Raw genomic sequence first — 136,068 nt, forward strand, 5'->3', positions numbered from 1 at the left:
GAAGAATCAAAAAATTATAAGTTTATGACTTTGACCCAAATATTTTTAGAAATATCCAAAGATTAGCACTTTAAGCTCAATTTGTTTGGCTAAAAGTAAAAATTTGGATATTTCTAAACATATTTGCATAAAAAATTTATATATTTTTTTATTTTTGGATTTCTCCCATCGAGGCAAACTAATAATCTACAAAAATTTGATACAAAACTAAGAAATGAGAGGGGAAAAAAAAACTTTAAATAAGTACAAAACAAAAAAACTCCATGCTTATTTTGGGAGACTACTAAAGGCAGGACAGAATTGTTCGTGAGCAAATCAAGCTCAGCTCATTATGAACTCGGCTCGACTTGTTAGTAAATGATTGAGTTTGAGCTCGTTTTGTAAACGAAATGAGCCAAGCTCATACACCACAACACTAATATCTGGACTCAAGCTAGACTAGTTTACTTGCAAGACCCACGAAATAAACCATTTGAATTCCGTTGGGCCCAAAACCATTCATGAGGTTTACAAACTGGGCTCAAGCTCAGTCCAGTGGTTTAGGAGTTGGGACACGAGAGTACGAGACGATGAGATCTGTATAATACAGGAGATAACTTTTCCCATCTGTCGCTCGTTACCAAGGCTTGACTATCTAGTAAGCGTCACATCCCACCACACGAAAACCTTTTTCAGACGATTTGCATTTGTAAAGCCACAAGGACCCTTTGGGATGTCCAAAGCTATGGATAAAGAATCAGATTCCTCTCAAGACCCATCTGCCAAGAACCGAAACGGGATTTCCCTACGGTTTCACTGAGGCGAAAGAGAGTTTCTTGGGCGTGTGAAGAGTCAAATTTGTGCAAGAACCTGCTTTTCTGCTGATTTTGCATTTTCCGATACAAAGGCAAGTTTTCTTTATGTGGGTGAGAATGGAATATCTTGTTAGTTAATACTGACTGTATATCTCGTATTGCATGCTTAATTTGCGTCAGTCGTTGGAAACTGGAGCTGTTCTCGTCTAGTTTCAAGTAATTTTGATTCCATTTTATGTGGGTTTCGGAAGAAATACCATTATTTAAGTCGCTGGTGTTTGTTCTGAATGTTGGTTTTGGGGGTTTGGGAAGCAGTTCATAAGTTTAAAGATTGGAAAAGTTAGATTTGACTGAAACTAATTGCAGCAACATGTGCAATAATCTTTCTGAAGTATCTAGATTTTCAAAAGTAAGGATGTGAACTTGGTTTTCCAGCCATTAAAACTGATCTTTGAGCAGATTCGGACATTGTAACTGCAGGACATTGTAACTCTGCAGCTTGATTGATGTTTCTTGCCTTAATGCATCAAAGATTTGGTAGTCAGGTTGTAATTGGCAATGCTAGGAGTAAGATTCCGGGGGCCAAGTTATAACAGAAAACATTTTAACCTCAAATATCCTTGTATTCGTTACTCAACAAATAAGTTTAAAAAAATAAATACATAACTACTATATCCTTGCATTCTTTATCGAAGAAAAGGCAAAAACACATTTCCAAAATTGAGCATCCGTCAAAATAGAACAAAAGTAGTTTAGCAATCTATCAAAGAGGAACCCGACATTCTTTCAAATCTCGAAAATCATCTAAGATTGGCAAAATGCCAAAATCGGAGTTTGAAAAGTGCTGAATCAGTCGATATCCTAAGGCGTTCAGTTCCGATTGCCGGCCACTGGAGTTTGGGCAGAGAGGAGTACAGTTCAAATTGGCTGGCGGCCGCAATCGAGTGTCCAAGGCATGTGTTTCTTCTCTTTTGTTTGGTTTGGGACCTTTGGGTTTCAAGGGAAGTTTTTGGGGTAATGAATGGAGAGAGATAGATAGAGAAATGAGAGTAATAACTTGTTGGGGACCGTTCGCAGGGAGAGGGTTCGGTTTTGAGACTCAAAGCGAACACACTAATTTACTGTGATAATGGTTTTTGTTTTGAAGAAAAGTAAAGAACGTTTTGTTCAAGTTGAACTTTTTTCTTCTAGCTAGCTGCAATTTTTTTTTCCTTTATACCTCCGCCACTATAATGTAAGACATAACTGTTAGGTAAACTACGAAACTAATAGTATCATTTACAGTAATAGTATATGCTGGTAGTTAGGTTGTAAGAGAGATGACTGTTGCTTAAACTACAAAACTTATAGCCTCATTTAAGGTATATATGTCTGTGTAAGGGCAATTTCCTGTTGCTAACCACTGTCGCTACTTGCGTCTTCTACAAACTCTTTTCCTCTTTTAGTGTATTGTGGATGTTATAGTCTAAGTGACTGGGAAACTTAATACTATCCCAGTATCAATATACTTCCATTACCATAACAAAAGTTGCTTTAATTAGTTTATATTTGATATAACAGGTGCTATAATAAAGGATTGCGGAGGAGCTCAGGATACAATCTACCTAATTCCGAGACTTTGAATACATGGATCAGAGTACCCATCTTTCTTTGATATACTGTTCATTGCACAAGTTGTTGTAGCCTGCTGCTTACCACCGTACTTGTTTACCGAAAAATCTTTGGGCCTCGTCTTGAAAGCTGCATCCTATTAATGTGTTTCTAAGAACAGTGGGATAAGTTCGGTGGTAAAATTGTATGAAGTTTCCAGTTTCATTTATGTTTATCTCTCAGTTCCTACCTTCAACAAGCTCTGTCTATTTACATACACCTGATTTCGAAGCTGGGGTTTGCTCATTCGAATGTCACGTACTTCAGAATGCAACCAATGCAATCGAGTTCCCCCCTTTTCCAATTGAGTTTTTGTATTGAACCATTTTAGCATGCTTCATACTCACATTCCTTTGCATCGTGTATGAATGGGGATAATGGACTGCGGGCATGTTTTGAACTGTGTGGTATCATCGGAAAATATTTTGTTGTTGTATTGCTGTTCTGGGTAGATGTATTGGTTCTCTTACATGGCACACCTGCCATTACCAGACAACCTACATGTTTGTCACATCATAGTTGTGATAGGGTGCGTTTGGTTGGATGGAATGGAATGTGAATAGAAATGGAATTAGAATGGAATAGAATTGGGGGAATTGAGAATGGAATAATCATTCTCATTCTCATGTTTGGTTATGCCTAGGAATAGTCATTCTCATCTCCAGTGGAATAGTGTGGCAATAGCAATTTTTGGAGTGACAATAGTAATTTTTGGAGTGGCAATAGTAATTTTTGGTATGGCAATAGTGAATGTTGGAGTGGCACTAGTAATTTTGGTGTGACAAAGAAATGGAATAACAATTCATTAGCTTTTTGGATGGAATGACAATTCCTTTACTAAGATGAATAGTGATTCCATTTGGAATCATCATTCCATTATTCAATGGTGAACCAAACATTGAAATAAGTAAGTCATTGGAATGACTATTCCATTCCAACCTTGATTCCATCCAACCAAACATATCCTTAGTGTTATATTTTAGTGCAGTATTTCCTTTTGATATTTGTGTGGCATTACTATTTCTTGTTGCTAGCATTTTCCGATCATGGTTTGTCATGGTTTCCAACTATCAGAGTTTATATATGCAACAGCGGTAAGTAGTATCTGCTTGTAGAGATTGCTGACATACCGTTGATGTGAGATGGCTTGCTTAAGATAGAAGTGACGACACCTAGTGAACTTAAGTTTCTATGTTCCAAGCATATCTTACTGAGCTACTAACTATTCTCCTGCCCTGCGGCTCCTGCCAGTAATCATATATACATATATTTATTTGTTACTATTTCTCATCAAAACTGTTAAGACATTGAAGGTAATCTTAGTTCATTCCTATCAAAAGAATGCCTTGAATCTCATACGAAGTAATAGACTAAAGAGCACTTAATAAATTGAATGCCTTGTTTACCCTACCATTTCTAGTACGTTTGGCAATTATCAGTAGAAATAGCTTATGAACACAGAGTTTTCAACAGATGTAAAGGAGCAGCAGAATGACGATTATGCCCTTATAAAAGATGTCGAGGATATCGAATTGGGAAAGTTTGACAAACGCCTTCCTTGCTGTGGCTGTGGAATAGGGTGGTTCTGGTGAGGTTCCTTCACCTCTCTCTCTCTCTCTCTCTCACTCTCTCTCTCTCTCTCTCTCTCTGACGTATATATATCTTACTTTTCAGTCTTTTGCTCGGGTTTTTGTTTCCATTGACGTGGTATTACAATCCTCTACTTTGGGAATTACTACCACAAGGATCCCAGGGAACGAGCAGGACTTGAGGCTAATGCAATAGCTGTAAGTTGCTTGTTAGTGTTATTGCACATGTATGAGTAAGCTATATTTTATATTACACACATGCTCATTGGCCATTGTTGTCTTGGCCTGATGGTAAATTCTGCTCACTGTGAATTACATTTCATCGGTAAGAAGACTGATTATGGAAATACCTCAAAGTGTCCAAACAGTAACGTGACATGGCATGGTCCTATGGGCTATTGCAGGAATTGTGATAGTGTAACACAAGTAATGCGTTTCCCTTTTTTGTCGACCCTTCCTCATGTCAACACGAAATGCGATGGCTATTGCAGGCTTTGATTTGTACCATTGCAGTGGTGGTTACAGTTGCTGTTATTCTGTTGATATAGTCCTTGTTGCTGCAATCTACCTTTGCTCTTACTCTTCCTCCCACCTTCCTCGGTTGAGGATTGTGAGCCAATCTCTCTGTGGGGTTACTTGTAATCATCTTGGCCAACAAAGGGAAGGAAATTGGGGTCACAAAAGGATCATAAATCCAAGAAATACAGATCCTTGGGGCTCTCGAAAATTGTACATAATACAAACTCTATGTAGCATTGAACTTCTGACTCCCATCCTCTAGACTGTTTATATCGGTTTCATATCAAATTTGGTGTATAGATCTTGCCTCACTTGTATCTGGATTGGTGTGAAGAATGACTTTTTAAGTTGTATTCTGTAACTTGTTCGCACATATTCTAATGGCTGGTTAATCTTTCTGGGTTGAAAACTAGAAAAATTTACTAGTAGGGTTATGCGTGCAACGGATCAACCCCACAATCAATCAACCGCCAAAGTCCTGGCCCCAATTTCAGAAATTCAAAATCATCGCCTCAATAAGTTATGTGTATGTATATGTAAAAAACAATAATTTATAGTATTAGAAAGAACTCTACAATTAATAACATTGTAGGCTCCAAATATGGAAAACGAATTGAAAAAGAAAATGCAGGGCATAGAATATACATCCCTTCCTTCCCAATCGCTTATTCTAAATTATTGTCTTGGAAAAGAAAATCACATTTTATTTCCTCCCCCTCTAATAAAAGAAATATGTTTTGGTATCAAAACTTGACTCCGAAGATGGAGTAATTACTAATTTTGCATAAGTTACTAGAAACATAAATATTAACTTGCATGAAAAGGCCTATTTTGGATTGCCGCTTTAGCCCAATGTCATGAGCCGGCCCTGGGAATTGTCATTTTAGGCCCCTAAATGTCTTGAGTTGGCCTTGGAAATTGCCATTTTACGCCCCCAAATATCTTGAGCGGCCCCGTTGTAGGTCCCCAAAGCTCTTGAGCCGGCCCACAAAAGGGAGGACAGAGGAACAATTGCTGCTTCCACAGCTGGTAAAGCAGCGAACCTAGGATTCAGTGGTTCGCAGAAATTAAATCAAGCCACCCCTTAGAAATGCACATGCAGTGGTGGACTTCTTTTGGAGAGAGCTTGAGCATAATTTCGACGCACAGTTCCTCACATAGTAAATCAAATACGGAGGAGGAGGAGGAACTAGGGCTTTTAAGCGGAGGAGGATGAATTGGAGACGAACCATCAACCGCCATCTCCTGCTTTCACCTCTCCCTGGATTGCAAATTGGTGGAGTAATGCATGTGATCTGTGTGGTTTTAGAGATTAACACTACTTACAAAGAACTTCCGTTCAAACGTTTGGGTCAAAGACAAAGAAATTCCCCGTTCAAACTGAAAGATAACTTCAAACCATGCGCCAAGAATTTATAGTTTTCTGACTTTTGTCCCTCCTCAAGAATAGGGTAAACATTACCCTAATTCTTGGGTAATTTTTATTGATTGAAATGATCCACAAAGTGATGTTATACCTATCAACAAGTGAGGGATGGAATCTACACTATTTCAACCGATAAGAAGTAGGATAACGTTCATCTTTTTTCAAGGAGGGTGAACAAAATTGCACTCGGGCATACACATCGAATGGACACATTTGGATTTATGCAATTTCGTATGTGTCTATTGCATTTAGAATTTAAGTTATATCCACCTTACCATAGTTTTCCACCACCACCAATTGTTGGCCCCACCGTGTGTATATTGTTGTAATTTGAACCGTTCATTTTATAGAGCTACATAGTGATATTTCTTTGCAAAAAAAAAAAACAGCTTTATTGGACATAGATAGATATATAAAAAATTGAATTTAGGTTTATAAAATTGACGATAGATAAGTTTAAAGTTAAACTATCCATGACCGTCTATTTTATAAACTAGTAAAATTTAATTTTTGATAGGTATTCCTAAGGAGCTAAGGTATTCCAGCTTGAATAAGACCGAAAAGAAAGGAAGAACAATAACCGAGACGGGGACACATGTTGTTAAGTTCAGATGCACCTATCGATATCCGATAAACATGATTTTTTGCGTCAATGTACTAATCTGCGGCCCCTACAAGATGAACGGTTCAAACTACTGAAAAAAAACACATGGTGAGGCCTACAATGGATGGTGGAAACCCCATGATTTCCACCTATGGTGGAAAGAATTTAAACTACTAGAAACATAAATATTAACTTGGATGGAAATACCTATTTAAATTACTAGAAACATAAACATAAATTTCTTGAGTCGGCCCTGGGTCTTGAGCCAGTCTTGGGAATTGCCGTTTAACGCCCCCAATTATCTTGAGCCGGCTCTAGAAATTCTTGAGCCGACCCTGGGAGGGAGGACAGAGGAATAACTGTCTCTGCCACCGCCAGTAAAGCAACGAACCTTTGATCTGGTGCTGGTTAGTTGAAATCAAATCAAGCCACCGCTTAGAAACGCACTTGCAGTGGTGAACTTCTTTTGGATAGAGCTTGATCATAATTTCGACGAACAGTTCCTCGCATAGTAAATCAAAAAACAGAGGAAGAGTAGGAACTAGGGCTTTTAAGCGGAGGAGGATGAGTTGGAGACGAACCATCTACCACCATCTCCTGCTTTCACCTTTCCTCGGATTTCAAATTGGTGGAGTAAATAGTAATGCATGTTATCTATGTGGTTTTTAATCTCTTAATTTATACTTCCTCCGTCTCAAAATGAATGTCATTTTTTACGCTTTTTTCCGTCCCAAAATGGATGTCCACTTACAAAGAACTTCCGTTCAAACTTTTGGGTCAAAGTAAAAGAACTTCCTCTTTCAAACTTCAAATCAACTTGTTGATTAACAGAAAGAGAATAAATCTCTAAACCGCCTCTGTAAAACTCCTCATTTCCTCTTAACTAATAAAATAATGCCACATCAGCAAACAAGTTCAAACTTCAAATTAACTTGTTAGATTATCATAAAGAGAATAAATTCCTTACACCGGCTGTGTAAAAACCCCTATTTTCTTTAAACTAAATTCCACACCGACTCGTCAATTTTTTTATGCTCTTTGTGCTTCAATAGGTTTTTTTAAAACTGAGTATTCAATTGCAAAAATTACTAACAATTTAATATAAAATAAAATGGTGGTTGCGTACGTACACATACATAATATCGTCTTTTCTTCGGACCTCGCGAGTAGCATTATATACTTATAATTTTTTTGTATTATCAATATGAAAATACAAGTGATTTGCACCCCTGCTAGACATTCCTGTTAGACATAAATCCTGAGTTGGATTCTACTCCCAAATATAACAAAAATACAATTTCAAAGTTCTGAAATGGAGGAGTTATTGAGTCACATCTCATAATCCACATAACAATTTCAATTAAAAACAAGCTTTGTTGTCATCCTCAAAATTCATCCCGGAGAAATCGAAACAAGGATGTGTATGTTGCCTCTATCATCAAATCCTGAATAAAGAACGATCAATGCAGTAAAAATAAAGTTAAATCTCGTATACCCAATCCATTTTTAAACATAGGCATGAAACTATGTGTATACATGTATGTTATTGTATAAAAAATAATAAGAAAAAAGTCTAAAAGAATAAAATACTTACTTGATGGAGCAATGGAAGTCAGACGACGACTGGTTGTGTTGTGACGCACAGAGCAAAGAAAAGGACTGATAATGGGAACAGGGGCCTTTATGTAATGATGGAGTTTTTATGTACGTAATTGTTCAAGCTTTGCCCCCAAAAAGTTAACCCTGTTAACCAAAAGCAACGAAAAGGTCCAGTTCTTGCCAGTTTAATACTAGTTTGTCGAAATGGGCTGTTTTATTGGTTTGCAGGAACTTGGGGGTTTTACATAACCGGTGTAAGGAATTTATTCTTTTAAAGTAAAAGAGCTTCAAATCAAATTTGATTAAAAAGAAAAAGGTAAAAAGACTTGTGTTTGGAAATGCTATGGACATAGATAAAAATGCGTAGATGTTGACCGTGGATGCATGTAGGTGCGTTTGGAACCGTTTAATAATGTGTGGGCTCACGGTCTCACACTATAAATGTGGCCAGGGCATACGCATCAAACAAACAAATTTGAATTTGTGCAATTTCGTTTGTGTCTTTTGCATTTTTACTAAATTTAAAATAGTAACGAAGTTTTTGAAAACTCGCCAACACCGGGAAATTCACTCAGGCCTGGTCAAGAAAAAAAGAAAAAAAAAACCTCTAAACAAATAACTCTGGGAAAAAAATTAAGTTTTTGGTCATATTTCTTTTTTGTCAAGGGAAAACACAATTGTGCGAAAAGTTACGAATGTGGAGAGAAATAAATAGAGAAATAAAAATAATAATTGAGAAAAAATTTTTTGAAAACCGCGCATAAAGAGAGAATCTCAAAACGAACATGGAACCAAAATTGATTACATATATGCATGGTTAATTGTTTTCCAATAATGCTACATACGCAATCATCCAAACACAACACCATCCATAACCCCTCACATATACCTAGACTTTTTGATTGTTTTTTTAGTCCGAATTTGTTCACCCCGACAAAAAGAGGGTGAACGATACCTCCAAACTCTATTGGCTCAGGCTCAAGTCCCCACAGCCTCTCATTGGAGCTAAACATATTTCTAACACTACACATGCATGATAGGACCTTAGCTTCTGCCCTGACGCAAGTATGATTGAATTTCCTACACATAGTGATGTGGCGTGACGAGAAATGTAAAATCTTAGTTCATTCGCTTGAACCCCCTCAAGTTATGGTAGAGCGACCCCTCTTTCCAAAGTATTCAAGCTTTGAACAAAAGCAAGCAATAGTTCCATTCCACACTACTCCTTCCTCATCATACAATGAAGTGGTTGGAAAGGGCTTGAAACCAAAAAAGGACGCGTTTTGCTCAGCTTTTTTCTCTAGTACTAGGACCTCACTTCTGCTTTTTCTTGTGTATCACTCTACAGTCCACACATAGCTGTTAAATACAGTATAATGCAAAGACGAAATTTTTGGAAAACAGAGGTTAACGTGATTTAAGTAGGTCTTACGTACACGAAATGTATAGGTGCAGCAGGTAGCCTTATTGGCGTGTTCTCTGGTTTTAGCCTTATATGTGCAAATTTTGACTTCTCAATAAACTCTAAACAATATATAGTCTGCGTGTTCACCTTTAGTTTAGTTGTTGCGACCCATTAAAAAAGTCAAATGTTACACAATTTCACGGGAGGATCCACTGTGGGACCAGAAAGATTAAACAACGTGCATCAAATGTTGAACCGGTACATGGGAGGATCTAATGTAGAACCAGGGGTTGCGTGTCCTCCTAGGTTTTGAATAACTAGGAGAATAAACCATTATATAGAAAATGACTTCCCATATTACCTCTAATGGTATTAGTAGAAGAGTTACCTACTTACCTCTAATGGATTAAATAATCCGCGGTTTTTATATGAAAATATGCTGAGATTAGTGCTTTTAATTTAGATATTATTGGTGTAGGTGCTTCATTAATTTGCTTAAACTCTTAGCTAGGTATCTAGTTGAATTTTTATACATTTGTTCATTAACCTTTGGCCTTCGCAGATGTAAATGCTCGAATATTTAAAACGTAGTAATCTCATTTTAGTGAATTATTATGAAAAGAAAAGCTTCAAAACCATGATTAATAGGCGCCCTTCCTGTAATCAAAATTCTGGATTCGGCATTCGGCTTTTTCCCTTGTGGCATGTTACTGGTTGACCCCTTACGAAAATGTGAGTTTCGTTTCAGATGTGCGACACATGGACTTTTAAATTTTTCGATAAAGTAGGGTACAAAATTTTCGGTGAGCTCAAGAAAGGTTGATTGGAGAAAGTGTTCTTTCGGATCCATTTAAAGAGATTGGAGAGACGCCGGACTCATTGTTCGGATGGTTTGTGTTTAAAAAATTCTTGTTCCAATCAATTAGCAGCTAATAATAACTCAATGTTTCTAAATTCCTACGTGTGTGATTACTGGTAGTACATTGAATAGAGACACAAATGTTGGAATTCTGATCCCTTTTGTTTTGTTTTACAACTTTGACACAGCGTGACACAAACAAACAACACAATTTGTCTTCTTGTTCTAACACGCGGTTCAGTGGAGTATAGCCGTAAGCCATTACGCCTAATGATTGAAGTCCAATTTTATCAACTGTGCAATTTTTTTCTCTTTAAAATGGAACAATAAAAAATCCAATTAACACATTCCTAAACCATGAGAGATTATCCATATTAAGGGCCCACTCCATACAAAGACGAGGACAAGGTCGGGTACTCAGTGGTTTGCTTCTTTATTATTAGATTTCGAGTTCGAAATTGTTAGGTGCTTTCAACTACTCTGAAGACAGTTCATATGCAATAAGTTTTGTCTTTAATGGGGACCCTCAAAACCAAACAATAAAATTGGTCCTCCAGAATTAATCGAGATGCACGTAAACTGATCCGAACACCTGAATTATAAAATATATATAAAAAAAAAGGACGAGAAGTGAATCCAATCCGTTAGTCGGTTAGTAGAGTCCTAAATAATTCTTCCTGCTGTTAAAAAAAATCCCAACACATTGTATGATGCTTAGGGCACAAGGTTTAGGTGCAAAATGTTGACACTATTAGCAGGGGAAAAAACAATCTTATCATTATTGCCCTCTTTCATTCTTAAATTAGGGTCAATTCTTATTTATTGGAATGAGGAATTGGGAAAGCTTTTTGTTTTCCATACTCTACACGGTTTGGATCACGTTGTAGCTGGAAAACATGTGATGGCAAGTAATTTTCTTCAATATTGTACTCCATGCACCAAACCAAAAGATATAACAAAAATGCTAAATCTTGCGACATAATTACAATCATTACACATCAAGAAATTTTTGAGTGCTGAGCGGAAATCACGTGGTGTTCGAGCAGCGCATCCGAACCATCTATTTCGGTGTGAGACAGCCTAAATGGGCAGCTCGAACATCACGTGGTAACCACCCGGCATCTAAAAAATTTCTCGTATACATCAGTACTGGAGCCTAGGAACTCAGGATGCGTAAGGATATTCCCGGCCCCAAAGTGTAAAAATAATGTAACTATGTTACGAGTATGATTTTAACCCATCATTTGTGTAGATATAAATATGCCCCACGTTAATAATCACCAAAACCAGAAGATATGCGCGCTCATTTCCAAAGCATATTTAAGCACGTTCATCTTCCACAGAACCCTTCACTCATAAGCAAAACAAAAAGAAAGCCCCTCCCCAATCAAAGCAAAAAGACCCAACCAAAACCCACCACCAAAAGTAAAAGCAAAAGCAAATCAAACTGACCTGAAATTATGGAAGAAGAAGGGGAGGACTCCACACCTGGCACCCCATTTTGGCTGCAAAGCTCCACCAATCACCGCCTCGGTCGCCGCCGCGTATCGTCTTTCTTCTTCAACTCCGGCCTCTTAATCGTCCTCTTATGTCTAACCGCAGTCGTGTCCATATTCTTCATCATTCCTTCAATTGTTTCTTTCACCGGCCAGATCCTCGGACCGACGGTCAGAAAAAGCTGGGACTCGGTTAACATTGTACTGGTTTTGTCTGCTTTGGTCTTCGGGTTTCTCAGTAGGAACAGAAACCGCGATTACGATGAAAACCACCGGAATGTTTCTTCTCCTCATGGGGTTACAAGTGAGATCCAGAAGTCGAATCCTTCAACGCCGCGTCAACAATGGTATGAGTATGCCGATCGGACGGTGTATAGTAGTTCATCTGCCGTCAATGGTGGGGGGTTGAGGAGGAACAGTTGCTCGTATCCAGATCTACGCGACGCGTCGCCGTGGCTCAACGCCGATGATCGGTGGAGATTTTCGGATGATATACAAGTGGAAGCTCACCGGTATTCCGACTCCGATCGGTTTCGCCGGCGCCGGAGTTGGAAACGAGTTTACGAAGAAGAAGGAGAAGAAGAACAAGGTAAAACTATCCTGTCCTAAAATCACTACATTGTCATCAAATTATTATTTTTCCTTTTTTACGTAACAGTTTTCTTTCATAATTTTTTCGTCACTGAATTAAATTTCTTCAGCCGCTCCTGTGACTCGTGTTGAGGAAGATTCATATACTCCGCCGCCGCCGCCTTCACCACCTACGCCGCCTCCACCTCCGCCGACCACTCTTCATCGGAAGCCGAAGAGATCATTTGAAAGTGTTGCATATAGAGAGCAAGTAAAAGGATCAGAAGCAGCAAAAACTCTAGCACCACCGGCGGCGACACCTCCGCCGCCGCAGGTAGATTCAGAGAAGAAGAGCAGCAAAAGTGATCGGAAAAGAAGCGGAGCAAATGAAACTAAGGACTTGTTCACCTCAATTTACAATCAGAAGAATAATAAGAAAAAGAAACAAAGGCAAAAGAGCGTCGACAACTTCGAAACCCTAATTCAACCTCAAGCTCCTACACCGCCACCACCTCCGCCGTCTCAGCCGCCTTCTGCTCTGCACAATTTATTCTCATCCCAAAAAGGCAAGAGTAAGAAGATCATCACCGTTCCGCCACCGTTCACGACGGCGCGTGCGGCGAAATCCACTGCCATAATTCCGCTGAAAACGAGCGATTCCATTAGAGTAGTAGAGAATTCCAACAGCGGAGGAGAATCGCCGTTGACCGGCTGCGAGTCGCCGTTGATCCCGATCCCGCCGCCGCCTCCGCCGCCGCCGTTCAAGATGCCGAGCTGGAGATTCGTGGTGAAAGGCGATTACGTAAAGGTGGGGAGCATGGACAGCTCGCGCAGCGCGTCCCCCGATGATTCACCGGCGAGCACCCCTACCGCCGCGAACGGCGGAGACGCGGCGGCGCAGCTGTTCTGCCCGAGTCCGGACGTGGATACGAAAGCGGACATGTTCATTGCGAAGTTTCGGGCTGGGCTTAAGCTTCAGAAGATGAATTCGATGGTAAGGCAAAAGCAAGGGCTGGGCTTGTCTAATCTAGGCCCAGATGCAAAGCCTGGACCGGGCCCAAGTCAAATTTGAGTTCAGTTACCAGAATATCATTTTGGCTTCCAAATTCGTTCATTTTTTTTTCTGAATAATATGAGGTTTGTTGATTTGAGTTGTTCTTAAGAAATATATACTATGTAGTAGTATAATTTTAGTATGTTTAGAAGTGGAATGTACAGAGGTTTTAGATGGGTTTGAGGAGAGTTACAAATAACCGTTGAATTGAAGATTTTTTCGGATTTTAGATGGGTTTGAGGAGAGTTATAAATAACCGTTGAATTGATCAGGGTTACAATTCTAATGTTTATCAAGAAATCTAAATTATTGCATTCCACAGCTTTGTCGACCAAATTCTAATCCCTCAGTTCGGAGTGTAATTTTAGTCCTTTTTGGAAAGTCGTGGCTCTTTTTGATTGAACATTCTGAAATTTTCCAATCTTAAATCAGTGCGGAAAAAAAAATCTGAAACTATGCACATTAGTACTTTATTTTGTATTTGAAAAATAACACTACCAGTATTCTATATAAACTCAATTCGGTAACGCGATCAATTTCCTTCAATTTGTTCTGTTTGGGCAGGTGATATTGTAGTTGTTGGCTCTGGTTCTGGATTATGATGTTGCTTCCGCATGGAGTAATAGTTAACTAGAACAATGCTTACTTCATAGGTATCTGGTTAGGAAGTGGCAATGAATGATTGTTTTCCAAGTTGGAATTAGCTTGACGTGCAAAGAAAAATAGCCTCCTTTTTTTACCCTTGAGGAAGTTGGCATTTAGTTCAAGAGGTTGATAGGAATTTCAAGTATTTCTCTCCAACCCAATAAATCGTCTTGTTTATTTGGCTTGAGATTGCAGTGAAATTTGGAGAAAGTCCAACACAAGTGACGAAGCAGATCAATTTTCAATATTTGCCATGTTGGGTAGTTTGGGAAAAAGATTTGTTCCAAATCATAAAAGGTTCCAACAAACAGTACAGAATGGCAATGGAGGACTAGATCAGCTGGAGTAGTAGTTGCAATGACCTAGAATTATGTTTGACACATCTTGCCTACTCCATAACCTTCCGTATATGATACAAGAGCAGCAGTACATAAAATATGATACAAGCCAATAGAGTACGTGCTAATTAGTGCTAATTAGTGGCTACGGGAGAGTTCGTCTCACGACAAAAACCCTCAGGTAGCCCTTAATTAACGTGCTAGATGTGAATGTGATTGCCTTAATTTATCGTTGAAGCTATCATCGGGTCAACCGATGCAAGCTAATCCCCTCACCAGCTCCTTGATAGATTCTTCTTGTTTTATGCTTTCAACCCACCTCGCTTTAATTCTGACTTGCTCAATGCTTTGCTTCAAGTTCATAGCAAATGAAGCAGTCTCGCGGCTAGCAAAAAATGCCTCAACTTCATCTGCCATCTCATGGCTGGAGAACTGAAGGAGACAAAACAAAACAAAACAAAACCAATCCAATCTCAAAAACCAACACGAACATGGTGATTTTGGTGCCTTTTTTTTTTTTTTCTTTTTCTGATCGGCAAATTTTTTTTATTAATCTCTGCAAAATTACAAAGATTAAAAGGACAAGGACACGAACATGGTGATTTTGGTGCCTATTGATCGCACCCTCACGTTGCAGTGGCAATGTCATTTTGCAATTCTGCCCTTTTATCAGTTAAGTCGCATGTTTTGTGTTATAGAGAAATGGAGAGGAAGATTGTATTGCTTGATGTAAAACTGGTTCAATGGTTACACATAAATTATAAATACATATAGAAGTAGACATGATAGTAAATTCAAGAATGGGAATTGTGATGGAAGATGGGCTAATACAGACACGTAAAGACCTATATTAACATTTTGGATCAGCCAGCCATAGTCCTACATTTTATTTAGATGCCTGAGTTTGAGTCTGCCCTCAGCAAACTGCAGCTTTTCCTTAACCTATCGTTAACAAAAAGCCCTACATGTTTCATCTGTAGTCATCAAAATACTAACTTACTAAGCATATGATATACATGTCCGCTACGTTAAAGCTCATTACACAACGTCCAAATTTGTACGAATGACATTTTTGAACTCCATTTGGGTATGCCGAGGGTGACTGTGAAATCAATGATGAGCTTGAGTATCCAACTGAATCCTCCACTTCTCAAGCTGATCTTCTCCATTTATTATCCATTTTTTTGTGGGGTTGGTAGTAGGGGTAGAAAGGTGGTTCTACAATGTCGTCACATTTCGTACTTGCTATACTAAATCTTCCTCTGGTGTGTCAATAGGTCAGGCATGTTCAATAAAACAAGAAATGTATGTCAACAATGTTTAGAACCTAGAAGCCCCTACTTTATTCTTAATATTAGTACATCACCACCAATCAACGTTAACTAGTCTTCAAACCAACTCAAGTCCCAGTTTCTAGAAATTAGACGGGATAAAAATGGTTTATCGACCTTCAACTGGCCTACCTCTGAGCTGCAAGAAACTGCTTGAATTGGAACCAAAAAATGGCAATCATGGCATACAGATGCGGAAAATTTGCATTTGTTACTACTCAGTTGAGATCAGTTACTTACAGGTGTAACAATATTTCTAATGAAATAGTGAAGAGTCATATCAGCACCACATTTTGCAAGGATTAGATCCCAGTTCTCCTGCATTCATTAACAAAGATGTACAAGTCCATGAACCATAAAATTTCAGCAGATAAATCACTCACTACCAGCAATGTGAGGTGGTTAAACTATATCATTTTCGTGTAGAATAGCAAGTGTTTGAACAATAACTCACTAAGGTACACTTTTTATTGAATGCTCTTTCGCCCCAGTTTAACAGGTAAAAGACCTAGTCATTATGAATCGTTGATGCACGTTTACATAGTGGTTTGTCTAGAGAGTGAAGATATGCTTCCGTTTGTTCCTATATCTGTGCGATTACTCCACTGAAACAAAACTCTGGGATTCTTTTCATAAATAATTGTAAGTTGGAAACTTTGGACTTAAACTGTGGCTTCCTGAGGTTTTTTCATGACTTTTCCCGAGAACGTTGTCGAATTTTCAGTAATTTTGAGAGTAAAACATTCGTATGGACTATTATTCAATTGTTATCTTGAACCTATAGCTCTGTTTCCATGTACATACCTTTAACCATCTCCATGCTGTCTCACGCCCTTCCAAGCTTATCCCTAATAACACATACATAGTGTCCTGACAACGGACCTGAAAGGACAAAGTGGTAAATTCAGTACCTAGGATACTGGAACATAGATATACAGTTTCCTGAAACTGTTGGTTAGAAACTGTAATACCTTGTCAGATATCATAAAATTCAGAACCTCCAAAACTATATCGGGTTCTGGACAAGATGCGAGACAACCTGTCCAACGTTAAAAAAAAAAATGCAAGACATAAAACCCTGTATCTATACCTGGTTCGAAGCAGATTACTCGACCTATCAAATGATGAAAAGAAAATTCCAAATACTGCATTATGGCTCATATCTAGTTAAAACTTACGCAGAACCCGGGCCTTCTCTTGCACTGCTTGAGCTTCCTTGTATATGGTTAGTAACGCTTCAAACCCATTCCTATTGCTGGTATTGGTATTCCTCATTACAGCACGGAACGCAGCCTTTGGAACAAATAACAGTGGTATCAGTGCTTGAAGTCTTCAAAAAATACAAAGAATGACTAATGATCGGTTTGGCGTTTACCCTTCTACAGTCAACCGGAAGAAGTGGAGTGTTTCGATCATCCAAGTATGCTTGAAAGCGCTTCATTGCTTCATCAATAGTTCTAGAATGGCCCAGGTTAACTAAAGCCATCAAAACTCTTTCCCTCATCATTGCACTCATATGGTTCTCTCCCTGGATGGGTTCCCAACCTAACTTTCTGCACATGATAAATAAGCAAATATAACGTCAACCTTGAGAAGCTCAAAATCTCTCTTGGTATGGCTATCCTTTAGGTTAAGCCCATAAAAGGTGTAGAGTTTTCATATAGCTTAACATTGTTCACGCATGTTTGAAAAAACTACCATAGACCATGGAGGTCTTGATTTTCCTTATATTAGACGGCAATCCAGTTTCCTCAAGACTTCTCATCAAATGCAGTAAAGTGAGGTACCCAAAGATTTAACTTTAGCAGGGGCCTAGACCCCAAATCCAGGCACTTGGGCTGTAAATCATGAATCGTATACTCTTAAAGTAAGGATAGCAAAAAGATAGAGGATTCAAACCTCCTGTGACAAGTTGGTAAGTTGAAATGAATAAGCATAGAAGCATGTTTAGTCAGATACGAGTCTTCTTACTCAGCAGAGAAAAGGAGGAGTCCGATGAAAAACTGTTTCATATCATTCGATAAACTTGGTAGAGCATCACTTGAGATCTTTTCAACACTAGAACATATCTGTCATGTAGATCAACTTAAATTTCTGCAAGTCCATTATAAATTCTATTCAAAGGAAAGTAAACATCTACCTCTATTAGTCTTGATAACACGGTATAATCGAGCTCCTTTCTGTACACATTCATCAAGGAAAGCAAAGATGACAGTGAAACTTGGCAAGCCTCGCAAAGAGCATACGTATCATCCAAAATGCCTGAAAAAGATTGACAAAGAAAGTTATGCTTGGTTTAGTGTTATACTATACAAAATGAGAGAGCCAAAAAGAAAGGAATCCGCATGCAGTCAAGAGTGTACATAGATAATAAACTTATAAACCTAACAGCTTCATCAGCACTGCATTATTAGGCAGAAAAAAATGTATATACACATAAAGTGACTCCAAAAGCAAATCAATGCACTTGGGAAATAAGAGAAAACTCAAATTTGCTTAATGTGCTTTGCTTTTTATTTGTGGGGTTAGGCAGCCAACAATGACTCAATCAGGGAGAGAGGGCTCAAAGGCAAATACAAATATTCCTGCCCACTAGTATATAAAAAGGCTATAATAAAATAAAGTACGCACCAAATCTGTCTGATGAGGAGAAGCAATTGTCCTCTATGGCTTTCCTCAGTTGAGTAGTGAGGTTGTGATCATACTTTACCCTATAAAACCCGGTCTGCCCAGTATTTAATTTGACCCAAAACTTTTCACTGAGTTTCTCCTGATTCTTCTCAAATGAACTTGAGTTTCCATCACAAGAATGATACAGTCCAGATACATCCAGTTTGCCATGTTTTGTCTCTAGAAGAAAATTCTTCCTCTTGTTGCATGAACCAAGTGACATAGTAATAGGAACAATCCAGCAATCATCAGAGTGAATATCAGAATACACAAATTGTGACTGCCATTTACAAGGGAAAACATCAGAATTCCTTGCTAGACAATGGATAAAGATCAATTCCCATTTGATTCTTGATCAGATAATAAAAAGTAATAACAGCAAAAAATCAAGAAAACCTGTTCGAATTCCAAGTTACAATCTTTGTATTTAACAGAGATAACAGGGTAGCCCTTCTTCTTTGTCCATGTGTCCATCAGTGTGTTCACTTGGACACCAGATTCTTCCGAAAGGATACTCCACAGGTCTTCTGTCTTCGTGTTTTTCCAAGCATAGTTCTTCATGTATGAACTTAAAGATTTCTGTTTTTGACAAATTAAGACATTTAGATAACACAACTCAGCGATCTCATCCCCACCACATATTAACTAGCAAATAGTTGGACTTCAAAGACTATTTAAGGCATCTCTTATTTAAAGTTTAATATGCAGACCACACCTTCGTGAAAACATGAAAATGGCATTTGAGTATGCATTTCATAGACCCAGACAGAATGCACATAATTGACATTGACTGATTACAGATAGTTTGTGGACAACTTTATAAAAGGAACCCACCTGGAATACATCATACCCAAGATAATCCATTAGCATTCGGATAACAGCAGAACCCTTTTCATAGCTTATGGAATCAAACACTTCAAGAACGGAACGGGCATGATGTATTTCCACCTGCAAAGATATGCTTACAAGCATCATGGACAGAGCTGGATCTCATAGTGCTTTTCAAGACTTCAAATTTGTTGAAATGCTATTTCTCCAAGTTAACTCCATTACCATAACCACATAAAGGGTGATTCAGTAATCATGAGCAGGTGATGAAACAGATGCAAGGGAACATATTTGTACCTCAATTGGGTGAGAGCTTTCTAATGCATCCATCTGTAACCCCCCAGCAGTTACATCAAGAAATTGAGTCCAAATTTCCCACTCAGGAAATAAGCTGTCGGTGGCTAAATAACTTACCTGGACACGTAATATTTGGAGAGGGAACCTCAGTTATGACACCATATCAAAGAAAATGCCTATAAAGAAGCCATGAAGTAAAGAGAATAAAAATTACCCATGTTGCAAAACCCTCATTAAGCCATAAATGAGTCCACCATTCCATTGTTACCAGGTTGCCAAACCATTGATGTGCAACTTCATGGGTGGTAACAATTGCAAGCTGGCAGCATAAAAAGATTCGATAAGGAAAGGGTTTTAGATAAAGTATGAGGGGAATGAACATAGATTATCAAGTGCAAAAATCAGGACAGGCATTGCCCCTCCATCATCAATGTAAAACATTGTTGGAGGATAACGGTAATTTTTTTCTTTCCTCTTGATATCCATAGAGTTATCAAAATAGAAGACTCTAATGCAGTTTTCAGTCACAATTATTACTTGCCCTCTGTTTGTTGACAGCCGCAGAATGCATATCATCGAGGAGCATCTCTGTTTCACGATAGACGATCAAACCATAATTCTCCATAGCCCCACCAGAAAAATCAGGGACGGCAACCATATCCAGCTTAGGAAGAGTGTAAGGCATGGAAAAGTACCTAAACAGTAATCAGGATTAACAACTCAAATTAGCAGTGGCCAGTGGGGTAAGGCATAGATAGCTTGGGGTTCCGTTTCAACGGTTGGGTTAGTTTACCAAAAAAAATATACAAATTTCAAACATGAAAAATGTACGGTGGAATCTGGAAATGGAACCGGACAAAGATTGTTTCTAATTTCAAGTCCTAGGTTGTTTGAGGTTACGTCCTATAATCAGTTGGTCAACTAGATTGTGATAGGTGCTTAAATGTACCCATTTAGGCCCCTAAGTTATATTATTTGTTTAGCCTTTTTATCTTATTACTTGGTGGGTATTGATGTGGTTCTTGTGTTTGCAGGTTTTTTGGACCTCTAGACGTGAAATGAGGCTTATAAAATGCATTTGGAGGGTCATCATGTATGTGGGAGTTTTGGGAAGTGATCCGGAAATGATCGAGTAAAGCCAACCATTACACAATGTGGAAATATAAAAGATTGGCAAGAGAGCGAATGGTTTCAATGGAGGGTCCACTTGCAACCATGATTTCACTCCAAAGACTACGATTCTCCATATTGGTTTCCATTAGCTTTTAGCACTTTGAAGTACCTTTTCCACAGTATGAAATAGGGGTTGATTCGAGTTATAACGAAGGAACCATGAGCATTCTACCGACAGTGCGCAAACCCAACATGCTGATGGTAGAAAGGTCATTCTTCTCAAAGTACAAAGCATATGGATGTAAAATCAGTTGGGTTTGAAAGTGGACTCATAGAGCTTTCAAATGGTTCAAGAATCGCATCATTCCAAGTTTGGATGAAGCCGGGACAAGTCCGTGAAGTTGGGTCCTGTAACCAGCATTTCCATCTGAGGCGTTTTTGGAGGCCCAAACTTAGTAAAACTCAACCCTAATATCATTTGAGGGTTATGAACTTGTGGAGGAGGTTAGAAGAGCAAGAATATAAGGGTTTTCGTGGCATTCTTTACCAAAACCTCCATGGATCCCACTCCCATGGCCGGCTAAACTCCTCCCTAAGGCGTACCTGAAGCTCATCCTCCGAGTAACTTTATTTATGCAGTGATTTTAGGTTTTCTATTCGGATTTTGGTTGCATGACTCAAAAGATTTTATCAAGTCGTTAATTCTTTCCATAAATCATTTCAATCGTTTGTGTTTGTTCTTCTATATTTCATACACGGCCATACTTTTATACGGTCTTGGGTAGAACTCAACCCCCAAAACTAACTATTAAAGTGAGGGTGCCCTCACACTTATATACTTCACATTAGTTTGGTAACCAAGCGCTGTGGAATTTCGCTTCACACCCTCACTCGGCAGCACCTGTTGCGTGAAGGGTAGAGACACACACTTTACCCATCCCTGTACCCAGGTTTGATACCATGTTACACGGTCTTACATAGAACTCAACCCAAAAAGATAGTTATTGAAGTGGGGGTGCCCTCAACCCCTCACACTTGTATACTTCAAATTAATTTGGTACCCAAGCCATGTGGGATTCCGCTTCACACATACAACAGGTTTAATTGTTTTGTGATAACCGGTTGAGATGGACGGATGGACTACACTATGTAAGATGCATAGTGCCGATGAGACTATCCATGCTGATTTGATATAGTTTGTACTAGTAAGAGGATTCGTAATAAGTGGACATAGTCCATGCTGATTGGTGATTCATAAATAATCAGTAGGAGATATCGCTAGGGCTTGCAATCCTATGATATCCGGGTTGATTCGAATAGTTGACCTATAATCAAAACATATTTAGGTTACGAGGGGAATAGTGGATTCGAAACCCTAGGCCTTTCTCCCATCAACTCTTTAACGTTCTTAAGTCTTAATTACAGTTCAATAAGTTTAAAAAAACCAACAATCAATCTTTTTTCCGAATTAATTTAGGTATTAATTGGAATTTTCCTGACTAAGCCTAATAATCCCTCATCCCTAGGAAGTGATACTCAGAATACTTGTCACTGTTCGTTTGAGTGATAGTAATTATTCTGTTTTAAATCATTAGAACGGTAAAACAACAATCAGATTGCGAACTGATTCCACACAACAATACAAGTTTCTGATGACGGTTCACGTGATCCCATGATCCAAACATTGAATTACTTGAACAGTAACTACTTACTTCTTAAATAGATCAAGTGACTTGACTGCAACATTTAAGGCAAATCTTCCTTTATCAGACTCGCCAACAGGACAGTATGCACGAACCTTGATTCCTAGATGAGAAGTTGGAGAAACTATGAGACAGAAACAAAAACTAGTTAAAACAAAAGAAATAAGCATTTAATTTGTATGCACACCATCAGCTGTTGAGTCTTCTATGTAATCAAATGAACCAATCACAACAGCCACCACATATGTTGACATGATGGGTGATTCTTCAAAAGAAACTGTTTTTATCTGCCCATTAAGCTCTTCATGAATAACTGGCATATTAGACAATGCAGTCAACTCAGATGGAACTTCCATTGTTATTTTGAAGGTGGCCTGTCGAACACACAGTCAAAAAGGTTTAAGAATCATGCTGATACATGCCAGTTTAACCGTATCAAAACATGCTGATACATGAAGTTCCACTCAGACTCACATTTCATTGATGAGGGTAATGGATAATCCCTTAAAGCACAAGCAGAGGCTATGCTGCTGCAACACGGTAGATTATTGGAAATCTACCCATTCATTAATTTTTTGTTAGGATTTTGGTCAATTTAATCAAGTACCAAAATTTGGTATTACAAGCAACACTTGAGCAACAGATAATTACGTCTTTTGTGCAACACTTAAGTATGCTGCACAAATCGGGCTAAATAGTTGACAATGCTTTGCCAATGGCCATAAACAAAACTTTTGTGAGTCTACATTATCGATTTATACAATAGGCAGCCATATGGCAGATCATATGTTCTCAAACACTATCACGTTGATTACATCATCAGTGTCAATTTCCTTTCCTATCGTTGGAAGATTGTAGAATTTCTCCGTAACAGATCCACAGAGCAACACCATTAACATCAATGAAACAGGTAGCAAGTATGATAAAAGAGAAACTATTTGTAAATTGATTTGATATTTATGAAGAGATTTGATTTTACGTACATAAAGCAAAGCTAGTTTGCAACATTAGAAAAAAGATAACAAACCTTGAGGGCAGGTTCATCCCAGCAAGGAAAGCATCGTCGTGCATCCACCGCTTCAAACTGAGTCACCGCCATATTCTTCTTAACTCCTCCATCCATGTAAGTACTGTAAGACTAACTTCATGGTCACAAAAGGTGCTCTGGAATATCTAAGAACTATAAAGAATTCATCTTCCATTACTAACTATTTTGCTCAATTTAGCTGTGTTACCATTCATACTTCCTTTTTCACCTTTGCACTTTTTTTTTTCTTATCTTCACTCATGTGAACTCACAATAATGCACTTCCATGACAAGTAATAGGGTAATGTGTAACTTCACACTATTAAAGACCAAAACTAAAAGAGAGACGATATAAACAAACAGAGTGCAAAAATCACTACCCTACAAGGAGAGTGTGAAGATCACTACCCTTTTCTTGATTAGAGCCACCACAAGATAGTAGTGACACACATTTTTCAGCTTTACTCGGGTTTTCTCAAGAATCAAACAAAGGGAAAAGAAATTATCAGACCGAAAAGAAAGAAAGAACGAAAAGTAAAGAGTACCCTTTGTAGAATCCCCTCATGTGTTCATTAAGGACACCGGAAAAGCTAATCCACAGTACTCCATCCTCTACCCTAAGAGCCTCATCAAAAACCAATATCAGCATCTCATCCTCGCCTTCCAACACCACATCCGACGGAACCAATTTCTGCACATCAACAAAAACCCATTTGATACAACCATGAGATCAGTGTTTGTGATCATGACAAATAGGGATGATAAACGAATCAAGCTACTCGAGTTTGAGCTCGTGTTCTGTCCTTTAAAACTCTTTCAAATCAGTTTGGTACCTAAACAAACTAAGCTTAAATATTTTCTTTGAAGCTCGTTAAACCAAGCTCGAACAAGTTATTACTCGGCTTGTTTGGTTTATGATGTACACCCTCCGTCCCGTACATAATTTTTCGAGTTTTTCCGCACCAAATTAAAAATTAGTTCTATAATTTGGTGCGAAAAGATTCAAAATAAATTGACATCTTTTCGTAAAGACTATAAAAATTGGGAATTCAAGCTACTCGATATTGGTTCACATCCAGCTCGGTTTAACCTCGTTCGAGATTATATTTTGAAGCCCGATAAACAAACTAAGTTCGAACATGTTTTGAAGCCCGATAAATTTTCAAACCTAGGTTGAACAACTCCCTGTTCGGCTTGTTATCACCCCTAACTACAAACAGTTGGTGGGTACTCTCACCTGGTTATGGGAGTTGGTGAAGGAGACTTGGTTGACGACGAGTTCCAATGCGTTCAAGACGAGGAATTTGGTGGATTGTAAGATGGAGAGTTCGATTCGTACGGTACCGGAAAAGGTACAAGACGAGAGGTCTGGGTTTAGAGCGAGGTCGTAGCGTTTAGGGACTGCGAATTTCGGTAGCCTGGTTTGGCCTTTGAATTGCTCAATTCTCTGCTCCTCCACCTCCATGCCCTCTCTCTCTCTCTCTCTCTCTCTCTGAGTGACTGAAGAAGAGGAGAGAGAAGAATTGTGGGAGTGGAATTTTGAAGTGATCGGAGTGAGTGCGGACCAGTCACCTTGATTGATGGGCTGAAATAATACAGTTTTGGAATTCCAGAAAATGACGGTTGTAGTAAGATCGTTTTAGAAAGGAAAAGAAAGTCTTCGCACGCATTTGAACAGTTGAGTTGGCTGTTTTTGGACTTGTCCTCTCGCTTGTCCCTTTCAGTCCGGCCCGTTTAGGGTCCATTTCAGGGATCGAAATCGGCCCATTTCTAGATTTTTTTTTTGTGTGTGTCTGTTTCAATGATCGAAACTGTTCGTTTTATATAGATGCCGTCAGGAATATTAATCAAGTCGAAAGTCATTTTGATGGGATATTGATTGATTAATGTGTTCTCAAAACACATTTTACCGAAAGAACAATGAGTTGTGATCGAGTATATGAGTATTTTTGAAATCCACTCTTCTTTTAAAAAAATGCCAATCAATAAATGAGTAACATAATTTTTGATGTTGCTTACGGTTTAGACCGTATCTTAAAGTGAATGATCTCTATCATTGAAATGAGTCCTAAAAGAATCCGCAAAATGAGATGAGATAAACTGGACCGCACAATCCCTTTGAGGGACTCGAGAGGATCCGAACCCGTTTGTCCCTACTACTCTTGAAGGTTCAAAGCAAAAGTTCTAATAGTACCTTCTTCAAGACTCCAACCATTCTCCCAAGTAACATAATGGGGAAAAGATGAATCATCTAAACGGCGAATCGGAAGCAACTTCAAGCGCCCCTCGAGGAAACATCAATCAACAATGTTAGATTGTTAGTTTACATAATCACTCCGCATGATGGGCATATTCAACGACCTTAACAGCGTCTTTGGCTACACTAGCAAGAAAAGAAAGGAAAGGAATGTAGTCTCTCTTATCAGTGAGAAAAGAAAAGAAAAGAGTGGTTTTTCACATTGTCAAACAAATAACCGTGAGAAATCAAACTCTCTCCCTCCCATTCCGGCGACCAAACTCTCTCTCTCATCTATGGCGACCAAATCAAAGGTTCAAAACGCAGTTTTGATCACAGAAGTAGCTTTGCCTTGACAAGACGAAGACAACGGTGCAAGTACGACGACGATCCGATGAGAGGGTGGACCGCACGCGCTGTTGGAAGTCAACGACGATCCGTTAGTCCTCCCTTTCTCACAGAATCGCGCCACTTATGGTGAGAAACAAAACTAGGCTTGTAAGGGGTTCTGCTCTCCCACCGTTTCTCACCCTCTCCCACCTCTTTGATCATCCAAACGTGCGAGAGAATTGGTTTCCCTGAAATCGCGCAATCCAAACGGGCTGTAACTTTATCATCATCAAGCACACCCATCCGACGAGATGATCAACATGTAAAAAAAAATCCTACTAGAACGTTACATGTGAAGTAGATGAGCAACTTGCAACCAAAAGCAATCCCCAACTTTTATTATCCATCGCTAGGGAAAATGAAATCCACTTCTAATGGCAAAACTGCCTTACAAGTTACAAATAATCCTCTAGCCCACAAAACAGTAAACTCTCAAAGCTAATCCTACAAAAGGAATGTCAACTTGACAAAAGCAAATGATATGACAACATTTAGAGCAAAACCAACAAGGGAAAAGAAGCAAGCCTTACAATGCTCTAAAAGAAGTTCAAATCTTCGAATCTTTGCTCAACAAGTATTTTTTAAGAACATCCATGACAGACCCGAAATCTGCGTTCACTTGCACTGGTGGATTAGCATACCGGCAAGCCATGTCTGATATCTCCTTCGAATGGTAATCAATCTTAGACTGTGTAAACTTCAATCCATGAGCCGTGCTCACCACCACAGTCCGATCTGTGGGGCCAATAACCCCACTATTCCTAAGCTTAAATAATGCCGTCAGTGCAACCCCAGTATGGGGGCATATAAACATGCCAGTTGAATCTGCTTGAGCCATGGCATCCATCAATTCTTCTTCTGTGGCTTCCTCAACAATTCCATTTGAATTCTTTAAAGCAAAAACAGCTCTGTCTATAGAAACTGGATCGCCAATCTGTATGGCAGATGCAAAAGTAGTATTAGCCTTGACGGCTTTGAAATCCTTCCAACCAGACTTGTAATGGAGATAGAGTGGATTGGCATTCGCAGCTTGGGCGCAAACAAGACGCGGAATCCTATCAACCAGACCTAATTCCCTGCACATGTGAAAACCTTTGTAGAAAGCATATATATTCCCAAGGTTTCCACCAGGAACAATCACCCAATCAGGAACTTCCCAATCAAACTGCTGCAAAATCTCAATCGCAGCCGTTTTCTGACCTTCAAGCCTCAAACTGTTTAAAGAATTTGCCAAGTAAATTGGCAATTCAGCTGTAACTTCCCTAATCAACTGCATGCACCCATCAAAGTCTGTATCAATGCTCAAAACAAAAGCCCCATTCGCAATCGGTTGCACCAACTGCGCAATTGAAATCCTATTCGCAGGAAGAAAAACAATCGACGGGATCCCAGCAGAAGCACAGTAGGCGGAAAGCGCCGCTGAGGTGTCTCCGGTGGATGCACAACCGACTCCAACAACAGGACGATTCATTTTCCTCAAACGATTCACCTGCAACAATAGAAATCCTCTTCAGTGTGTCATTTTGGGAAGCATGGGAATGGAAACACTTCAGAAAAATTCCAAAAGACAAAAAAGAAAATGAAAGCCACTATAAATGCTTAGAAACGTGAACTAGAACTTTGCTAAGTGCACAAATACCTACTAACTAATAATCAAACATGGATATGCAAATTACTCACCAATTTCAAAAATGAACAGCTACAAGATCAAAAGGAAGATGTACTTGTGTAATGAAAATGGTCTTTGCAGAGTATATCGTTCAAATCCTTGTTTGGTAAAACTTTTGGGAGGAAAAACAAAACCTTTGCTATTCCATCTAACGATAAAAGCCAAAGTTTTTGTTCGTTTGTCGATACCAATACAGTCATGCCCACATCTTCGAAGCTACCACCTACTGGTGCGGCTAATGACATAGTGCCCAAAAGTAATATATGACCAAACATATTCAAACATATAGATTGATTCACTAATCTAGGACCAAACGAACAAGTAGAAGATCAATAAGTAAACGTTAGTTTCGAACAAAAATTGTGTGCGTTGTACACAAAATTCAAAGATTGTCTTGACACGAATTTTGTGATTCATTTTACTATTTGTCCATTGAAAGGACTAAATTCTCGATATTAAGGAAACGGTCTTGTAGCCATAAAAGTTGGAAATTCTGTTTCCGTCCACCGGTATCACAAATATACCTACTAACCAATGATCTAACATGCATAGACATACAAATTATTCACTTATACCTAAAAATGAACTATAAGATCAAAATGTACATGTGCTTATGGAATCAAAATGGTTTTTTTTTTTAATAACTCAGGTGGTCCGGGGCCAACTTATGCGCACCCACCATCGACTAGCGGGGGCTTCACTAAAAAGCCAAGACAAAGCCCTCTATGGACAACCCCAAAGGAGTTGTTTTGAGACAACTTCTGGAATAAATTACCAAGATTTAGCTATTCCATAGAAGTGATAAAAGTAGCAAATTTTGTTTCTTTATTCACCTGAGATACCAACACAGTCATGCCCAGATCTTTAAAACTCCCCGTATGGCTAATCCCACAGTGCTTGACCCACAAATCATTCATCCCCAGAAACTGCTTCCCAAACCGCTCCGCCCAAAACAAGTTGGAATTCCCCTCAAACGCGCTGATGATATCATCGCCATCAATCTCCGGCAAAACCCACTCCTTCTTCGACCACACCCCGGACCCGTACGGCCACGTGGTCTTCCCCACGCGCGAGTCGAACAGGTTCTTCCAGTACTCCCCATCGTACCGTTTCAGGGCGTCCATGTCGTGCTGGACGTCCAGGAGGCCGCCGGATCGGCTGCGGTAGACGATCTCGTCGAGGGAGTAGGATTCGGTGGAGGGTGCAGGGGAGGTGTTGAAGGGGACGTACTTGGCGGAGAAACCTTGGAGGTTGTGGGTGGAGCTGTGGCGGCGGGCTTCGTCGCGGATATTGACGTCGGCGGGGCGGCGGTGCTTGAGGGGAGGTGAGGAGGGATCGGGTGAGGCGGATGCTTTAAGTGGTGTTGGGATGGGGTCGGGTGAGGTGGAGGATTTGATGGGGAGGAAAGGGAGGGTGGATCTGGGGGAGTGGAGGGTGGGGGTGGGGTTAGGGTGGAGAGGGAAAGGGGAGGAGTGGAGGAGTGAAGGAGGAGACATTGGAGAGAGAGAGAGAGAGATAGGATGGGGGAATTCTGGAACGGCGACGCTAGGTGGATGTACCAGTGGGCCGTTGGGTTCGTTGTAGGGTTTTGATTTTTGAGAAGGTCTGCCTCACGGAGGGGTGGGTTTGAACCAATTTTTGTCTTTGTTTACTTTTTTTTGGGTATTTTGGAGGTGTTTGAGAGCCAACTTTTTGGCTTTTCATTTTTCACTTTTTGTCTTTTTGACTTTTGGAATTATGATCAGAATGTATTTTGTATTTAGTAGAGTGTTTAGATGATATGTGCAGAATGCATTTTGCAGTAGGAATAGTGTTTGAAAGATATGAAATGAGAATAAATTATGAATTGATTTTTTACTATGTTGCCCCCGGTTATTAATAATGGTGTATATTGTATATAAATAATGTTTGGGCTCAATTTATTTAAAATTTAATTTCGAAATTCTGCCCCCGATCATGATTCATGAACCGGTGTCCCTCGTTTTTATTTTTAATTATATTTTTATTATTTCAATTATTGTTTGTTGTTACTTTTCCAAAACCATGGCAAAAATGGGAATTATCCAAAAAGAGAGAGGGTAGCCTTGTCTTTTAGGCATGGCTGAATTCAAAAATGTGAAAATGGAAATCCAAAAAGCCCCTATTTCCAGATTTTCTATTTTGTTGTAGAAACAAGAATTTGCAAAATCCATTTTACCTAAAATCCATTTTCCCTCTTCCTCCCAAAATCCAAAAATGGGAATTGAAAAATGTAAAACCATACCTCCCAAACACCCCCTTACTATAAGTTTTGCGCTAGTTTTGGACCAATAATTTTTTTATCTTATTAATTTGTTCCGATAAGAGATTTTAAAATAATAAAAAATTATAATCAATATTTATAATTTTTTTTGGATAAAAATAAAAAAAGTTGAAAAGTCACAAAAATAAGTCAAAAAAATTTAAATTTGATCATAATTTTTTAACTTTTTAGTTTTTCGATTACTCCGCCAAGAAAAATAAATAATTTAAAAAAAATTGAAGCAAAATTAACAAATACGAATTTTTTTTTAATAAAGACATACTAATAAGTCATTTTAACTTATTAGTCTGAAACCATCCTAAGTTTTATTTTGATCCCCTGAATTATCACTACTCTTCGTATTTGATTCTTTAAGTGTACTAATTAAAAGTTATTGAATCCTCAAACTTTTCCAATCGACATCCTCTTAGCCTAATTTTGGATTCTCAATCTAGCTACTTGTTCAACTACGACGACTGTTATATTATTGGAGACATCAATGAGGCTCATTATCGTCATTCGATCTGATGGTTACAATGAATTTTTTTCTCAACAATTATGAATTGCTTTTATACCATGTAAATGTGAACAAGATGTTGGGAAAAACTATAGGAGTACTCTTTTATTTTTTATGATACGGTTAAGAACATTTTTACGTAAGCTTATTTCTCTTTGTACTTTGTGAAGGAAAAATAAGTCTGTTTAGCCCCTTTAGCTCCGTAGAAAAACTCGGTTTAGATTAATGATAAAAGGTTTTCCCAACGAATAATATGGGTTTTCTGATCAATAGTTGCTTACTTATTCAAAATAACAAGTGTATACCAATTTAAACATAACAAGGATTCAATAAATCTAATTGGCAGATTTGAGACCAAGAAGTAAAAAGATAGAATAGTCGATGGGATAAAAGTAAAATTTTACCGCTCAGGTATAGGTTGTTTGTACGTGAGATCCCGTTCCATTAATAATTTATTTCATTTTTTATATTTTTTTGATTTTGTCCTTGTTCGATTTTTTTCGCGTTTGTTATTTTTACGCCTCACTTTTTTACGTTTTCGATTCATCAAAATATTTTAAAAAGGAAAAAATAAAAAAAATTTCCTAAAAGTCTTATTGAAAGTGTGTTGTTGTTGTGGAATTATTTGTTAGATACGCGGTGGCGGCCAGATACCCCTTTTAGGCGGCGACATGGTTGGAACTGGAAGACACACATTACGTGGTTAATAGTACTAACTTTAGAAGTTCTATGGAGTGAATATTCAATATGACAAAACTATAGGGAAATATTTGTTAATCGAAGAATATAAAGTATAAACCAATGTCAGCCCTAAAACCTCCCCAAAACCCTCGCTTCTTTAAACCCTTCCTCTATTTTTTCTCTACAATCTTTATAAACCGAACAAAGGTACCAGCTCCGGCAACGGCTACCGTCGCATCTGTTCGTCTCTCTCTCTCTCTCTCTCTCTCTCTCTCTCTCTCTCTCTCTTTCTGGTCTTCTGTTTGTCTGTCTGTCTTTCTATTTGTTGTTTTTTATTGGCACTTTCGATGCTTATTAAACATGCAGTAATGCTTTTAGAAGTACCAAACCCTTGTTTCTAGTATTTTTTTTGGGAGCCTGAAGCGGTGGCTAATGGTTTTCTATGCTTCTACCCAGGACCTGAAGTATTTAACGCTCTGAAAATTGGGAGAAACTTATTAAGTTATCGTGGTGAGGTTATAATGGCGGTTTACCGAAGTTCTCGTCTTGAATTCGAGTTTGAGAGGTTTCTCTCTCGGTGTCCCAAACTTGCATCTGTTCCAAGGCTCACTTCGCTCTTAAAAGAGGTATTGGGGTCTCATCACTTCCTCTTTGTAAGAGATTGATTTTACGGAAATCTATTCACGCCCTAAGGTAATGCATAAAAGGTGTATGGATATCCGAGAAAAGTGTATCAATATTGGTGAGGTGTATTATCCACGGCCTATTTGTTTAGCAAGGCATTGTTTTTACAGTAAGCAAATGTTGTACACGCAGGGACACTCGCTGACAGAGGAAGAAGTGATAAATTCGGTAGCTGAGATTTTTCTGAACCCGAACTACACAATTCCATTATTGGGTTGTTTTCGTTTTATCGCTCAGAAGATTGTGGATAGGGCTGTGGCGTTGCTTCGCCTGGTGCCTGATTTGACATCCAATTCTGATGTACCCATGGTGGAATCCGAAGAAAATGAAATCCTTAGAGAAACTGGAAATTTGGATGATGTGGTTGGAGTTATTGACGTGTATATTAGAAGTGGGAGGACCTTAGTTCTTCATGAGCTTGCTTGTCTGGCCTTTTGTCGGGCTCTGGATTTGGCACCTTTTCTGTTGGGGTAGGTTTCTTTTTATGAGGTGTTTCTGAATTTATTTTGCAGAGAAGAAGTTGATGTGATTTACTGCAGGAGTCTTGAATATCTTACATGCACAAGCACATTTCTGTAATTACTTTTGTTAACTGCGGCATTATTATTATTATTTTTTGCAGGTCTGTGCTGAGCTATTTTAAATTTGCTCCTCCTCCTTTTGAACGGACTATTGCGAGAAAATCTATTTCTGAGTTATCTGTAAAGGTATCATAGTTGTGTTTCTGCTCTGATTGTGATTAGAATGATTTTTCTCTTCCCTACCAGGACAAAAGAAATGCCTCTTTTCGTATCCATGCCTTATTTTTTTACTTTTTGTCATATATTTTAAAGTTGCTGGCATATCTTATTGTCTTCACTTCTACTGTTATAAAAGCCGAGCAACTGAAGTCTAAGTTTTTAATTGAACTTGTTCAAAGTCATTTGTTTCTGCAGTTAGATTCAAATTGCAACTGCTTCTATTTTCCTTTATTCACTCAATTCAGTTCCCCTTTTGACTGGTTTTGGATCTTTGCCCCTCATTGATTACGTTTTTGTTTTCAGACTGGAACCCAATATTTATTAAATGTTATCCGAGCATCATACCGCCTCCTCTTGGCACGACCTGAAGTTTTTGCCACACTTTGGGACTGGTCCTGTTTTTTAGACCTTGGGCTGCAATCTGCAGATCTTGACCCAGGTGGTGATGCTGAGTTGTATAAGAATGTTTCAGACATGAAGTGGTGTGGGATACAGATCCTGTCTGTAGTTCTCAAAATAGGTGATAGAGCAACCTGCAACATTGGTCTTGGGCCGGAAGAAGCTTTTGCATGTTTATTGCGGTTTGCCTCTACTTGTTTTCTTGCTAGGATGCAATTTCATTCTTTGAAGCTATGCTGTGTTGAAGAATATGTTGAGGATTTGTTGAGGGAAGTATACCTTGGGAGTCCTCTACCTTTTCCTTTCCATCAACAAATGCCTTCACAAATCCTTGATCCAAAGTACATTCTCAGTGATTTGCAGTGTTTCTTTTTCTTTTTTTAAGCTTTTGTTTGTGTTGGCTTTTGCAGCTGGCAGGAATTCTGTCAGGACGTGTCATTAGAGAAAGCTGGCTGGTATCTTGAACCACTTTCGCATGAGGCGTCCCCTTCTGCTGACGGAAACAATAATATCAGTCAAGAAAATAAACTTTGGACTTCTGCTCCTGCTTTTGCAGCTCCTTCCTCGTCATTGTTTCCTGAGATTGGGCCATCACATGGGAATAGAAGCTTGGCTTCACGGTACATGTTACTGAAGTTGAACGTTCAGTTTTGTAGTTTTGCCAAGTCATGCTATTTGTAGTTTGTTGTTAATGGGTGTTTTATGCAGATGACAAAGTAGTGAGCCTGTGACAGTGTCTCTTTGTAGATGGGTGGTGTGGGTTAGACTAGTTAATGACTCACCACCACCCATCTCGAAATAATAAAGATAACATTTTCGTGTTTCATAATTTCTGCAGTTTAATTTGGCTGCATATTATGCTGTCTTAACCTTGGCTCTTTCAATTATCTTCAGGACTGTGACATCCAATCGACATGCTTTTTTCTTGACGTCTACTATGAAGAAAAGTTTTGAGATAGTTCAGTTGGCAGTGGACCAAAAGTGGCCTGTTCTTCTTTATGGCCCTCCTGGTGCGGGGAAAACAAAACTAATCAACAAATTATCTTCGGATAGTGGAAGTCAGGGTATGTATTTATACCTCAGGTTTTTTTCCCCGGTTATGGTGGCTGGAACTCGCTAATTGTGGGTACCGGTGGGAGAGGGAGAGAACCCTTAGTTACTCTTTTTCCAATTCGATGCACATTGCTTCTCTCTTCACCTCCACTTAAGTTATCTTTTTTGGTATACCATGATTATGGTGGACCTTGGTACACCTCCACCTTTAAGCGTATAATGTCAGAGGTTAAATATTTTTTTTTATAAGAAACTTGTACTTAGGGATTTGGATGGCCTCTTTTTCTGTTGGAAGCCATTTTGGAGTTCGGTCTTCGGTGGACTTACTTGTCTTGCTAGCATGTCTGGGTTGCTCACTGACAAGGAAGTTGGAGATATTGAGATCGTGGTGATTGTCTGACACTTGAGGAGAAGATTCGTAATAGGGAGCACTTTATTTGTGTGAGATGATACTAAGAGGAAAGTAAATATGAATCATATGATGGTTTTCTTAGACTGCACACCAGTTTGATAAATAGATTTATGGTCATCCAGGGATCCAAATACTGAATTACTGTATTCTCCTTTTATCCTTAAAGTCGGCGGGTTGGGTGTTGATGAATATTTGTCAAGTTGGTTATCTGAAGTGTGCTCAGTCATGGTTGTAAAGTTTCGGTAAGATTGTAGTAGATTGTGGGGCTGGGAGCTGAAGTTTCCTGTTTTGGTGTTTGGTAGCCTAGAAAATGTCTTGAGAAATCATCCCTGGTTTTTGATTGGTTATTTCTTCTGTACATTGGTCCCATACCTGTCTAATAATGTGGTCCAAGTACATAAACCATTTTAGGAAGATGATCATCTAGTTTGGAGACATTGCGTTTCGACTGTTTATCTTGTTAACTGTATGATTTGTTGCATTTCTGACACTATTCCATGACATTTCCGTTGGGTTCTCTTGGCTTTATGGTACAGCAGTACCCATTAGCCCTGATCTTGAAGTTTATGTTGTCACTTATTGCGTTTATTCTCCTTATATTGAAGTTTTATCAATTCACATGGATGAGCAAATTGATGGCAAAACATTGATTGGAAGTTATGTTTGTTCGGAGAAACCTGGTGAATTTAGATGGCAGCCTGGTTCTCTTACTCAGGTACGTCCTCTGTAGAAGGATTTTTTGCTGATAATGTTCTTTGCAGTCATAATTTATTGTTTTCAGTACTTCTAGGCTATTATCAATGGAATTTGGGTTGTTTTTGAGGATATTGATAAAGCTCCGTCTGATGTGCAATCCATCTTGTTGCCTTTATTGGAAGGTGCAAGTTCATTCTTAACTGGCCATGGGGAGGTATTTACCTATTTTTCTCTCTCACAAAGTATTTTATTATAACTTCCCTTTCTGAGCTTGATTTGTCCATACGTATTACTTGTTTCTTGTTCTTGAGTAGGCTGAATGGTCTCAAATTGTTCTTTGAGCTTTATCCTCATATGTTAAGTTTGAGTTGACATTGCCTCTCGTTATAAGATGGTATTCTATTGGGGTACATAAGTCTTATTGCTAATTAAAATGAGGTTTCTCCAATATTACAAGATATCAGAACAATAAGGAACCAAGTAATATCGCAAAGGTTCAAGAACGAAGTATTGAAGACATATTTTTAATTTGCTGACAAAAAAGAAGACATCATTTTATTTAAACGCCATTCGAAATTCCATTATTTTATTGTTTGACATCGTACTAATAGGACTTGAATTAATGAAGTTGCGAGATGTTTAAGTCTGTGACCTTTGCGTGATTTGGCTATGGCCCTTTTGTGCTTCCCCTCTCCCTTTTGTCCCTTCACATTCTGCGTCTTTGGCAAACGTGTTTCTTCATCTGCTTTCTGTTTGTTTTATTTATAGTTAGCATTCTTCTACTGCAAATCTGCTTGTTTGAGAAAGACTGAGAGTTGTACATTTGCAGGTGGTAAGGGTGGCAGATGGCTTTCGACTGTTTGCCACAGTGTCGCGTTCAAAGTTTGATACTTCTCATGCTACAGAAGGTTTGCAAATGCTATTGGATTTCAGTAGGCTTCCGGTTTGGAGACCTTAGTGTATCTTCATTTTAATGATGCTGTTAAACGTGGTCTAACTCTTTTTATTCTCTCTTACACTAATGCATACCCTAACCTTTGGCTTTTATGTAGTTATTACTACACAGAGCAATCACCCTGATGTATTAACTATGGAAACCATATATTTCATTCGCAGAGAAAGTCAACATAAATGTACATGTTTATATGCATATTTGGTATGAATATAACATCCGTGTCTTGAGAGAGAGAGAGAGAGAGAGAGAGAGAGAGAGAGAGAGAGAGAGAGAGAGAGAGAGAGAGAGAGAGAGGATGATCTTTGTACTTTTTGGTAAACCGATTGTTCTGACTAAACTAAAGGTTTCTACTTTACTCAAGCAGAGAGAGAGAGAGAGAGGATGATCTTTGTACTTTTTGGTAAACCGATTGTTCTGACTAAACGAAAGGTTTCTACTTTACTCAAGCATCTAGTGCCCTATGAAGCACGGATACGGATATGGGATACGGATACGACACGATATAGATACGGCGATACGTCAAAACCTAAAAAAATAGGATACGGATACTTCGGGGATACGGCTGTATAAATTATACATTTTTATAATTATTAGTCTCCTAGGCATAAAAGTGAAGTCATAAGAAATAAAAGAGTAGTTGTATTGCTAATACCAAGCATGAAGTACATGTCAATCTCAAAAGAGTAGGAACTTATCATCCAAAAGATTAGAATTTTGTAAAAAAGAAAAAAAATACAGATTAGTAGGCAATAGACTAATCGGTATGCATATAATATACTTCATATATATACACATATATCTATGTACCAGTGTATGTATTAGATATAATTTATTATATAATGTAAACAATAGAAACCCACACCAGTAAAACAGAGAGAGAACCTTGTGATCAAAGGTTCAAGCGATCTAGGGTAGGAAAATATCGACCGATGTGCATAATTTCCCAAGTTTTATATTTTTAGTGATGCTATTATTACAATTTTTCCCTTTTAATTTGTACTTGATTCTTTAAAAAAATTCATTTTAACCCCCGCCGTATCCTAAACGTATCCTGCCGTATCCCCCACGTATCCCTCGCGTATCCCTCGCGTATCCGAAACGTATCCGAAATAAAAAATATTTTGCCGTATCTGATACGTATCGGGGCGTATCGGGCGCGTATCCGTATCCCTCGCGTATCCGATACTCGTACGTGACTAGTTTCAGAGTATCCGTGCTTCATAGCTAGTGCCAGAATTTTGACATGCTCAGATACTGGTCTTCACTTCTGGCAAAGACTGCTCTTTTTTAATCATCTTTATTTCACGTTGTACAGTAGGTCAGAGTGCTCTTGGTGCTCTTTGGAGGAGAGTGATGATTGGAACCCAGAGTAGTGATGACTTGATTAGCATAGTGAAAGCACGCTATCCAGATTTGGATTCACTGGCTGAGAGACTCATTGGTAGGCGAGGTCTATATGGTTTTAGTTGTTGGCTGGAGTTTTTTTCCTTTGACATCTATTGTTTTATTCTGGCAGAGACTTTTGATAGGGTTAATCAGCTCACAAGATGTCAGTTTGGAATTTCTACTTCTTCCAGTTCTCTCAGCAGATTCTCCCTAAGGTGGTTAACTTTGTTCACTTTTTTTCTGCAAATGTACTTCGCTGCTATAGAGAATATGACCTAATATTAAGCGACTTTATTGCTCCACAATTTATTGGTTGTACAACTTATCTAATTGTATTTATTGCTCTACAACTGCAGGGATCTAATGAAATGGTGCAAGAGGATTGATGCTCTGGGTTTTAGCATCGGTGGGGATGGTCTGTCAACTTATGTGTGTAGCTGTATTTATAAAGAGGTTTGAAACAGTCGTCCCTCCTCTTTCGCGGCATCGTCTTATGATTGTTTTTTTGTAGCTGGGAAGTAGCTGTTAATTGTTTTTCGCAATTGTTTCTTAGGCTGTAGACATTTTTGCATCTTTCACAACTTCCGTGGATAATCGGCTGAATATCATGAAATGCATTGCGAAGATGTGGTCACTGCCCATTTCTGCTGCAGAGACTTTGTATCCTGTTAATAAGCCAGTGATCCAGGTTTTCACTATTCTCTATGCAACATCTTACCTTTAGGCTGTGTTTGGATAAAGGATTTGTGGAGGGAGGTGTGGAGGGGACAAAAAGGTAAGAGAAACCAACCTTGAATTTGTGAAGGAAAATCCATCACATTGTCTATTCTGTCACTAATCCCTCCGCACCTCGCAAAGAAATCCTTGATCCACACGCAACCTTATGATGGCATCCTATCAATTGTTCCTCATAGTCGCAACTTACTTGCAGGAGCTGCGCTCAGATTTACATATTGGACGAATTACTCTCCAACACGCTCAAAAAGCAGTGAGTGCATGGAACCGATTTTGTCTGCTTCTGTATTGATATCGTTTTAGCTTCTTTGCTGAGATGATTTGACTTGGTGTTTGCAGTTCCATTATGAGAGAAAACCTTTTGTTGAAATTCGTAGTGCGATACATGTTCTTGAGAGGATAGCTTCCTCTGTTAAGTTAAGTGAGCCTGTTCTTTTGGTGGGTGAAACTGGTACTGGGAAAACTACTCTTGTGCAGAGCCTGGCCTTGAGATTGGGTCAGAAACTTACTGTCTTGGTATGTTCATCTCAGATCTATTAATGTTCTTAGCAGTTATTTGTCGCGTTTTCATGATTTTGATTCATCACCAATTTGTTTTTGGTATGTTCATCTCAGATCATTTAATGTTCTTAGCAGTTATTTGCCGTGTTTTCATGATTTTGATTCATCACCAATTTGTTTTTGGACCAGAATTTAAGCCAGCAAAGTGATGTTGCTGATTTGTTAGGAGGATTTAAACCTATGAATGCACAATTTGTATGCGTTCCTCTTTATAAGGAGTTTGATAATCTTTTCACCAGCACATTTCCTTCAAAGGTACTTGTTGGTTTGTTATGTTTTGGTGCGTTTGATCTCACTTCTCGACTTCTTCAGTTGGAATTACTGAATCGTGTTATTGGTTGTTGCTATTCAGGATAATGAGGATTTTCTTGTTCGTCTAAAGAAATTTGTGAACGATAAGAACTGGAAGATGTTATTAAGTGGATTTCAAAAGGGTGTTCGGAAGATACTTGAAATAGGAAGATCTGGACCTGGTACCAAGCGAAAAAGACCTTTAGGAGAAGAACTACTGAAAGCTTGGGAAGGTTTTTCTTTGAAACTGGAAACTGCTCGTGCACAAATCAATGATTCAGCTGGAATGATATTTTCATTCGTAGAGGGAGCTTTCGTGACTGCTCTTAGAAATGGCGAGTGGATTTTGCTCGATGAGGTGAATTTGGCGCCTCCGGAGACATTGCAGAGAGTTATTGGTGTTCTTGAAGAAGAGAACAGTTCACTCTGTTTAGCTGAAAGAGGTGATATTGATTATGTCCATAGACATCCCAACTTCCGTATATTTGCTTGCATGAATCCTGCCACTGATGCTGGAAAGAGAGATTTGCCCTACTCGTTGCGGAGCAGATTTACAGAATACTTTGTAGATGACGTGTTAGAAGACGAAGATTTAATTATGTTTATAAATCAATTTATGGATGAGAGTCATTCAGATGTTGAAATCGTTATGCAAATAGTCCGTTTCTATAAAGCTGCTAAGAAGGAATCTGAAGAAAGGCTGCAGGATGGGGCCAATCAGAAGCCCCAATACAGTTTAAGGTCTCTTTATCGTGCACTAGAATACACAAAGAAGGCAAGAAGAAAGTTTGGATTTCTGAAAGCCCTCTATGACGGATTTTGTATGTTTTTCCTGACTTTATTGGATGGGGCTAGTGCTAAGTTAATGAACCAAATGATTTCATCATTTTTGCTGGGAGGAAACATACCGCCACATGTCCCTTTCAATGGTTACTTGATAGTTGGGAATAACTCCAAGTTGGATAATTTGTCAGAGGACTATGTCCTGACTAAGAGCGTTAAGGAGCACTTAAAAAACCTGGCGCGTGCTATATTTGTTGGAAGATATCCTGTTCTTCTACAGGGGCCCACGTCTAGTGGTAAGACTAGCCTTGTTCAGTATCTTGCTGAAATAACTGGTCATGAATTTGTACGGATCAATAACCACGAACACACAGATCTTCAAGAATATCTGGGGTCTTACATCACTGATGCTAGTGGGAGGTTGACATTCCATGAAGGCGTATTGGTTAAGGCTGTTCGGAAAGGGTACTGGATAGTTCTGGATGAGCTTAACCTGGCTCCATCTGATGTGCTAGAAGCATTGAACAGGTTGCTAGATGACAATAGGGAACTATTTATACCTGAACTACATGAAACTATTCGTGCGCATCCTGGTTTTATGCTGTTTGCTACTCAAAATCCGCCTACTTTTTATGGCGGGCGTAAAATGCTTTCTCGAGCATTTCGTAACCGATTTGTGGAGGTCCATGTTGATGAAATCCCTGAAGGAGAGTTGAGTGGAATATTGGAGAAGAGGTGCAAGATTCCAGAAAGCTATGCCAAGAAAATGGTTGAAGTTATGAAGGAGTTGCAGTTGCATAGGCAGAGTAGTAAAGTTTTTGCAGGGAAACACGGGTTTATAACCCCACGTGACTTGTTTCGGTGGGCTGATCGTTTCCGGACATTTGGTAATTCCTACGAAGATTTAGCCCGCGATGGTTATTTTTTGTTGGCAGAGAGGCTGAGAGACGAGTCTGAGAAAATTGTTGTTCAAGACGTTCTGGAGAGGCAGCTCCGTGTTAAACTTACCATGGATAGTCTCTACCAGAAGGTATACTATCTCAATGCACATCACTCATTATGTGCATGCACAGCTCACCATGTAACTACATTATTTGGGCCATGGGGTTGAACGGTGCCACATGGAATGTTTGGAGTTGAACTAACATCTAAAGCCTAGAAAAAATGTCAAGCCATTCCACATATTGTCATATGCTAAATTAACGAGAAAAATTTCCTTTCTAATAATATTATGGTGCATGTTTATGAAAAGAAACGGAGCCCACTATCCTCCTAAAGCTGATTTTTTTCTTTGCTATTGTAACTGTAGATCTTGAGTTGTCTTCATGCATCTCTTCTGTTATTTTATTTGATTGAACACTAAATGGTTGTTGTGTCCAAGTGTTCATGGTCTCTTATGCATCCAATTTGACAAGCTTTTCTGAGTCCACTTCTTTCTTAGTCAATGTCTTCTTTGTGGTCTGTGATTGATTGATGGTTCTAGCCCTGTGAAGCCACCCTGAACATTCTTAAATCGGCCTCTTTATTCTTCTTGTTGTGGGCGTACCGTACTATGACCTTTTTTATGCTATTCCACTTTCTCAATATGTAGAGTAGCGAATCGAGAGTATCTTGCTGTCCCCATTCATTCCTTTCTTCGATTCTATGGCCGATCTTCTTGAATCCAAAGCTGGTGCAAGCAATATCATTGGTGGATCACGGGGATGAACTCTACGCTGCTTTCTAGGTCTACATTGGTAATTGTGTTAACACTTCTCAGAAAGAGTGTGGTAAAGGGGCGTAAATCCCACTCTTTGTAGCACCTGTTATTAATTGTCTAGTATAAACCACCAATGCTTAATTTTGGTTTGTAGTGATTTAATTAAAGTATGTGGATGTTGCTTTTGAGGTAGATTATGGTTTATTGATCAGGATGCTTCGGAAATTGCATGTAGTACATATACCTTCAGTTAGGTTGAATAGTGCTCATTCTGTAATTCAGGATCCAACAGGAAGAGACAAGATCTTAAGCGTACGCTATGGCTCGGGAAAGTATGAATCTGTCTCACAATTTTGCTTATTGTGCTGATTTCTGTGCTTAACTTTCTGAGTTTTTTTTCCACCTTTTTTCCTGTTTGTAGCATCGCCTGGACTGAAAGTATGTGGAGGCTATACTTTCTTATCGAACGGTGTTACAAGATGCGCGAACCTGTCCTCCTTGTTGGTGAAACAGGTGGTGGGAAGACTACTGTCTGCCAGTTACTTAGCATCGTGTTAGGTTCCACATTACACATTTTGAACTGCCATCAATACACAGAGACATCTGATTTTCTTGGGGTATGTGGCCTTTTAATATAATTTTGGGCTTCCTCACTTCTTGCTATGTGTCTTTTTCTTTTATTGTTGTTGAAAGCCTATGATAAATATCTGTAATTGACTATTAAACAGGGTTATTTTCCTGTACGAGAGAGATCAAGAATTGCTTCAGAGTTTAAAAATCTATGCGAGCAGTTAATGCTGTCGAAGGCTTTTGTCTACTTTCCTGGTGCTGCTGTATGTTTCTTTTATCCAGTACTTTGTTACCTGTGTTTTTTGTTATGTTAGACCATATATGTTGATTGTTTTTTCCTGCAGAAAATATCTGCAGATATTGGTGAAGCTTCTACGACTATCGATCAGCTGAATGTAGTCATAAATAGTTACAGAGAGGGTCTGGTCTCCCATCCTGACATTACTCTAGAAGATCTTGATTCAATTGAAATACTGAATCTGCACCTATCTCAGCTGCATCAGAAGTGGCAGACCATTTTTATGTGGCAAGATGGACCACTTGTACAAGCAATGAAGAATGGTGACCTCTTGCTTGTGGATGAAATCTCTTTGGCAGATGATAGTGTGCTCGAAAGATTAAACAGTGTCTTGGAGCCAGAAAGGAAATTGGTAGGTATTTTTTCCAGGAGATCTGGTTTCTTGATATGCTTCATTATCAATTTGATATCTTCTTGATTAGCACCTGGTCCTTTTCTGATCCTAGTTACTAGTATATGATATTACCTATGTAACTTGACAACGTGTTGTTTGTTTGTTCTCTGCTTTTGATGATTGCCTTGACTTACAACATGAAGTATTTACAATTGTATCTCCCTGGAATACTTGGATTACATTTTACATGTTAATTTACTTAAATTTTGGACCTTCACTGTCCTATTGCCATTGCAGTCAGTTTCGGATGAATTACCATCTCATTCCTCCGTATACATCTTATGAGTTTGGGAATAATTAGATGCTAAATGTGCAGAGGACATGTACAAGAATTTATGATGATTTTATTTTAAAAGATGTCAAAATACTTCGATGATGGGAAGAGATTTTGTTTGTGTATTGAAAAAACTAAGAACGTCCCTTTTTGGGGTTTCCAGCGTGTTGACAATTGACCCAAGATCACATCTATGTGACTACTAGCTTCTTTTTTGAATTTGTCTTCTACACTTCACATGTATTGGGTTTCCCCCAAATGTTAGTATTTGCACAACAGATTGTTTTCTGGTGCTGTCTCCATATTCTTTGCCCGTTTTTCGGCACATGTTCACCACTTGCTTGTTCTCCTTGAGGTAGGTGGTGTGTATGAAGTTTTCACCCAGTTCATTTCTGTTTGTTTCATGGCTGTCCGGGTTGTTTAATGTAGCTTCCATTGGGCATTGACAATCTTCTTGTTCTCTTCCAGTCTGTTTGGTTGATGGTTTGGAGGATTTTTCAAAAATTTCAGTTTCATTTTTTCCCCCCTGCAGTCTCTTGCTGAGAAAGGAGGTCTTGATCTTGAGAAAATAACGGCTCATCCTGACTTTATGATTCTTGCAACAATGAATCCTGGTGGTGATTATGGGAAGAAGGAACTATCTCCTGCCCTTCGTAATCGATTTACAGAGATATGGGTTCCTCCTGTCAATGACCTAAATGAGCTGAGAACTATCGCTTTACAGAGGTATGTGAAACCTCAAAAGCAAACTTAGATGTATCTTCATTTTGTTTTGTGTTCTTCTCTAATATTCCTGATAATTTTGCAGAATTTCAGAACCGGGCCGATCTTATGTTGTTGATTCTATGCTAAATTTTTGGCAGGTATATTTTACTGTATTTCCCCTCCCCTCCCCCCCTCCAAAGCTAATGAATTTTTCCAAGATTTAATCTCTAAAAGGAGGACATTGCCTTTGAGATTATTTCCGTAAGATAGAGATTAACGAAAAGTTACTGGATTCAATTTGGAGGGTGGAAAAAACTTGATTTCTTAATTGTCCTTTGAATTGTGTTCCTTTTGGCAGAGTTTGGTTTCAAATAGGCTTTCAATTTTGCCTTAGCTTTTCTCAGTTTGAAACCAACTGGTGCGAGAATAATGTCTTTCTTTTACGAGTCTACAGTAAGCTTTAGAATCAGTATTAGAATTCTTATCTCTTACACCTCGGCCGTGTTAATCTTGCTAGTCCCATAATGGTTGTTCTGTGGATGTTATTATTCTTTTACTAATTCTAATATTGGGCTTACCTGGTCTCTTATGCAAATAAAGTATTCGAACCCACTCTGGGCTTCTTTTACCTGTTGATCTTGTCCGTGTTTGGCTGACCCCTGGGCTACAACTGATTTTATTGTATTTCTATGCTTCTCTTGCATTTGTTTCGGCTTTCCAGTGGTTCAATCAGTTGCAAACAGGGAGAACACTTACTGTTAGAGATCTTTTGTCCTGGTTGGCGTTTATTGATGCAACTGAGGGGAGTTTACCCCCTGAAGATGCATTATTACACGGGGCTTTCCTTGTTTTGCTTGATGGAATAAGTTTAGGTATGTTCTTGTTTTCCTTTCAGAGGCAATTGTTTCATGTTGTTATTTGTAAGTAGGTTTAGAGCCAGCTATAGTCATGTAGTAAACAACCATCACGTCTTTACACCGTATAGAATTGTTTTGTGTAGGTACTTTCATAAGGCATGAAAATACTTTCATTAGGAATTCATGATAGAGGATGTGAAATATGGAAGTCAAGGGTACTATATTGCGCCGCTGTTTAACTTTGTTTACCTGCTAAAAATTTTCTGCTATTTACTTCCTGTTTCGGATAACAACAATTAACAAGTCATATTTATTGCTTCTGGTGTTTGCTTTTCAATTCCTTTCTTGTGTGCATACTTTTTCTTCTACAATCCTTTCCAGGTTCAGCTATTTCTAAAGGCTATGCTGGAGAGCTGAGGGAAAGATGCCTGTCCTTTCTTCTGGAACAACTAAAGGTGTGGTTGCTTAATGTCATCAAGCGTGCGTTCTCTGTTTATGAACCTGTTGACTAAAACTAAAAAGGTTTCACTGACCTTTTTACCATGGGGTCACTGTTATTCTGGAAGAAAAGAAGTTTTCCTCTTTCTGCTTCACCGAGAGAAATGTTTGACAAAAGTAATAGTGCCACCAAGTTATTGCTTAGTTTAGATGCTCCTGGGCTTCTAACAATGTATTTGTTTGATGCCAAATGAAAGTTATTTATCATTGGTAAGTTGATTTGAGAATACAAATGCGAACTTGTTTGAGCACTGAGTATTTGTGACATTCAACCACATGTATTAGAGAGACGGCCTGGCACTAAACTTTGAAGGTCAGAGGGAATGGATGACTGGAATGAGTTTTGTGAACCTTGTAAATTTGGAAACAAAATGGATCGTTAATATTGAAAAAAAAAATTCGACCTGTTGATTACATTATGAACAAGATACTAAGAAATGCATGTTCTATACTGCTACAGATGTCCTGTTCTAGTTTGGATTATTCGGACCTTTCCATAATGGCAAACTATGGTTGGAGTGATCTAAGAAGTTCTGCAGACACTTCGTGTGGTGATAATATGCAATGTGACAATCTCTTTGGAATTCATCCTTTCTACATTGCTAATGGTAAGTATCATGCTTCCCCTTAACTATACCAAAACTAGAGGTCTGAAATCTTGGTCAAATATGTTGTACAACTAGGCCTATAGTTTTAGTTGCTTGTGTTTGATTTGTTGTTTAGCTCACTTTCAACAACTTTGGAAATGCTGGTTTTTTGTAAGTAATTCTTCTTTTCGATCACTACACGTAATTGTTCTATCAGAACCAAAAACAACTACCTTTTGAATTTATGTCCAGTTTTTATTTGTTTTGCCGTCATCTGATCTGAAACCGGGATAGCCTCTTGGATTGTTGGATAGAGACATTTTGAAGCTTTTTACTAAAGTACTTTGGACATTCACATATGACATTGTTTCAACCATGGTTTTACCTGTCTTTGGCTTTTACTTATAATATTTTTGTGATGTACCAGGAGCCTGTGCAGTTCACGTTAGAATTATAAGTTTGTTTAGTTTGTTTAGTTGATATTCTTTTCTTCATTTCCGCATAGGTACTCTCAAAATTTGGAATATGAGTTTACAAGTGTGTCAGACGATTTTTTTTTTTGATGAGTAAATATTTTATATAAAAAGGGAATGCCACACAAATACAAGAGGCCACAATACACAAGTGTGTCAGAAGAATGAATCCTTACAAATGTTGAAGCCATTTTAAGCCCTAACTTCAACATGACTTATTGACACCTTGTACTTCGGGTCCATTTGGAATGTGGTCACTCCTTCACTATACTAGTGCGTGTGCTTTACTTATTTTACAAGGTTATCATTTTCTAGGTGACTCTTATTCAGGTGATGATGTTGTCGAGAAAGGCAAATTTGAGTTTGTGGCACCAACAACTCGCAGAAATACCTTGCGGGTACTGCGTGCTTTGCAGCTTCCAAAACCTGGTATTCTTCATTTAGAGCTGTTTCTTGAACCTGTGGATTTGGAATATGTGTGAATTTCTATCTAGTCCCTATATGCATGTCAAGTTCACACGTTTTCTCACCCACTGGAAAAAAACTGTAGAACCGCTCTTTGACGTCTTAAAGTGTGACAATTCTTTCTAGTTTTGTTGGAGGGAAGTCCAGGAGTGGGAAAAACAAGCTTAATTGAAGCCATTGGCAAATTTTCTGGGCATACTGTTGTACGGATAAACTTATCTGAGCAGGTCAAGATCAATTGTTTTCTTTTCCTATGATTTATTGCTGCACACAGTTTCTTTACTCACATTGTACCTGTGCATCCTCATCAGCGCTAATAATTATTCATTTGCTAAACAGACTGACATAATGGATTTGTTGGGGTCAGACTTGCCTGTTGAAAGTGATGAAGGAATGCAGTTTGCATGGCATGATGGAATCCTTTTGGAGGTTGAAAGTGTTCTATATTGGCAGTCTTTTAGTTTCTAATGTAGTTTGGGTTTCACTACCCATTTTGTTATTTGGTTTGCTTCAGGCTCTAAAGAAGGGATCTTGGGTTCTGCTGGATGAACTTAATCTTGCTCCACAATCTGTTTTAGAGGTACTGTCTTGTTGATGTTATTGTTGTCCTGTAAATGTTTGTGAATAGACCTGTATGACTACATATATAATCATCTTCTAACACACTTATCCACATTAGGGTTTAAATGCAATATTAGATCATCGAGCCGAGGTTTTCATCCCGGAGTTGGGTGTTACTTTTAAGTGCCCACCATCTTTCAGAATTTTTGCTTGTCAAAACCCCTCTGCTCAGGGCGGAGGCCGTAAAGGGCTTCCCAAGTCCTTTCTTAACCGTTTTACAAAGGTATGACTGTTTTGTTTTCTTTGCGACCTTTTGGTCTTGATGACCGCATACTTTACAGTTTACATAACTGTAATATGGACGACATTAGTAGTGATAATTGTCTTGTAATTGATTGCAGGTTTACGTGGATGAGTTGACCGACGGTGACTATGAATTCATCTGTCGTTCACTCTACCCCTCAATTCCGGAATCTTTGCTTCGCCACTTGATTTCATTTAACAAGAGACTGCATGAAGATACCATGTTGCACCTTAAATTTGCTCAAGAGGGTTCCCCTTGGGAGTTCAATCTTCGAGATGTGATTCGTTCGTGCCAGATTATACAAGGTTGTTATTTCTCCTTTATTGCGTTTGGAATAAAGCTCACATTCTTTAAATAAAAGATGGCTTCTTAATACGCTTGGCTTTGTGTTTAGGTGCACCTGAAGGATCAAAACAAGACTGCTTCCTTAATATCATTTATGTCCTAAGAATGCGTACAGCAGATGACCGCAGAAAGGTTGTCCAACTTTATGAGGAAGTTTTTGGACACAAGGCATTTTTGAATCCCTACCCACGTGTGCAACTCAATCCTCAGTATTTGGTTGTTGGAAACTCTCATATCAAGAGGAATCATTCTCAGTCTTCCAAATCATCTAATAGTGAGCTTAAGATTTTACCCGGATTACGTCACAACCTTGAGGCTGCTGCACTTTGTGTGCAGCATGAGTGGTTGAGCATATTGGTTGGTCCTTCATCTTCTGGTAAGACTTCATTGATAAGGTTGCTCGCACAGCTTACTGGCAATGTACTAAATGAAATAAGTCTTTCATCTGCATCTGATATAACTGACTTACTTGGATCCTTTGAGCAATATAATGCCTTTCGGCATTTTCAGTTGGCTATTACTCGAGTTGAGTGTTATGTAAGTGAGTACTGCAGCCTGCAACTGGAATCTTCGGCAAAGGAATTTCTAAAGAGAAGAAAAGACCTGATGACCCGATGGCTTGCCTTCTTATCAAGCATTGGTTGTGGTCCTACAACGAGTCCAAATTTGAACGCTGATCATTGGAGGACAAGGTCCTTTGGTTCTGTTCCTTTGTTAGTTGAGATCATTGAAAATCTAAAGTCGGACCTCGCAGCAAACAGATTACCGATATCTTGGTCATTCAAGGATCTGGATAGAACATTGACGATAATCACAAAGTTGCATGGGGATTACCATAGAAGGGCATATTCGGCAAAATTTGAATGGGTAACCGGAGTACTTGTGAAGGCTATAGAAAATGGTGAATGGATTGTTCTAGAGAATGCCAATCTTTGCAATCCCACAGTATGTAGAGTTTTTTTTTTTTTTTCCTTGTTGGCATGGGTAGTTTATCGTGTTTGCCTATTTTGACCATTGTGGTATCAACTTGTAAAGATTCGGAATTTTACTATTGCCTATTTTGTTATGAATGCAGGTTCTTGATAGGATCAACTCTTTGGTTGAGCCACATGGATCAATCACTGTCAATGAATGCGGAAGTGTAGACGGCAAGCCATTGGTTCTCCGTCCCCATCCCAAGTTTCGGATGTTTCTCACCGTCAACCCTAGATATGGTGAAGTATCGCGGGCAATGCGAAATAGAGGTGTTGAAATATTTGTGATGCAGCCATGTTGGATGCTTGATGGTGGAAGTGGTGACAATTGTGACGAGAGTGAACTTAAAGATGTGAAAAGGTTTCTCATTCTCTCTGGTATCCCTGTACCTAGGATGGTTGATTCGATGGCCAAAGCCCACATTTATGCTAAGGTTGAAGGTTCGCGCCTTAATGTTAAGATTACGTATCTTGAGCTTGTACGCTGGGTGCAATTGTTTCACCGGCTTCTCACAAATGGTAATTGGCCAGTCTGGAGCCTGCACATAAGTTGGGAACATACCTATTTTTCATCTCTGGGGGAGGCTGAGGGAAAGGATATTGTTACTTATGCAATGATTTCTTATTTATCAGTAGGTGAACTTTACAAACTTGAATCACCTCAAGGACATTCATTGTGCTTACCAGGAGGATGGCCGACACCTTTGAAATTAAGAGACTATGTGTGGTACTCAAACGAAGCTTCTGTCAAACAAAATTGCATGTATCTCGAGTTTTTGGGGGCTCGGAATGCATCCTATACATTTCGTTCTACTTGGGATCAGGGCCCAGTAGAAAAGGCCCTAAGTGCAACCGGATCTTTGGGGCCTTGCTTGCTGGATGCGAAAATATTGCATATTATGATGTTCCCAAACTATGTGAATGAGATTACTGCTCTGTATAGTGGGCTAACAGAAAATAATTTTGCCCTTGTTGGGAAAAAACTCATGTTTGCTGCCAACTGGACTGTTGAGCAAGCCTCTGAAAATGATATTAAGCTATACCTACTCTGGTTTTGTTGGTTTGCTTCTCGGCTACATCCTTTTTGCAACTTCTTTAATAGTTTTCTGGATCTATTGAAAAAGGAACTCAAGCATCCAATATGGAATTGTATAAAGCGTTGCCGCCGTGAGCTTATGTCGCATCATGAAGTAAATTTAGAATCCAGACCAATACCAATGCTTTCCAAAGAATTGGTTGACTTATTTCCGTCAAGTGATGTGCCAAAATCCGCCAGAGAACATCTCCTTAAAGCAATAGACTGTGTACCCCTTTTGAGGATTAGCTTTCAACAATGGCATGCTGAGAGCGATTTTGACTTCAGTGAAAAAAATTCCTGTCTTGAACCTGTTTTGAGATCCTTAAGTAGAGTGGAAGAGAGAGTCCTTAATATTCTGGTCGACTCTCCTTCTTTCGATGTGCTTTTTCAACTTTACTCAGACCTCCTTGAAGACCACATATCATTTTGGAAAGGTACCACCTCATCCAAGTTTGAGATGTCACTAATTTCTTGGCGTTCTTTGACCAAGAATATAGCAAAATTGCATGCATTCTGCCCTAGAGAAGTTCAAGAGTTTCAGGTTAGCTAGTTTGTACACCCCTTTTATCTCTTTTCTTTGTAATCCATACTTTTGAGGTGAAATCGTACGAAATGTGTTCAATATAGGTGGAAGGGGAGAATTTGGGTAGAGTTTCATCTTGGTGTCTCCATTCACAAAAGTCCTTGCTATGGGTTCACGGAGGTCATCCATCTCTGCCTTATTCTGCTGATCTGTATCAGAAGCAGCAGCAACTTTTCAATTTCTGTGAAGTGATTTGGCCAAGAAATACAAAATCGCGGAGGGAAGGTGGGTATTTTGTGTATTGTCTGTTTGGGTTGCTTTGCTTATTTTATTTATTACTGACCTTCTATTTTGGTATTTTAATTCAAAATTACCATAGCTTTGTACGATTGTCTCATTGAGGCTGCTGTATCATCGATTCCTGTACTTCGCCACCTCGCAATGGAAGGTATTATTTTGAAAACTACTCTCACCCATTTGACCTGATGTACTCCTGATACTATTTACTATGACATCTATGTGCTCATTCTGATGAAGAACGTTTGGAGTTTTAAAAGAATAACGAAGGGATAGGGTTTCGTGGCTGATAGGCGACTGTTTTATAGGCTCTGGATAGTGATTCAGGAATAGTATAATGTTGGAATTTTGAGTAATAATGCATGTTTTGCGGTGGGGTGCAGGGGTGGGGGGAACTGGAAGTGTCCTCTTTCCCTAATTGAATATTATTTATATTGATTTCCATATTTTTTTATCGGCAATATTGGCTTTCGAATTCCTGATGCAATGGGCTCTTTTGGTATGATTCAATGTTTGCCTTTGTGATAGCCGTTGGAATGTCATCATATATTTTGGGCGAAGATCGTGATGACGAGCTCCATATTGTTCAGCAGTTGGAGGAGATGTATCAGGTTTGCCTTTATGAGGCCTGGAAACTGTTTTTCATTCCTGCTGGTTAATCTGACCTGTTTTAATGGCAACATATCTTGTTTCTTTCCAGATGCTTTTGACAAGGTTTGATTGTGAAAAGAAAATTTTGGAGGATGCTGTCGTGAGCACTAAGCATGCGCATCCAGTTGCAAATTTAGCTGCTTGTTGCTGTTTCCCCCCTTATTTGTTGTGTAGAAGGTCTGGATTAGATAGTTGGCAAGACACTCTTCCTATAATTGACAACACCAGTTTTGAATTGGATATGGAGCTACTTCAAGAGCTATCACGGATTGTGTTGGTTGAGGCAGAAGAATTACAACTTGTAAGATTGCTTATTATCAATATATCCATTTATATCCCTAGTTGTGTACTGAGTCATTGAATTTTTGCTCAGAGATCTATTACATGGACTTTAATAGTAATGAGTATGTTGTGAAGATTCCCCAGCATCGTATAATAGACAACCTGTGTTTTGTCCAGATTTTCTGTGGTTACCTTGCCAATGCTACCGGTTCTGTTCTGGAAGAAAAAGATGTTCTTTCTTGATGATTGAAATGAAAAGAATGATGTCCAAACGTGCATAAGGTTTTAGGTTTCAATGTTGGAGTTAACATTTTTCTTGGTTCGGGTCAACGTAGGAATACCTTATTGTTGTCAAGGTGATTAAAACTTTTGAAGATTGTCCTATGCTTTTTGTAATGGAGCACACCTAGAGCTTTGTGTGCATTTTGTTTAGCGAATGTGATTAAACACAGGCAGCGTAAATTCTGAGCTTAAAAGAACCAGGGTTCATTATCAAAGCCATCGATTGGGGTGCAAAATTCTGTGTATTTGTGTATATGGGCGGCATTCCTTTAATGCCTTCTTTTTTCTTATATAATTGTTTACTTACCAAAAAATAAATAAATTCTGTGTATTTGTATTTTGTACAATTGGGTGGTGCACAAATATAGCAGGAGTTATGCCTTGCTATTTGTAGTTCTTCCAGTTTTTGATGCTTCGTATCTTCACTGGTTCTCTTCTGTGTTGTTACAGGCTTTGTCTAACTTCTCTGACCTTTTGAAGACAACCTTGGACTTGTCCTTGAACTTCTCATCACGACCTCCAACTGACTTCTTGCCACATCAAAAAATCTTATGGACTCTGGACGCACTGACATCTGTCCATGCAGGTATATAATACCCTCTGAATTTCGGCATATAGATCCTTTAGGCTTTTGTTGCAATTGTTTTCACTCTTCTTGTGTTGCAGAAAATCCAAAAATTTCTAGTTTTGTCCTCGAAATGTGGTTTAGTTGGCACTCTTTTTTGTGGACCATTCAGCCTGTGTTGGCTAAGGTACATGTTTCAGTTTCGCAGTGGAAAATTTTGCAAGTTGGTAAATTGGTATTCTATTAACCAAACTGACATTGATTGTCTGTGTCGAACATGCAGAACATTGCGAGAATGGATGGTAATGCAATCTCACTACCTCATATGCTTTTCCAGCCTGTGAGAATGGCAACAATTGACCGACTTCTGTAAGAAAACAGTGATTCCTCGTGCTTGAGTTTGCTTCAATTCGTTCACTTTTGCTTGATTGACTAAACATCAAGTTATAAATCATTCGGTACGTTCTTGGGGTACTTTATGGATGTGGAATACTTTGGTTTAAGGCTGATGCATTCAAATAGATATTGGGAGCTTATAAGCCATTTACTATGGATTATGGTGGCTTGTCTAATGGTGTTAGAGCTTGTCCCACCTTGCCAATTGAGTGGTAATGACCTGGTATCAGAGGATTCAGAGGATTCCAAGGTAGTACCAGAGGATTCAGAGCTAGACTTTAGGAGGCTTTTGGACAAGACTCTCTTGATGCCCATTGTTTGTGCCATAGGTGCACCTTGTCTCATTCTGATTCCATTGTTATGGTTAATTTGTTTACCTCTCCACGTGTGGGTGAGTGTTCGAGCTTGTTCAACATTGGTTAATTATGACCTCCAAAACTAGTATATGAGCTTGGGTGGCCTCTCCACTCATTGCCAATTGGTTCAGCCTCTCCACTTGTTGCCAATTGGTTTTGAGTTGAATGGATGCTTTAACCAATTTAGTCATATTGAACTGTCTGCAATATGTTTATCTTTGGTGGTTTTATATTCTGTCACCATGAAGTTTTAAAAGAATAGAGGTTTGGACAATTCATTTGATGTTATTCACTGATATACTGCGGTGATATTGACCACCAAATCATTTAGACGGTGTTTTGTCTACTCATCATGTATACTTTATTGTCAGATTTAGAATGACATTGCTTTTTAGAATCAGATAAACTTCACTTTCCAAGAATTGAAACTGTCAAACTTCTGTAGTTTGATATCTCTTCCTCACTTCAAATCAGGCAAATCACATTACCTATCAAAGACTATTCGATGCACTGCCTGAAAATTAGAGCTGCTTCAAGTACTTTGTGGCAAAGTTGTCCGGTAGTTACTAATGTGCAAACTTTCCTTTTATCCACGGCTCGGTCTCTCTTCCAGCAGGTAGCAGTCCTTTTTGTCGGCAGATATATCTTCACCGATGCAAATGGTAGTATTGGGTATCGTTTTTATGATGTTCTTCTGCTTCCAGATAATATATGCCCACAGAAAGTCATTTAGAGCTGATAAGTATGCTGCCATCAAAGCTATTCTTTCTTCCTTTCAGAAAAGTATGACAACGGTATGTGATTATCTTGAAAGCTTCTACATTAAGGAAAAAGTTGCACATTATGAGAAACTTCTACGATAAACTATACTCTTTTAATTATGTTTACAGCAGGATAACATAGAGGTTTTGCTTTCCCTGCTTACATCGTCGAGCCACCATGGATTCGCCTCCTTGGTGAATTCTGTCATTGAACCATTGGTTGGAGAACTTTATCTTCAATGCTCATCTTCTGGTCAGTATGTTGTCCTTCAATTTATTTTTTGTTGAATGGACATAGTTTTAGATTTATTTCTTGACTAGCTTTGAGGTATCTTTAGCTGATAATTAATTTTTTTGACTTTGTTTAACTGTTATGTAGACCGTGTATATAACTTGGGATGTGCATGGTTAAGACTTGGGAGCTTACGTTATCGTCTCTTGATTACCTTTGATGATCTGGATCCTGCTATGAAGTACTCTTGCAAGTACTTGATGTTGGTTGAAAAGATTGCTTTGCTTCAACTTGAAAATGAGGTATTTTTTAGCCTGCAGGCCCTGCACACTTTCCTGTTCCTTTTGAGCATGCAGTCAGATAGTCTGTAGTCCTTGTCCTGTATTTATGGATATGCAGTTAAAATTAGACTTACCTTCCTCTTTGATTAGGGGTAAACTGAAGTACATACATTATATGATACTTTCTATCAAGGTTTACTAGGGAAGAACAATCAGGGGCTCACCCTTGTACACTCTCAGTTGAGAGGCCAAGGGGCTCACCCTTCCTCTTTGTTTGTTGATTTGTTTCTTCCCCACATGGTGCTATTTGTTACGCTGTTGTTTATTGAGCTTCATTTAGTAATTGCGGACTCCCACATGATTTGTTAGTTATGTAAATCTCATGACAATATGTGAATATCTCTATTTGAGATAGCTTAAACTTCTCCGTAGAGTTTATTAATTCCATGAGTTTTACCATTCAAAACATGCGTTGATATTATTGATGGGTTTCCACACATTCACATCTGAGCTAAAATGATCTGATTACCTATTGCTGTCCTAATTGAAATGCTTTAAGATGTTGATAGCACTTACTATCTCATATCTTACAGGTACGAGATGAGAGTGCTTATTTTGCTGGATGTCTATCATGGGGAAAGCCTGACAAACAAAGAATGAAATTGGAAAACCTCAAAGCTGAGTGTAAAAGGCTTAAACATAAGGTTCTACATCTTCTATGCCCACCTCTCTCTCACTTTAAATTATTTGTAGTCGGCCCATAATGTGTAGCTATTTGCTGTCCCAGTGATTAGAGATGTGTTGTGGAAATTCATGTCGCTTTAAGCTATCCTATTTTTATACAACTTTTTTGCCCTGTTAACTACTAGTTCAGTTCTATCAGGAGTACTACTCAAATTATGGATTGTGATTTCTCATGTGTTTTGACGAATAACTGGATACGTTTTTTTTACTGTTGTACTGAATTTTATAGCAATATACTCAACAGAAGCAGAATTGACAGGCTTGCAATTTTTTTTGGTTGCACTTGTCAGTTGTCATTGGAATACAGTATTGTAGTAATTGGTTTCCTTGATGTTTTTGTAGTTTTAAATTGTTTTTTATTTCACTCCTTAATGAAGGTCGCTTACTCTTGCAGATTGTGTTTCGTTCTAATCCTGGAAAGTTCGTAAAGTTAAAATATGAATGTGAGGAGTTTCTTAAACGGATTTCAATTTCAAATGATCTGATAAAAGATGTTGGCAGTGTGGACAAGCAACAAATTGACAACTGGCAGGTAATTTTTTTTTCCATTGTATCTGATATTTCCATTTCGTAGTCATAAGTTGTCCATCTAGTAATGAACTTGTGTCTTTTTGTTATTTCTTTGATGTCTCAGGAAACAGCAACCTGTTTTATAGATCAGTTATCAAACGAATATGCTGCCTATGTCGATATTATTCAACCAGTTCAGGTTGCATTATATGAAATGAAACTTGGGTTATCGCTGCTTCTGTCAAGTACCATACAGAAAAAAGCTCTGTATGGAATTGGACAGGTTGATATGGACATCATTCTTGGTGGTGGTTTTTTTTTTTCTCTCATTGAAGGTGTCTTAACAACTCACTTTGTTGCTAAATTGGAAAACTACTTGGCAGGAGACAATTTATTCCTTCATGAGATTTCCTAGGGTCTTCTTAGCTGAATCTGCGTCTGTCAAGATCAATATTGGGTTGGCCAGGGTTCCTTCTTGTGATGTAGGTGTCCCTATTGACATATCGAGAATGGATATGAATTTGCTGGAAAATTTGGCTACTTCAGCAACAGATGATAGATCAGATAAGATGGTCTGTGACTATAGTTTAAAATTCATGTCCGTACATATTGAATTTGAGTGAACTCATGACTCATGAGCACATTGTGTGTTGAGTCTCATAGTTCTTTTAGATCTCCACATTACTTGACTTATATTACAAAGTGATGGCGATTGCACTGTAAATTGTATATTCATTTTCTCCCAATTGATAACAGGTTTCGGACATACAGCTTAAACTTTCCATACATCACAATGTTCTTCTCCGTGTTGCACATTGTATTGCTGAGGTCCAATTGCTGGATAATGCTTCTTTTACAGTAAGAATCCACCCAATCGATTTCAAATGAAGTATTCCCATAAATCTGCTTACATCAAGGCTTTAAGCTAATATTTTGTCTTTCAATCAGCTCTTGGACAAGATATTTGATAAGTTTGCTAGTCTTTGGATGAATATGAAAGTTAAAGTGAGGACCAAACAAGAGCATGAAGCTCAGCAATTCAGGTTCAAGCCTCGTGCATTTAAGATTGATAGTATCATTGAAAGTGATACATCAAGTCCAGTTGGTTCCTTAGCAAATGAGACTCAAACAGAATGGCAGGAGTGGCTTTCTGAAGAAGTTGTCGCTGGCAAGGTAATGATTCTGTACACGATGTCTTCTCTCCCCCACAACCTGTCCCTCACCATTTGTGCAGATGTAGTTATTTTTCTAACAAGCTGCTTTCACCCGTGAAGAAATCTGAAGAGGAAGACGATGCTCTGGAGGAATGGAACTCAATGCAGGACTCCATCATGAACAATATGGTGCATGTTCACAACCAATTATTTGGGTCCATGGATCTTGTTCAAACTGTATGTTCTCAAAAATCATTTTAGTTTAAAAAAAAAAAAACTCAATTTTGAGGCAAATATCTAATACCTGGTCTTGTTATTTCGCTGCTGTAATTCTAATTTGTGGCACCCAAAGCAGCCTAGAATTTTCAAGGTGTCTGATGAAGAACGGTTGTCATCCTTCATTGAGTCATACACGCTGGGAGTGAGAATGATTAGATGTGAGCATAGCTAAACAGTTTTTTGACCTTGTGATGAGCATGTGTTAATTTGTTTGTTCGATATCACATCCCTCGTGCTATCCCTTCTTATTCCAGGTTTAGAGGGATCATTATCATCTGATTTGGATGCTAAGCTTGCGCCTGAACATTTATTCCGCCTTTGTTTGGAGCGTGAACAGAAATTCAATTTCTCTCATCAATCAGCTCATGGATACAACTTTTACAAGGTTTTCAAGTTTTATTGTCCCCATTTTCCATTTATGTTTCTACCATGTGGTTCTTACCTTCTTTTTCTCAACTTTGTGTGAAGGATCCAAATGCTCCTGTGATGGCGAAGATGGTGGAGCGGGTTACAATTCTTCAAGAGCGAATCACATTTCTCTTAAATGAATGGGATGATCATCCTGCTCTTCAGAAAATCTTGGATGTGATTGAAATGATCTTGGCTATTCCTTTAAGCACCCCATTAGCTAAGGTAGTATATATGAATTTATAATGTCTGGTTTTCTAACTGGTATCCTTTTTTCCTGGTGGGTATTAGACTGTAAAATAATCTGTAGTGCAACAAATAATATCAATGATACAAGAGGGAAAAATGCCTACAATGGTTAATTGGTTAGTTCAGATAAGATGCTCTCTGATGAAAACTGCTTTGCATAAACTGGTGTTTTATTGCTGCATCTTGTGACGTGCTTTCTTCTTTGTAGGCTCTTTCTGGTTTGCAATTCCTGCTTAATAGGATCCGGGTGCTACAGGAAACTGTTTCGAAATTTCCCCTCTCTGGTACGAAATTGAACTGTGGTCCTCATGACCTGATTGTGCTGTCTTACTGGTTTTCTTATTATCTCTCTCTCTCTCTCCCTCTCTCTCCCTCTCTTTCCTTTTGAGTGATAGGTGAACTGGAACCAATTTTTCACTTGGTATCCTCATGGCAAAAGTTGGAGTTTGAGTCTTGGCCTGCCTTGCTGGATGAAGTTCAAATGCAATTTGAGATTAATGCCGGGAATGTATGTTTGTTTGGTTTTTGTGTGTAGTTTGTGAAGAAATCAAGGCTTATTGTTTTAGTCCTAACTCAAGCAATTCATCTGACACTCACGGATGATTTAGAAAATATTTTTAAATCTGGGACACTTTGTATCCTCACCCTTGCTGTCTTTCTAATGCCCACCGTACTTATAATGAAAAAGAGATGATAATTTCTCCTTTTAGTTGAAGATATTTACTGAGTAACCAAAATAACTACTGTATAGCCTGGAGAATGGCTGGTCTTTTCAGATAACTTGAAGCTTTGAAGCCATGCCAGCAGTATGATTAAGTTATCAAGTTCTTAGATAAGGGCATAATGAACTGACACTAATGATTATACATTAGTATCATACCTCTTGATGAACATGTAAATATGTTTTGGCGGGACAAAAATGATACAATCCATGAAACTGTCCAGGAAGAAAACTGGATGGTCCGGACCGTCCAGTTTTCTTCCTGTACGGTTTCCTGTACTGTACCAGGCCTCTTGGCAGTCTGTTCTGGTTGAACATTTGGTGGGATATAAGCTCCTGAATGCATCTTTTGTAACTTAAAGCGGCAAGCTTTCGGGAAAATAATCATGCTGCTGTATTCTTGTTTCTCCTGTTTGTACAGATAATAGATTTTTCGCATTGGCAGAACTAATTACATATTTCTGTCTTCTTGCAGCTGTGGTTTCCTTTATATTCAGTTCTTCAAAATAGACATCCTGCTGATGTTGCTGAATATGATAGATCTACTATCCAAAGGCATGTGCCAGTAGGGATGTAGCTTCAGTTTAAGTTTGATTGAATTTATTATCTTTCAAACAGTAAGTCATAATTAACCTGCAGTTTGGAGGAGTTCATTCAAACATCCAGTGTTGGTGAATTCAGAACACGGCTTCAACTTCTTTTTGCTTTCCATGGACAAATCAGCACTGGAATATGTAGAGGGTCTTACTTAAGGTACGCCTTTCTGAATGAAAGTTTGCAACTGTCTGTTTAGTTAGTAATTCTTACAAGGACAACTTACAGATTTACTTCATGTTCTTTAATTGCAAAGTGCTTTGATGTTTTAGTTGGCAGTGTCTTGTAAGAAGCACCTATGTCGAAATAAATGAAGGCCCTTCATTATACTTCTTTCAGCCACTGACTATTTTTTACTTTTGCAGTCCTTGCCATATGGAAAATTTGAAGATTTTATACAATTTATTTGGCTTCTATGTGCAGTATCTGCCAATGTGAGTCCTCTCTCAATAGTTGAAATTTATAAGCATTTATTTTCCAACTGAAAATGTTCTGAAGTATTTTGTTGCTGATATCTTGTTCAGGGTATTGGAGTACATGGAAGATAAGAGAAAAGGTATCGAGGGGAAGTTGAAAGAACATTCAAAGCTATGTTGCTGGGAGATTCACCAAAGCTACGTTTCTATAGAGAAGTCAAAAAGCAGGAGGCAGAAACTTAAAGATGTCATACAAAAATATACTGTAAGTATCATAGTTGGTATATTGCCTCATTCTCGTCATTATGTTATTATGTGTATTTCTTCGTTCTTTGTACGTTTGTAAAATCTTTCTTTCAATAAATTTACTGATGAGTTTTTCTTGTCAACAATAAGTTTCAGTGTGTGACCAGCCTAGCTGCTTGCAAAATCTGAAGACTGGTGATTTGACTTTGTCTGTTGATTATAAAATATGTACAGGAAGTAATGCAACATCCGGTAATGTTTATTATCAACCAAGAAGCACCAGAAAGAGGGTTAAAACTGCCATCTGCACTGCAAGGTCCTCAACGCCTCATTGAGTCTTCTGACAAGAACAGGGAGATGCTGAATGTTGCATGTGATCAGACTCTGTTCAGAGATAAGGACAGGTATCTTCGTCTGTTTTATATTATGTATGCTGGAAACCAACAAAAACAAAACGGAGCCTTAAGGCCCCATCAATTGGGGTTCGCTGCATGAGTCCCTTTTTTCCATTGAGCTCTATCGAGGGCATTGTGTTCCATGATAAAAACATACATCCTTTTGAACTACTGCCTCTAAGGCCATCTATTATGTATTTTGGTGTTCTATAAAATCTGTTCCTCAATTGTTGCTTGTTTTCTCCTCTGCAGGGCTACATGGTTTTCAGATTGGAAAAGGAAAGTAGATTGTGTTTTGCAAAAGTTGCTCCTTGAGAAGACACCTGAGTTTGAACTCTTATATTCCTCGGGTAAGGATGTTGAAGACTTTTTTCCCGAATTCTTTCTGTTTTATTTTGGCTTTGGATTTCCCTGGGACTTCCGTTTCTTCTTTTTCTGCTGTTATTCCTGTATCTGAAGTTATTAGAATTCATTATGCAGTGGTTGGAAGTACCATCAGCCAATTCTTAGCTTCCCAGTCTACAAGCATTGTGTACCAGGAAGAACGCAAGCAAGTGTGGTCTACCATTGGAAATATTTGTAGAACTGCAATTGATTGTAATGAGCTTTGGAAGGATGAAAACAAGAGCTTGGGGAAGAGGAGGGCTTTAGCCCACCTCCTGAAGCTATTGGATGGATATGGGTTGTCTAAGCACAGGTCCACATTTTTGGAGGTAAATTAGCTTACCCATAATTTTGATTTCAGCCTTCTGATTTGAGAAGAACTTTATTTATCCCTTTTGAATCCTTGTTTGTTGCAAGTCTGACAATGGCTTTTCTTTGTTGGCTGGCATTATATAGGATCAATTGGAATCCAAGCAACCAAATCAGTGGCTTATGCAGCCTTCATATAAGACGAAGCATTTGTTGCTTACACAAGGTGGACTGTCATCCAAGGATTCATTTTCTGCTACGGGCCAGCTTCCAAGTTTTCCCCATGAAAGTTTGGAGAGCGAATGGGAATGGGAAACAGCAAACCGATACTACTTTAAGAGCATGGCTTCAGTCCACGTTTTGCAGCACATTTGCCTCAATTTCCATAAAGACTTCACTCTTGAACAGGTAGATCTTTTATTTGGAGGGCATGATGTTTTAGTTGTCGGACAGGTTGAGCCATCAGTAGTGCTGCATGTTGGTTTTAACCACAGGACAAAATTGTCCATCAAGAATAGTTAGAGCTCAAGTTGGTTTTGCTGTACAGGAATTACCGTGTTTCCAGGGCCTGGGGAAAGCCCAAGAAGCAACTGCTTTGTCCCCAAATGTGGCAGAAATTTGGGGCTCCATGTTATATTATTTACACTACAAGTATAAAAAAAGCTTCCAGTTGGTGCATATAGTAGAGACGTGGAGTGGTGGTTGGCGCCTGATGCATTAAATCCGTGCGTCTCATGTTCGATTATCAGGCACTTAAGTTGTTGGATATTGTCTCCTGTTCGCTTCATTTTCTTTTTTTCCCCTGTGAACAATATAAGGAAATATACCTAAATTAATTACGCTATTAGTACTTTTGCAGTTAAGGAAAAGTAATGTATGGCTGATACGTTGTTGCATTTGATCAAATTTCTTTATCACAAAGTAGGGTATCAAGACATTCGAGCAAGCTAATATGACTATATTATTATTTTCCATGGATTTAGTTGAAATATGAAACAAAATACTCCATCGGTCCCAAAAAATTTGCCCTTCATTCCCATATTCAAAGTAGGCGACTAGTTGCTTTTGGCGAAGCTGCGAATTAGATTCAACAAAAGCAACAAAAAACAGAGGAAACACAAAAGTGGAGGGAAATTGAATTAGAGTTTAAAACGTGTAATCATTACATTTTCAAAAGGACGGCACTTTTGGAAATCCATTTATTTGGAGGAGTAAGGATTGTGTTCCCTTAGAAAGTTTGATTCCCCAAAAGGTACCAACTTTGTTTGGGACGGAGGGAGTACCTTATTTGTACAACTCTTGCAATCATGTCTTTTTTGTTTGTATATAAAAATACGGGCCTTGCAATCATACCCTTTTAGTTTGTATTTTGCCATCTTTTAATATGTTTTGCTCAAAGATACATTGCATCTGATATTGGGAGTTCACTTTGGGCCCAAAATGTTAAGGCCGGCCGTGCATGTTTCTTGTCTGCATACCAACTAACCTTTGGTTCTACGTTTTCTTTCTTCCCTTTCGGTTTTTTTAGTTGTTTATTTGTTTGCCTATTGTTATATTTGTGGTGTGCGTATGTGTTGTTGTGGTGGTGGGGACGAGTCCAATGTTCGGATTGTCTGGGGAATGTCCATAAGGATCTTAAGAATTTTCCCCCAGCCCTCTTTGTTTAATGTGGATCATTTGGCGAGAAAGAAATTCGAGATGCTTTGAAGGCGTCGAGAAGCCTTTATTTAGAATCAAAAGTTTTTTGTGAATAGTTTGTTTAGTTGGGACAAGAGAGAATGTGATCATTCTCTTCACCAATTTTTAGATTGGTTTGAGCTTTTCTTTTCTCTTGGAAGTGTATAGGGCCTTTTTGTTTCATGGCCGCTTTGTATATGGGCGGCATTCCCTTAATGCCTTCTTTTATATAATTATTTACTTATCAAAAAAAATAAAATTCCCCCCCAGTTTGCTTAGTGCTCAAATGCTGGTTAATATATCAGGTAAATATTGGAGATTAATGCCAACTGTGGTAAATAAATCTTATGTACATGAAGTTCTGTAGATTTTTAACTTAATATTTTTTCGGTAGTATGATGGTTAGGATATAGATTTGTCTTATTTTGTTGCTTTCAGAGTCCTATGTTTGAGAGACTCAATGTTGCAGGATGATTTTTCTGTCCGATCAACCCTCCGTCTTCACTCCGCACTTGCAAACTGAGCTCACACAAAAAAGTTTTGCTACCCATTCTAAAGAAAATGCTAGCAGGATTTCGTTCAGTTCAACAATTAGATCGTATTGTATTTCGAAAATTTCCAGACTGTAATATCTATTAAGACTATACCTGACATGTATGATATCTCATTGTTTGTGTAGGTTAACAGATCAAATTCTTTCCTTGACCATCTTATTGAAATACAGCAGCAGCAACGGGCTGCCACATATGGTTTGGCCGACCAGCTGACGAGCTTAAGGAAATGTGCGACACTTTTTGAAAATCTATTCTCCAGCTCCCTTTTCTGTGACACTGTTGCAAGTAGCGAGTGCTATTTTGCACAGAACCAGCATACCACATATAATTGCATGTGGCAACAAAAGGTAAGCTTTCCCCTTTATTTAAAATGGTGGCTATGAAACTTTATTGTCTAGAGCCTTGGATTGTGACAACGCTACTGTATGCAGCAACTACTTGGAACTTTGTGTTCTATGTTGGTCGAAGATTGTCTGCTGCTAAAAACAGTTGAAAGTACTCATTTTAACACATGCCAAAGTGTCAAAGGTGCCGCAAATAGGGTTTGCATTTTCCTTGAGAAGTTTATTCCGGACTTTCAGAAATCTAAGGTGCTCATATTATTCATAGTAGTAAAACTCGATTGGTTTATTTTTTTTTCTTTCAAGTGGTGTTTCCCATCGGTATCCAAGTGCTCTTACTAATGGAAACTTTCCACCAGGATTTACTGGATAATCTTCTGCTTGGCCGGGAAAGAGTTCTAACCTCAGTGACAGCACCTTTGTATCCTTATGTCATTTCGAAGCAAATGGAGCAGTTTGTCTTGCAGAATTTCCAGATGGTAAAAGAGTTTGAGAGGCATCTGTGTGCTTTGCGCGAGCAAGATGAGGATAGAGGATCTGTTAAAGAGGTTCTACTTGGTCGGTTTGATGATATATTAAAGAAGGTAGTATATTCATACATATACATATGAAGTATGCCACTAGCACAACACTTTGCACAACATGCTTGGGTGGGATTGCATCATTGGTAATGAATGAGACGCCATTTTACATTGCCCAATGATACAGTGCCACCTCAACAAGTTGTGCATATTGTTGCAAATTGTTGTGTTAATAGACTTTCCCTATACATACATACATAAATGTATACATATATACATATTTTCAGTATGTTTTCCCCATGGACCCCATCTTAGAAAGATTTGACCACAATGAATCTGTTGCTTCAGATTCCAATGTAGTCTTTTTAATCTAGCCAACCAATTTGTTGAATGTAGTTTATGCAATACAAAGCGTCTATATACAAACCTTGAATTAAAGAATAAAGGAAGTTGTTGATATAGGACTATAAAACCAAACAGTTTGATCTTTTGCAGGCTAGCTTACTAGAAGAAGATTATAATGGGAACCTGCAATCAAGACATAATGAGAACGGCACGGATTGTCGCGCAGAAACTGTGCCCACACTTGAAGCTGGGTTTAGTGAAGCTGTCAAAGAAACTTATAAGCATATTGTGGAGGCATTTCACAGCATAGGCACTTGGAATAGCATTGACACGTTTTCTGTAGAGTCACTTGGGAACATCACTCTGTGGAAGGCTCTATTTGAGACATATGTAGCGAATCTGCGTTTAGACATCATATCTGATGCAGTAGTCAAGGCAATTGATTTTGCTGTAAGTTATATTATTGGACTGTTCTTGGAAGATTTGTTTTTGTACTCTTTCATTTTTTTTATTCCTTCTTAGTTTAATCTATCATCTGATATGACTTCATCAGGTAAAGCTTGTGAACGACTGCAATGAAAGCCCCCATCTCACTGTCCTAGTTGGAGCACATATGAAGCATCTCTATTCCCTAGTTGATGCCGTATTGAACTTTGGCCAAAGTCTTCTGCATGATTTCCTAGTTGTCCACAGAATGGTATGTTAGATCACTCTAAATTTTCAGGATTTTAGATCTGTGTAAATTTCAGTTTGACAGAATCTGCAAAGAGCTTCTATATTGTTGTCACACAAACCTCTGGTTTTATATGCAATTCTCTATTTGCTTTCTTTTGTTCTTTGCTTCTCTCTCTCTCTCTCTCTCTCTCTCTCTCTCTCTCTCATTTCTGACTTCTGGACATCTCTTGTAAATTTAATGGCAGGTATCTATAATAACTCATTTCCTTGCTGAGATTTTTGCCTCGTTATATTCAAAAGGATATGGGATCTGTAATGAAGAAGCAATGGAGGAATCTAGCCTTGATAAAACTCAAGAGGCAAAAGGCACAGGTATGGGAGAGGGTGCAGGGCAAACTGATGTCAGTGATCAAATAACTGACGAAGATCAACTCCTTGGGGATTCAGAAAAGGTATGGATCCGGACTTCAGAGCCCATAAGTATTGATGCAATTTATCTTCTAGCAGATAATTGAAATTTGGTTCCTAATATCTTTAAATTTGGTTCCTAATATCTTTTTCTCCTTTGTGCTTCTGCAGCCGAATGACGGACAAGCTGACTTAGGTGAAGTTCCCAGCAAAAACGACAAAGGTATTGAGATGGAACAGGATTTTGCTGCTGATACATTTAGTGTTAGTGAGGAATCAGGAGATGACGAAGATGAAGATGGTGAGGATGAGCAACTGGACTCTGCAATGGGGGAAGCTGGTACCGAGAGCGAAATCATCGATGAGAAACTCTGGGATAATAAGGATGATGAAGAAAACCCTAAGAACTCAAAAGACAAATATGAGTCTGGGCCTTCAGTCAAAGACACAGATTCTAGTGGTAGAGAGCTTAGAGCAAAAGAAGAGTCAGATTCCACCACTCCTGCCGATGAAGCTGGAGAAATTAACCCTAATGAATTTGACGAACACGACGATCTCGACACTGCTGAGAATATGGATGACATGAACTTGGACAAAGGTGAAGCTTTTGCCGACCCTACGGGATTGAATGTTGATGAACCTAACAAAGAATCTGAAGATATTGAGATGAATGAACAAGAAAATGCAGATTCCGTAGAAGATGCGGACCCAGATGAGCTTGACGAGTCTGATGAAATTGCGAATTGTGATGAAGAGAAGAACGAGTCGATGAATGAATGCCCAGAAAAGACTGAAGATGAGGAACAAGGTGGAAATAGTGAGAAGGATTGGATGGGTGGTACTAACGAAGAGGCTAAAGAGATGGACTTGGTGGGGCCAGAGAAAGATGTGCTTAAATCATCCACTTCTAACAAAACCGTTGACCAAGTGCCAAATGCTGAATCCACAACACAACCGAAGGGTGACTCTTGTGCGGCAGATTTAAGAGAGATTGCGCCAGAAGCTGTAGAAGCAAAGTGGTCTAATACGAGTGACACTCAGAATGACCTTGCTCCTATGGAAGGCCAACATAATGCCTCTGAGGTTGAAATCACAGTGCCTGACTCATCAAAGAGAGGGAGAATGAATGATGATCAACAACCGCAAAATCAGTCGCCTCAACATCATGATTCTTCTTCATCTCAGAAGCTCCAACCAAACCCTTGTCGTAACATTGGTGATGCGCTTGAGGAATGGAAAGAAAGAGTCAAAGTGACGGTTGATCTTCAGGAGAACAAGGTAGAGGCTCCAGATGATGTGGTAGATGAGGATGCAGACGAGTTTGGGTACACCTCCGAGTTTGATAAGGGAACGGCTCAGGCGTTGGGTCCTGCTACATCTGAACAGACGGACAAGAACATCAATGTTGACATACCTGATGAAGATGGTAAGACATTGAATAGAGAAGATCTTGACGATATGGAGATTGAAAATCAGGATTCAGAAAGGCGTCCTGTTAAAACTTTGGCCTCCAACCCCACAGAGAAGATTAAGGCACAGGTGGAGATCCAACGGTTAGAGGAACCACCAGAAGAATCCCAAGCAATTCACAGCCAAAACGAAAGTAATAGAAGCCTGTCAGAGAGTTTGGTGTCCTTGAAGAGATCATACATGGCTGAGGACATTGGCCAACTTGGTCAACTTTCCCTGCTAGACAGGGAGCTTGGGACTCCTCACAATCTTGAGGAAATTCCTCGTGATGTTAATGAAAATGCTACTGTTCTCTGGAGAAAATATGAACTGCAGACAACGAGGCTGTCGCAGGAATTAGCAGAACAGTTGCGTTTGGTCATGGAGCCCACTCTAGCTAGCAAGCTCCAAGGTGATTACAAGACTGGAAAAAGGATTAATATGAAGAAGGTAAAAGGAATACATATAAAAAAAATTGCCGTACATTTATGGCCTCGTTTCTTTTCTAATTGAAAATTTGTATTGGGAATTGCCAGGTGATCCCGTACATTGCAAGCCATTATAGGAAAGATAAGATATGGCTGAGACGGACCCGGCCCAACAAACGTGATTATCAAGTTGTCATTGCCGTGGACGATTCCCGTAGCATGTCAGAGAGTCAGTGTGGTGATGTTGCTATTGAAGCTTTGGTGACGGTATGCCGTGCGATGTCTCAATTGGAAGTGGGGAACTTGGCTGTTGCAAGCTTTGGGCAGAAGGGAAACATTAGGGTACTCCATGAATTTGATAAGCCATTCACAGGAGAGGCCGGGGTCAAGGTTTGTATTTTTGCTAACACCAAGTTTACACACGTACGTAAACACTCACACAACTCTAGGAAGCTGGGTAAAGTAATTGGAAACAAGACAAATAAGTGAAATACATGGATTATTTTTGCTTCTTGGTCTTTGTTCCAATATGGCCCAAAAACTTTTATTTTCCCGGTTCTTCTCATTAGGACAAGGATGATTTTTTTTTTTTTTTTAAATGAATAAATCTCATTAGGACAAGGATGAAATTTGACAAAAAACAAATGAATAAAATTCACTAGCTATGAAAAAATCTGAAAATATTAGCAAGGCAAGCCAAACGGGCCTTAGCATGTTCCGAAGGAGAAAATTTTCAATGCAACAGTTATTTATAAACCCTCTCTCACATGGGGTGTGACCTACATAGAAATGGGATCCATATAATGTGAGAGGGCATCACAAATAACCATTGCATTGGAAAAAAAAATCGCTCCAAAGGATGCTTTGTTTGGTGCCGTTCTATTATTCTCTCCATTTATTCTCTCCATCCATGGAAAGAAATACATATGTCCACTTTTTCTTTTTGATCTGACATTTGACTAACTTGTACAGATGATCTCAAGCTTGACATTTAAGCAAGAGAATACCATAGCAGATGAACCGGTGGTTGATCTCTTGAAGTATGTGAACAACATGCTGGATGTTGCAGTTGCTAATGCACGACTCCCTTCAGGACAGAATCCTCTGCAACAGCTTGTTCTGATAATAGCTGATGGTCGGTTCCACGAAAAGGTAACCTCTTTCTGTCACATTGACAGCAACTATGCTCATCTCCTGCAGCTATATGGTTTGTACTTTTTTGTACTTTTGACTGATTCTTGTTTATACCCAAATCAAATGCAGGAAAACTTGAAGCGCTGCGTAAGGGATGTCTTGAGTAGAAAGCGCATGGTCGCATTTCTGCTTCTTGATAGCCCTCAAGAGTCCATAATGGATCTCATGGTATCTCTTTATTTATTGTGGTTGTCACATTCCCTCTTCTCTAAAAATACACCCCATTTCACAAAATTGCCCTTTTGATTTGTGAGAATGTTCCCCAAAAGTAACGAGTTGAAGGCAGTTTTTATTTTAATGTAATAATATTAAGAAAAAAGGACCATTTTTTGTACAAAAGGGGAGTGCGGAAATAGTTTCTTGACTAGGTTTTCCCTCTTCTTCTTTTTTTTTCTTATACTTAATGAAAATAGCTCCTCTGCCATGAACTTAATTATGCATTTTTGGGTCTCCAGGAAGCATCATTTCAGGGTGAAAATATGAAGTTTGCAAAGTACCTCGACTCATTCCCCTTTCCGTACTATATAGTCCTCAAGAACATAGAAGCACTTCCAAGAACCCTGGCCGATTTATTGAGACAGGTAAGTTTGTACAGTAACAAACAATTGCAGCTTATTTGTTGTGATATTCTCTTGTTGATCATGGTGTTTTTACTGTATAAACTGATTTCTTCTTCTTGATCTTTCAATTTGTTGCTGCAGTGGTTTGAGCTAATGCAATACTCAAGAGACTAATCAATTAGATGACACGGCTTCTTTCTTTTGTTTGAGAAATACGGTTTGCTAAGTTAGCAAATGGAACAGAAGCCCTTGCTTTAAGGGATGCATGCCTCTTCATCAAGGCTTCTATCCTACAGGATTTCATTGTTGAGGGTGATAATTCTAGTTTGATTTCATTAAGCGTTCCGGAGTTGGATCCACCTTGGGAAGTTGCTACGGTTCTCTTGGATTATGTCTTTTATAACCAATTTGGGCTTGTTTATGCAATGGATCCCAAGAGAAGATAACGAGGCTGCACATTGGCTTCATCCGGGAAGGCAAGGGCTCTTGTGCAAGGATGGGTGGTTTTGCCAACCCCTGATCCTCTTCAGATTCTTGCTGAGGGTAGGAAAGGAGTCCCTTAGTTTGGTATGGTTTGGTTTGTTTTTGGCCTTCTGTCTTAGCCTTTGTTTGTTATTTTCTTCTGTTTAGGTGTCTTTTGTTTCTTCTTTTGCTTAAAGGATTTTGACATTTTAAAAATTAGCAAACGGAACAGTGCATCCACAAATAGAACACATGTATAGTGAAAGCGAGCGAGGAAAAAAGGGAAGAGAAATGGCAGGCATAATGTATAGCTGTTTCTGGCCGTGTAAATATTACAGTTTTGGTAAATTTATATATCAACCTGCCACAATTCTTGAAAAAAAAGCGTTGTATTTAAAATCCTTGTTATGTAGACCAGACAAACATTTTGGAAAAACGAATTGATTGTATTCTTTGATTTCTTGTACTGCTTACGGTTGTATGTTCACCAGGCAATCAAGCCCTTGCTAAATAATAGTAGATCTTGAAATGACATGAAAAATTATATCGTCTTTAAGAACCCAATTTCACAATGTTATATAATACCAGAATTCTCAATGTTTGGAAGGAAGAACAAAGAACAATGAAAGAAACCCTTTGGGCAAAACAAATCATTTGATAAAGAGAGATGCTAACTGCACAAATTTTGTGCACAGGATCATGGTTAGATGATTAAATCAAGCATTTATATCGAATTGAGCTGATTTTTCGCGAAGATTTTTGAAAAAATATTTTATATTTAGTGAATTATGTGGGACCTGTAGTTACACTTTCTGTTTGATAAATTCATAGCACGGCCAACTCAACAGATCAGGATCGGGTCTCTGTATGTATGTATGCATGCAATCAATAATAACCTTCCAGATGAAGGCAACAGCAAACAGCCCATGCCGTTTTACTTTCTTCAAAAAATCTCATTCCAAAAGATAAAACATTAATGAGGAATCAAAATAATCAACTTCAATTGAAAAGAGAAGGGGAGAGAAGAGAAGCCTTGTATCAAACCATGATCCAAGAGACTAAAATTTCTAGTAAATTCAACAAGGAGATGATAGCAATTCCTTCAAATAAAATGGGGGCAATTTTTTTGCGAAGCTACAACAACTAAGTCTAACGAAAAGTGAGATCCCCCCAAACCAGAAAAAAAGTACACATTCACAAGTTCTGCCAAATCAGAAAGAAGAAAAAAAAACTGACTGCATCAAGGGTACAAAGCTAGAGAGAGAACCCATACTTCCCAGCTATATCAAGGACGGGCTCTCTTGTTGCTGCCGCTGCAGGTTGGACACTTGTACTGCTTAATATGCTCAGCTCTTGCAGGGGTAATCTTCACACACTTACCATGGAACCACTTCTCACATATGTCGCAACAGATCCAGAATTCATCCGACGCATAGTTCTCCCCACACGCCCCACACAAGGTCTCCCCATGCTCATCTTCGTCTTCCTCGTCCAAGCCTTCCTCTTCGTCTTTTGGCTGTGGCTTTGAAAACTTTCCCTGAGAGTCGGATCCATGCTCCTTTGGTCAAGCAAAAAATAAAAAGCACACATAAAGCAACAAAGAGAAGAAAGGATAACTGGATGGATAATAAGGGCAAGATCAGGGTCTATGTGAAAAGGATGGAAAGTTCCAAGTAGGCTACTTCTACAACGCATTAGATACAGCTGGGCAAACAGAATACAACAACATTAACAGAACCATTAGAGACAAATCTAACCTTTGGCAATATATGCACAAAGTGGCTACTCTCAGAAAACTACTAAAACAGTGGCCCCCCTATACCTCCAAGAACCAAGGAGCTAAAGGGACGTTATGCTGCAAAACCATGCCCCAAATAAAAGCCGAAAGGCATCAGCGAGGGCAGGCCTAGAGACCCAAACCAATTTATGTGCACGCCAAAAACCAACAAAGAGAAGAAGGGGCAATTAGACATGATTATTTGGAATAGTGGTCGCGCTCTAAGTCAAAATGATATCAAGATCTCCTCACATCTCAAAAGGCACAAACAAAATCCTGAGAAGGCTTTAAATTCCCTAATTCTCGTATTAACAGCTTGGCAATCAACAAAGCTAACTTCTTCTAAAGCTAACTAAGCTGATGTTCAACATCGACATGAAAAGGAAAAAAAAATAAAAAATCAAGCTTGAACAGAAGCGTTACTACCGCCAGGGAGAACGTTATGATTTCCATAAGCTCAATTCTAAAAAGAAACACACTACAGGACTTTGGTCCAACCTTGACACTTGACAGTCCCTACCCACTGTACCCAGTACCCACACAAGCATATGTAACCACAATTAGGTACTACCCAAGAAAATATCATGTTTACCGCTTTAGAATTTGACTTGGATTTGTTGCCGCTGTTATTTGGGACAGACAATTTCTCCTTCTGTTGTTTCTTTGCAGCACCAGTTACAACTTCAAATACCGTAGGGAGATCATTTATCATGTTAAAAAGCCGCTTCCTGCACGAATGATAAAATTCTAGGTTCAATGTAGAAATCATCTATCTAAAGTAGAACCAAATACAATACAGGAACCACTATCTGATATGCATATTTAAACGTGGTCATTATCTATGCCGGATGCTCTTTGGTGCTACCTTCCCGGTGATCCCTGCCTATTATCTATTTATTTCATTATCCATAAAAACAGCAAAAACTGCATCATTGAATAATAGTTTTGAGGCTCATGTCATGGAACTAAATTGGTATTGTCATCATAGCTTTCACCACTAACCACATCCTAACAACAACCAAAAAAAAAAACTTTTAAAGTTAGCAATCCATGACAACTACAGTTACCTGTCCGCTTTATCAAACCCGAATCTAGCACCGAAGTAGAAGGCAACAGAAAGCAACCATGCATCGCTGTGGACAGCAACTAAAGATAACCAATCCTTTTCCTGCATCCCATCTCTGGCAAAGTTAATACCCAATGCAGGCTCTGGAAGTTCTGGAGGCACTTCTTCAGCAGGTAAATTGACCTCCCATTGCTCACTTGGAAATCCGTACAAGCACAGGTTTTCCTTCTCTGTGTAACACAATAAAAGCATGTATTGATATGGAAACCAAAAGTTGGAGAGAGACAACAATAAAAACTTAAGTGCCATGAAATCTGAGTGACGGAAACTGGGAAAATCATATTTCTACAGTAACACAACTTCACCACACAGATCAAATAACGAAACTTTTAACTTCTAGCCATACTAGCTTATAGAAGGCCTTGAAGCATATAATGGTAGGATAACCAAAACAATCAAAACGAGTTTCCATTACACATATTTCAAACCATTAAAACAAACCACATCATGATGGATTAAAACTTGGAGAGAAGAAATACAAAACAAGGAATAATGAACCCTTTAACTGAAAATGATGATGATAGAAATTTAAGTAGGCATGCAATTGCACAAGCACGAGTAGCACGCTTTCTGAGAGCAGTTCAACAGTTTCCATAACTTTTGCTGTATTAACAGCTACAAAATCTTGGTGTCCAACACACATTGGAGTGTCCTCTGGCCGACTTTCAGCCAGTTGGCACTAACAAGTTGTTTGCTTCACAGTTTGCTCTCACAGAAAGAGGAACGGATTAGAACACACTCATCCTCACGACATTGTATAGAAGAACGGATAATCTCACAAATACAATGCTAGAAATTAAGTGTTTTATCGAAACAAATGCTACAGAAAAACTATAAATCGTCTATTAGCACATTTATGCTCCATCACTCATGATGATTGGAAGTTTTCTAGCTCTCAAAGTTTTACATCATGGTGCTAAATTGTCTAGTTATTGGAATGGCTGATATAATATTAGTCTATGTGAGTCATGACACACTACTCATCACAAACTAGGCCACAGAATCTAAAAACAGGAAAATTTATGGCAGAGAATCCTGAAAGAAGCCTTGAACAATTCCGTTCAGATAGTTAACCTTAGGTACCCAAACCAAATGTTATGCACCCACAAATTCCATAGCATCAGTACATAAACCCATCACATAGACAGATGAATACCCAATCCTCTACAAGCAAACTACCAACCAAATACAGTTTACTAATTTGTTTATTTAACCATCCAATCCCTGTTCAAATAGAAACCGCACAATCCAACAACCATAGCGAAAATAGAAAAATGATTTTCGCACACCACTTTCTTGTAAACACACCTCAAAATTTGTCATTTAGTGCTTGTGTTATGCGTAACTTCTAACACGACAAAAAATGAAATGCATTTTTAAGAAAAACGGGGAGTGCAAAAATCATTACCTGGAAAACACTGACATAAGTTAAAAATTTCTCCAACACAAACATTTCAAAAAATGGATAATTACAACCGAAACAAAATCACGAACGTGCTTTTCCCGTAATCGAAACAAGAACAGGTAATTTTCTTCAACGAACGACATGCAAAAATTTAACCGGAGTAACATAATTGTACACACGCCGGTAAAAATTTAAAACCCAAAAAAAATGGTAAAAGGAAAAAAATACAAACCAGGATCACACTGCTGGTAAAATTCTTCGACATCTGCAAACAAAAAGAGAAAACGAAACACGTTTCAACAATTGAAACAAAAAAAAAAAAAAAAACGTAAAAAAGCAACGGTAAAACAAAAACTGAAAAGGAAGAGCAGGTAAAAGAACCTGAGGTGAGGGCTTTTATCATGCCGGCTCGACGGCCTTTGAAATCCCTAAAAACCTCTTCGACTGTACGCGGATTGTACTGCGCTCCTCCGTCCATTCTTTTATAACCACAGAGAGTGAGTGAGAAAAACAAAGAGAGATAGAGAGAGAGAGAGAGGACGGCAATGCAAATTACACAGGTTTTAGAGAGAGAGAGAGAGAGGATTCGTGAAGGGTGAGAGTAATGAATTTTTGAAGCAAAACAAAAGCACGTACTTTCAGAGAAGGGAGAAAGGAATGAGAGAGAGAGAGACTGCAATTGAGGAGAGAGAGAGAATGGTGGGGCGGATTTGAATCTGTAGAGGGGAGACGGGTTTAACTATATTTGAGAGAGAGGGGATGAGTCCGAGACAGATAAATGGATGGACCAGTGTTTGGACTGGTCAACGGCTAATGGGCCTGACTGGGTCTGGCTTTATTATTATGGGCCCGAATACGATTAGGGCTTTGTTTGGACTTTGTTAGAGATCTAATCTTTCCCCTGGACCTTATAATTGGGTTGCAATTTTTTTTTCTATACGTAGCATTTGATTTGTCATTGGACCGCCACCGCCTTCCTTCGTTAGGGAACCATCCCCACCTTCACTGTTGGAATCTGAACTAGCACCTCGGTGATGAAGGTAAAGCCAAGAGGAAGGAAAAGATGAGATAACACAAAGAAACTCTCATATGTGTGAGATCGAAAGAGAAAATGCTCATTGAAAATTAGGAGTTATTGAAAGCAAGAAAAGTCAGTCACTACAAAGGAAGGAAATGCCTATCAAGGGTAAAGCTCTCCACTCCCGCCGCCGCATATGGGTGGTGAAAATTCTAGGGGGAGAGAGATGAAAGAGGAGAGGCAGCTAGGGTTTTCTAAAAAGAGAGAGCTCTGGATTGCAGTCAACTTGAACAACCATATGTAATACGAAAAATATGTGGTATTATTGGATCTAATCTTCCCATGAATAAGTGATATTGAACTGATTAACGGGCCGTGCCTAACTTCATGAACTAATATGAAATATGAAAAATTTGGTACTTGAGTTTGATTAATTACGCAAACTTTAACTTAACCCGATTCAAAAGACGATTAGATTTAGGGGAACAAAAATCTGCCGAACTACAAATCCAATTCTAACTTTCGATTTCTAGTGCAAATAATTTGGTCTGTGAATTTATGGGACGCGGGGGCTCTGCTGTGCCTGAGGCACAGCACCCCCTACCCACTCCCAAAAAGGCCCAAAACGGTAACGTTTTTTAAGGAAAAAAATTTTAAATTTTCTATTTGCAATCCTATAGAGTAGAAACGTGATTATAAAAATCTTAGAGATAAAATTTAATTATGTCTCTTTAGAATAATTTGATCAGAATAATAAGATCTTCACATTGGTTCAAACAGATTGAAAATTGGAGTAGATAATTTTTTAACAGTATTTTTAATGTATAAACAATCTAAAAAAATTAAGTAATCCAATTTTTAATCCGTTTGAATATGTGCGAAGATCTTATTATTCTGAACATATTATTCTAAAAAAACATAATTAACTTTTGTTTTTAAGGCTCTAATAATCATGTTTCTGCTCCACAGGATCCTAAATAAAGAGCAAATACTTAATTATAAGAGTCCTAGAGACAAAAGTTAATGATTTCAATTTTCTCCTCGAACAATGTGATATCTCACGCCGATAAACCCTTGACCTTTCCCCCTCTAAACAAAATTCTCTTGAAAGTATTCAGTAAGAATGTCAAACTGCGTTTTAGCCTCCTGGTTGGGTATATATACCCTTTAAAACTAAACTCATGCATAATATGGTGTCTGTAAAACTAGCTTTTTGTGACTTTCAATGGAATTCGGTCAAAAGCAAGTTTCAATTTGCCTAGTTCATCCCATTTTAATAGCGCTATAAATGATTTGAATTGACCCGGGTTCTATGAGTTTCATGAATCGGTTCGGTTCTCAAAGTCTTCAACTTCGTGATCAAAGCAAATAATCATGGCGAGGTCTTACACACACCTTACATTCAAAAGCCGAACCAGAAATTAGGACACATGAGAGCAATGTATCTACGTTGTCCCCAATCACCAATAACAAACTTAAAACCTTCACATATCATGTTTTCCAGCTAACCCATAGAACAAGAACTAAATAAAACACCACAAAAGCAAGCAAACACAGAGCAAACATAGCCAAGGATGACTTCCCTATTTGATGAACATGAACAGCTGATTCAAATGTTGCCTTCCATCTCTCACAGGTGGGCAGAGAGATAAGGCTGGTTGACGCCACGCGAATTGAACCCGCCACTTTGCATGGCCCCACCAATGCAAGGAGGGTAGAGGGAGAAAGTGAACTCGTGCTGATGGGAGAAACTGTTACTGTTGGAGGCACTCGTGATGTCGGAACAAGAGGTTGTCGAAGCACCATCTTTGTAGTTGTCAGGCGGGTGAACTTCAGATTCTGACATAGAGGTCAAAGAGAGTCGGTTTGAGCCCGATTTGTCATGTCCATTGGTCATGCCATCATTAGAATTGCAATCTTGGAGTTTCTTTGTGTTAAGAAATCGTCCACCAGATCCTCTAGTTCTCTTTAATGCATGTAGATGGCGGGACTCATGGAGATAAGGCTGAGAGATTAAGAACAAGAATAAGTTAAAACCAACGCCTTTTTTCAGGTCAAATAGCCACAGGAAACATAAGCTGAAAAATAACGGGAAGCCCTATGGTACACATGGAACCAAAATTTCTGAAACTATCACAATTGTTCGTAACCATCATATACGCACCCCACATACCTATTTGTCTCATTTCAATACATAACCACAAAAAAACCACAAAATACATAACCAATCACATCACAAAAATATGAAACAAAAACCACAAATTGCATAACCAACCACAAAACTGCATAACTCCTCTTTTCTATGGTACCCAGTGTATTTTAACTAAACAACAGAAGTACTAAACTAAAGCCACAAAACATACCTTCCAGAATATACACACGCTGTAGCTTTTTTCGAAATATGAAAGGCTCAAAAGTAGTACCTTTCGGGCTTTTGAAAGTTTGTTTTGAGCTTCAAGCTTTGCACGGTACTGCCTTCGCCTCAGAATTGCTCGGTACTGCTTTGCATTAACATAAATGGGCTCATCCTGGGGCAGATCAAGGGGAAGTGGAACACGAGCATTTGCCATCCCCACCATTTGGGGAGAATGAATCTGGCAATACGGCAATGGTAAGTATCTCATAAAAGGAAAACACCTCTTGGACAGTAAAGCACTACAAGTTGTGTGGATTAAGAAATCAAGCAGATCATACGTTGATTACCAGACTAGAAGATCAGAATCGTTACAAGTTACAACCAATGAAAAGTGGCCTGATAGGCTACAAAACGTGGCATTTACCAACAACAAAAAAAAAGTTAATCATTTTGGTTTCTTCCCTACTTCAACCATATGTATTGCTGTTATTAACATTCTTGAATTGACACCTTGAGGATATAGTGTTATACCTCATAAACTAAATGAACAACTAGGAAACAAGGAACTCTACATCTGTACCAAAACACAAGAAACTGCTGGAAGAAAAGCAGAATCAAACAAAGGAGGTGAAACTATAAAAATAAACAATAAAAACTCTAGTAGTTCTTATGGGATGACTTCTTCTTTCTTTTTTTTCCAAACCTCCTTTTCCTAACAATATCCAAGGCCAGCAGAATAAAATTTTCTTTTTTTTTCAAACAGGCTATGATCTAATGCTTCATCTACATAGCAAGGGTGCACTTAGGTGCTAGGAGAGAGGAGGTCAGGAGTTCAATTCATCTTCCAAGATGCTAATCTAACTATTCAACTCCTCTTCCAAAATGCTCTATTTTGACTTCCGCCAATTGAAAAAAAAAACAGCATTACATAGAAGCAGATACACCACAAAAAAGCATGATCATACAATTGAATAGTACCAATACAAAGATCGCTACAAAAAAAAAAAAAAAAAAACCCCATATTTTTCAAATGCAAATAACGACTACCAGGTTTCCAACGTAATTTTGACATCCTGATCAATTAAATATCTAGTCACTAGCGATTATTCATTTTCCTTGAAAGAAATAGAACAATTCTATAATCATTTTATGTAAATTGAGAGAATTAGATTCTTTATAATGAAATTTATTTGCACCTTTAAACTACACTCATGTTAGAGGTTACTAGAAGTCTAGAATACAATAGGAAAAAGTAATCAGAATTGCATCCCATGTACTAACCATAGCCTGTGGCCCATAAGCAGCTAGTAATCCATTATAGTAAGGATCCGTGTATGAAAGTGGAATGCAAGCCTGAAACAGAAAACCATAACTCATTATAAAGATGATAAGTGAACAGGTGAGAATTAGTTTAGAACGAATAGCCCCTATTCTACTTACGAATGATTGTCTATAACCAACATGTGAAGGAGGCAGAAGACATTCCTCAGTTCCCATCGATACATCTGACTTGACTTGACCCACTTCAAGCTTCCCCTGAGTTTCATTATGTCCTGAAAAAACAGGATACTTAGCCAATGAACAAGGCAGGTTAAAGGTACAGAAGAAAAAACAAGATATTCATTTAGAAGAAAATCCCAATTTGATTGCAAGTCTAAACACAAAAAAGCTTCAGTGGGAAGTAGATTGAGCAACTTTTATAAAACCACTATGGAAAGGTAGTTCATACTTTAGTGTTAGGGAAGCCATAAAGTATATTTTTTGTTCATTGTATTTTATCTGTTTGTCTATTACAGCACACACCTTCTCCATGCTCAGCCAGAGAAACCAGAGATGAAAATGGAAAAGGAAAATCCATATTTGCCCATTAGTTACTTGTCCTTGAGAACTGTTAGCCTCCCGCCAATGCCCAAAGTAAATCACAACACTACTTCTATTGCATTTTCTAGGCTTCAACAAACAGCTGAACATCTATCATGTTCAGGGGACAAGTTGATCATATAGGAGCATCAGTGATCTCTTGCCAAAAGAAACCAAGATTACAAATTTCACAGTATGTCAAAAAAATGGTGGTAAGACACATAAAGCATGAATTCTATTGAAGCAAGCTCATTTTACACACTTTGTTGACATTGCTGTCATTGTACACTGATTACATAACAATGTAACCTTATAACTACTTTCAACTTCCAAAAGTCAACCATTAATCCCTCAACCTTCTTGCTAAACACGGGAGGCAGTTGCAGTAAATCTACCAATTCCATCAACCACGGCAATTCTGTGCCTTTACACAATCAAAGGAGTTAAGCAAGCATACTCCCTTTTCCTTTTCGTAATTCTCAAATCAACTTCTAGTTAACAAATCATAATTCAATGTTCTGAAATTAATGAAAAAAATAGCAAATGGACGTAATTACCTAATTGCGTTGAGAATATGCTTTGTCCGCAATGGTTGCTGTCTTCTACACTAGCCACTCCATGGTAGGATTGACCAGTTGATTGAGTTGAGGATGAGTCCTGGTCATGAAATTGAAATCCCATTTGCTTTGCCATGTGACCATGTTGATTGGGGGTCGCAATGTTCAAGCTTAAATTTTTTGATAGAGACGATTGTTCGACTTGAGATGCAGCAGAAGTCCACCAAGATGCACAACCAGCAACACGTGGAGCCATTGAATGGGCAGAACTAAGATCGCAATCTTTCTTATAGTAATCCTGCATTCTTCTGGGTGGTAAATGGCTACACGGTGACTTCCACTGTTTTTATATAACCTACTCACAAGAAAACAGAAATCCCAAGTGTGGTTTGGCGGCAATCCAGTTATTGAAGTATTGCTAAATTAGCAAACAAAGGCAACATACAAGCAATCTAATGTTTTACTATCAATTAAGAGAAAAAAGTTACAGAAACGCAAGAGTAACAAAAACACTTGAACCTTTAATAAAAATTGACTTGTGGCATTCACGTAGTTGAAACTAAGGGCAGGTTTGGTTCACATGCTTGTTTGCCTGTTGCTTATGGTGGAGTTGGGTTGCTTAATTGCTTTCAAAGAAGATCAAGACACAGAGTAAGAGAATAAGCAACTGGTAGGCAAATGATTTTCTTATTCTTGGCTGTAAGAAATACAAGCTATGCGAACCAAACGGGCCCTAATTGCTTTCTCCATCAGTATCCTTTCCACACAGCTCACCTGCTTCATCCCTTGGCCCCACCAAGGATGAACGGATCTGACAAATAGATACAACAATTTGCCAAAAGACTTAAGAAATAACCACCAAATGCATTCAAAAATTAATTTAACGCTCTTAACTAGTATCCATATCCTTATTTCCTCTATCACAAACAAATCAGGGATTCTTCTCCACCACCTGATGGACCTAATAACCAGTGCCCCAATGGAAAAATTGCCAGAAAACAACAGCAGATTAAACCAATCACATAACAGAACAATCGAACAGAGTGCACCCCCAAAAGAAAAGAAAAGGAAAGGACAAGGACAAGGAAAGTAGAAGGAAGAAAGACTAAAGGATATTCCACTAAGCAAAATCAGATTGAGCACAAAACCTACCCTTAAAGTCATTTATTCATCAATCAGAGGAGTATAAAGAAGGCAGAAAATAAAAACATGTGGGGATTAGCCAAGAACTGTTTTCCAGGACTCTCCCAAGAAGCCCATGGCTGGAAACCCTTTGAATCATAAACACCCAAGAATGTCTCCAGAAAATGCAAACATTTGAATAATCAAAACAGCAAAAACTGTGGAATCAACAACACATGCAGCCGTTACCCAGTACCAGAAACCACCTGATTTCAACACCAGCAACAACTAAAACCACCACCTAACCGTATCAAGCTCCAATCATTACCAGAAATCAGAACCCAGCAGATATAATAACACAAATATAATTTGAAGTTCTCGACCACTACTTTGAAGATGTCCTTTCAAATGGGAAAAATTACATGTAGGGTAAAACCAAAGAAAAGAAAAAAAAACAGCAGGTAAGGTGAGAGAGACCTTTTGGATTTAGTAAGGAGTTATGGAAATGTTGGAATGGAGTAGGGCATGTTTCCCTTCTTCAAACCCCCCCACAGTCCTGCTCCCTTTCTCTCTCTACAACCCCCCAGGTTTCTTCCCTCTATGAAGTTCTACACATATACGCTGTATGCATGTATGTATGTATGTATCTTTCTTATCTTCCCCCTCCTCCCACCATTAACAATATCACTCTCTCTCCCCCACCCCACTCAAAACCTTTCTATTGGGAAAAAAATTCAGTTCAAAAAATCCTCATATTGGTACACTTTAACAGTATTTTATTGTTTGTTTTGTTCTGTGTGGTGTGATGTGTATTCAGTAGTGAATTCTTGTTCAGAATTGCAGTAGCTCTCTCTCTCTCTCTCTCTCGCTCTCTCTCTCTCTTAAATACCACAGCCGCCCTTTATTTCAACAGACAGTTCACGCGATTATATTGCGTAGAGTGTAGTCCCAATCCCTCTTTATAAAAAAAGAGAGAGGAGTGTAATCCCACTGAGCCCAAATTATTACCGACAAACAGAGCCGTTAAATGAACCAAGCTATTTGAATTTGAGTAATTGAATTCGCACACTTTCGTTAAAATCTTGTTCAAGATTGATTTATTACATATATAAATCAAGCTTGAAATTTTTTTTAAAGCTGGTTAAGATTTTAAACCAAGCTTGAATAAACTACTACTTGGCTCGTTCGGATCATCAAATAAAATATTCAAGCTACTCGATATCGACTTGCATTTTTCTTGATTAAAGCTCGTTTGAGATCGGCTCGTCTTATATATAAACTAAGCTCGAACATATATTTAAAGCTCGTTAAATTTTTAAACAAAGCTTGATCAACTACATGTTTGGCTCGTTTATCACCTCTACCGATAAACGAATCAAACTAATCGAATAGTTCACTTTTTAAGTTTATATAAGTTTTAAAAATAATGTTCAAATTCTAATTTTGATAAAACGAGTAAATTCTTTAAACAACATAAGTTGAACGAGCAGTAATTTTGTTGAGATTGGTTTTAGAACTTAACAAAATTAAAGAAATATTTATACATGATTTCTTACCTACTCCGTCTGTTCCATAAATGATGATAATTTTTGAAATTCGTACACTTTTTCATCGCTTATATATTTCAATTTATCATGTTTTCCATGATTTTAAAAATTTTGTATAATAGAACTAATTGAAAACTATCAAATAAAATTCATATTACACATTTTTTGATATTCATATTAAAAGATATAATAAATTAAAATTGACAAAAATATCAAAAATTATCATCCTTAAAACGAAAAGAGTGATAAATTATTTCGAATAGTTTTGTTATTGTTAGCCCACTAGGCTGATGATAAATACACTAAAAGACAAAGAAAACACATATTCTTGTGTATCTTTACACATTTTAATACACATTCACACACTTAATATTATCTACTCATTAGACTAATTTTAAAATTTTCCTATTTCGAATGGGCTTTAACAAATGGATACGAACTCGAACTCAAACTCAAACTCGAATAAATGCTCCAAGTCCCCATAATACACGCGCTGCCAGAGTTCGTGACCTGTGCTTTTTTATTAGTTTGCCCCCTATTATTTGGGGGGGGGGGGTTGCATTTCAGTGGGAGTTAGGGCAAATAATGCCCAACTCACAGAGAGATGTTTTCGAAAATAAATATGGAACGGATTCTCATACATGAAACGGAGGAAAAAATATTCCCCATACATGGAGTTGTTGTAATTGAATCTGAGTTTCCTAAGTTGTCTCTTCTATGAGTCAATTTTGTATAATAGAACTAATTGAAAACTATCAAATAAAATTCATATTACATATTTTTTGATATTCATATTAAAAGATATAATAAATTAAAATTGACAAAAATATCAAAAATTATCATCCTTAAAACGAAAAGAGTGATAAATTATTTCGAATAGTCTTGTTATTGTCAGCCCACTAGACTGATGATAAATACACTAAAAGACAAAGAAAACACATATTCTTGTGTATCTTTACACATTTTAATACACATTCACACACTTAATATTATCTACTCATTAGACTAATTTTAAAATTTTCCTATTTCGAATGGGCTTTAACAAATGAATACGAACTCGAACTCGAACTCAAACTCAAACTCAAACTCAAACTCGAATACCACCACCGTCAATAAATGCTCCAAGTCCCCATAATACACGCGCTGCCAGAGTTCGTGACCTGTGCTTTTTTATTAGTTTGCCCCCTATTTATGTAGGGGGGGGTTGCATTTCAGTGGGAGTTAGGGCAAATAATGCCCAACTCACAGAGAGATGTTTTCGAAATTACATAAATATGGAACGGAGGAAAAAAAAATTCTCATACATGAAACGGAGGAAAAAATATTCCCCATACATGGAGTTAGTTGTAATTGAATCTGAGTTTCCTAAGTTGTCTCTTCTATGAGTCTAAGTTGCCCCTTATATGGACCTAAGTTGCTCCTTCTATGAACCTAAGTTGCCTCTTTCATGAACTTCTTGAGTATTCAATTTCTTGAGCATTTCTTCAATCTCCTTACCATTTCTATTATTTTCTGAGAAATTTGGAATGTGGGTTACTTGCAGATTTGAGTTTTTAAAATATTTTGAGATTAGTGTATTTTGGGTAATTTTTTAGAAAGAGAAATGATAGAGAAAATAAGATATACGTTTTCTAGCATCCACTTTATACTTTTGCTTTTAAATTCTAGGAATTGCCACTTGAAATTTCTTGTTTGGTTTTACTTGAAAATGTGAAGTAGTTATGCTACTAGCTACCAATTTACTTCATTGGTTGCTTTTCTTAGAAAAAAATAAGATGCAACTTAAGTCCATAAAAGGGGCAACTTAAATCCATAGAAGAGGCAACTTAGGCCCATAGAATGGACAACTTAAGTTCAAACTCAGATTTGACTACAAACCGATTTCATGTTTTGGAAAAAAAAATTCCTCCGTTTCATGCATGAAGAATTTCAGTTGGTCCGTTTCACCCAAATCTGCAAGTAACCCAGATCCCAAATTTCTCAGAAAATAATAGAAATGGTAAGGAGATTGAAGAAATGTTCAAGAAATTGAATATCCAGAAAGTTCATAGAATGGGCAACTTAGGTTCATAGAAAGGGCAATTTAGGTCCATATAAGGAGCAACTTAAATTCATAGAAATGGCAACTTAGGAAACCCAGATTCAATTACAACCAACTCCATGTATGGGGAATATTTTTTCCTCCGTTTCATGTATGGAGAAATTTTTTTCCTGCATTCCATATTTATGTAATTTCGAAAAAATCTCTCCATGAGTTGGACATTATTTGCCCCAACTTCCACTGAAATGCAATTTCCCCATTAAAACATCCATTCAGCCCCTCCATCATCCCAACTTTTGTCCTTATCTCAACTTTTTCTGTATTTTATGAGTGATAAATTTTCGCTTTGAAAACATGTTTTCATCTCCTATCTTTTATCAGGACTATATGACTGTATGCTGAGCTGATGTACATACTTAACTCTTTAATGGGTACTCCTATCATAGATTCATATAGGTGGAAGATCCATTAAGGTCATGGTTGCCATGTTTATAGAGGAGATGGCTTTTCTACAGTTGGGTCGTGAATTGTATCCCGTATAGTCTTGTACAATCTTGTCATTTTCGAATCTATGTTTCAGTGATTGAACTCGTTTCATTATAGTGTTGGTCGAGTAAAACAAACACGTAAAAGATCAAGTTAATTAGACACCTAAGAGTATATGATTGAGCACATGTCTGTTGGAAAAGAATTATTCTTCAAGTTGTAATCTAGTGTGCGCTGTTTATCTCTTTCGAACATACATGTACTCCGATTAGATACTCTTAGGCATCCAATTAACTTGATTTCTTGATAATTGTTCATCGGACGAGCGCTATAATTTAGAAGGCAACGGCTTGTTAATTCCACGGCACATTTTGCTAGTTCAACACATCTTTTGAGGATAAAAAGAAAGAGAAGAAACCATAAAAATAATGAAGAACAAAACCAAAAGGTGAAATCTAATGTAATGAAATGGAGCAGAGTTTTCAAAAAGGAAAATTCTAAAAACCAGCCAAATGGACTGACGATAGTGAGTTTGTGAATGTGTATTAAGTGGTATAAAAAATATACAAAAATACGAGTTTTTCTTGTCTTTTAGTGTACTTATTATCAACTCAGCTGTCCCGTCATTTTTTTTGCTGTTGAAGTTGTTGTCATGCGATCAAAATTTATACGAAGAATAGATTGCTATCAAGTCTATCGATCTCTCTCACTCTTTCTACATTAACGAAGAAAAAAAAAAGTCTAAATGTCAAATCTCTTTCTCACTCTCTCCTCACTTCAACACCTTTTTCTCTAGATGGTATTCTCTGTAAAAAAAAGTGCACATCGAAAATCTTTATTTCGTGCCTACATATGCATTACTGTTAGTTTCGATTTAGAGTGTCTAAGTAGTGAACACCCATGCTTTGTTAATTGGCTCCTCTTGATGCTTGGCGTTATGGTCTCGTGCTCCTTTGATGTTGAGTTTTGCTTGTTACTTTAGCGGCTTTTTTATCTGTCTGAAGGGTGTTCCTGTAGGGGTATTCGCTTGGCGATTTTGCTTATTTTTGGAAGATTTTTCTTTGCTAGTTTGGGTGTTTTGATTCAGCTGTTCAGGAGTTTTTGGTTTAGTGTTGGCTGCTGTTTCGTTGTTGTTTTGGTTGCTACATTCTGTTGTCTTGTCCCCCCTGCGGTTGTCTGATCCTGGAGGGAGCTTTTCTTGCCGTGCTGATGTTGTTTGCCACGATTGTTTAGCCGCTTGTGTTTTTTTTTTTTCCGTTTGGTTCTGCTGTTTTGGTTGACTCCTTGCCTTCCCGTAGGGTCTCAGGTGGAGATTGTTGTTTTGCGCTTGACCTATTTAATCTTTATAATCCTTTCCAAAGATTAATATAAATTATTTTTGCCGATAAAAAAAATTGCTCATGTTCTTTATCAAATTTCATATTCTTATTGTTGTCAACTATTCTTTGGGTAAACCTATGGTACACACCCCTTAATAAATGTGTACTGTACGCACCTTCTATATATTCCCTTGGATTGAGATAATCGAATCTTAACCGTTCAATTTTTTAATTAAAAAAATGGCAACTTGTCTAACCGGTCATCACTTACACTATTGTTGAGTTTCTCTCTCTTTTATATTTAATGGGCTTTCAAATGCGGTCTAATATTAATTTGGGTGAACTAGAAATTGGGGTTTTTAAGAATATTGTATGCATATATTTGGTTGGGTACAAGTAGTATAGATTCTGGTACGAATGGTTATATAATAACAATATTTTGTAGCTATGGGTAACCTGCTAATGATCAATTCAACAAATAAATTTTAAAGTACAAGTTGTAACTAGCATCATAAATATACATTAGAAAATCAAAAATCGGCATAATGAAAATCACAAATTGTCATAATTTAGACATATGATATACTCTGTGTACCATAGCTTTCTCCCTATTCTTGTTGCATTGCACATTGGGATACGACTATATGTTTGTTAATGAGAATTCAAATAGTCAAGCATATTGTTAGTTCTTTTTTTTTCTTTTTTCCTCTCTCTCTCTCTCTCTCTCTCTCTCTCTCTCTCTCTCTCTCTCTCTCTCTCTCTCTCTCTCTCTCTCTCTCTCTCCTGACCTTAAAAAACTGGATTAGCATATTTTTAAAAGTTTTGTCAATTGATTAGTGACTATTTTGCTTGGATTCCTTCGTATTTCATGTCATTATTTTCATTATGGTCCTATGGGTACCATTCGGAGGTGTAATCAATTGATCATGGGATAATGGTTAGTTTGGGTTGAGCTAAAATCGTTTATATAGTGTGCTCAGGCATCCACAATCTACTAGCTAGTGATAATCTACAACTGTTGAACTTAGGCTCCGTTCCAGAAAGGAAAATAAGTCCTTATTTTTTAAGAAGGCAATTTTAAGCTTAAAAATCATGTGCTTATGCAAATTATTTTCCTATCAATATGGATCTTGTTTGATAGATCTCATTGAGATATTTAATACGGTGCAAAAAAAATTGAAAAATTAATTTTTATTTACATTATTTTTGAATTTGAAAATGTGAAATAAGTACTTATTTTTTAAGAAGGTGTTCTGAAACGGAACCTTAATATCTCTACAATGGTAATATCTCTACAATGGTAATAATCAAAATTAATAATTAAAATGTGTCACGTCAGCATTTGATTATCTATTTAGTCCATAATCAAACTAAACAACCTTTACTTTCACATTGGTTATTTTTGCATTCCTAACCAAAAAAATCCCCACAATACACAATGCACATTTGTCCAATCGCAAACGAGTTCCAATCACGCACCCGACCACACCAAATTAATGAATTATTCGTTTTGATGAGACGATTCCAATGTGTGGTGTTTTTGAGTTATTGAATTTTGAGTTTGGTTATTGAGTTTTAGTTATTGGTAAAAGTTGTTAAGTTTGGTTGTGAAATGAGTGGAATTTGGTTATTTGCTAAAATACTTGTAACTTTGTTTATGCTTCGTTCACTCCGATATATGGAATAACGCCCCAAGCGTAGAGCTTAATACGTCAGTTGAAGCATGATAATCCGGAAGACCGGGATCGTACCCAAGGGAATAATTAATCGGTTTTGCTGGATTTGTAGATGCAAGTAAGGGCTTTCGGCTTTTAGACAGCCAACTTAGTTTTACGTGTGTAGTGAAAATGAAAAGGGGCTAAATTGAAAAGCGAATAAACTAAGATAAAAAGACAAGTTAGGTCTAGAAATTACTAATACTCTCGACTCAAGTTAAACTGCATTTCTCACCCGATTACACAGTTCAGGATACACTATTAAGGTTCCCAAATCGGAAAGTAGAATGGTTCGATTACCAAGCTAGCTCTAGAATTTATTTAGCAAATGCCTCGTGCGTCAGAGCTCCAAGCATCATATGTGGTAAGTAGGTGGTGCTCTTACCTACACACGATCAAAGAAATTAACATCTTATCGATTTGACAAATAAACCCGAACCCTACATAGATGATCGAACCAAAGGTTTAAACTTTATGGTGAAAAATGCAATTCTACTTGAGCCATGAGGTGCTAATCACCCCATGACCTAACCTTGGAAAACTACTAACATATATCTATTAAGATGGGAGCAAGCAAAAATCTACTTAGCATAATTGAAATAACAATGCTAGAAGAAAATTAGATTAAGATAGATCGAAGGATTTACTACAACTTTAATGAAGATGACAATATCAAAAACTAATTAATTAAGACAGAGAATTAAAGATTCAAAGCTGAAAATTGAGGAACTGGACCTTCAGCACTTCAGCTTCATAGCTTCCAACAGCTTCCACAACACTCAATAGCTTTCACAGCGTCTTATTTTCATTCTCTAAACTTAAGTAAAGATTGCATTTTAAACATTTCTTTTACTTTTTCTTTACTTTAATTTATTTAATGAAAATAAGAAAGTACCCCCCATTTGGAAACAATGGCATTACCAGAATTTTGAGATTTCAATCAAATCAAAATGTTGACCCCTAACTTTTAGTGTAAAACAGAAAACAACACGATTTTCTATAGATGAAATGACTCAAAACATGACCCTGTTCTTTGAATAAAACCTTGCAAATTTGAAGTTGCTCTTAGAAAAATTTAAAGATCAATTACCGCTATTTTTTATATCGAAAAATGATACTTTTTCGAAAAGTCATTTTTCTATACTTAAGACAGATTTTCAGGGGCCGACATGGTCTTCATTGGTCCTCGAGTACTTGGACGCATTTGGACCATCCATGACGTCAAAACGTGCCTTATTCATACGATTCACCTAAAAACATTAAAAGCATACCTTACATGCAAAAGTAAATAAAAACAACTAAATTAACGATGAAATTGAAGAAAACTAGATAACTAGCGCACCCTACATTGCATTATCGGGTGCTTATCAGCTTACTATAATGTGAGGTGTTTTTTTAATATTGTTAAATTAGCTTATCCACACCCATTTGTTTATTGCAATGGGGATGCTCTAATGTTACTAATTAACAGTTTAAAATGAGTGGATGACGGGCATAGTAAAAGAAATGGACACATTAATGGTGATGGTAATTTCAAACTATAGGTATTAATCTAGCATCCAATAATTTTTTGAAGAGCAGTGTATATATAGTTATCCAAACACAATTCAGACAAAGATATTCTATGTATTTCAACGACTCCAAACACATCTATGTCGGTGTCAGCGAAAAAAGTACACCGACAAAAAAAGTACGCCGACGATATTTGGATAGTGAAAATAACTAGTATGACTAAATTCTCCTTTGTTTTTAGCTTCGCGTGATTGGCAATACCATTCTCAAACATTAAGGAAGAGATTTGTCAAAATAATCAGTGGGGTAATACAATACCATTCTCAAACATTAAGGAAGAGATTTGTCAAAATAATTAGTGGGGTAATACATCACATCAGCTCAACTACAGCTCACTTTATAAGATGATGATTAACCAAATTTTATAGATCATATCCACTAATGCAATCTCCCATCCTACTTTATAAACTGCAATATTCAGCATTCCAGTGGTATTTATATGGAAGCCAACTTCTAATAGAAGTTGTGTAATAAAGGTAAGTCCACTTTGAATCTTTGATTACCTAAAGCTTTCATTTTATAGGATCCAATAAAATTAGAATTGATAACCGCATAGCACATTTGACTTCAAAACCTTTGCTTCCGCATATGTAATGTTTTGGAAAAGAATATTTGTCCATCTTACGAAGACAAGGACGATCTAACCATGTGATTATCGTCGTCTGATCAACTTGATTTGTCTTTACTAAATGGCATGCTAAGTGGGTCCTACAACAGCCTTTTCTAGTTAGAATCACCCAAGCAGAGTTGTTCACCCGAACCATAAAACACCACAAGAACTTCGCATATCACTGCCAAATGGGACACAAAACACAGTTCAGAGAATGTAAAACTTTTGCATGCCCCTTGAATTGATCCAACTAGCTTTATCAAGTCAAAATACCCACTCAGAAGGCACCGTCGCATCTCTTTAAGAAAATCAACCAACTTCATCAGAGCATGGTGAAGGTTACAAGGTTAGAATTAATGGAATTCCAGAGAAGATGCCCCATTGCAAATAGTGCTTGGTTTTTCACCTCCTGCTGGGCTTTTTCAATGGAAAATTGTTAACAGTCTGGCACCAATAGCTTATTTGTAAAGAGAGCAGAAGACACACTGACTGAGGCTGAACCCATTTACTAAAAATCTCTTCCCTTGTAAGGCATTTCCTGTAAAAACAAGGTACGCAAAAGGATGAGTTTAGCATTATTACTGCAAATTGAAAAATTATGGCACCAAAGATACTGCAGAAGACTGTCTTCTGATTTTCATTTCGCAAGTCTAGCTTCATGCAAGTAATTGCTACCGTCATGATGCATATGCGGGGTTTTCTTTTATCTTGCCAGAGATTTATCACCACTCATTTGGCAGAGAAAAAACTGTTTTTTTTTATCACGTGATTCACAACGTATAAAGGAAGTCTTCACGCTAATTGCCTAGCAGAAAATAACAAATAGAGCAATAATTGAAGATTGCAACTGCCAAAAAAAAGGAAGCGGTAGCCATTTTTAACATTCCTATATAATGTTGGTTGGAGAAACTTTTGCTTAAATATGGGTCTCCATTCGACTCATCGTCTGAAAAGATATTTCTGGAACTACTTAATAAGCCTGCATAAAGGAAGGAACGGATGCGATCCAATTTTCTTACTGGGGGATAAGTTGGCATGTAAAGAACTTGTCGAGGGTGACCAAGAATCATCTGCTGCCCATACTGCAATATGAATGATGAATACAATGGTTAATACGCAAGTTTATATTCAATTTTAAGAATGAACATGGTGAACAATAGCAAGATAGGCTGGTGATGATTAATAAAGCAATGGATTACCTGAGGTCCATTAGGATGGAAATAGCCCTGTTGCGATGGCATTGGCGCAATTTGTGGATTGAATACAACAGGGTGGTGTGCAAACGAGGGTCCCATCTGTGACAACCAAATAATTAACCATCAAGAAGTAGCCAGCAGAACTGGATGCAATCATACACCAACTCTTTCGACCACATTCCTTGCTTGCAAAAGAATATTATGTTTGCAAGCAAATACTGTCTAATTCAACATGTACCATTGCAGCTACTTCCATTCCTACCAATATGGTTTACATGTCCAAATAAATGTGTACAAAGTGATCTTAAATACCCAGAATAAGGATTCCAAATGTTGTAATTTAAGTGAAACTCCCCAACAATAGAACCATAAAAACTTTGACCCAAAGATATCTTCCAAATTCTTATGCTGGGTACAAGAAAAACTATAACAAGACTATTCTCCACATGAGAGAGAGAGAGAGAGAGAACCAGCTTCGCAAAAGCAAGGACCTCATATGTAATCAAAGGGAGAAGCAGCACCCCAAAATTTAAAACACGGTTCTCTTACGTGTTGCCACCTAGTAGTACTGAGATACGAAATAGAAAGAACTATTAATTCAGGCTAATCGTACTACAGAGAAAGTATCAGTTGGGAGGAGTGCATGTTTAAAACTCGTCAAATAACATATTGGTGCCACCCTATACACTTAGAACTAAGAGAAACTCCGTAAGCAACACATTGAACTACTTACCCCAACACCTACAGGCATGCCATGCATGTGCGGACCAGCAGCCACACTAGTTGGAAAGTAAAAGGAACCATCAGACACTGGAGAAGCAGGCCTTAAAGGAGTTTGAGATGGCATGAAGCTCTTTGCATTTGGATTGAGTTTGAACTCCTGAACAAGGATTTAAAAAAGCAAAAAAAAATCCCACATGATCACTCAGCAATTAATAGACAAACCCACCAAAACAGTGTAAACTTGTACACTTGAAATTGGAAAGCATAAGCATATGCATGCACATGTGATCGGGAATGGTAAGAGGCTAAAGGTTCTTTAATCACGAAAAAGCCAGAAAAGATCAAATCATCCCACCTTAGCATGGGGATTCAGGGTTGACTTTTCTGAAGTCAACGAACCCAATGATGAGCTTGGAGATAAGCCAGGAACGCTAGAAGCTGAGGCAGAACCTCCGCGCTCTGAAGTGGATGACGCAGAATTGCCAGGTTGTCCTCGAGATCTTGCAGATTGTGTTTGTCCTAGTGGTATCACAGGTGTCACATCATCTCTTTGTTCACCAGGAGAGCTCCTCTTTTCCTGACCAATGGATGATCCAAGAGATGTAGAAGCATGTGAAGTCGAGTTCTGGCATGACACCCCAATATGAGTGCCATCTTTCTCTGTTCTCATAGATGACTGCAAATCTGCATGCAATCAATCCTCCAGTAAAAAAAAAAAAAAAAGCAAAATTAAATATTTGAGACCATATCCCATTCAAATGATTCAATAGAAGATTCCCTCGTCTATTTTAAAAAGTTACTCTTTCAAATCTAGTCCTAAAGCCAAATGATTTTAAATGGTTGAAAACCCACAAGGCACACACAGAATTACGACCACTCGAATGTACATGCAAATCAGGATTTCCACTGCAGATAAAAGTACGAAATCAACAAACCAATGCAAGAATGACATAACCAATCCTAATGTAACATAAGGTAAGAGGCATCAACAACCATATCATGGGTCACCACATAAAGGATACGAAAAGTCTAAGCACACATATAAATAGGGTACATATTCGACACAGATTTTTTGTGGGGCCCACCTCGGGTCCCACACAAACGATCCGAGGCGTTCCAAAACATTTTTTCAAGGGCCCCCGCTAAAAATCAGCTCAATCCAATATTTATAGATTCTTGATCCAATCATCTAACTATTCATTATCCGAAAATCAAAATGAAAAATTGGATGATTGGATTGAGCATCTATAAGTATTGGATTGAGCTAATTTTTAGCGGGGGGGCCTTGAATATTTTTTTTACATTTAATGAACGGCTCGGATCGTTTGTGTGGAACGGGGACCTGATGTGGGCCCCACAAAAAATCTATGTAAAATAAGTACCTATTTATATGTGTGGGTAGCAGCGTAACCCCATGCGAAACAACTACAAAAGATCATCACACTAACAGCTAATAATGAATACTTCTCAAAAAACTAAACTTAACAGGGAAGGAATAAGTGCGATAACTATGCCCTCATTTTCCCTTTCTTATCTTCCAGCCCTCTTCCACAGAGAAAGCACCGACTAACATCTACTATTACGTTCCACTCATCCCTGCTGGATCTAACCTAAGTGCTGTAGCCCGTCCATCTGGGAGGGCAACTGCTCTTTGATCTCACAAATTGGAAATCTCGGAGCATGGCTAGTACATGGATCATCTCACGGAGTCCGCAAATCTCCAAAGGATTTAGGTCACGAACACCATTTAGGATAAACAACAGATTTAGAGGATTTGTGTACAGAAAACCTGATCATAATAACATACAACAAGTTCACAGACTCCTCAAGTGAAGGCCCACTCACCCTCCGATTTCGATTTTTGAACCTCCTCAGCCAACTGCATTGAAATGACAGAAATAGAATTGTTAGGAAGTGTCATCAGCAACAAAACCAAGATCAGTTTGGAGATACCTTCACATCAATATGAGAAACCGTAATAGCAATCAATGATTGACTCACCGTTTCCTTTTCTACAAGCTCCTTTAAGTAATTATATCCTGCAAGTGGATCACTGGACTGATTCTCTTGAATCCTAAAAGTAAGAATGTAGAATTACACCCAATAAACATAATAGAACAGAAGTGATAATGACACTGTAATCGTAATTGAAAATATAAGAAATAGACATTTAATCGGCAAAAATAATGAGAAACCTGATTTCACCATCCGACGATGGCCGTTTAGAGAGAAGTTCAGATGAAGGTCGTTTCGAGTGATCACCAGAATCTGCATGGTGTAAATCCTCCACGGTGCTTGACAGAGAAGATTGTACTTCATCCTGCATGCCAAAAAAAATACGAGGAAAAGCATATTGATTAAAATTAGAAGTTACTCAGATTTCCTTCCCAACAGAACAGGCAGCAAGTAAATAGTATCTCGGTCACAATTTTTTTTAAAAAAAGATGCAATTAGTAAGTATTATTCACATCCATTAGCCACTTCAGGTGTCCTAATAAGTAATAACTATCAACCCTGCTGAGCAAAAAAAATTATTATCAAAAACTTGCAAATCAGGTTGCCCTCATTTGGCAGCCTGGATGCTATTCTTACTATCAATGACTTGGGCAAAGGGTCCGCACTGACGCTGGATGTCTAGAAGTGTAGAAAGGTAGAGTTGGTAGATAATTTACTATTGTACTGGGAGGTTGATTTAGACAGTTTGAGAGTGTGCACTTTTCTATTTTTGGAGTTCAGTAGCTTGTGCCGATGTTCGCCAATGTAGTTATATGTGTTGAACAGCTGGGTGCAGCCTGACAGAGTGAGAAAGGAGAGTGGCTCCCTACGTGTAAAGTGACATGGGAATTCTTAGACCGTTGACTTCATAAAGATCCGATCTTGGAGAAAATCTAGGGAAAACCTCAGGCTTCCCACACCACATGAAACATGGGGGAAATCTAGGAGAGTCGCTCCCTATTCTTAATATAAAGTCAACACTCTCATGCTTACGGCTCAAAGTGAAGTCCCATGAATTTTCATGTTACTTAGTAGATTTTCTTATATAATGATTAATGACTTTCCCTTGGGCCTTGATTTGTTCCAACTTTATAGAGGTTGTGACCCCTTTATCGTCGAGCTAATTTTACAAATACTAACAGCCCAGTCAACAGGGAAACCATACACTTGGCTTGTTAGAAGAGTTCTAATAGTTACCTTAGAAGAAGAACAAGTTGACACTTGAGCACCATCATCAGTTTTTCCACTGGTCAAGTTACCAAAAGATTTGCTAACAGAACTAGAGGCACCGAAGGTGTCATCATTACGCGTCTCAAACAATACTTCCTCATCTTCATCATATCCACTGTCATCAACCCCTCTAAATACCGATGAAAATCTGGTTTCCTCATCAATATCAAAGTTCTCATGAAGGTGAATGCCTCGTTCCTATGATATTAAAAGAATTCATAATTGCAAAACTCAGAAACTAAAGAAGAGAATTTTCAGTGGACATATGAGTACGAGCTGAATAATTAAAATATTTTGAGTTAGTCATCACCTCTGCTAAATGTAGATCATGGGTTTCCTCACCCTCAATTTCTCTTGCTATTCTTAAAGCTTCCCTTTCCAAATCTCTCATCTGAGGGCCCCTCTCAAGTTTCGTTGTATAAAGTTCCTCATCAAAGGTGCTTTTTACTCCAAATAATGTTGCATTTGCTTCAAATTGATCCCAGCCCCTAAATGTACAAAATATGAATTGCATCTGTCAAAGCAACATAGAATAGAATCATAGAGAATCACCAATAAACTGCAGCAATGATAACCAACTAGTTATTTACGTGTAGAAGGAACCAGAAAAGGTAGCAACCTTTTCCAGCGGTCATCAAATATATTCTCCAATTCAGGACGTTGCAGATCATCTTCATCAGGGACCCACCGCTCCAAATCCCTTTCCACATCAACATGACGAGATTGTGATATAGAGGAGTCTATCATGATGTCCTGCTGTTTTACATGCTGAAGATCATTTGTGAAACCATCCTTGGTTACAGACACACCCTGGTCAAAGCAAATAGCAAGAGTAGATCAATACCATAAATACCATTCATATAGCTGCTTCATCCAATGCCATGAAGTCCAACTTGCTACAACTACCATAATACCGCCCTTGGCATCATTGCATTTTTACAATAGTATTTTAACTTCATTAGTCTAAAATATGTTAATTTATTTGAACCAGGTGAAATCCACAATGTAGTAAACATAGCTGAAAAATGAAAAGAAAACCCAGTAGCACCTTTGCAGTGATCTGTACGAGTTCTTTAGCGGGTATAATCAAAGTCTTTGAAGGAGCCTGGCTGACAGACTTCGCAATAGACTTCTGTCCTTGGGAAGCACCAGTCCTTGCTGAGTGTGCCATCTTCAAAATGATACCTACAGAAGGCAACAAAGCTAGTATGGGAAAGCAATTGGGTATATACCAAAGTGCGTGTAATTGTTTGGTAAGAAAATTTCTACGACACATGGAGATGCATTCTTTTCAGGAAAAACATGAACTTTCAGAACATACCAAAATCTTTTTCAGCATTTGTTGTATGAAATATTCCAGAGTATACAGATCCATCTGTCACTTGGACTTCCACACGGTGACCAATAAGACATGTCGTTAAATATACTAGTCGCTCAAGTGAAGGACTTCCATAGTCTCCACCATTACTTCCAGCCGGGACACCTGCTCCAACTGAAGTTAGAACAAAGGATGCAACACAACAATAACCAACCTAGCTCTAGCTCAACTATCCTCACCTGCACTTGTCTGTCTACTCGAGTTTGTTTTTCCGGATTGCGACTTATGCTCCATCCTATTCACACTTTCTCTTTCAACCTTCTGACGACCATATCCATTAGTTGATGGTCTGGGCTGTATAGCTTCTTGCAGATTCATTCCTTAAGTGAGCTCCACTGATAAAGTGTAATAGCAATTTAGACAACCTCTACAAATGAAAAGGATATAGAAAACTAATTCAGAAACAACAAAGGCCTGTATGAGTAATTTCAAAATGGAGGTCTTCTGGCTAGGTCCGTTTCCATTAAGCTACCTGTGTTTTCTATTAAAAACAAACGGACCCTTTTTTTCCATTAAACCTGGCTAGGTCTGTTTCCATTAAGCTACCTGTGTTTTAACCCGTAAGCTACCTGTATAGAGCCTGCTCATATGTTGGGCTCTTTTTTATATGGCTTGCATACTCTTTACACCTTTTTTAACTTTCTTACTAAGAAGGAAAATATTGGCTTCTTAGAAACAACTCAAAATGAACTTAGTGTAGTTGGTATAAGGATGCTTACATGGATGAGTGGTAAGACAAGGAAATACTATGAGAAATGGTAGAAGTAGCACCAGTTGAGCATAAGCTGAGACAGAACAGATTAAAATGGTTTGGCTATGTAGTGGCAAAGGCAAGAGAGAGATGGGAGAGCTGTTCATATAAATGATAGAGGGGGGAAGACATATATTGATTTGAGATTAGTAGTGAAAAGAAATTGAGTTTGTGAAACTTAATTGATCATAAGGCTCTTACAAAACCAAATGGCACAAACAGATTCATGAGATCGTAGACCCCAATTGAGTGGGAGCTTAGTTTGGCTTGATAATCAGGAAAGGCCATGTTAAGCCATACCTGACACTAGACCCAACATCATAGTTTGTCTTAAAGAAAAAATTATAACCCGAAGTGCATGCGTTGAGCTCGCGTTGAACTCTTGTTGGCGACGCCTTCGCTTACCCAATACATGTGGTTTGTGGGTGGTATAGGTATCTGGCCTTTACCTTGCAGGGTGGGTCTAAGGAGCCATGCATTGGAGGGGATACTCATCGCCGAAAACAACAAGAAAATTGTAATTGCAAAGTTGAAGTCTATTTTTCCGTCCCATAAGTGGTTATAACTTGAAGCACTGTACGACTAGTTATGTAACCACACAATCAGTCCAGTTGTCCTTGTTAAAGCATACCAGTACCACTACAAGGCACTTCACCCACAGAAGAGTCGAGCCGCATACAAAGAATCACACTTTCAAGTTGACAAGTCGAGGAGCGTTTCTTCTGCTATTAGTTTTAGTAGTTTTACGCATGAAAGGAGAATAGCAGCTCTATGTCACAATGTAAAACCAAAAGGGTGTTAGGAAGTTTCGACGCCTGCTTTTAAGCTCATGTTAAGCTTTAACGCTTTTAAGCTCATGTTAAGCTTTAACTGAAGTCATAGAAGGAAAAAGTCTACTAAAAAAGGGAGTTTTTACGTAGCTTAGCTCTGTCTAACATCGCTTGAGTAGCAATTATAACGCTCAATGTAAGCAACAAATAATGTAGCACTGAACCGCAAATAAACTGATTACTGATAACAGGTAGAAGAAGAGGCCCGTACTGGGATAAAAAAAACTTGTCTAATCAAATAAGATTGAAAACATTACCACATATGGGTAGCAAAATTAGTGTTGAAGCAATTTGCTTTAGCTAGAGAGCAAGCAAAGCAGGGGAAACCTAGTCAAATTTCAAATCATGAGGGAACCCTAAAATATTAGCGTAAAGCTATTCAACAGCGCCTCAACAGAGTTCAACTTGTGTGAAATCACACAAATGTGTCTATCCATGGGAAACCCCCCCACGCCCTTTTGTGTTTGTAAGCCCTGTGATCTACGCGTCGACATCTGTATCTATGCCATTACTGAGAGAGAGAGAGAGAGAGAGAGAGAGAGAGAGAGAGTTTGCTTACCACGAAAACGGAGAGAGGAAGAGAGAGAGAGAGAGAGAGAGAGAGAGAGAGAGAGAGAGAGGTGTCGATCTGCGAACGCGGAGATTGATCACATGAGGGGAAAAAGAAGGGTGGAGTCTCTCTCTTCGACGGTGGGGCACCGCCGCGCCGAAGTTCTGAAGAGTTAGAACCAAACCAGGAGAGACCGGAAGACGGGGGCCGATGGTGTGCTAAACTGTTCAGGCTACCGACCCGCCACGCCCAAACTCCAGTCCATAACTTGATTCTTGAGATATGAACCATGGTTAAGTTACTTACTGTTCAGGCTCAGGTGCGTTCCACCTACGGCTGCAAACGAGCCGAGCCGAGCTTTACGGTGTTCAAGCTTGTTTATTAAGTTTTTAACGAACACGAGCTCAAGCTCAGTGAAAACTTAACGAGTCGAGCTCGAGCCAAGTAGGCCTTGACTTGACTCGAGCTCGAGCTTGTTCACGAACCTTAACGAACCAACGAAAAATGTATATATATCTTCGCATAGGCCTAATACAATCAAAAATATTTTGATTGTGAAGATATATATCTTTTATTTTCCTATGGAGCGGGGGTGTATTGATGTGCGTGTGCTCTCATTTCCCTTGGTTGACTAGAAAGTGAAAACGGAAAGAACAAATTATGAAATAATAATAAAAATCCTAAACTTAAGTATATATACCCTGGCTCGCGAGCCAACTCGAGCTGAGCTTATCCTAGCTCGAGCTCGGCTCGTTTACAAAACGAGCTGAAAAAAATCAGCTCGAGCTCGTTCGTTTAACTTCCCAGCCGAGCTTGAACGAGTCACTAACGAGCCGAGCTGCGAGCTGCTCGGTTCGTTTGCAGCCCTAGTTCCACCAACCAAAATGAGTAAATATTTATTTTTAAAATAAATAGGAATACTTATTTTCTAAATTATAAGTAATATATTATGAAGAAATAATTTACCTCGTAAAATAAAAAAAATAGTTAAAAAATAAAAAAATTAGCGGAATGGGGCCGTAGTAATACCCTCTTTTTAAATCTCAATGGAGTAGTTGTACTTCTTAACTTGTTTTTATGTGTGCTCTGGAAATTATGTTTAGGTATGTTTTGAAACAAACTAGTTCACGCTAAAATTTTTGTCTTTGATATTTTTTTGCTAAAACACATTTTTTGTAATTTTTGTTTAGTTATTTATTGTAATTTTTGAAATTAATCGTTCCACCCAACAACTATGGAAATTGAAAAAAGTATAATAACGTAGGTCAAAGTTGAAAAAAATTGATATAATGACATTGTAGACACCCCAAAAAAATCCCAAGTTTTGTCTTCAACAAATTTTTTTTTGTTTTTCACCATAGTTTTTTCCATTTTAGACTCCTCTCATCGTCGGGACAAAGGATTAATTCAAAAACTAAAACGTGAATTCGACAAAAATACAGACAAAAATACAGAAAAGACGACGAAACACCGAAATGAAAAATGATAAAAATATTACTTATCGTGAATCAAAATTACTAAAAAAAAACTTATGGTGTCGCAGTGTAGTTTTGTGGGCCGTTTCCGGACATTGTGAGAAGTCGGGCTTCATTACCTTGGTGGGTTGTCTCAAGCCCACAAAACCTTCAGCCAGTGAACACCAACATAGTTACGCCCAACAATTACACTGGATGCAACTTAGATGGACTCTTGTTCTTTATCGGGCCGGCTGGGCGTTTGTTACCCGAAGCCCTCCCAGAAGTGAGGGTGAGGTTTGAACCCTCACTTCTTGTGGGTGGCCATCAGATAATTAACTTAAGGGAGTCAATGATGTATTTTGATAATTAATATCTGTCAAAAGCATTTTCAGCATTAACAAATGTTGAAAATGTCTTTGACGGATATTAATTATCAAAACATATCATAGACCGTCATTTTCCCTAAATATCACCCTCACTTCTGTTTCCCAATAGGCGACAGAAAAGAACAAGAAGTGAGGGTGAGGTCTAAACCCTCACGAAAGTACCCAATCAATTACCTGCCGGGTCAATGAAGCTAGGAGGCAACTTCTTGCAACCACTATCTCCTTGCGGTTTGCACCATTATCAAACGATAAAGGACCGTAAACGAGTCGAGCTTTAGAATATTTAGGTTCGTTCATTAAGTTTTAAAATGAACTCGGGTCGAACTTGCCGAGGTTTGTCTTGAACTCGAATTTATTCACGAGTCTTAACAAGCCAAAGATATTAGATATTTATGCTCACATTCAGGTTTAGAAATGCAAACCAAGTGCCCTCCTTGCAAGAGGAATAGTGCTAATCTATTGTCTTTGAGCTCTCCTGACGAACAGAGTAGAATCTCGTTTTGTTCGCTTGATCTAAACGAATATTACCGGTGGACTAAATTTCAACCGAAAGTAATACTATATTTCACTATTTCGACTAATCTGAAGTACATAAACATTGTTTCGACAAAGCCGGACACTTGAGACAAACTAGTTTTTTGAGCGAGAAAATCTAAAGTGGTTTCGCATGATCCCAATTGCTGTCGGCCCAAAAGCTTTGTGTTCACTCATGTGATTTAGCATTTGCATGAAAAAAGATGAGTAGTTTTTTTAATTTTCTAACCGGATATCTGGGTCAATTTACATGCACTTCGACTAATTTCGGAATCCTCAGGAAGGTTATGACCGGACATAACCCCAACAGGCCCTAAGATTTGAGACGATTGGCTTTCGTGAAATTTGAACATGCAACCTTAAAGTCAAACACAATTGCTTTCTCACGCCCGGCCACTCTGTGCAGTTTGCCAACCCCTGGGATTAAAAAGATGAGTAATACTGTATTACTGTATATCTCAATAATATCTAGTCCTCCCATTCTCCCAAACCTACCATTCCATAGAAGACACATGCGGTAGACAGAGGGTTGCATCTCAGGAAGCAAAGCATATTAATTATACTCTGCAAAGCCTTCACTTTAAGGAGCACAATCAACCCTGCACCTTTTATTTGCTTGTGGTCATTATGCATTTATAGGCAACGTTTTTTTTTAAGGCTTTTTTCTTGTTTTGTCTTTGTTCAATTTTTTCTTATTGTCTTTTTAAATTTTTTTTCGTATTTGTTAGTTTTGTGCTAAATTTTTTTGAATTATTGATTTGTCTCGACTAGAGAAGTCGAGAAAGTAAAAAAAAATTACTTTTACCCAAGAAGTTTTTTTGAGTTTTTTCTTGGATATAGTAATTTTCAGAAAAAAATGTAAAAGTAATAGAATCAATAAACAATAAAAAAATTTAGCGCAAAACTAAACTAAACAAAACAAAATTAAATAAAACAAAACTCCAAAAAAATCAACGCAAAAAACTAAGGAGAAAACCATTGCTTGTGGTCTCACACTTTGGGCAAGCAAATTAAGCATAACTCTCCAGAGCCTTCATATTTTGAAACACAAAATGCAACTACTTGCACATCTAATCAACCTACATTTTAGAATAGTAGCCGGTGTTAGTTCGGTTGGTTGGTAGATTTGCTCCCCACATAACTGACCATAATTCGTTTCTTGGAGAGTTCGACCGTAATAAAGTAATTTCTTGTAAATTTCTCGGTTCTAGCATCGATAGCTTGCCTTTAACCAGACCGGAAAGAAGATTAACTGAGATGCATGTAAGTTGACCCGAACTCCTTGATCGGTAAAAAAATAAAAATACTTATTAGAATGTTCCTCACGTTATATATATTCACATATAGTATACAACAATCATATGCATACATAGTCTGCCAGTTAGAAAGATACATCTAACCCTATTTTTAAACTGATCAAGATGCCTTTTTTACTTTCAGAGATTAAAAAAACAAAGTAAGTTGGAGTAGTGTTACCATAAAGAAAAGCACAGACGTCGTGCAACTTTTAATTAAACTTAAACTACTCTCATAGGCTTCCACTTTGTTAGCTGGCCTGTGTTTAATTAGGATGTTAATTAATACTCCATCAACCGGGTTAAGTTGAAGGTATTAAAATCGCTAATTATGTACTATTAAACTATAGGAGATCAAGCTGTCGACCCAGAACCTCGGGATAAGGAAACCCTACGCCCCTCCTCTATGTAAATTGCTTTTCCCACCCCCCCTGACACCACACCCCTCCCGGTCCCACATCCTTTTTCCTCTTTTACCCTCCCTCAGCCCTTTTAATTACCTCTCTCCGCCATTTTAATTGGTCTGGGCTCTGCTACCCCAAACGGCGACGTTTGGGTTAAAAAAAAATTCGCACCATCAATTTGCAATCCTATAGAGCAGAAACGTAATTATGAGAGCTTTAGAGACAAAATTTGATTATGTCTCTTTAGAATAATATGATCAAAATAAAAAGATCTTCACACCTGTTCAAACGCATTAAAAATTGAAGTACCTAATTTTTTAACCATATTTTTTAATATATAAACGGTCTAAAAAAAATTAAGTGCTCAAATTTTCCCTCCATTTGAATCGGTGAAAAGATCTTGTTATTCTGATTATATTGACAAGATCTTTGCACTTATTCAAACGGAGCGAAAATTTAAGCACTTAATTTTTTTAGACCGTTTATATATATTAAAAAATATGGTTAAAAAATTAAGTGCTTCAATTTTTAATGCGTTTGAACGGGTGTGAAGATTTTTTTATTCTGATCATATTATTTTAATTTATTTCTTTATTTAATTACTCATATCTTTTTAAGGCCTTTCAACAAAACACCCTAAGACTTATTTTTTAGTTCTAAGACTCTCTTAAAATGTCCATTAAAAGGCTTTGGAACCAAAAATTTATTACGACCATTTAGGATGAAATGATCAGAAAAAATAGCATCTTTGCACTTATTCAAACGGATTGAAAATTGAAATACTTATTTTCGTAACTATATTTTTTAATCTATAAAGGACAAAAAAAAAAAACAATCGTATAAACATGATCAATTGAAACACTTTTTTTTTTCTTAATTACTTTACAAAGCCTAGAATTAGAACCTATTATTAAAGAGAAAAAAAAATTCAAACTAGAAAGAAAGAAAAAGAAATAAAATGAAAAAAAAAAAATTAAACTGGAAAGCAAAGGAAAAGAAAGAAAGAAAGAAAGAAACTGTAATGAAAGAAAGAAGAAAAGGAAGAAAGAGAGAGAGAGAAAGGGGCGGGGTAATTCCGGAAAAGGGGTGGTGGGGCCGGGAGGGGTGTGTGTCAGGGGAGGGGGGAATAGCAGCTCTCCTCCTCTATCATTGCAATAATGGAAAGGAAAAGGTTATTTAAATTCACTAAGCAGGAAAGAAGTTTCTTTGGTCTGAAGTAGTTCCAAACAATTGGTGGTTGTGAAATTCCATGTTTGTCCTTACAGCTATGGAAAATCATTTTTCTCTTAACTAGCAATGAAAATAAAAAAGGAGTAGCATGATACATGACACCCGAAACATGAAAATGTGCATGAATCTTTCATGGACATTTTCATGTTTCGAGTATCATGTATCCTAACATTTTTGAAAATAAAATGTTTGTAGGACAGATTTGAAATAGGAATAAGAAACACAATCTCACAATTAGCATGTGTTTACTCCAAACTCGTCGGAAGAAAGGAGATTGGTTTATCATTGGACCATTTATGAGTTTTTTTGGTGTTGATTTCCAACTGCGTCCATCGATTGCAACTTTAAGCCACATGACCGCACAGTAAATCAGAGTCGTAGTCCTTGACTATTTCGTACAAAATTTCACTTGTGGAGAGGATGAATCATAGACTTATATTTGCTTTTATGGCGGAGTCAAGTAATTAGAGACTCGTGCTTGTAAATTGAGAAATGCTAAGTACAAAGAAAATGGACAAAAAATTGACTCTTAAAGTATACATGAACGGCTCAGATGCACTGCACACTGAATCTGAACCGTTCATGTACACTTTGCCTATTTTCTTTGTCCCTAGCACTTCTCTTGTAAATTTGTAATACACTTACCTCTGTCTTTTTTACCAGTTGAGTTACCCTCTCGAATCAAGTTTGATTGTTGAAATCCTTCGCCCTTCTAATATACTTATAAAAACTCTCTGGCAACCCGTCTAGCTTGCATCAATTTTTAATTTTTTATACTACAAATCACCGTAAGATAAAAAGTTAAAAACAATAACCAAATATGCAGTTTGGTTGCCGATAAAAAACAAAACATGTAACAGTACTTCTCGCAAGTTAGTTGGCATCGAGCTTTCAAAATTAATTGAGATGCGTGTAAGAGTATCCGCATCTGTCTAGCTACTTCTCTTTTTTTCGCTATGGCGAGCAAAACTTGAAAAATCAGGAGCATCAGCCACGTGGCCTTCCTCACTACTTTACAAAGATTCTAACTTTGCTACAGTGCCTCGTTTTTTCTCACGAGGCACTGTTCATCAAATTACCCATTATTTTACCATTTAATCTGTACCTCACCTGCTCCCATAGCCACTAGAGCTCGGAAGGGAGCTTTGAGCTCAGCCCGTGAAGAAGGTCGCCGGAGAGAGGCCGGCGTTGAGAGAGAGAGAGAAGAGGCAGAGGCGAGAGGGGGGTTGATCGAAGGGGTGATTATGCAGGTGTGAGAGAGAGAGGGTGAAGTCGGCGTCGGTATGATTTGGCCGTTCGGGGTTTTGTTCGCTGGTATTTTGGGAATTTGGGGATGGGGTTGAGAAGAAGAGTAAAGTTAGAGAGAGAGACAGTATGAGTGAGGGTGGGTGGGTGCACTGGGTGGGATAGTTTATTTTTACCGTTTATCTTTTTCTTTTCTTTTTCAGAATGAGAGAAATAATATTTTAATGGGATAGTTTAAAATGTAAAGAGTCTGGTTGGTGCAGTAGATATTTTAAAAGTAAATATCTAAGTAATAAAGTGATTTTTTTACTCTCTAATTTGATCCAAAATTTAAAAATACTGATACGAATACTCTAAGCTGATTCGGACACCTAGCTCAAATGGTCTTGATCGAACTTGATATAACTACACCACCACAATGTGTGTGAGCCTCCGCGCTCACCGTTCATTCCGACGCCTATATAGACAGAGTAATAACGGCTCTCAGTCTTTGCAGAAGGCCGGCTCTTCCACGTGGATTAATTAAGGCTTTCCTTTCTCCATTTATGGTTAGATACATGCATGCGGATGGCACCGTGTGAGAGAAAAGCTATCATGTCTTGCCATTGTACTCCACTATAGGACTTGTAGTAATCAATATGGTCACGTGATCATCACGTGAATTTGATGGATGTGATCCATATATATATATATATACACACATACACACACACTTCATATTTTTGCCTCTACAAAAATTAATTATCCCCCACTTTGATACAGAGATCCATATAGTTTGGGTTTTCATTTCATTTATTATATTTGTTATCTAAAAAATGCATTTGGATATACCATGCATGTGCATGTCACTTTGATACGGTCTCTCTTAAAAAAAAAAAAAAATCAAGTTTTTTGTTTTGTGTTCGGTGGTGCTAGGGTTCAAGGCTTATCTTCGAATTGGAATGTTGAGAACAATTCGTAACGGCTTGTGCGCCATTTGTTAAGTGATTTAAAAACGTACATGACATGCACTAGCCATCCTTACACAGCACGTATCAAATATCATCGAACAAGTGTACGTATGAACTTATCTTAAAAAAAAGAAAACAACGGTATATGAACTTGTCTATTTTTTTTCCATACGAGATATCTGAAATAACTCATGCGCATCTTAACTAATTATAAGACTTTTAAAATTAATGATTGAACAAACACGCAATAGCCCGAGGTCAGTGTAGTGAACCCACTATGGGATTGACTTACAACTAAGGAAGCGGGGGGGGCTGCTGTGCCCGATTTCTGGGCCCACTCCGGTCTCGCTTCGATGATCAGAATCATTCACTTTGTAAAGCTCGTCGAGTAGAACAATTATGCAAAAAATCAGCTTAATTGGATATCATTAAGTGCCTGATCGGAACCTTTTTATCTTGAAAAGAATGGATCCGAAACACTGGATCAAGTCCACTGTAACCCATAGACCGAGAGTTATATGGTCTCCGATCAGGCACTTAATGATATCCAATTAAGCTGATTTTTTGCATAGTTGTTCTACTCGACGAGCTCTACAAAGTGAACAATTCTGATCATCGGAGCGAGACCGGAGTGGGCTCAGAAATCGGGCATAGCAGCACGTTGCTGTCCCCGATTTTAGTTTCAATGATAGTACCGCTCAATGATTTTACCTAATCCGTGATCCAAAAATGTAGTACTATTTTCCGTATTTTTTTTTGTATATATATATATATATATATATATATATATCTGCACTGTACTTGATGCCATAAAAACGGGGCCAAAGTAGTTGTTTAAGCAGTGCATCTTTTTGTCCCATTAGCTCAATATTGAGATCATCTCCACGTACAGTTTGTTGCCTATTGACTGGCCGAAACCACAAAAAGAGACCAAATCCTCACAAACTGGGGCAGAAAATAGAAATGTTGGGCGGGCAATATGGGTTTGTGTCAATTTTAGGTACATGCTCCATGCTGTACTGATTTTGAGATTTGAATTCCAATTGGACTACAAAGGGCGAGAATCCAGCACTTTAGGGACCCACATTTGGAAAAGTTGAAAAGTCGAAGGCTAAAGCCAAGATGGAACTGATCTAGGAAGCAAAGTGTAAAGTACTCCATATCTAATAAAGACGATCAAAAAATAAAATTTTGTTTTTCCGTATAAACAAAAGGAAATGGCTTCATCTTCAAATTAAATTAAGTTGCTTCTTTTTTCGTGCTCAACTTATCGAGAGTTCATGTAAAATTCATTGATTGTGAAACAAATAGACAAAACTCGAACACATTTCTAAAAGTCGTAAAATTTTGAACCAAAACTTGAACAATATACTATTTGTTCAATAAGTGTAGTGTGTTTGACTTGTCAAAGCTCATAAAAATGGCTCGCGGTTAATATTTATCTGAAGGTCGCTAATTTCGGGTCAACGAAGAAACAAACAAGTTACATATGTTAACTCATTTTCGGTCATCTTTTCCAGACAAAAAATAACACTCCCATAAAACAAAGGATTCCAAGCCCCGTCATGCGGGAAAATGAAGGAAGACGCCAAAGCCAGTGGGGTCACAACCGAAGCTTCTTTTCTAGCTTCTCATGCTTTTTGGCTTGCTTTGCTTTTGGTTTGATTTTGCTTTGGAATCAATCTCGGGATGGTAACGGGCCAGTTCGGTTTGGATAAACGAAACCAAAATTGAAATCCGAAATACACAATTTCTATTGTACTCAAAACCGAAATTTGATGGGGTTTTTTTATTTTTATTTTTATAATTTAGATCATATCTTACCCGTACCTGATGAGGATGTGTGATTTTTTTTTCCAAGGGAGACGACGTAGAGTAGGACATGATGGGGAGGGGAAAAGAGAAACCCTTCAAAATTGAGGCAGATCGACTGATGAGCGTGACAAACGCAACGTGAGGTGAGTTGGTGAAGCGGTGAGAGAGTGTGACAGGAGTACGAGACCTTCCGGTAAGCGTTGCCGTGAACTTCTAATCTCACTCCTAGTTGTATCATGTGTGGGCATATATATATGAGGACATCTATGTAAATGTATACAATAACACAAATCAAACTTCGCCAATTTTTGTCAAATTAAAAAAAAATCAAAACCCAACTTCACACTTGGGAAAAATAAATAGAAACCCTCATACTTAATAGTACGAATTAGGTTGAGCTTGAACCATTTTTTGTGTGTGCTAAAGTCAGTCAATTATATTTTTTAGTTTTTCGTCGTAAATTTTAAACTACATTGTTCATCTCAACGAGAGAAATGAAAAAGTATAAAAATTTAAATTAAAGTTAAAAAAATTTATATGAGACCACACTAAAGACTTTTTTCTTCTATGGTGAAATTTTTTTTCAACCCCTCTCTCTCTCTCTCTCTCTCTCTCTCTCTCTCTCTCTATATATATATATATATATATATATATTTATAGTTTTTGATTTTTCTCATTGAGACATAATTAATCTTAAAATTTGAACCTAAATTAATAAAAACATAAGAGAAAGCAACTACTTAGATCCCAAAAATTTAGGCCCAGGGGTTGAGTTTTTTTAAGCTTCTCCTTGTCGGTATACACTAGTGCTTTGATGATCATGTATCATTTTGGATATCATGTGATTGTTGTCAATGCATTAGTAGGATGTATCCTATTATTATGTAGCGGAGCATATTCGATCCATGTAATACAATAACATACTCTCTCCGTTTTAATTTGTTTGTCTAACCTAAAAAATTCAACTTTTTTAAGGAACACAATGATTACATTTAAAACGATACAACTTTTCACATTTACTTTTAATTTTTTTTAAAAAAAAATTAATTTATTCCACTAAAGAAAGGGCAAAAAAGAAAAATTAATTCAATTAGAAGTCAAATTGATAAACATTTTGAAACACTTAAAAGTCAAAAAGTAGACAAATAAATCGGAACGAAGAAATATTACGTGCTTGAAATATGGTATTCAGACATAACTACCGTAACATTGCTCCAATATTTAAGGTGGATCTTCTCTCGCTAATAAACAAGACAAACCCACCGCCGCGCACATTCCGCCTCTCCCCATCCCCCCTTATTAAATACTGCCAAAATTACAATTTACTCTCCACGCAGCCACCTCCCCAACTTGCATCCTTGATATTCCCACCAATCTCCTCTCACTGCATCACCCTCTGTGAGTCGGCTATACAGAGAGAGAGAGAGAGGGAGACCATATTTTAATTCCAGAGAGAGAGAGAGAGAGAGTGTGTGTGTTTTGTAGACATAGAAGAGGAACTTGTGTGCTTGTTTCTTACTCTTCCGCTCTGGCTTTTGCTGTTTCACATTTCGATCCAACCTTGTCACTCTGTATCCCAATTTCTCTCTCTCCGTCTGTTTTGTAGTCTCACTCATGCTTGTCTGTATTGCATTCCCTCTCTATCACCTCATTAATTACTCCAATTCTCACCTTTCTCTGTCTCACCTGCACTTCTGCCACTGTGAGAGACTGAATTCCTGACCGTAGTATTCATTGTTCGTCACCGTATCATCGTTTTCCTTCCAATTTTCTTCGAATCCAAACAGATTGGTTATACCTTTTCAAGATTGGATTTGTACTTAGAATCTCCATGTACTCGTTCCGTTTCAAGCTGCTTCTGATGACCTAGATCTTTGGTGTAATTTCTGTGGCTGAAGTCTCTGTTTTAAGAAACATTTGTTTGTAACGGGAGATCTAACCCGTAATAAGTTACTGTTAGCAGCTTTGTGGCGAAAATCTTGTAGTGTGGACTAGATTAATCGAAGATGCTGACTTGTATGCCGTGTTCGAAGCAGCTGGGCGGTGGATCTCTCACGCAACAAGACGACGACGACGACGACACCGCCAATACACCTAGCACCAAGCAAGCCATCAAAGCTCTTACCTCTCAGGTATACCCACGTGAATCTCAAATTTTTGCTCTATTCGAATTTCTAGGGAGTGTTTGTTTAGCTGAAATGATTGTAGGAAATGGTGAAATGACGATTTCTTCGTCTAGTAATGGCTATTTCTCAGGTACTTCCATTTGTACTCGAGGATGTGTTTGGATTTAGACGAGGTAAAAGAAAATGTGAAGAAATAAGTAGCGAAATTGTTGGGCGTGTGAAGTCTGATTCGATTTGTACTAACTTCATTTGATACAGGGTGAAAATTGGTGTGAGTTGTGATTGTACTCAACTACTGTAACACAATTGGAGAACCACGTAAAAATCTATGTATCTCGTGGTCTTGTTTTATTTTCTTGATTGTTCCGTTAAAAATTCAGATCAAAGATAGATATGGAACTTGTAGTCAGATTGAGACAATTGGTTTCAATTTTCAGATCAAAGACATTGCGTTAAAAGCTTCGGGAGCATACAAGAACTGCAAGCCGCCGTGTTCTGGTTCTTCGAATCACAACCGGAACAGGAACTACGCCGATTCCGATGTGGCTTCGGTATCAGAGAGGTTTAATTGCTCGTACCGACGGACAGGGGGTAGCTCGATTTCGACGCCGAGGCTGTGGGGGAAGGAAATGGAGGCAAGGTTGAAGGGGCTATCTAGCGGGGAAAACACGCCGGCGTCGGTGAGCGGCCGGACCGAATCAGTAGTGTTTATGGAGGAAGATGAGCCCAAGGAATGGGTTGCCCAGGTGGAGCCTGGTGTTCTTATCACTTTTGTTTCGCTGCCTCAAGGAGGGAACGATTTGAAGCGGATTCGGTTCAGGTAATACTCCATGTTTTTCCCCTGTTCTTGATCTTGGTATTTTTTAAAGTTATGGTTTGTTTGCGAGTGATCATCTGTATTCAATAAAGTAGATGGGAAGTGTTGGCCCATGGCCTTTTGCATTATGGGTTCTAATTTGCAGCTACACTCAATTTGCATGTGCAGTCACTGGTTTGCTTTAAATCGAAGTTAAGGAGGTGGCCCCAAAGTGGGTCTTCGAGAGAAATTTGTTTTAAAATGCTGAATAATTGTCAGGTTTGGTAACCTTTTAAACCAAATCAGGCCATTTTTGGACCAGTCTTCTTTTGTTGACTAATCGTACTTAAGATCAGCTGGTTTGATGAGAATCACCGTGCAATTTGGGAATTCCTCATCACAATCTTGCTAAAGCGGACTGTGTTGTGGAATTTGATTGACATTAAAGGGCTTTAGTATTTAGAACAGAACTTTGCTATCTCAATTTGAAAGTACTGATTTGTTTGGTGGTGATCAAATGTTTTCGATAAAGTCGATATGATTGTGGTTGGCCCATGGCCTTTTGCATTTTGGTTTTTATTTATATTTGTCTGTGATGTAGGCATGTAGCTATACTGAATTTGCATGTGAAGTCACTTTTTGGCTTTAAACTGAAATTAAGGAGGTGGCCCCGAGATGGGTCTCCCAGAATATTTCACTTAAAAGTGCAGAATAACGGTAAGCTTGGGTACTGAACTAATCCGGCTGTATGGTTTTCATTGGATTTTGCAAAGAATGAACAAAGATTGGAGACTATCAATGGGTCGTCTTAGGTAAACGAATGATACTACAGATCATCTGGTTTGATGAGAATCAGCCATGCGATGGGAAAATCTCTTTAAATAACTCCTTGAAACGTAATGTGGGTCATTAGGTCATGGGAGAATGTGGTGGCATGGTGCACTGTGGTGACATCATTTAGTGAGCCCACGGCATCCCAACTTTTTGCCAATTGTGGTGGTTTCTGTGGATTAATTGGGAGCTTTAGCACTGCTTACAGTGAAACCTTTATCTTCACAAATACCGTAAAAGCATAGGGTACTGATGATCATATATTAAGCATGCTGCTAAAAGCTGAAAATTGTTAACTTTTCCGGTGCGTGTGGTGTTGGTACCCTACCCCATGCACTGCCTTTTTCTTTTTCTTAATTAAGCTTTTAATAACCTTCTTCATGATAAAAACCAAAACGTGAGTCCCCCATTTGACATTTTCTTTGTGAACCAGAGTTTGTATTTTCATTGGCTAGTGAGTTTGCTACCTTATGGTTTGATACCAAGTCGTAGATATGCGGCATTGCAGATTTTTAGGTCTTCATCATTCAACAATTTATTTTGACACTTACCAGTATGTCGGTTCATAAATTACAGAAGTGCAAAGAACACTAGTTAAACTCATCTATTGTGCTAGAATAACTCGGAAAGTACTAGCTGACAAGGCATTTGCCTTCGGATCTAAAATATATCCCTGGTATCATTTTGATGTTGTTTCCCCGTTTTTCGTGTGTTACTATCAAGTAAGTGCCTTTGGTCCTTGATTGGTTGTGAACTAGATTGATGCACAGCTAGGTGTTGTAATTCATTTAATGATTTGAACACTCTACTAACCCAAGAGCTACCTTATATTTTTTCCCACCTCATTCCTCTGGATATGGTTTGGGTTAGGAGCGCTGATGATTGTTGTGTTGATTTGGGCAGTCGCGAGATGTTCAATAAATGGCAAGCTCAAAGATGGTGGGCTGAGAACTACGACAAGGTTATGGAATTATACAATGTTCAGAGATTCAATCAACAAGCAGTACCAGGACCAACACCAGCAAGATCCGAGGATGAGGTAAGCTTTCATTCACTTAGCTAGTAATATTGCACATGGCTCTCCAGAGATGGTGTCATAGTTTTTCAATAGTGATCTCTCTAGTGGTTTTATTTATGGACCCTGATTACAGCAGTGCCTGTAGCCCTGTTCCTAGTGCTATTTTAATGGCTTACTAATAATTGTTAGATCAGTTGATTCATACGCGTGGAATGTTGTTGCCTTGTTGCACATTTGTATTTTGGTGAATGGTGTCCTTTTATGGCTTGTTCTGATTATAAAATCCCATGGAAATGAGATCATTGATAACCATTATTTGATGCATTCTGAATGCTCTCAAAATCAGTTGTGATGGGAATATAACTGAATGCATTATCCCTGCATGTCCATTGTGGAGGATCATAGTTGTTTTCTTTGTGTATCTATGTCCAGTGGCGACACCACATTTATTGGAGTGGGTTCAGATGAACCTACTCAACCTTAATCTTCTTTTGTTACATAGATGAAAATCTTGTCTTTGGAGATCAGTAATTATATCAATTGAAACCTTTGATTTCCTCCGTTGAGCCCTGAGAAGAGAGTTGCAAGATGCATGAAAGTTCCGATGTGGAGCTACCTGTTCATTCTTTTGTTATCTGCTAGAGTGAGGGTTTGATTTGGCTCTTGACGGAGACAATGACATATGAGAGTTTCTGACATGTTTTTGGCCGTTGGATTAGCTTAGCTTGATCTACTGGTTGAGATAAAACATAGATGTACTCCCGCACTCGTGAGGAGACTGTGCTTGTGGTCTTTTCATTTCAAAAAGAAGGGCCGCTTATTATTGGATTTGGTCTTTGTAAAAGGGTTGGGATCACCATAGGGAACTATTGGATCCATATGAAGTCCACATGTAGGGCCAGCACCAGCCACTCAACATGCAACCCCACTGAACCTGCTGACACCATTTTCTGATGTCGGGCCTGATTATGTCCTCATGTTTTATGTCTATAAAATATGTATTGCTCACTTCATTCGTGGAGGGATTCAAGAACTACTTAGTCCCCTATTCACGGGAGGGGTCATTTCAGTCAAGATGATTTCAATGTTTTAGATCACTATTTGGTGTTAACAAGCACTTTATGCCTTTTTCAGAGCTCAAAGGTTGAATCTGCTGAAGACATCCCTGTGACACCACCTCTCAGCACTGAGCGCCTACCCCGCAACTTCCACCGTCCGACAGGGATGAACTACTCTTCATCTGATTCACTTGACCACCACCCGATCCAATCCCATCGTTACTATGATACCAGTGGGCTTGCTTCAACCCCGAAACTGTCTAGTATCAGTGGTGCAAAAACAGAGACATCATCAGTGGATGCTTCTGGAAGGAGTAGCTCGTCAAGAGAGGCAGATCACTCTGGGGAGCTGTCTGTCAGTAATGCTAGTGATTTGGAGACTGAATGGGTTGAACAGGATGAGCCAGGAGTCTACATCACTATCAGATCATTGCCTGGTGGCACTAGGGAGCTTCGACGAGTTCGGTTCAGGTAAGTAAATTCTATGCGCTTGTTCTGAAGTTGAATTGGAATTAGTCAGCGGCAAATATAATATAGCTGCTTTTACATCCCCTGGCTGATAGCCTTTGTGGGTAGATTTTTGCTGTTTATTAAGTAAAGATATGAGTATTGACATAAAGTAGGTTCATTGTGATTAACCTACTCTGGTACTGCTGCCACTCTTGGCAGCAAGATCAAGGTTGAATTGGGGGCACTTTTAAACCTCATTATACTGAAATTTCAATCCTTAATCTATACAGAGTGGATATATATACACATACATATTTGTCTTGGTTTTCAGTGCATTTCAAACAAGTATTTTTGTTGTTAGTTTACTAGAGTCTAGAATGTGGTCCTTTCAAGATTCTAAGGATTGAGCGATGGTGCGATGCACAATGTAGGTGAAACTTACCTTTATTTGAAATATTGTCTTTCTAATGAGTTGGCATTTTGATCTTTAAGTAATCTGGATTACTGGATATAATAAGAAATCAATCCTACAAAAAGCTGCATTCCGTGGATTTGTGTAAGCTCCATTCCTTGCAATTACTCGTGCACATTTGTGTGCCTTGGGTTTGAAGCTGGTCCCCACCTATTATTTCCCCGATTGATTCAAGCCCTCTGGTTTATCTTCCCCCTACTTTGGCCTGGGCATGTGGTTCCACAAAATTTTGTGCTCCAGTTAAAATATAGTTGCACAGAGCTCCATTTCCATTTTATATATCAAATACAGTCAAAACAGACCAAATTTGTATGCCCATGTAATATACCAATACAGTTCTGGTTATATTTTCTGGGCCGTTGATATTATTTTGTTATGTTTATTGCAGCCGAGAAATGTTTGGAGAAATGCACGCGAGAATATGGTGGGAAGAGAACCGAGCCAGGATACAAGAACAATACTTGTGATTACATAATTTAATTGCGATTCAGCGGTGATCAAGCAGACCGTGTTTCCTTTTCTTAATTTAGTGGGTTTTTCACCATGAAGTTGCAGACACCAAATGGTACCAGGGTAAAACTTCATTTCATAGTAATATGCTGCTATTGGTTAGCCTCAGCATCTGAAATAGATTTCGCTTCTCTTTAAAGATAAGAGAAAGCCATTGCTTGCTCTGCGTTCATTTTTGTAAGCAATTTAATGACTTGAAAGCCTTGTCAAATTTGTAACTTAGATTTACAGCTGAGATTTTGTGTTCCTACATCCGGCAACCCTTTTCCCATTTGGTTAGAAAGAAAAGAATGCTGGACTCTCTCCCACTGTGGGGGTATTTCTTGAGTTGTAGCTTGGTTGTTTGACAGACTTATTTGTATAGTTCTGGATGGGTTGTTGGACTTTTAATATCAAGTTCTTCATGACGTGTAGTGGATATGGGAGCGAGGGTTTTATTACCTTTAACCACAACAGCTAAAAATAACAGTAGCGGTAATTGTGGTGCAAATTTTCTCTGATAGTTGTGATGATAATTATTTGAATGATTGACATTTTTGCAGACCCATTGGTCATTTCTCGTGTGCTGTTGAACCGGGAATTTCCTTTTTCTCTGCGAAAAGTAAAAACTAGAAGAGGTTACTGGAAAGTTTCTTTCAAGTTTTCCGCAAATTCTAAGAAATCAAGCATTGCAAGTAAATGAAGACGATTTACGCATCAGGCAAACGTGCCACGTACATTGTTTTGTGCTCATTGGCGTGCTCATTTTGTGCTCGTTTGAAGGTTATTGCATGTGTTTTTTTGGTTATTGCCAAATTTCTAATTTGCTTACATTGAAACAAATGTCAAGTAAACCATATGAAAGGCAGAAGGGAAGGCAAAATCAAATACAGTACTTTTTAGCCGAAAGACTTCATCAATTGACTTAGTTTTACATAAATAAGTTGCATTTTCACAGCCATACCCAGATTCAAAACAGGCGCTCCATAGCAGAGAAAGCTTAAGTAAGATGAGCAGACTCATCTTGTCTAGAGTACCAAATTCTTGTGCTTAGCCTCAACCCAAAAGCTACTCTAATGTTTAGTTCAATCACCTTACCCACCAAATATATAAACACCCTCAAACACAGCAAAATTTCCAAGCCAAATTGGCCATGAGGTAGTGAAAAATACAGCTTCCCAAATTCAGATCTCTATACCTTGGTTGACAAACATCATGTGGCTGTCAAGGCTCTACACCAAACTTTCCAAGCATGAGCACACTGCAAAAAAAGATGATCAACACGTCACGAGTGCAGAAAAGATTATCAGGTAAATGCATCACCAAACCAAGAAAAGGTAGAATACTGGGAGGGACAAAATTCTGAATTTTTTTTGTGCGCAACCCACTCAACTCATCAACTTCTTGCAAGTCGACTACATAGAAAACTCTCCATTCTTCCCCAAACTCCACACAAGACTATCATCACAATTCTGCTGCACTCTTAACATTCTGCAAAACGCTCTCTTGCAAACCGAATCAAAACACGAATCATAGATTCAAAATCAAAGAACACCCAAAACGATCACCGCTTAAATCCACCAAGACTCTTAAGAGAATTTAAAGCAAGCAACTCTCAAGAGAGCACACCAATCAATGCAAAAAAGAAAGAAACCAGGTGGAAAGAAATGACATTTTGAAAAATAACCCCCCATCACGTCTGTCGTGACAATTGGTTTCTTCTCCAAATTCAAATTGGTTTCTTCTGTTTCTTTTTTTCCAACACAGTATCCTCCAACGTGCAAAACACTGGAAGCTAAATATATTATTTGAGACTTGAGACTGTCATCACAAGCCCCCACTGGTTTCTTCAAACACAAACAAAGATCATTGAAAGGACGATGAGCATGACGGCATCGCAAACAAAAGTAAATATCCCATCAATGGCACCTTTGGATTGGACAACCATATGCCACCCACCTCCCAATAACAAAGGTGGGCAAGGAACCAACCAAACAAGAAAATTTCTAATCAAATGAGCGCATGAAAGAGAAATAATTTCCATTTTCTTTTGCTTGACTATAATTTTCTCCGGAATAGTTTTCATGCATTAACTTTTTGACAAGTGAACGAAGCCAAAGGTTCTTCAATGCACAATACATAAGAATGTAAGAAGAATTGTTCTGGCATCCCCGGAAGATATACTATATGGTTTTTTCACTCAAAATGATATTTTTGTTGAGAAATTGGATGAACAAACAAAGACACAACGCACGGAAAACAATCAAGAACAGAACAAGACTGTAAGACAACATAGATTTCTACGGGGTTCCCCAACTGTTGTAGTTAAGAACATATATACACTCACACTAAACTTTCACTATATATAGAACGAAGAATGGAGTACAAGTTACCTCGGCTAGCTGCGTAAAGCAAGTATTTAGTATTGTTTACATCGTCAACTACCTTAATACCCTGTCCCTGTCTAATCAGGCTTCAAAAGCCCAGCAATTTCCCAGAAAAAGAATGGAGAGAGAGAGAGAGAGAGAGAGAGAGAGAGAGAGAGAGAGAGGATGACCTGATTTCCGCGGCCTGTGTACTTGAGCTGGCAAGAGTCGAAGCCGGGACGGCGGCGGAAGAAGTTGTGAATCTCGCGGGCCTTGACGTCCTCGGGGAGGCCGGAGACGAACAGGGTGTTGATGCCGCCGTAGTCGGTTGGTGGAGGAAGTAAAGGTCGAACGCCGCCGTCTGTGGTGCTGAGAGATGGAGGAGCTCTTATCTTGGGTAGCAACCCGATGTCCGCCGAACTCGTGCTTCAGAAATGTGAGTTCACAGAGAGCAATATTTGGCGTCCACAGCTTATAAAAAAGCGTGTGTCGGTTTCACGGTTTTCAAATAATGCGGGCAAGAACAAAATTGCGCGTCCGCAGTTTTAAAAAAAAGCGTGTTTCTGTTTCACGCTTTTCAAATAATGCGGCCAGAAGCAAAATTTCGCGTCCACAGTTTAAAAAAAGCATGTGTCCGCTTCACGGTTTTCAAATATCGCAGGCAGGAGCAAAATTATGCGCCCAAAAGCAACATTGCGCTTCCACATTTTAAACAAGCCTCTTTAAACGAGTTGAGCCTATATGAATGACCCAAGCTTTTGCGAGCCAAGCTTTTGAGGGTCGAGCACGGCTCGTTTACTAAACGAGCCCAAAACTCGAGCTTGGTCGGTTGGTTTGCATGGTGCTATAAACGGTGGAACTTCATTTACCTTTTAGACTTTGTTTGGATAAATGTGGATTTCAAACGAATGGATTTGCCATTATTATACAGTTAATGGATAGCTCAGATATGGATTGCTATATGAGTTTAGGAGGCTAATCATGATTGAAATAACTAGTTAATAGGAGTGAATCAAAGTCCCACGTCATCTGGGTACCAAAGTAATATGAGGAATATAAGCGTGAGGGCACCCTCACTTCAAGAGCTACCTAGACCGTGTATCAGAGCAAAGTATGCCAAGGATGGGTAGGGTGCATGTCCCTAGCCTGCACACGGCAGATATTGCCGATTGAGCACATTGGGCGTGAGGGAGGGTGTAAAGCGAAATCCCACATTATCTAGGTACTAAAGTAATGTGAAGAATATAAGCGTGAGGACACACTCACTTCAAAAGCTAGCTTTTGGGGTTGAGTTCTACCCAAAACCGTGCATTAGATCCTTGATCTTGACGATTGTAACAATACAGGAATTAAATGTTCTAACTTTGGTCTACTCTAGTTTCATATGCTTGTTGAAATTGAACATAAAATTTCTTCATTTTGAAATCCATGTCTATCCAAACAGAGCCTTAATATTTCCTTTTGTCTAACAGTTGCAGATGTCATGCTGTGGAGGAGCAAAATTTCTTGTAGTGGGGATTCTGTTAGTAACTATGGCTGGTGTTTGAGAAATCTGGCTATACACTTCTGTCACTTGTCTCTAGTGTTCTATTGCTTCTTGTTTACACCCATTTTTGGCCAAAAATCAGGAAATGGATTTACGGGTTAAAAGGTAGCCTCGAGGGTCGAGGCCCTAGCCTTGAAAGACCTTATGACCAGTTGCCCACGAATTAGGGCCGGTTCTTAAGAAATGTTGGGCCTTCCATCATGGCCCAAATCAGTTAAAAGGCCCAAGGATTAGATTAATCCATTTGATTCATTCAGGCCTGATCCAAGTGCCTAAGAGTAGCAAAGCCCACGGAATAAGCCCAAATTGGTAGAGGCCTTGGTTTTCTCACCAGACTTGGGCTCAGAAGGCTTACAATGGGGCAAAGAGCCCATGACTTACCAATCAAAGTTCAGGCTTGACCAGGAAATAGGCCCTTTACTTTAAGAAAACATCGTCAAAAGCTCAAAAGCAGCTCAAAGGCCTCGAAAGCTGCTCACAAGGAGCTCAAAGGCCTCGAAGCTGCTCACAAGCAGCTCAAAGGCCTCGAAAGCTGCTCACAAGGAGCTCAAAGGCCTCGAAGCTGCTCACAAGCAGCTCAAAGGCCTAGAATATTCTTGCTGGAACAAGACTGGGTAAGCTGCTCACAAGCAGCTCAAGGTCTGTAGTGGTGGGACCCCATTCTTCAGGATGATGCAGAGACCAGCAACAAGTGGCATGCATGCAGCCCTTGGAGATTCTAGTGAGTGACTCCTGCAGGCCTAAGCAAGCTGCTCACAAGCAGCTCTCCCAGGCCTGCTTAATCTTTTTCTCGATCCTTCTTCCGTAAAGAATTAGGTTCAAAGGGTTTTCGGGACCCACGAGGAATTGAAGGCCCAATGAAATGAAGGGGGGCCTGGGGTATTTTTTGCCCTGCAGCTATGGTGGGCCCGGAAGATAGCCACACAAGCATTAGTTTGAGTGTCCAAGCAGCTCAACATGGTCTGGGTACTGCAGGGCCTGAAATTCTTTTTGTTTTTCAGAAGATTTGCACAGAGAAGGAGGACTCTTCAGGCCTTTGCCATATTCTTGGAGTGTAAGGCACGTTTTGTTCAGGAGGCAACCGCCTCATTGGAGCATTTTGAAGCTGCTCAAACCCAAGCCTTTGCTAGAAGGCCACTTGGCAGCCATGCATTGGAGCATTTTGAAGCAGCTCAAGGCCTGTAGTCCCTATAATTCTCAGTTTTTGAGGCCTTGCAAAAGGTCCACGACCTCAAAAGCTCACAGCTTATGCACCTTTATTCCCATTTCTTTCAAGCATTTCATATATTCACTTCAAAGTAGTTTAAGTTTTATCACATTTCTTGTACCCAAGCTTCATTGAATCGATTAATGGAGTTCGTTTGATCCTTTTACTGCATTGTCTTTCTTTCCATTGTTCTAACAACGAGGGGGAAATACTTTAAGTCCTTAGCCCGACAAGGCAACCAACGAACCATCACGAGGCCTTACCCTTTAGGCCGAGCGCAATCACTCGATAGAAGTCAGATTTTGAGGCACGAAGGCCTTAAAAGCAATTCGGACAGACTTGTCCTGGCACGCCCTCGCATTCCAAGCCAATTTGGTTTCAACACTTTTTGTGGAGAAACACTTCTACTGGACAATCTATTCATCTGGGCCAAATCTGAAAAAATTCAAAACCGGGCAACCTTCAATGATTTCTGATGTTTTTATGCTTCTTTTCCATAGTAAGATAATGGTGTTTGACTGTTGGTCAATTCTAAGGTGTCCAACAGTCCAACTAGAGTAATTTAAGAAAAGAAGAAATTTAGGTTAATCAATAATCACTACCCATTCAAAGCACAAAGGATTTGGAAAAGAAGGATGGGGCAATTATTGATTGAAAAATGATGTATGCAGCTAATTCCATCGAAAGTAAAATTAGGCATTGTGCTCTCACTAGTGTAGAAGCGAGCTTCAAATTGTATGGCCTGAATTTTGAGGTTGTATAATGGAAGATGAGGAGCCCCTCTGGCATATTTCCTCGTTAAATAGTCTGAATACAAAGTCTCCAATAGTATCTTGGTGGAGTGGTTTTTCGAGACCTTAGAGACTTCAACTTGGCCTTGTTAGCTAAACACTTCTGGCAGATGGTGCAAAATTCAAAGTCACTATGAACTGAAGTTCTCAAGGCATGCTATTTCCCTACAATACATCATCATCAAACCTATCCTCCTAAAGGTACAAGTGCGCAAGGATCTAGGATTACTGGATGTTATGGAACACGATGCCCTCGACAGAGCTCAATGGAAAACACGGATTCATGTAGCCGACCCCAATTGATTGGGACTTAAGGCTCGGTTTAGTTTGGTTATTAATTTAACAATTGCCCTTTATTTCTAAATTGATAAGCAACGCTGCAACAATCTTCAAGTTTTTAGAATTCGGACAGTTATGTCACGTTGGGTTAGTTTGTGTCAACACTGCATTGTACACTCCTTCAGATTACATTGCAACAGCAGCAATATGCTTCTGAATCACCAAGTTTATCGGTGAGTCAGCTGTCTACATTTACCAAATTTGGCCACAGAGCTTTTGTTGCTTGATTGAAGAGTGTGGACCAACTGTTTATAACTTCGGTGTGTGCTTTGATGTTATTAAGCTCTTGATTCTCCCAAAGGAGTTTAAGTTGCGTCTGTGCATATATCTTCTTTACTTCTGATTTGACGTCTTGATTTCTGATGTTCGGAAGCAGGCATATGATCCTCAGACTGGTTACAAATATCCCATATTTCAAACAAGCAATGTATGAGAACGTTAGGAGGCACAGTCTACCATCTCCTCAGGACGTAAAGTTGAATGCCATAAACCTCTTGGAAGCATAAATTCTTCAATCCTAGAATATTGGACACATTGATATGAGCAGCTCATCACATTCTTGTACCAAGTTGCTAAAACCAATTAGTATTCTATTTTTTCGCATCATCAGCGATTTTACGGCACATTTTGGTCACAGGCCTTGAGCTCGCACACGCCCAACAGCATGACCATGTCCACTCCACCCATGGTTCAACGGCAATTGGCACCTGTTGCACAAATGTATCCGCCAGTTCACATTTCGCATTTTGCCAATCTTGTGCCATACCACCAGTTCCTTTCTCCTGTCTATGTTCCACCAATGCCCATGCCTGTGTATTCTAATAATGCTTCCTATCCTCACCCCTCAAGTGGATGCGGTTACTTGCTGATGCCTGGAGGTAGCTCATCTTAGTGCAATTAGCTTAAGTACGGAATCCTGCAGTTTAAGACTATCCCTGTGGGCAGGACTACAGGGTTCGGAAACTTCACTAGTCCAACTAGATATGCTCCATGTGTCGTTGGCAATGCAGTGGGGTTTGAAGATTCATCTCTGCACAAGTATAAAGATGGCAACTTTTATGTTCCAAATCCTCCACAGGCACATATTTCCTGTCATGACTTTTCACTAAGTTTTGGGTTTTGTAAGCTACTAATGGCTTGTAGAGAGTCTAGAGACCAGCAAATTGCCCTAATTATTGGGTCTCAAGTCTCTATGCTTGGTTTGTTTTGGTGTCTTCCTCATCCTCCATTTGTTTTTTACTGATTAAACTGAATTCGTGTAAATCAGTTTTTGCCCGACTTTAGTTATGCTAACCAGTTTAGAATTTAGTTCTCTCATATTTGCCTTGTAAAAGGTTATTATTTAGTTAATCATGTCTCGAGAGCAGACGCACACGTGGGGCTAAATATCAAAGAACTCAAGAAATCAAACATGATTTTTCACAAAATTGAGCAAATTTTCTGTGGATTATTTAACCAACCATTACCTTGGCATCCAGTTTGGCATGAGGGACACTCAGCTGATTAAAATTGGACCAATGTTCTCTGTTTGTGTCATTGAGAACATACTTTTGGCACGTCAAAGTGTATGCGCAGTTATGTCAAGTGTATTATGCTCACAATGGCATCATTTTTCTCTTTATTGACCCACGTATCATTTCCATTTAGCATAACGTGGCATTTCAAATGACGGGCTGAGACTTCAGAAATTTGGATTCCAAGGGGGCTTTCTGCCTCTGGTATGCAGTTTGCTTCTTACAACATGACAGGACAAAGACCTCATGCGGCGCATTTGTCGCCTCACATCGGTCATGCTTTCTTCAATCCTGCTGCAGCACAATCTTCCCTTATGCTGTTCCCAGGCTTATACCATCATCCTCCACAGCCCACCGGAATCACCAATCACCACCATTTGGGGCCTGCCATGAGCGGGAATGTTGGAGTTGAGTTGGCTGCGGCAACACTTGGAGCCCAAATGGACGTTTATCAGCAGCAACCTCTCAGTAAGGTCAGCTTAATTGGACAACTAACTTCTGAATAATTTATGCCAATTTGGGCCCTTTCTTGTAAGGCGGTTCAAGCTAGCTATACAAATTTTGTTTCCTTGCTTTCTCCCCCCCCCCCCCCCCTCCCCCCCTTTCCTCTCTTATGCGAAATGGGATTCTTATTATCAATGGAATGAATATATCTATTTAAGATTTCATTTTCCAAATGGCTAAAATTTGACTATGTTTAACTCTCCTTGTTGAGTTCATAGGATTCTCCCAAGCAAGTTGTGCTCAATGGCTAAAATAATTTTTTTGCTGTTGATGAAGAAATGATCAATAAGTTCACGTGGATCTTGAAATAAGTGCTATCTTTCCTGAATATAGTTAATACTCTTGAATGGAGACTGAATATTTGGGTTTTTTTATCCGAAGTGCTGCTGAAGAAGGAAGAAGAAAAATAAGAGAGATGAACGAATTATAGTGGGAAAAATTCCATAGCCACGCTGATCAAAAAAATTCCATAGCCACGGGTCCTTTAATTTGGCTGACCAACAAAAAAAGTATCATGGGGAACGACTTACAACAGAAGTCTAAAATTATACAAGAAGAATGACTCCACAAAGCACTTCATACACCACCGGCAAATTAATCCAACACTTGAAAAGTCTCAATTTGGAACTAATCACTACTATCAACCAGATACCGGTACAAAAACAGAAAAATGAGAATAATGTTACCTATGGCCAAAAAATTGCATGTAAGCATAATCGTATAATAGCCCCTTTCAGGCAAAAAGGAAAGAAGTATGTGTTCCCTTAGAAACCTTACAAGAGACAATGACAACACAAGATCAGAAAAACTTCTACACTTTACGGGCTAGGGTCCACAAAAACAGAAAAATGAGAATAATGTTACCTATGGCCAAAAAATTGCGTGTGAGCATAATCGTATAATAGCCCCTTTCAGGCAAAAAGGAAAGAAGTATGTGTTCCCTTAGAAACCTTATAAGAGACAACGACAACACAAGATCAGAAAAACTTCTACACTTTACGGGCTAGGGTCCTCTGCTTTGTAGCATGTTGGACTACCTTTTCCTCCACCGGAAGACCCTTCCGCCGCCTCACAGCATCGATGAGTTTCCTCGCTGTATTAGGTGGAACATTAGAACCGTCTCCGAACTCTTCAAGCTCTTCTTCTGTCTTGGGCACAAAGAAAGGATCCTCATACAGTGCTTCCCAATGACTAAAAACAAGCAGAGCACTCGAAGCCCCAGAAGTCCATCTCCTCAACTCATCCGCAAAGCCAAAGCTCTCAGCAACTGGCACATAAGCGTGCACAGTGAACAACGGAGAACCTTCCTGCATTTCCTCCTTCAAAACTCGGGCCCGCCTCCTAGCAAGCACTGCATACATGGGGCCCAAGTACTCAGTTGGAGTGTTCAGTTCACAGAAATACAAGGCCTCGACGAGCCGGGGTTTCTTCTGAAGTACGGCTGTCCTACAAGCATCCTTGACAGTTGTCATAACCTGCCCAGTCAAGATCCCATATTGTTCCGGTTGTTGATGAGGAGTTTCAGATTCATTTAATTGCCCAATCAATGGAGAAATACAAGCCTCGACAATGAATGCCAAACCCCACATAGGTTCTTCGCACAAAGGGCCAGCTGCTGTAGCTAGTTGAAATCCAGAGATAACACTGTTCTCAAGAGTCTCCGCTTCTTGGTACAGTGCATGAGTTGCCACAGATGATGCCTCCAGCGCTTCATCACCATTGCTACATACACCCACAAAACCTAATCTTTCAGACACAAGAGGTGAACCCCGGACAAGAACAGATTCCGTTGTCTTTCCTTTGTAGTCGTCGGGTGTGAGGAGCATGTTAGGACCAACCTGTCGAGGACCTAGCGCCCAGATTCTCTTAAGCAACCTTTCCCACACTATATTCCACTTCTCCTTGTCGATATCTGCAATTCCAGATGGCATATCACTCTCTATAGCATCACTTATCCGTTTCTTAAGCACTTCATTTGGGTTGTCGTCTTCCACGATGCTTGTTCTCTGAGTTTCCAAGCTTTTGTCACTAGTATGACCCGATTTACCTCCAATAATGCCTCCTAGCACATTGGAACTATCATCAAGCACCTTAGTTAGAGCAGGTGGAAGCTTCACGACCTGCACTCGAACAACACATCTACCATTTGGTGTTGTCCTCTCAATGTAATCAGAGCTGCAACTTAAAAACTTCAAATAATCTAATGGATGGAACGCCTCAACTTCAATGGTCTCTTTATAGGAGACTAGTGGGGGAGAAACTTCCAAGCTTACTTTTGCAAATCTCTCCTTCAAATCTTTTATGCATCTCTCAAGGTGAACCTCTCCTGCCGCAGCAAGCACGTGCTCTCCTCTAGAAGAAACAGTGACCTCTACAAATGGGTCCGCATGGTTCAATAGCCTTAAACCTTTCATGAGTGCCACCATATCAGCAGGATCGGTGGGCTCAATCGCAACTTTAAGAGTGGGAGAAACCTGAAACACCATACTGGAGAAAGGCCAACAGTTCTTAGTAGATGAAAGAGTCGCACTTTTCAATATATGCTGGCCAAGCCCTCTAATAGCCACCACGTTCCCAGCCTTTGCAGACGCCACTGGTTTCAAGCCTTGACCCATCATCAGATACAACGAATGCAACTCAGCTTCTTGGACATGCTTTTGCATCGATTCCCCTTTTAATGGGTCATACAAAGCTGAAAGTACAAAAACCCGTTGTCCTGAACAAAGAACACCGCTAAAAATTCGTGCAAATGCAAGGAAGCACTCATCTGACTCACCGTCATCAGCAGAATTATTCACAAACTCACCATTTACGCCCCTTTGAGGTAGCATTTTCGAAGGAACAGCAAACATCTTAGATACAAAAGCAACACACGGGGCTTCAGGACTTGAATCACAAAGCTCAACAGATTTTCTTACAAGCTCTGCTTCAGCAAGCACTTCAGAGACAATCCCGTCACTTAAAACTTCTCTCTTTGGAATCAACCGTGCTATCCTTAAAGATTGGGCGGCAATTGGGTCTGGCATACACTTCACAACCATAGACAAGATAGTATCTGACAAAGGAAGCCAGCGACTCATGACAGATTGAAGCACCGCTTTTGGATCCTTGTTCTGAAGTTCCCTAGGAGGTATAGACAAGTTGAACGATTTAATGACTTTCTCAAGTACCCCTTTGCCTCCATCAGCTTCTAAAACCGCCTGGTAAACCTGCCAAAGGGGCTCAAGCACAAACTGCACAAACATAGGGCGAGCTTTACTTCCTCCACCCATTGCCTTCTTACCCACAATCATCTTCATCTTGGGATTGAAATACCGAGGGCCCCATAGGGCTTTAAGTAACGCAGCTGAGCTAGCCCCAAGCTTTGAAGCATAGAACCCTGCAAACTCACTAATACTGAAACCCCAGCCATCCAGTGCACACACAAAAGCAACATTCCCCTTGTGGGGTTGAAATGTATCTTCCTCGTCATCCTCTATAAACTCAAGATTCTCATTGCCAACCTCACCAGAGGGCCCCGCCAGAATGGAATCTACATCTGAAAGATACTTCTCCGACTTGTAAGCACTCATAATAGAATTGACCTCGTGAACAATCCTTTGCAAACGATTATAAGCCTCCATTGGACTCAACTTTAGTTCAGAAATCAACCTATCCATCTTATTTAGCACCAAACAAGGATTAAGCTTTTCAATCCAAGCTTGGCGCAAGACCGCATGTGTCTGAATGTGGACACCCTCAACGGCATCCACCAAGACTAAAGCCCCGTCACTCAACCGGGCAGCAGTGGAAACCTCACTACAAAAGTCCATGTGACCGGGGGAGTCTATAAGGTTTATTGAATGGTCTTTGTATTGAAGAGATATCGAAGAACTCTTCATCGTTATTGCACGCCTCTGTTCTTCATCGAGGTAATCCATAAACCTAAGCCTACCCGCTTGCTTCGGGTGGAGTACGCCGCCCCCGTACGAGGCAATCAAATGGTCAGCAAGCGTGGTCTTGCCGTGATCAACATGGGCCAGAATACATATGTTTCTTATTTTTTGGCAATCAAAGTCACCCATTGTTTTTTATTATGTAACCAAAACCCAACACAAATTGCACCAATAATCACAGAGGATAATGAGCAAATTTCAAAAGCAAAGAAAAACAGAACCCTATATAGATAAGGGTATGAGGAGAAAAGGGTGGTTTTTGGTTTTAGGGTTTTGAGGTGTGAATCTGTTGGGTTCTTTCCTGTGAAGAATTGGAGAAACGTTGGATATGATATTGCTACAAATACTGTTCTTTTCTACAACCCTAGAAAACATGTCTAAGGAGAGAGAGAGAGAGAGAGAGAGAGAGAGAGAGAGTACCCTTGCGCTTCAACAGACTTGACTATTGTCAAGAGGGGTGGTGACCGGTGAGAGAGACGAGAGAGAGGGGAAGCAAAATTACAGAATCTGATATTGAGGAAGCGAAACTAGGGCTGCCTGGGTTTTGTATGAGTGGGCTGGGCTTGATCGGGGGGACTTTGGGCGGTTCCAATTCCTTCCGGCCTGTCCGAAACAAATTGAACCCTACATTTTGGGCTGGTCTATGGATTGAAGGTTTGGGCCGGTTTAAAATTTCTGGGTATGAACCTAGAGTGAGGCTAAGTTTTCCTATTGTTTAAACAGACTAAACGAGCTAAAACCCACAAAGACAAGAATTTTGAGACAAATTATTCTTCTCATATATTTTAACTAATTAAAGTCTAAATAACGAAAACAACTTGTTCAAAGCCAATAAACCATAGACAAAGTTTTTGAGAGAATTCTATCTCGAATTGGCGTCGTTGTAAGTTGTCAAGAGGGTTGAAAAGACAGGTTTTTGTGGGATTTAGTGTGAAAGAACCCAAGCCTTTCATTAGAACAAGTAACGGATATGGAGATAAAGTTACGAGTACACGTATCGGTCAGGAGCATTGTCCTTAACATCACACAACCATCTACAGAAATTCAAAGTTACTCAACAAGTACATGCATCGGTCTACAGCATTGTCCTTGACATCACACAACCGTCTACAGAAAATTCTATAATACAGTCAACAGGGACGGAATTGATTTCTCAATGCGTGCTCCTAGGACTAAAGATCGAGTAGATTTTAGCTCTCCCAAGTGGCTGCGGAAATTTGAACTCAAGCATTTAGGCAGAAATTTTGTGTACTTAGCCATTAAACGCACGAACTGGTGGTAAAAGAACTAAAGCTGTAACCCCCATGGGATTGTCATGGTGGACTGATTTGAGCGTTTGTTATCTCTTAAGATCTTTGGTTCGAAACATCTAAGGTGTTATCAATTATTTCGAGCCAACGCTAGTAGATGGTGGGTTTAAGGTCCCTCAAAAATCTATATAACAAGTTAGCTCACTTTTTGAGTCTTATGTACTACAAAAATCTAACGGTCTAGGGTTATCACCAAAAATCCTACGGCTTAGATGGATGGTAAAATAACTTATAAATCCAACCGCTTACCAAATAAATCCTACGGCTATGATTATGTTTGGGAAAATTCTCATTATCAACTGAGTCGTTTGTTCCAATTGCTTCCAATTTCAAAGTTCACCACATTTATTCGTTGCCATTTTTAAACATATTGTATATTTATCATATGAATGGTATTTTCCTTTTCAGAGCATTATGTTTTCCATCAGGAAAGGTTTCTGTTAATATCTAAGCCTTTGTAAGAAAAATGGAAATCAATATTTATTTTTTAATTTTTATATTCTATAATTGTGTCTACACTGAAAAGAAAATATAAAATTCTTTATCTTTCTTTAAGCTTGGAACAGTAAAATATAATCTGTTTTGGGACAGTAAAATATAATTAGTTTTTTCTTGAAAATATTCAAGAAAAAGGTCCAAAAAAAAAAATCGTCAACATTAACGGATTGTGTCGTGCCTTCAGGCACGGCATGAGCAATTGCTAGTTAATCGATGTGCTCGTAAGTAGTCCCCGATCACGTGATTATGAAAAAAGAATTAAAGCTATTCAAGCAAAAAGAAGCATAAATCTTTATACACCTGTGTGAGATTCCAGATCAAATTCTCAATATTTGGCCACTTCTACTTTTCCTACAGGTACAGTACAGATGATAAGATATTGCAAGTAGTCTCAAAGGGGTTGGGGTTGTCAGAATGAAAAAGGGAAAGAGGGTTCTGTCTGTAGTTTTGTTTTGTGTATGTATATGTGTGGATCTGTTTCTCTTTTCTCTTTTCTCTTTTTAAGATCAGATCACTAGATCAGATCAAAGGTTGTTCCTTGTAAACAACCTCGGGATTGCTGAATATGCTCCTCTTTTTTGTGACTTTATTCCTCCCTCTCTGCCTTGTGCACAACCCACATGGTTCTTCCCTTCTTTACCTCAAATTAAAGCTCTCTCTCTCTCTCTCTCTCTCTCTCTCTCTCACACACACACACACACACACACAGAGACGGTGCCCATATATGATGTTGAAACAAGTTCTTTCTGTGGACCAGTGAACAGGTCTTGGGCCTGGATTGAATGGATAGGCAGACTACCGTTGGAGTTGTTAACTTTTTCACTGCTCGAATCGCACCCTACACCCAGTAGTGCTCCATGCACTACAGAGTCCACGGTTCCGTATCAGCTACTGCAGTTTTAGCATAATACTAGAAGAGGAATAACATGAAATTAAAAGGACATAATAGTTGCTCGATCTTAATTAACTCCTATCTAGGGGACTAGTTTGGAGTAATAGTGAAAGCCCAGTAGCCCACTTGACCAGGTGGTTTATGAAATGACTTGGGAATCAAACTTACACACTACAGACAAACAGACCTTGTTTAATTACTAGCCTCTTGGAGATCAGCTCAAGCAGCTAAGAGCCTAATCTTGACCCATAACCTGAAATCCGTATGGAGACAGTGAGAGGGAAAATCAAGAAGGAATTGGTAGGGTTGTGCAGCCCCTATGTCAGGCGTTCACGTGCCCATGGTGATGGTGGTGGTCCTGACTCTGAGAATGGAGGGAAATATCCCAGAGCATTTATTTGATGGAATGGAAATCTCCCAGAGCATTTTTTTTTTTTTTTGACGGACGACGGTTAGAGTGTTTGGGTCAGCTTACGCGTGTTTCAACTAATTCTCTCTCCTAATCCAGTTAAAGATAGATCATTCACACGGGAATTAGGAAATTTATGCTGGGACTAGGCCATCTAAGCCGGGACTTCTAGTAATTACAAAGTTCGTTGAAAAAAGAATGTTACAAGAAGAAAGGAAGGAGTACCTTGTCAATAGGGAGACCTAGCTAACATCTACCAACCAGTTATAGCTATTTAAGAATTACTCCTACTAGAGAAACATCTTACAGGAAGATGTCTAGATCTAAATTGACAAAGAGCATGAGTTTTAGGGGACATGGCTTGACATTATTCATTGGATAACTGAGAACCTTAAATTTGATTCTAACCTTATTCCTGATTTTGAAAAGGACTGTTGAAAGGAGGTCTTTGGATACCTTGGAAAATCTTCCAATTCGGCTCGAGCCGAATGCAGAAAATCATGGCTGCCCAAGCGCGCACAGGTCAAAAAAATCACAAATCAAAATTGTATCTTAACAAACATATTGACACTATATAAGTGTGTTTCGATCATGTGTTTACCGAAACTCAAAAAACATTTTGACACGAATAGTGTACTCAACAAATTTTAAAAAATAGTAAACAATATCAATCAGCTGATAAAGGTCCAGCATCTGGAGAACAGAGAGGATCCGTTCCTTTGTTGGATATACTGTAATTGTCACTACCTATTTCTCTTCTCTTGCAATTAATTGCTCTGTATGTACTCTGTAGTCCTACCCTGTACGTAGTGTGGTGTGGCTCTAATTATTCCGCTCTTCCGGAGCACAGCCACGTGATGCTTTGAATCACTTCAACAAGCACCACACATTTACGTGGAATCCATTTACTTAGTTGCGGGTCCCAAAATATGTGCGGTGGCGAGGGAGCAATGAACCTGGACTTTACGATGTCCAAACTATGCCAGCTGCGAGGTGAGAGTGCAAATACTATGAGGGCAGGGCACATAATTATAGTAGGTGAGAGTGCTGCCTATTTTGGCCAAATAATCTAAATGAATTATTTTTTTTGTTTTTATTTAAAAAAAATTCGCATTTATTAATTTTGCATTAATTTTTTTGTGGACGATTGCTTCGTCATGATAAGAGACATATAAAAAGTAAAAATTAACATCAAAACCCAATTTTTTAATAAAGACGAAAATAAAACTGCTTAGTATTGGCTGATACTAGGAATGTTAGACAGACAAATGTTTTCTTTCTTGATTTCTATTCTATGAATCCTAATACTCCGATGAACATAGCATAGTGCAAAATCTCAACCCCTTGTGTGTGTGTGCTCTTTTCCATTATGAAGCCAGCTACACTAGTAACACACTATTTTTTTTTTTTACAACTCAGGTGTCTAGGCCAGCTTATATGCCGTTCAACTAATTCTTGGGGACCGATCCCACAGCCCAGTGGCGAGGGCTCCCATTAAAACCAAAGCCAAGCTCTGTATGGACGAGCTTCAAAGTAGTTGACAACATCTGAGAGGTTTCGAACCTGATATCTTAAAAGGGAGCAAACTCTAGTGTACATTTTAGCCGCTTTATTATATCACACTCATATACTCTTGAAATTGCCAATTACTTGACTCTCAGTCATAGATGGATCGCAATTTCGCCATGTTCGACACTGTAAGCTATTTCTAGTTCAGCTATCCTAATCCCGTTAGAGTCGATTTGAAGGATCGTACGTAGCAGCCAGGCAACTAACTGTTCTCAAAATGAATCTTGTTTTATTTTCTGAAGATGGGAAAACTTGTTTTAAGAAGATTATAGTTGCATAGAAATGCTAAAGGTACAGATGAATAATCTGTACCAGCGTGCACAAACCAGCTTTGGGCCCGTTTTAGTTTTCAAAAAAATGATCGGAGTCGTTCATTTTGTTTAAAATATCTTGTTTACGATCTTACAAAAAATAAGTTCAATCCAATATCGGTAAAAGTGTTTACAAAATATTCAACTTTGCTTTAGAATTTACGCTTGAATTCTGGGGCAAAGTTGGATGTTTTGTAGACGTCCAAACCGATACTGGATTGAGCTTATTTTTTGCAGGGACCATAACAAAGTATTTGAAACAAAATGAGGGGCTCTGATCATTTTTTTGAAACCCAAAACAAACCCAAAAATGATTTGTATGTGCTGGTACAGATTGTTTATCTGTACCAATAGCACCTCGGTTATAATTGGGGTAGAGCCGTCTACGTTTCAGTTAGAGCTAAAGGTGGCAGACCCAAATAGAAAAGGATCAAGGCATCAAGCTTGATGAATTCATTTGGAGTAAGAAAAAATGGACATTGTAGATGGAATTCATGAGCTCGTCATGTCAAGTGATATGAGAGAGAGAAAGAAGCCACGACACCTCCACTTTACTTGGTGCAGGGTCGGTGTGACTTTTTCGGGATTTAAAATGAGAATTAAAGACGTAACTCATTTACGAATTCGATCTTGTGAACAAAACATAATTAAGTAGATAATTTTTTGTATATCTTTTTGTTGAACTATTATATATAAGAAGTACTAAATTTAATTTATAAATTTTTTGAAACCTAAAAAGCGGTCGCACTTTGAGTTTTAATCAGGACCGACTCTATGTTCACGTGCTAAACGCAAGTTTACGTGGTTGACATTTTATTAATTATATGGGTAAGACAACTATAATAGAGAGCTAGAAAATAGACGGTTGAAGATATATGAGCGTTGCGATTCTTATTGCCCGGCCATGTACCTAATTTTTTGTTTTTTTACTAATTTTCTCTCTCTTTGAATGTCAACACGATAGTACTATATATTGAATGACTTATATATTCTATCTATACTGCATTTGAAGAGATTGTTTTGTTATTCTTGATTGCTTGTGTAAATTGAAGCTATTACAGGACACATTTTGTGCTACGGTGATCACAGAAAAACTGGTAAAAAGATCAAACATTACTATTACTCTACTTTTATTCACCCACCTAATATATGCGGGTAAATTTCAATTTTACCATAGAGTGAGTGAGCAAAATAGTACTCCATATTTTCCATGATAACCGTGTATCTCATGTAAGTGCCATCGCATCTCGCCTAATTTCGAGATTCTAAAGTTAACGACCGGACAAACTCTCTTGTAGCTTAAAGTTTGGAACGTCTGGCCTCCGCGGAGAGACAAAATGTATTATGCCCACTACAAATATTATGTAGGTCATGCTATCACTTGATAAGATGTGCGACCTTCTCCAACCACACCTTTATTTTTTCCATCTCTTCATGATTATTCTTCATGTGTTTTGATCTCTCATTTGCATAGGTACAACTTCACTAATGGGCTACATTACAAAAAAGGTTATAATGGAATAAAGTTACATAATGGGATGGTGGAGGCAAGAGTCCACATCCACCAATCGCATATACATCTTACGTGATTCCCAGGTAAGATGATATATTGTGGGCTGCAAATTGGTAGTAAATGGCCTTTTTCTTCTTTCTTTCCTATGACCGATTGACGGGCTAGTTTGCTCGCACCTCGACTAATTCCGAAAACGTGAAGTTAACGACTTGACAAATTTCCAGTGATCTCAAGGTTTGAAATATTTGGTCTGTGTGAGATTCGAAAATGTAAATTCATAGAAGACGAACACTTAACAATTATTAGCTTTCTCGTGTCCGCTTGGTCAAACTCTTTCGCTAGATTTTTCTTTTCTTGTTCATGACAAGTCAATACATATCTAGTTGGATTTGGGGCCCCAAATTGGTCATTCGATGATCTAAGTGGAATCTCTTGTTTCGTATTCCCTATCAACCTCCCCATGATCTGATAGGAATCTATACATCAAAATGTAATACTAATATGTTTGTGCTGAATTTTAAAAATCAATTGGAAGATTACACATGCTTTTAATGATTTTGGCTGAGACTTTGGTGGTGTTGAATTTTGTGAGTATGCGATGATTTATATGGATTTTTATGAAAATATCTTTTGTTATACGTATCAACTTTCAGTAATCCAAGCAGAAGAGGAATAAATTTAGATGCTATCACTTTGCATTTTCCTCACAATATCCTTTTACTTTCCTTTCGAAATTTTAAACCCTGGTCGACATAGCTAGTACGCGGTTGCGTTGGGTCGACTGTGCATATTTAGAGGAATTGGTGGATCGTGCGGCTTGTCCACGCCACCAATTATAAAACACATCGCCTCAAAAATTGTAGCTTGAATGCAACATATAGCTCGTATATGTTTTCCACCTTGACTTCCGCTCGGACCTCTGCCGTATTTTCTCCCTCACAGAATGAAGGAGTGTGTATCTGTTTTTACAATAAATTTCTTAGAAAGCCCATGATTTGCTTTCAGATCACAGATTTATAAAAAGATGCTAGTAGGGCAAAAAAATTAAATAGCTTTAAAAATAGTACCTTTCATTTTTCTAATATCCGAATACAATACAAAAATCAAGCACAACCCACAAGGATATTGAAGGAGTGCATGTGAGGACAAGTGGAGAAGAAGAGATGTGCACACGCAAATTTACTTTTTGAGCCTTTTTTTTTATCTTGTTTATATAATCTTAAACGTTACAAACACGCTTTTCTCATTCTTAATTACAAATTAACCACATTAATCCTTCATCCTAATCCTTTCTCCAGTCGATCAAGTCTTATCACATCTATTCATTGTTTTTATACTAATCCTCTCTCTCTCTCTCTCTCTCTCTCTCTCTCTCTCCAAAAAGGTTTAGGAGCTAGCCAAGAGCCACGAGGGCAATCATTGTTTATATTAATTGTAAGCATAAACCCACCATATGGTACAATTTCTATCCTTCACCGCCCTTTCATTTTCTCGAAGCTATATATCGCGTTTGATGCACGTATGTGGATCCCTCATTATTTTACAGAATTAAGGTGTATCGAACAGTTTAGAACATGTTTGTATTTGGAATTGCACACGAAAATTTGTGTACGCTCTCTTCTTCTTTCTTCGTCTAAACCAGCCAAGAATATATTTTTTCCTAATTTTTTAAGAGAGAATGTTTTATATATGAATCCCTTACATTGATATTATCCTATCAAGAGGAAAATCTTCAACCACGAGTGCCTTGAGACCGGATATATAGCTAGATTCCACCACCTAAATATATTTTAATATGTTGAATTAGCAAAATAACGAATGGTTTTTGTTATCAAATTTTCACTTAGCTGCATTTTTTCATCACCAATTTAGATGCTAAGGGCTTGTTTAGTTTTGAGGGAGATTTTAAAGTATAATGAGTGGAGAT

General features: G+C 38.5%; 9 protein-coding genes, 1 long non-coding RNA gene and 1 pseudogene across 17 annotated transcripts; 5 read left to right on the forward strand and 6 right to left on the reverse strand.

Annotated features, from left to right (window-relative positions):
- Nucleotides 1-598: 598 nt before the first annotated feature.
- On the forward strand, nt 599-4,913 carry LOC131335775 (large ribosomal subunit protein eL20z-like; annotated as a pseudogene).
- Nucleotides 4,914-11,729: 6,816 nt separating this feature from the next.
- Nucleotides 11,730-13,886, forward strand: LOC131335776 (uncharacterized). Its single transcript, XM_058371277.1, has 2 exons — nt 11,730-12,530; nt 12,643-13,886. The coding sequence occupies exons 1-2, from the start codon at nt 11,906-11,908 to the stop codon at nt 13,581-13,583; spliced, it is 1,566 nt and encodes a 521-aa protein (XP_058227260.1). The 5' UTR covers nt 11,730-11,905; the 3' UTR covers nt 13,584-13,886.
- Nucleotides 13,887-14,471: 585 nt separating this feature from the next.
- On the reverse strand, nt 14,472-25,133 carry LOC131335777 (aminopeptidase M1-like). 3 transcript variants are annotated; one of them, XM_058371278.1, is made up of 19 exons: nt 24,755-25,131; nt 24,063-24,208; nt 23,518-23,620; nt 22,678-22,864; nt 22,500-22,593; nt 20,216-20,369; nt 19,889-19,993; nt 19,675-19,791; nt 19,384-19,497; nt 18,946-19,128; nt 18,511-18,829; nt 18,020-18,141; nt 17,851-17,948; nt 17,255-17,432; nt 17,058-17,172; nt 16,851-16,918; nt 16,684-16,761; nt 16,120-16,197; nt 14,472-14,980 (listed from the first exon to the last, which is right to left on the reverse strand). In XM_058371278.1, exons 1-19 carry the CDS (start codon nt 24,980-24,982, stop codon nt 14,798-14,800), a joined length of 2,670 nt encoding a protein of 889 aa, XP_058227261.1. In that variant the 5' UTR covers nt 24,983-25,131; the 3' UTR covers nt 14,472-14,797. The 3 variants fall into 3 exon arrangements, 2 of the variants coding, with proteins under 2 accessions (XP_058227261.1, XP_058227262.1); XM_058371279.1 differs by lacking the exon at nt 14,472-14,980 and adding an exon at nt 15,152-15,211 and having other exon boundaries at nt 24,755-25,133; XR_009202625.1 differs by lacking the exon at nt 16,851-16,918 and having other exon boundaries at nt 14,919-14,980; nt 24,755-25,133.
- A 1,320-nt stretch (nt 25,134-26,453) lies between these two features.
- Nucleotides 26,454-29,423, reverse strand: LOC131335779 (threonine synthase, chloroplastic-like). The gene is made up of 2 exons (XM_058371280.1): nt 28,646-29,423; nt 26,454-27,632 (listed from the first exon to the last, which is right to left on the reverse strand). Exons 1-2 carry the CDS (start codon nt 29,306-29,308, stop codon nt 26,691-26,693), a joined length of 1,605 nt encoding a protein of 534 aa, XP_058227263.1. The 5' UTR covers nt 29,309-29,423; the 3' UTR covers nt 26,454-26,690.
- Nucleotides 29,424-31,469: 2,046 nt separating this feature from the next.
- LOC131335780 (midasin-like) lies at nt 31,470-70,166 on the forward strand. Its single transcript, XM_058371281.1, has 78 exons — nt 31,470-31,531; nt 31,748-31,917; nt 32,108-32,445; nt 32,598-32,682; nt 33,019-33,296; nt 33,525-33,734; nt 34,009-34,178; nt 35,185-35,294; nt 35,370-35,489; nt 36,105-36,183; nt 37,546-37,671; nt 37,747-37,831; nt 37,973-38,069; nt 38,170-38,304; nt 38,548-38,604; nt 38,691-38,867; nt 39,042-39,167; nt 39,265-41,016; nt 41,968-42,017; nt 42,107-42,302; nt 42,414-42,518; nt 42,600-42,905; nt 43,754-43,947; nt 44,030-44,084; nt 44,648-44,798; nt 45,165-45,238; nt 45,742-45,889; nt 46,672-46,770; nt 46,933-47,033; nt 47,146-47,235; nt 47,321-47,386; nt 47,486-47,650; nt 47,769-47,976; nt 48,066-48,961; nt 49,092-50,609; nt 50,696-50,876; nt 50,971-51,039; nt 51,417-51,499; nt 51,589-51,840; nt 52,554-52,689; nt 52,770-52,855; nt 52,952-53,037; nt 53,895-54,036; nt 54,125-54,214; nt 54,314-54,434; nt 54,561-54,715; nt 55,288-55,398; nt 55,833-55,970; nt 56,073-56,231; nt 56,332-56,520; nt 56,705-56,806; nt 56,897-57,121; nt 57,223-57,339; nt 57,458-57,539; nt 57,636-57,766; nt 57,850-58,014; nt 58,247-58,322; nt 58,434-58,546; nt 59,235-59,314; nt 59,399-59,512; nt 59,719-59,787; nt 59,878-60,034; nt 60,250-60,419; nt 60,663-60,760; nt 60,891-61,123; nt 61,251-61,511; nt 63,460-63,681; nt 63,766-63,924; nt 64,035-64,259; nt 64,677-64,991; nt 65,095-65,238; nt 65,462-65,668; nt 65,796-67,523; nt 67,610-67,891; nt 68,474-68,653; nt 68,765-68,863; nt 69,151-69,276; nt 69,397-70,166. The coding sequence occupies exons 2-78, from the start codon at nt 31,813-31,815 to the stop codon at nt 69,427-69,429; spliced, it is 16,383 nt and encodes a 5,460-aa protein (XP_058227264.1). The 5' UTR covers nt 31,470-31,531; nt 31,748-31,812; the 3' UTR covers nt 69,430-70,166.
- A 584-nt stretch (nt 70,167-70,750) lies between these two features.
- LOC131335781 (PHD finger protein ALFIN-LIKE 4-like) lies at nt 70,751-74,875 on the reverse strand. Of its 2 annotated transcripts, none has more exons than XM_058371283.1 (5): nt 74,407-74,875; nt 74,258-74,290; nt 72,562-72,790; nt 72,087-72,222; nt 70,751-71,254 (listed from the first exon to the last, which is right to left on the reverse strand). In XM_058371283.1, exons 1-5 carry the CDS (start codon nt 74,501-74,503, stop codon nt 71,003-71,005), a joined length of 747 nt encoding a protein of 248 aa, XP_058227266.1. In that variant the 5' UTR covers nt 74,504-74,875; the 3' UTR covers nt 70,751-71,002. The 2 variants fall into 2 exon arrangements, with proteins under 2 accessions (XP_058227266.1, XP_058227265.1); XM_058371282.1 differs by having other exon boundaries at nt 70,751-71,275; nt 74,407-74,871.
- Nucleotides 74,876-76,373: 1,498 nt separating this feature from the next.
- On the reverse strand, nt 76,374-81,800 carry LOC131335782 (nuclear transcription factor Y subunit A-3-like). Of its 2 annotated transcripts, XM_058371284.1 has the most exons (6): nt 81,416-81,800; nt 79,817-80,171; nt 78,840-78,952; nt 78,681-78,752; nt 77,467-77,637; nt 76,374-77,048 (listed from the first exon to the last, which is right to left on the reverse strand). In XM_058371284.1, the coding sequence occupies exons 2-6, from the start codon at nt 80,118-80,120 to the stop codon at nt 76,674-76,676; spliced, it is 1,035 nt and encodes a 344-aa protein (XP_058227267.1). In that variant the 5' UTR covers nt 80,121-80,171; nt 81,416-81,800; the 3' UTR covers nt 76,374-76,673. The 2 variants fall into 2 exon arrangements, with proteins under 2 accessions (XP_058227267.1, XP_058227268.1); XM_058371285.1 differs by having other exon boundaries at nt 79,817-81,592.
- Nucleotides 81,801-90,434: 8,634 nt separating this feature from the next.
- LOC131335783 (polyadenylate-binding protein-interacting protein 4-like) lies at nt 90,435-99,035 on the reverse strand. 4 transcript variants are annotated; one of them, XM_058371289.1, is made up of 15 exons: nt 98,891-99,035; nt 96,930-97,085; nt 96,694-96,855; nt 96,421-96,557; nt 95,992-96,182; nt 95,683-95,860; nt 95,340-95,570; nt 94,343-94,467; nt 94,149-94,221; nt 93,993-94,026; nt 92,503-92,831; nt 92,158-92,304; nt 91,428-91,523; nt 91,248-91,310; nt 90,435-90,766 (listed from the first exon to the last, which is right to left on the reverse strand). In XM_058371289.1, the coding sequence occupies exons 2-15, from the start codon at nt 97,066-97,068 to the stop codon at nt 90,737-90,739; spliced, it is 1,935 nt and encodes a 644-aa protein (XP_058227272.1). In that variant the 5' UTR covers nt 97,069-97,085; nt 98,891-99,035; the 3' UTR covers nt 90,435-90,736. The 4 variants fall into 4 exon arrangements, with proteins under 4 accessions (XP_058227272.1, XP_058227269.1, XP_058227270.1 ...); XM_058371286.1 differs by having other exon boundaries at nt 90,435-91,310; XM_058371287.1 differs by having other exon boundaries at nt 90,435-91,310; nt 98,894-98,932.
- LOC131335784 (uncharacterized) lies at nt 96,948-99,139 on the forward strand. The gene is made up of 2 exons (XR_009202626.1): nt 96,948-97,093; nt 98,934-99,139. It is a non-coding gene; the product is annotated as an uncharacterized LOC131335784 (long non-coding RNA).
- A 10,281-nt stretch (nt 99,140-109,420) lies between these two features.
- On the forward strand, nt 109,421-115,865 carry LOC131335786 (protein Brevis radix-like 2). Its single transcript, XM_058371290.1, has 5 exons — nt 109,421-110,329; nt 110,761-111,143; nt 112,854-112,989; nt 114,103-114,497; nt 115,337-115,865. The coding sequence occupies exons 1-5, from the start codon at nt 110,204-110,206 to the stop codon at nt 115,413-115,415; spliced, it is 1,119 nt and encodes a 372-aa protein (XP_058227273.1). The 5' UTR covers nt 109,421-110,203; the 3' UTR covers nt 115,416-115,865.
- Nucleotides 115,866-124,298: 8,433 nt separating this feature from the next.
- LOC131335787 (uncharacterized) lies at nt 124,299-128,166 on the reverse strand. The gene has a single exon (XM_058371291.1). The coding sequence runs from the start codon at nt 127,766-127,768 to the stop codon at nt 124,694-124,696; it is 3,075 nt and encodes a 1,024-aa protein (XP_058227274.1). The 5' UTR covers nt 127,769-128,166; the 3' UTR covers nt 124,299-124,693.
- Nucleotides 128,167-136,068: the final 7,902 nt, after the last annotated feature.

Source organism: Rhododendron vialii, chromosome 8a (assembly GCF_030253575.1).
Source record: "Rhododendron vialii isolate Sample 1 chromosome 8a, ASM3025357v1".
Classification (NCBI taxonomy): domain Eukaryota; kingdom Viridiplantae; phylum Streptophyta; class Magnoliopsida; order Ericales; family Ericaceae; genus Rhododendron; species Rhododendron vialii.

Coding starts and splice junctions, on each gene's coding strand:
- LOC131335776 (XM_058371277.1), top strand. CDS start 11,906: ATGGAAGAAGAAGGGGAGGACTCCACACCTGGCACCCCATTTTGGCTG. Junction 12,531..12,642: donor AGAAGGAGAAGAAGAACAAG/GTAAAACTATCC, acceptor AAATTTCTTCAG/CCGCTCCTGTGACTCGTGTT.
- LOC131335777 (XM_058371278.1), bottom strand. CDS start 24,982: ATGGAGGTGGAGGAGCAGAGAATTGAGCAATTCAAAGGCCAAACCAGG. Junction 24,209..24,754: donor TCACCAACTCCCATAACCAG/GTGAGAGTACCC, acceptor GTTGATGTGCAG/AAATTGGTTCCGTCGGATGT. Junction 17,949..18,019: donor TGTTATCAAGACTAATAGAG/GTAGATGTTTAC, acceptor TCTACATGACAG/ATATGTTCTAGTGTTGAAAA.
- LOC131335779 (XM_058371280.1), bottom strand. CDS start 29,308: ATGTCTCCTCCTTCACTCCTCCACTCCTCCCCTTTCCCTCTCCACCCT. Junction 27,633..28,645: donor TGACTGTGTTGGTATCTCAG/GTGAATAAAGAA, acceptor CTATTGTTGCAG/GTGAATCGTTTGAGGAAAAT.
- LOC131335780 (XM_058371281.1), top strand. CDS start 31,813: ATGGCGGTTTACCGAAGTTCTCGTCTTGAATTCGAGTTTGAGAGGTTT. Junction 50,610..50,695: donor GAGAAGTTCAAGAGTTTCAG/GTTAGCTAGTTT, acceptor TGTTCAATATAG/GTGGAAGGGGAGAATTTGGG. Junction 53,038..53,894: donor GCAACAATTGACCGACTTCT/GTAAGAAAACAG, acceptor ACTTCAAATCAG/GCAAATCACATTACCTATCA.
- LOC131335781 (XM_058371282.1), bottom strand. CDS start 74,503: ATGGACGGAGGAGCGCAGTACAATCCGCGTACAGTCGAAGAGGTTTTT. Junction 72,791..74,257: donor TTACCAGCAGTGTGATCCTG/GTTTGTATTTTT, acceptor TGTGTTACACAG/AGAAGGAAAACCTGTGCTTG. Junction 72,223..72,561: donor GGGTTTGATAAAGCGGACAG/GTAACTGTAGTT, acceptor TCATTCGTGCAG/GAAGCGGCTTTTTAACATGA.
- LOC131335782 (XM_058371284.1), bottom strand. CDS start 80,120: ATGCAGGATTACTATAAGAAAGATTGCGATCTTAGTTCTGCCCATTCA. Junction 78,953..79,816: donor CATATTCTCAACGCAATTAG/GTAATTACGTCC, acceptor CTGTTTTTTCAG/GACATAATGAAACTCAGGGG. Junction 77,049..77,466: donor AACTTTCAAAAGCCCGAAAG/GTACTACTTTTG, acceptor TTAATCTCTCAG/CCTTATCTCCATGAGTCCCG.
- LOC131335783 (XM_058371286.1), bottom strand. CDS start 97,068: ATGAATCTGCAAGAAGCTATACAGCCCAGACCATCAACTAATGGATAT. Junction 96,183..96,420: donor TCGTACAGATCACTGCAAAG/GTGCTACTGGGT, acceptor TGCTTTGACCAG/GGTGTGTCTGTAACCAAGGA. Junction 95,571..95,682: donor ATGATCTACATTTAGCAGAG/GTGATGACTAAC, acceptor TTAATATCATAG/GAACGAGGCATTCACCTTCA.
- LOC131335786 (XM_058371290.1), top strand. CDS start 110,204: ATGCTGACTTGTATGCCGTGTTCGAAGCAGCTGGGCGGTGGATCTCTC. Junction 111,144..112,853: donor TTGAAGCGGATTCGGTTCAG/GTAATACTCCAT, acceptor TGATTTGGGCAG/TCGCGAGATGTTCAATAAAT. Junction 112,990..114,102: donor CAGCAAGATCCGAGGATGAG/GTAAGCTTTCAT, acceptor TGCCTTTTTCAG/AGCTCAAAGGTTGAATCTGC.
- LOC131335787 (XM_058371291.1), bottom strand. CDS start 127,768: ATGGGTGACTTTGATTGCCAAAAAATAAGAAACATATGTATTCTGGCC.